The sequence below is a fragment of the Rhinoderma darwinii genome, chromosome 8 (genome assembly GCF_050947455.1).
Source record: "Rhinoderma darwinii isolate aRhiDar2 chromosome 8, aRhiDar2.hap1, whole genome shotgun sequence".
Classification (NCBI taxonomy): Eukaryota; Metazoa; Chordata; class Amphibia; order Anura; family Rhinodermatidae; genus Rhinoderma; species Rhinoderma darwinii.
The window spans coordinates 5,342,026-5,485,378 of record NC_134694.1 but is presented as its reverse complement, the minus strand read 5'-3'; the positions used below and the strand labels follow the sequence as shown (position 1 = coordinate 5,485,378).

At 43.2% G+C, this 143,353-nt stretch overlaps 2 protein-coding genes and 1 long non-coding RNA gene across 6 annotated transcripts; 2 read left to right on the top strand and 1 right to left on the bottom strand.

The window, feature by feature from the left end:
* Window positions 1-46,656: 46,656 nt before the first annotated feature.
* ENTPD2 (ectonucleoside triphosphate diphosphohydrolase 2) lies at window positions 46,657-76,900 on the top strand. Its single transcript, XM_075834756.1, has 9 exons — window positions 46,657-46,816; window positions 60,214-60,331; window positions 60,921-61,071; window positions 64,705-64,864; window positions 69,056-69,283; window positions 72,345-72,614; window positions 73,136-73,255; window positions 74,341-74,478; window positions 75,207-76,900. The coding sequence occupies exons 1-9, from the start codon at window positions 46,700-46,702 to the stop codon at window positions 75,408-75,410; spliced, it is 1,506 nt and encodes a 501-aa protein (XP_075690871.1). The 5' UTR covers window positions 46,657-46,699; the 3' UTR covers window positions 75,411-76,900.
* A 1,050-nt stretch (window positions 76,901-77,950) lies between these two features.
* On the bottom strand, window positions 77,951-88,518 carry LOC142659047 (uncharacterized). Of its 2 annotated transcripts, XR_012850258.1 has the most exons (4): window positions 88,259-88,518; window positions 84,833-84,983; window positions 78,813-78,907; window positions 77,951-78,301 (listed from the first exon to the last, which is right to left on the bottom strand). It is a non-coding gene; the product is annotated as an uncharacterized LOC142659047 (long non-coding RNA). The 2 variants fall into 2 exon arrangements; XR_012850259.1 differs by lacking the exon at window positions 78,813-78,907.
* Window positions 81,276-135,194, top strand: NPDC1 (neural proliferation, differentiation and control 1). 3 transcript variants are annotated; one of them, XM_075834757.1, is made up of 10 exons: window positions 88,358-88,528; window positions 100,653-100,697; window positions 114,159-114,293; window positions 124,131-124,220; window positions 128,822-128,956; window positions 130,138-130,204; window positions 130,908-130,992; window positions 131,727-131,806; window positions 132,213-132,312; window positions 135,018-135,194. In XM_075834757.1, the coding sequence occupies exons 1-10, from the start codon at window positions 88,438-88,440 to the stop codon at window positions 135,090-135,092; spliced, it is 903 nt and encodes a 300-aa protein (XP_075690872.1). In that variant the 5' UTR covers window positions 88,358-88,437; the 3' UTR covers window positions 135,093-135,194. The 3 variants fall into 3 exon arrangements, with proteins under 3 accessions (XP_075690874.1, XP_075690872.1, XP_075690873.1); XM_075834759.1 differs by lacking the exons at window positions 88,358-88,528; window positions 100,653-100,697 and adding an exon at window positions 81,276-81,333; XM_075834758.1 differs by lacking the exon at window positions 100,653-100,697 and having other exon boundaries at window positions 88,360-88,528.
* Window positions 135,195-143,353: the final 8,159 nt, after the last annotated feature.

The following is a 143,353-nucleotide window of genomic DNA, read 5'->3' as shown; positions in this document are numbered from 1 at the left end:
TGCTCTGTTCCAGGCCGTAGCACATTTAGTGCTGTCCTCAGTGTCAGAGAGGCAGTGGAGCAGGGAAATTCTGGTCGGTGGGAGGGGTACATCCTGTCCTTGGACCAGGCCAAGGCTTTTGACCGGGTGGACCACGAGTACCTCTGGTCGGTCCTTCTGAGGTACGGCCTACCGGGGGGGTTTGTCAATTGGCTACAGACCTTATACACTGGGGCTGAGACTTTTGCGCTGGTGAACGGTTGGGTTGGAACCCCCTTTGAGGTTGGGTCTGGTGTCCGCCAGGGTTGTCCCTTGAGCCCTTTGCTATATGCGTTCGCAATTGATCCTTTTCTTAAAAGGATCGATCGTGGGCCATTGGCGGGAGTCGGGGCCGGCCTGGAGGGGCCGGAGGCCACTCAGAGGGTGGTTGCGTACGCAGACGACGTCTCCATTTTTGTCTCCTCGAGAGGGGAGGCAGAGTGGGTGATGTCGGAAGTGGAGCGTTACTCATTGGCATCTGGGTCCAAGATCAACCGGGATAAGTGCAAAAGTCTCTGGCTGGGAGGAGGAGATCCTGGTTTTGATCTCCCGGACACCCTTCCAGAGCCTCAGGGGTCTGCTAAGATCTTAGGAGTCGAATTTGGCCCGGGTGATTACCCCAAGAAGAACTGGGAGGATAGGCTGAATCTAGTTGCCCAGAAGGTCGACCAATGGAAGGGTTGGTCCTTAACCCTGAGGGAAAGGGTTCACTTGGCCAAGGCCTACCTGGTGCCCATGTTGCTTTACCTGGGCAGTGTGTGCATCTTGCCAGAACCTCTCTGGACTCGGGTCTATAGCCTGTTCTTCCAGCTGTTATGGGGGAACAGGCTCAACCTAATCAAGAGGGAGGTTACTTACCTACCAAGGACACTAGGCGGGTTAGGTATGGTTAACCCGGTGGTGTTCCTAGTGAACACCTTTGTTAAGATCAACCTGGCAAACCTCTGGCAAGAGAGGGCTCCTTGGTGGATATCCTCCTGCAGGGGGTGGTTTCGGCCTTTCTTCCAGGAATGGGAGAGAGGAGGGCAAGTGAAAGACCTGCGTACACCTCACGGACATCTCCCGGCTTATGCCACCCTGGCGCTGAAGATTGTTCGCCGGTGGGGTCTGGAGGTGTGGGAGATCAGGACCATGTCGAGAAAATTTCTTGACAGGAGGGTCCTGATGACCCACTTCCAGAAGCCCCTGGCGCTCAAAGACTGCCCAAGTAGTGACCTCGGGGTGGGATTAAAACTTTTAAATTCAGCGAGGATTCCCCAGAAGTTTTGGGATCTGGCTTGGCGTTGCTTCCATGGGAGACTGTATGTGAGGGACAATCTAAAGTGCAGAAGCTCTGATGATCGGGATTGCCCCCGGGAGGAGTGTGGCGGAGTGCTGGAAAGCATGGAGCATTTCCTGCTTCATTGCCCTTTCAATACAGAGGTATACAAAAGGGTGGGAGCCTCCATTGGTTGGCCAGGCCTAACCAGCCTCTCCTATGCTGGGTGGGCCTATGGAGTGTTCGGAGACCTCGGTGGTAGGGACCATTGCACCTTGTTTCTAGTCAGTATAGTGGTCAGGCACTTTATGTGGAATGCACGATGTCTAGTTTCTACCCAGAAGAAAATCCTCCTAGTGGATGAGGTTGTTAGCAATATCATGGGTGACCTGGTGAAGGTGCATTCTTTGGAGGTTGGCAGATTGGGAGCATCCAAAGCCTCTCGTCTTTGGAGGGGCTTTTCCTTTTGGGTGCCTTAATGTGTCTGCCTTCATGAGGGAGGGGGAGTCGTCACCGGTGCTCAACTGGAGGTGGGGGTCTGCGTTCCGCTGAGGCACCAATAAAAAATATAGCGATAGGACTCGGAATAAGGGAAAGGTGAGGGTCAGCATAGGGTCAGCTTTCAATAGGGTCAAGAAAGGGTTAGTAATAGGGTAAGGAGATAGGGCAAGCGATAGGGAGGGTGCAGCGGTGGACGTGGTACCTTGGCCTCTGGGGGGGAGCTGGGGGGGGGGCTTTCCCTTCTCTCTATCTGGTGATGGGCTAGGTAAGCACTGGAAGATTTTTGTTTTGTTTAGGATTGAAATGGCAGGAAAAAGGTTTACAAGCGACCGAACTTGGTGCTTTCGGGTACGGTGTATTTTGTATATGGTTTGGTATTTGGACAGGTTGGTGACGTGTATTGTATTATAATGTAGAAATGTTGTTAGAATAGGGATAGACTTAAGGGGGTTAATAGATAGGTTGGGAGGGGGTCGGGGGGGGGGGTTTGCCTGACCCAGCCCCGGACTATGCGGACATGGGAGGACATGGGGCGGGGGGCTGGGCTGGGGTGTTGGGTGTGGTGGTGGGGGCCAGCATCTGGACTATGCGGACGTGAGAGGACATGAGGCGAGATGCTGGCTGGGGTGGTGGAGTTTAGGTAAGAAGGGTAAGGTTAGGGAAAGTCAAGATGTGTATAGTGTGATTAAAAAATATATATATATAAAAAAAAAAAAAAAAAAAAAAATTGGGATTAGTATTATTATATTTTGGATTGTTTTTGTTATTATTATTATTATTTTATTTGTTATTATTATTATTATTTTATTTGTTATTATTATGGTGTTTGATTATTATCATTATTATATTGTTTCTTTAGGCCCTTGGTTGACGCGGGTCGGGGGATTTTCTGTTGGTACTTTGGATTACGTTTATATGATGTTTGTATATATTCTAGTTATTGTTTAGTTTCGGATGAAGTGTAGATGTAAGTATATAAGAGTGGGGTGTATGTGGCCGGGTCTGGTATGGTTTTCTCTTCTCATATACAGAGATGTATATAAGAAAATTTGTTTATAAGAATTGGGTTGTGACTTTTTGGTTATATGGAATTAGTTATGTATTTGTTTTTCAGTTTATGTTTTGTAAATTTATATAAAATAAAGAGATACAGGATATAACTCAGGATCAGTACAGGATAAGTAATGTATGTACACAGTGACTCCACCAGCAGAATAGTGAGTGCAGCTCTGGAGTATAATACAGGATATAACTCAGTATCAGTACAGGATAAGTAATGTAATGTATGTACACAGTGACTCCACCAGCAGAATAGTGAGTGCAGCTCTGGAGTATAATACAGGATGTAACTCAGGATCAGTACGGGATAAGTAATGTAATGTATGTACACAGTGACTCCACCAGCAGAATAGTGAGTGCAGCTCTGGAGTATAATACAGGATGTAACTCAGGATCAGTACAGGATAAGTAATATAATGTATGTACACAGTGACTCCACCAGCAGAATAGTGAGTGCAGCTCTGGAGTATAATACAGGATGTAACTCAGGATCAGTACAGGATTAGTAATGTAATGTACGTACACAGTGACTCCACCAGCAGAATAGTGAGTGCAGCTCTGGAGTATAATACAGGATATAACTCAGGATCAGTACAGGATAAGTAATGTAATGTACGTACGTAGTGACTCCACTGTTTATAGTGAAAAGAGGATGAAAATACGATTTGTATTTTCTTTATATTTATTATATATTTTTTTATATTTATTATTATTATTGTTGTTGTTCTTGTTATATTTGTGACAGTGACTCATGTGATCCTGTAACTTCTGTAGATGTGCAGCACTTTGCGGTAGTCAGTCATTATTTGGCAATTAAGACTGTGCTAATGAAATTGAGTAATTGATATTACAAGGAAAAATGACCCAAGATTTGAAGTGAGATATTTTCGGAGGTAAAATATGAGATTCCACAGAGATTCTCATGCTCTCATGTGTCTGAGTGTTATGCAACTATGAAGACTTGTTCACACTGGTAGCGTATGACAGAGCCCTTAAAGGGCAACTACGCTATATTGAATTTTGCATCTTTTTCATTTACGGTCGTGTGAATATTCACTCATTAGATGTGCTTTGAGTACTTTTGGATATGGAGTAACTTCTATCAACAACTTATGTTATACCCAATAGTACAGGCCATTGCCATGAGCGTATTAAAGGTAGGGGTGAGCTAAGCAGCTGGACAAACAAGCAGTGCATGAGTGCCCCAAGGGTTCCACTTTAATCCCTTGCAGATATGCCCCCATTCTTGAAGCTGTTAGTAGAGCAGATTGCTTTTCATATTAACCATTAAGGGTGGTGATCGGTGAGTGTTTCACATTACCTGGCACCCCCACCACCACCCTATTAGTGAACTCTGTGGGAGGTCTCTAATTTAGGACCCTCATCTACAAAGAACATCTCCCGCTATGGAGGACCCAGCACATCTGTACATAGCCTATTGATATCTAATAGAATAGTGTAATGTTTCTTTTTCCCCTGTGGTGGCGATGCAGGGGAATTGAACACTTGCTCCCTCACAGATTGCAGCTGATCACTGGGGGTCCTAGCAGTTGGTCACACTGTGTTCGGATTATTTTCAGGGACCCTTCTAACAAAAATGATTTGTCGAAAGTGGATATCCTCTTAAAACAATCTACCATTCATTTATGAGCCCACTATGTCAGGGGCCGGCTGGGACTCCGGGACTGTCTGCTGATTACCTTACATCTGTGAAGCTCACAATATATGGGTAAGTTCACACGTAGCGTAAATACTGCGGATTTTCCACAACGGGTCTCGTTGCGGAAAATCGTCAGCATAATGCAGTAGCAGCAGACGGGTTGATATTTGAACAAATCTCATCCTCACCCTGCGTAAATGTTGAGCGGAAAAAACGCTCAGAAGTTGAGGTGCGGTATTTTATTCTGCAGCATGTCAACTGTATTTGCGTAATCGCTGCTTATCTGTTGTGGGTTTTCCCCATTGAATTCTATGGGGAGGTAAAATAGTAACAAATAGAGGATGTTGCGTTTTTTTCTGCCGCACAAAACACAACTCTTAAAAAAGCAATCTTATACTTACCCAGAATTCTGTGTTTCTTTGTCCATGTCAGCCTCCTGGGATGACGTTAAATCCCATGTGAACGCTGCAGCCAATCACAGGCTCCAGCGGTCACATGGGATGAAAAATCAATATTGAAGGTGTCCGTGCCGTAGAAAGCTTCCGCAAAAGATAGGACATGTCCTATTTTTTTCTCTTTATGGACCGTGCTCCCATACGAGCATGGGCCAAAAATGCGGGTGGCTGTTGAAATAACGCTAAATCAATGAGAAGTTTTGAAACTGTCTAATATACTTTGTGTATCAATTCCTCAAAATGTCATGATCTCTGCTTGTGATCAGTGAATGGAAACATTCTCGTTTACATCCACAAATTGCAAACCTGTCCTGATCATGTCCCACTGACGCAGGTGCACTGCACATTACACTGAATTAGACCCTTGTAATGGGGACCCCTTCCTGAAGATGGGGTCATCAACGGTCTCAGGGACACTTTAAATAAAGTTTATTGAAGAGAGGTGTGGTGTGGGGGCTCTAGAGATACAGATGATGCTTTACTTTAACTTTGTGAATTTTATGAGCATGGTATATAATGCCGCTAGAGGGCGCAATTGTGGCCCCTACCGGCTTTGTGAAATGCCAATAAGCAGACTGGGACACAGGCCCCTCTCTACTGCCACCACTTCCTTACTTGGTAGAGTCCTAACATTTAGGAGGGGGGCAGGACTCACTTCATGAATTGGCATTTCAGGGACCTCTTAGTGGGTTCAGCTGTGCCCTCTAGTTCCGCTTTGATACAACAGTGTATATGTAGAGGAATGGTGGAGCCATGATGTAAAGTGTGAAGGGTCTGTAGTGTATACAGGGCCATTAACACCATTATTAATGAGGGATATAGATATATATATATATATATATATACACACACACACACACACACACACACACAAAAACACACACACACACACACACACACACACACACACACACACACAACACTGAGTACATTTGAAACCACAGCGGACGTGAGGATATCCTCGCTTTACATTTACAGCCTTGACTGAGTGCTGCCATTCCACAAAAAACATAATGTGCAGTTCTCTCTCTACATGACGACCACTCCAGTCAATCCCAGGCTCATTAAGCATGATGTATAATCCGATCAATACAAAGCAATATCCCTCCCTCCTATGGGAAAACTCAACCCAGGACACAATTATCTGATCGTCAATACCACAGTCACGCAATCCTCCAATCACATTATAAATCTTTCAGACGGTTTCCCTCTAAGATCCGAAGTAAATGAACAGTCCTGGAGTCGTCCTCTTCTAGCAGGTTGTTGGTTCCATTCAGCTGGATGACAAATAATATGGGCTTTCCCAGGTTTCTGAATGCCGAGCCACAAAGCAATCCGGTCCAGAAAATGATCTCCCGAACATTGTGTGGGGGTGACCTAATTTTACCCATGCAGTGCTTAAATAATACCACCATATAATACCACCATATAATACCACCATATAATACCACCATATAATACTACCATATAATACTACCATATAATACTACCATATAATACCACCATATAATACCACCATATAATACTACCATATAATACTACCATATAATACTACCATATAATACTACCATATAATACTACCATATAATACTACCATATAATACTACCATATAATACTACCATATAATACCACCATATAATACCACCATATAATACTACCATATAATACCACCATATAATACCACCATATAATACCACCATATAATACCACCATATAATACCACCATATAATACTACCATATAATACTACCATATAATACTACCATATAATACTACCATATAATACCACCATATAATACCACCATATAATACCACCATATAATACCACCATATAATACTACCATACTGTACTCCCATAACACCCAACCAACAGATATTCACAATATAGTGCTGTCATACAGTAACTTAAAAATATGATCATATTGAGCTAAAAAAAATACCTCCATACAGCGTCCATATAATACTAACCCTACATAATACCATACAGTGCTCATATAATACTAACCCTATATAATAATACCATACAGTGCCAAAATAATACTAACCCTACATAATACCATACAGTGCTCATATAATACTAACCCTACATAATACCATACAGTGCTCATATAATACTAACCCTATATAATACCATACAGTGCTCATATAATTCTGCCATACATAATACCATACAGTGCTCATATAATACTAACCCTACATAATAGCATACAGTGCTCATATAATACTAACCCTACATAATACCATGCAGAACCCCTTATAATACTAACCCTATATAATACCATACAGTGCTCATATAATACTAACCCTACATAATACCATACAGTGCTCATATAATACTAACCCTATATAATACCATACAGTGCTCATATAATACTAACCCTATATAATACCATACAGTGCTCATATAATACTAACCCTACATAATACCATACAGTGGTCATATAATACTAACCCTATATAATACCATACAGTGCTCATATAATACTAACCCTATATAATACCATACAGTGCTCATATAATACTAACCCTACATAATACCATACAGTGCTCATATAATACTAACCCTACATAATAGCATACAGTGCTCATATAATACTAACCCTACATAATACCATGCAGAACCCCTTATAATACTAACCCTACATAATACTATACAGTGCTCATATAATACTAACCATATATAATAATACCATACAGTGCTCATATAATACTAACCCTACTAAATAATACCATACAGTGCTCATATAATACTGCCATACAGTGCCCAAATAATACTAACCCTACATAATACCATATAGTGCTCATATAATACTAACCCTACTAAATAATATTATACAGTGCTCATATAATACTGCCATACAGTGCTTATATAATAATAACCCTACATAATACCATACAGTGCTCATATAATACTAACCCTACATAATACCATACAGTGGCCATACCTCATCCTGATAGTAGAGGACAACTAGGAGTGTTAGGGTATGTTCACACGCAGAGTCCTCAGGCGTATTTCGGGGCGTTTACTCCTCGAAAAACGCCTGAAAAACCGGAAGCAGAACGCCTACAAACATCTGCCCATTGATTTCAATGGGAAATACGGAGTTCTGTTCCGACGGGGTGTTTCTTTACGCCTCATTTTCAAAAAACAGTGTGTAAAAAGACGCCCGTGAAAAAGAAGTGCATGTCACTCCTTGAGCCACTTTTGGAGCCATTTTTCATTGACTCTATTGAAAAACAGCTCCAAAAACATCCGCAAAAAACGCCTTTGAAAACAGCTCCGTATTTTCAGACGTTTTTGATTTTGCATTTGAACATACCCTTACAGATTATATCACGTCGCATAGACACACACTAACCTGTTCATGATTCACTCACCACACCCTCTGCAGCTGCATCTAAGGCAGAGTTCACACACAGTGGAAAAAATGTGACGTGGAACCAGTTTATCATCCGGATTTTAATGCAGATAGGGCCGCGGATTTTATTCCTTGCAAAGCACTGTATGAAATTCACTGTAAAAATCCGCAGCATGCCTAAAATCAGCTGCTGATCTTTTAGGCCAGGATCACACACACAGTTTTGATGCAGTTTTTGGCTCAGTTTTTTCAGCCAAACACAGAAGTGGCCACAGTGTGGTAAATGGACACCAGGCAGTAACAAACTTAGATAGACAAAGATGCTGGTCGAATTAAGTCACAGCGTATGACAATGTTTAACAGTGTTTAGAATAGAGAACAGGGAAAAATCCAATCCTGATCTATATATGACCCCCCCACATGTATCACCAGTATAAATATATATTCAAAATTGCACCCAGGTAGTATTGGGTGTGACGCCAGGCAGCCATTACATTTTCACCTACACACAGGGCCCGCCTTAGGTTGGATGGCGCCATGTGCGGGATTCTCTATTACTGCCCTCCACAAACAAAAAAAACATTAACCACATATATATAGACACGCACATACTGGAACATATATACTGTACATACATAGAGGCACATATGTAGACATACAGGCAAATATACATACATATATATATATATACACGGACACACAAACACACACACGAGGCATGTACACACACACATAATGGGACATATACAAATACAGATAGGTAAATATATAGACATACAGACCCAAATATACCCACACAGGCACATATATACACAGTAAAGATAGTGCAGCAGATGTTACCTGCAGTCCTACGTAACACCACAGATAACACACAGTGGCATGTGCCATATTGTTGGAATGCACATCCGCCTTATATACACATATACTGTTAAGAGGTTAAAGGGGTTGTCTCGGTTTAAACTTTTTATGTGGCAGCAGGAGAGGGGGGGCTTCAAATAAAAAATAAACCCATACTTACCTCTCTCCCCCCAGATGTTCCTGCGCTGGGGGCTTCTGTCATCTCTGTTCTGTGTGTACACAGAGCGGCTGCAGCGATGACATCACATCGACAGTTCATCACCGCTGCAGCCTATTACTGGTCTCAGCTGAACGCCGCTGATGCTATTAATGGCCTGCAGCGATGGTGTACGGTCAACATGATGTCACCGCTATATACAGAGAACAGATCTAACAGGAGCCCCCATTGCAGGAACGTCTGGGAGGAGAGAGGTAAGTATAAGTTCTTTTTTTAAAAAATTTAACTCCTCCTGCTTCAACAAAATGTTTTTTGTTTTTTTTTTTATTCAGGACAATGGCTTCAAAGGCTTTGCAGACCTTTAAAATCGTTTTTGTGTGTTTTTGTGCAACTTTCTAAATAAATACTTTTTATTAAAAACTATTTTTACTTTTTGAGATACAGCTGCTTTGTGTTCTGTATACAGAGCAGCTGTATCTAGCGCTGAGACATGAATCTGTCAGGTCAGTGGGACTGACGGGTTCAATGTCACCAGGTCCTGCGTTCCTGTTATCCATCACATCTAAGTTATGTCAGAGACACACAGGACCCACTGACAGTGAACCCGTCAGTCCCACTCACCGGACGGATTCAGGTTTCAGAGCTAGATACGGCTGCTCTATATACAGAATACAAAGCTGCCGTATTTCAAAAAGTAAAAATAGTTTAATAAGGCTTCGTTCACATCTGCGTCACGGCTCTGTTCCGGTGTTCCATCTGAGCTTTCCGTCAGAACGGAACCCTGACTGAAATATACGGAAACCATAGGTTTCCATTTGCATCACCATTGATTTCAATGGTGACGGATCCGGTGGAAATGGTTTCCATTTGTCTCCGTTGTGTAAGGATTCCGTTGTTTTGACGGAATAAATACCGTTGTCGACTGCGCCATTCATTCTGTCAAAACGACGGAGACAAACAGAAAGCATTTCCACCGGATCCGTCACCATTGGAATCAAACCTATGGTTTCCATATGTTTCAGTCAGTGTTCCGTTCTGACAGAAAGTTCAGACGGAAAGCCTGAACGGACCCCTGACGCAGATGTGAACGAAGCCTTAAATGTAATTACAAAGTTGCACCAAACACACAGATTTTTATAAAAAAAAAAAAAAAATAAGATTTCAAAGGTGTACATAGCTTTTAACGTAATCTGAACAGGGTTTTAAAAGGCAAAAAATGGTCAATGTGCACGATGAAGGCACTGAATTCTGATCCCATTTGACATTTATTAACAGTTTAGTGACTTTCAGTGCCACCATGGTGCCCATTTGCCACTTATTGCCCCTTCAGCGTCCTTCTGTTTGGTGGCCCCTTGATGCCCATTTGCCATTTACTACCCTTTTAGCATCTTTTGTGACAGAAGAACAATAAAATGGCAAATGGGCATCAAGGGGCACTGAATGGAAGGACACTAACGGAACAATAAGTGGCAAATGGGTACCAAGGTGGCACTGAATCCTCTGTCCATTTGCCATTATTGCCCTTTTTAGACCCCCATCAGTTCCCCCATTCAAACAAAGCCCACAGACTTCTGAGAAACACTGCCGGTTGGAGCTGGAGCCGGCCACAGAAAACGTTTCCTCGGTGTCCCCACCAGCACTGGAAAAGCACTGGAAGCGCGGTGTCTCCTCCCTGTCTTGCGTCCTGAATGATGTCATCACGTCTGTCTCGTCATTCAGGACGCAGGACAGGGTGAGCGGATGAGCGGTGGCCAGGGTGCGGGGCAGCCAGTAAGGAGGTCGGTGCAGTAAGTGAGTGGCACATGACCCGCTGGCGCCCCCCGAGTAGTGGCTACGGCGCGGGGCATGCACACCTGGTGGTGCCACCCTTACAGTGCGACGGGTGGCGCCCTGTGCGACCGTACTGGTCGCACGTACCTAAGGCCGGCCATGCCTTCACATGCCATATGTGGATTTGTGTATTGTTCAATTTGTTAATAGTACCTGAGTGTAATTTTGAATATATATATATATACACGTGTGTTTTTATGTTTTTTTATTTAATAAATTGTAGACCCTTTTATACCGCATTGGTGTCCTATAGACTCCATTTCTTTGTAGGTTATTATTTCTGCTTAAGTGCGTTGATACCATTTATACCGTGAAAATAATTGGGCAAATGTTTGCCGCCCCCCACATATGATATACTTATAAGACACGTTGTTTTGATGAGGTGGAGGGGGATTTTGGTTGGTCTCCGTATTGGAATAGTAAAAGAAGAGGCATCAGACTGTTCCTTATGCCTTTCCTTCTATTGGATCCACTTTTGGCTTTAGCGCAATAAACTGCACCAAAAACTGCGTGTGTGTGATCCCGGCCGATATTGTACTATATTCTGTTGCAGGATTTAACTATCTATTCCAAAAACAAAATCCTGTAACAGATATACTGAGCCTCTGTATCTAATCCTATCATGTGTGATACTGTCTGCTGAGCCTCTGTATCTAATCCTATCATGTGTTATACTGTCTGCTGAGCCTCTGTATCTAATCCTATCCTGTGTGATACTGTCTGCTGAGCTGTGTATCTAATCCTATCATGTGTGATACTGTCTGCTGAGCCTCTGTATCTAATCCTACCATGTGTGATACTGTCTGCTGAGCCTCTGTATCTAATCCTATCCTGTGTGATACTGTCTGCTGAGCTGTGTATCTAATCCTATCATGTGTGATACTGTCTGTTGAGCTTCTGTATCTAATCCTATCATGTATGATACTGTCTGTTGAGCTGCTGTATCTAATCCTATCATGTATGATACTGTCTGTTGAGCCATGTATCTAATCCTATCAGCTGTGATACTATATGTACTGTGCTAACCTACTTTAATCCCCATCATGTATTGTTTTAATCATGTAACACAATTTCAAACTTTAAGTAATAAATACTCTCCTATTCAGTAATGAACCTGTTATTAAATGGAACTTCAAGTGACTAGCATATTGTTAAATCAAATTCAGAAAAATTATATTAGATTTTCACCCATTGACACTTCACATTAAAGCCTGAAAACCACAAAATGAACAGAGGAAGTAAAAGAATAAAAATAACAATTGTAGTTTAACCCCTTAGTGACCGGCCTATTTTAAACCTTAATGACCAGGCTATTTTTTTGCGTTTTTCCATTGTCGCATTCCAAGAGCTATAACTTTTTTATTTTTGCGTCGACTTAGCTGTATATGGTCTTGTTTTTTGTGGAACAAGTTTTATTTATTAATAGCACCATTTTGGGGTACATATAATTTATTAATTAACTTTTATTAACTTTTTGGGGGGTTATGGAAAAACCCATAAATGTCACCATTTTTTTTTGCATCTTAGATTTACGCCGTTTACTGTGTGGTATAAACAACATAATAACTTTATCCAGCGTGTCATTATGATTGTGCCGATACCAAATTTATCTAGATTTTGTATATGTTTTACTACTTTTACACAGTAATACCAAATATGTGTAAAGTTATAATTTTTTTTGTTTTTTCATATTAATATATTTTATAAGGGAAAAAGTGGGTTTTCATTTGGGATTTTTATTTATTTATTATAAACTTTTTGATAACTTTATTTTTAGTCCTACTAGGGGACTTCACTATGCGATCTTCTGGGCTGACTCATTCAGCCATTGTCCGGACAAATTAAGCAGAAAATATTACCTGTATCACCATCTACTATAATACTGCCGCTATATACAAGAATATAACTACTATAATACTGCCGCTATATACAAGAATATAACTACTATAATACTGCCCCCTATATACAAGAATATAACTACTATAATACTGCCCCCTATATACAAGAATATAACTACTATAATACTGCCCTATATACAAGAATATAACTACTATAATACTGCCTCCTATATACAAGAATATAACTACTATAATACTGCCGCTATATACAAGAATATAACTACTATAATACTGCCCCTATATACAAGAATATAACTACTATAATACTGCCGCTATATACAAGAATATAACTACTATAATACTGCCGCTATATACAAGAATATAACTACTATAATACTGCTCCCTATATACAAGAATATAACTACTATAATACTGCCCCCTATATACAAGAATATAACTACTATAATACTGCCGCTATATACAAGAATATAACTACTATAATACTGCTCCCTATATACAAGAATATAACTACTATAATACTGCCCCTATATACAAGAATATAACTACTATAATACTGCCCCCTATATACAAGAATATAACTACTATAATACTGCTCCTATGTACAAGAATATAACTACAATAATACTACCCCCTATATACAAGAATATAACTACTATAATACTGCCGCTATATACAAGAATATAACTACTATAATACTGCCGCTATATACAAGAATATAACTACTATAATACTGCCCCTATATACAAGAATATAACTACTATAATACTGCCGCTATATACAAGAATATAACTACTATAATACTGCCGCTATATACAAGAATATAACTACTATAATACTGCCCCTATATACAAGAATATAACTACTATAATACTGCCGCTATATACAAGAATATAACTACTATAATACTGCCGCTATATACAAGAATATAACTACTATAATACTGCTCCCTATATACAAGAATATAACTACTATAATACTGCCCCCTATATACAAGAATATAACTACTATAATACTGCCGCTATATACAAGAATATAACTACTATAATACTGCTCCCTATATACAAGAATATAACTACTATAATACTGCCCCTATATACAAGAATATAACTACTATAATACTGCCCCCTATATACAAGAATATAACTACTATAATACTGCTCCTATGTACAAGAATATAACTACAATAATACTACCCCCTATATACAAGAATATAACTACTATAATACTGCCACTATATACAAGAATATAACTACTATAATACTGCTCCCTATATACAAGAATATAACTACTATAATACTGCTCCTATATACAAGAATATAACTACTATAATACTGCCCCTATATACAAGAATATAACTACTATAATACTGCCTCCTATATACAAGAATATAACTACTATAAGGGCATGACCACACATGGCGGAATTCCTCCGCAACTGTCCGCATCAATGCCGCACAGAATCTGCGTTGCAGATTCTGCAGCGGATCTGCACAAAATGTGCAGAAAATTGATGCGGACTGGCCGCTGCGGACTGCAGGAAAAGTGCTTCTCTTCTCCCTATTCAGTGCAGGATAGAGAGAAGGGACAGCACTTTCCCTAGTGAAAGTCAAAGAAATTCATACTTACCACCCGTTGTCTTGGTGACGCGTCCCTCTTTCGGCATCCGGCCCGACCTCCCTGGATGACGCTCCAGTCCATGTGACCGCTGCAGCCTGTGCTTGGCCTGTGATTGGCTGCAGCCGTCACTTACACTGAAACGTCATCCTGGGAGGCCGGACTGGAGACAGACGCAGGGAGTTCTCGGTAAGTATGAACTTATATGTTTTTTTACAGATACATGTATATTGAGATCGGTAGTCACTGTCCCGGGTGCAGAAACAGTTACTGCCGATCGCGTAACTCTTTCAGCACCCTGGACAGTGACTATTTACAGACGTCTCCTAGCAACGCTCCCGTCATTACGGGAGCCCCATTGACTTCCTCAGTCTGGCTGTAGACCTAGAAATACATAGGTCCAGCCAGAATGAAGAAATGTCATGGTAGTAAAAACAATACGCTCCGCAGCACACATAAGATCTGCGGACTTCATTGCGGAATTTTGACTCTCCATTGAAGTCAATGGAGAAATTCCGCCATGAGTCCGCAACCAGTCCGCCACTGCTCCGCAACAGACAGAGCATGCTGCGGACACCAAATTCCGCTCCGCAGCCTATGCTCCGCAGCGGAATTGTACGCATCGTGTAAACGAACACTGCTAAATTAAAGTGAAAGTCAATGGAGAAACGGCTCCGCTGCGGATTAACGCTGCGGAGTGTCCGCAGCGGAATTTAAGTGAAATTCCGCTATGTGTGAACCCGCCCTAATACTGCCCCCTATATACAAGAATATAACTACTATAATACTGCCCCCTATATACAAGAATATAACTACTATAATACTGCCCCCTATATACAAGAATATAACTACTATTATACTGCCCCTATATACAAGAATATAACTACTATAATACTGCCCCTATATACAAGAATATAACTACTATAATACTGCTCCTATATACAAGAATGTAACTACTATAATACTGCCCCCTATATACAAGAATATAACTACTATAATACTGTCCCCTATATACAAGAATATAACTACTATTATACTGCCCCTATATACAAGAATATAACTACTATAATACTGCCCCTATATACAAGAATATAACTACTATAATACTGCCCCTCTATACAAGAATATAACTACTATAATACTGCCCCTATATACAAGAATATAACTATTATAATACTGCCCCTATATACAAGACTATAACTACTATAATACTGCTCCCTATATACAAGAATATAACTACTATAATACTGCTCCTATATACAAGACTATAACTACTATAATACTACCCCTATATACAAGAATATAACTACTATAATACTGCTCCTATATACAAGAATATAACTACTATAATACTGCTCCCTATATACAAGACTATAACCACTATAATACTGCCCCCTATATACAAGAATATAACTACTATAATACTGCCCCTATATACAAGAATATAACTACTATAATACTGCCCCTATATACAAGAATATAACTACTATAATACTGCCCCCTATATACAAGAATATAACCACTATAATACTGCCCCCTATATACAAGAATATAACTAATATAATACTGCCCCCTATATATAAGAATATAACCACTATAATACTGCCCCCTATATACAAGAATATAACTACTATAATACTGCCCCTATATACAAGAATATAACTACTATAATAATGCCCCTATATACAAGAATATAACTATTATAATACTGCCCCCTATATACAAGAATATAACTACTATAATACTGCTCCCTGTATACAAGAATATAACTACTATAATACTGCCCCTATATACAAGAATATAACTACTATAACACTGCCCCTATATACAAGAATATAACTACTATAATACTGACACTATATACAAGAATATAACTACTATAATACTGACACTATATACAAGAATATAACTACTATAATACTGCCCCTATATACAAGAATATAACTGCTATAATACTGCCCCTATATACAAGAATATAACTACTATAATACTGCTCCTATATACAAGAATATAACTACTACAATACTGCCCCCTATACACAAGAATATAACTACTATAATACTGCTCCTATATACAAGAATATAACTACTATAATACTGCCCCTATATACAGGAATATAACTACTATAATAATGCCCCTATATACAAGAATATAACTACTATAATACTGCCCCCTATATACAAGAATATAACTACTATAATACTGCCCCTATATACAAGAATATAACTACTATAATACTGCTCCTATATACAAGAATATAACTACTATAATACTGCCCCTGTATACAAGAATATAACTACTATAATACTGCCCCTATATACAAGAATATAACTACTATAATACTGACACTATATACAAGAATATAACTACTATAATACTGCCCCCTATATACAAGAATATAACTACTATAATACTGCCCCTATATACAAGAATATAACTACTATAATACTGCTCCTATATACAAGAATATAACTACTATAATACTGCCCCTGTATACAAGAATATAACTACTATAATACTGCCCCTATATACAAGAATATAACTACTATAATACTGACACTATATACAAGAATATAACTACTATAATACTGCCCCTATATACAAGAATATAACTACTATAATACTGCCCCTATATACAAGAATATAACTACTATAATACTGCCCCCTATATACAAGAATATAACTACTATAATACTGCCCCTGTATACAAGAATATAACTACTATAATACTGCCCCTATATACAAGAATATAACTACTATAATACTGACACTATATACAAGAATATAACTACTATAATACTGACACTATATACAAGAATATAACTACTATAATACTGCCCCTATATACAAGAATATAACTACTATAATAATGCCCCTATATACAAGAATATAACTACTATAATACTGCCCCCTATATACAAGAATATAACTACTATAATACTGCTCCCTGTATACAAGAATATAACTACTATAATACTGCCCCTATATACAAGAATATAACTACTATAACACTGCCCCTATATACAAGAATATAACTACTATAATACTGACACTATATACAAGAATATAACTACTATAATACTGACACTATATACAAGAATATAACTACTATAATACTGCCCCTATATACAAGAATATAACTGCTATAATACTGCCCCTATATACAAGAATATAACTACTATAATACTGCTCCTATATACAAGAATATAACTACTACAATACTGCCCCCTATACACAAGAATATAACTACTATAATACTGCCTCCTATATACAAGAATATAACTACTATAATACTGCTCCTATATATAAGAATATAACTACTATAATACTGCCCCTATATACAAGAATATAACTACTATAATACTGCTCCTATATATAAGAATATAACTACTATAATACTGCCCCTATATACAAGAATATAACTACTATAATACTGCTCCTGTATACAAGAATATAACAACTCTTATTATAAAAGTGATATAAATAGAAGATGGTTTATATCGGCCTGGACTGTCTCTTTAATCTGCTTTGTTCTGAATTTCATGTCTTGGGAACAGATCTGTCATATTATTTGAACCATCTGCTTCTATCAGGGACTTTCCATCACCTTCTACATAATTCATGTTCCACTTACTCACCACAATCCACCCCTCCTCCATAGCTACATTCAGAGGTTTTGATGTGTAGCAGATAATAAGTGAACCTGGTATTGCACATATCTCATTTAGAGTAATTTCACTTCTAACAAAATGAGCCGAGTGTGTTTTCAATGGCGAGAGGGCAATAGGCAGGCACCTCTGGCAGAAGTTTATCGACTGTGGGAACAAAGGATCGGACATGTTAAAGTCCAACACACCTAATCCTTTTTTTCCCCTGACACCTGCCTTTTGGGGGAGAGCCTGGACATCTCCACAAACATTAGAGAGTCGGCACGTTCGGCTGACTGTCATGTAATGTGTATGGGCACCCTACCTCTGAGGCTCTTCTCTGTAAGCTCAACAACTCAGCTCGAATTATCGGTCAGCTGAGCTCCCAGAATGCACTGTTGTCTGGTAACAGGAAAGCAGGAGAATTCTGACTTCCGGCCATCAGGCGTCTTACCACAGCTCCCCCTGACACTGGGAGTTTGTGTGAAACAGTGTTTCGCTTTATTGATCATTATCTTAAAACCCTGGTAAGTGAATTACCCTCATACATTCGGGATTCTACGGATGTTCTCAATAGATTAGAGGGGGTTTTCATGGGACATGACGACTTTTTTGTGACATGTGATGTGGAGGCACTTTATACTGCAATCGAACACAAACATGGCACTGAAGCTGCTAGGTTTTATTTAAATGGGACCAATTTATAACCTGATCGCATTGAACTGCTGATCATATTACTGGATTTTGTATTACATCATAACCTATTCCTATGTAAAGATCGCTATTTTTTACAGAAGAGCGGTGTGGCAATGGGGGCGATTTGCGCGCCCTCATATGCCAACCTGTTTCTTGGGTATTGTGAACAGAGTTTACAATGACCTGATGCTGATGATGGAGGAGTCCTGATTTGGATGCGTTTCATCGATGACATACTTTTCCTTTGGCATGGGGAGAGAGAAAAGTTGGATAGTTTACTTGCGGGTCTGAATGTCAACCAGCTTAATATCCGCCTGACTTCCAATGTGAGTCAGACGGATATTGAGTTTCTTGACATCAGATTTACTAGTGATATAGATGGATTGATCGTCACTGACATCTTCAGAAAAACAACATCTGTCAATTCCTTCCTTTATGCCAAATCATCTCATCTCCCACAGACATTGAGAACAGTTCCAACGGGACAATTCCTAAGAGCGCCTCAAATTTGTTCCACTGAGTCGGCTTTTGAGAATCCGGCCTCTGACCTCTCAAAGAGATTTCGTGCTAGAGGACATAAAACTATGGATATTGAGCAAGGATATGCGAGAGCTAAAAATACGCAAAGATGTGATTTACTTCTACACAAACAAAAGAAAAAGGACCGCAATGAAGAGGTGAGGTTTAGCACCGGATATCATGCCCAATGGATAGAAATGAAAGCAATTTTTGAGAGATTTTGGCCGATTTTGCATTGATGTAGACTTGAGCGTAGTGTTATCAGATTATACTCTTATGACTTCACGTAGATCACGTAACCGAAGGGATATTTTAGTTAAGAGCCATTATGTAGCCCCTACCTCAGGATTTATATTTAACTCCAAAGGGCCCAAATGGGGATCCCACCCATGTGGTGATTGTGGGGCAAGTTCCCTAATGACTAGATCCCAAAATGTTGTTGATTCCTCAGGGTCAAAAGAATACAAGATCTGCCACAATATCACCTGTCGTTCAACTGCTGTGATCTACTATGCAAATTGTCCATGTCGATGAATATACGTGGGTCTCACCTCTAGAGAAGTTCGTGTGAGAATTCTTGAACATGTAAGGGACATGAAGGGAGCCATGAAGACCGATGATCCTGAAAAACGAAGCAAATTCAAACCAATACCTCGTCATTTTCGTGAACATCACCGAGGTCATTGGAGACTCCTTACGTTTAGAGGCATTGACAAAATCTCTTTGGGAAATAGAGGGAGTAATATTCAGAAAATCCTTGCTCAACGTGAATGCAAATGGATTGTGAATTTACAGACTGTTTTCCCTAAGGGGTTAAATGAAATGGTCAGTTTTGCTCCGTTTTTACAATGATTATTAGTAGGTGCCGACCTTTGTGATGTTTTATCCTTCGTGTGTAGGGAGGACTTCGGAGGGTATAATACTTTTGCTTACAATTTCGGAGTGGACCCCATTTGGTTACATCGGCTGCTCGAAAGGACAGCAATGTCATTCTTTGATATGACTGAAGTGTGGACTTCGACGTGGCCTCATGTGACTGTATACGGGTGCAGGGATTGGACTTTTTGAATCCTGCTTGACTAGGAATCGATGGTCATATAGATTTGTATAATATGGCATTAATAATATTTTGTGGATGATGTGTAGTTATTCTTTGAGTGGAATGTCCACATAGATCGGCATTATGTAGATGCTTCGTTATAGGGATGGACTTTTAGTTCGATTTCACGTTTGGTTTGAATAATATTTTTGCACGATCATATGCTTGTTCCTACCCATATGTCTATTTATGCCCGGACTGGTCATGTATAGGCGTGTGCATGTGTGGATTGTGCATACCATGATGGTATATGGTGTGTCTTTACACATGTGTGTATGCCTGTATATGCGTTTATCTAGCACTTGACTCATTTGAGCCTCTATCTGGACCTGTTTTGGTCCTATTATTTACACATTTTTATTATTATATTTATTTATTTACTCCACATTATATATATTGTTCTACACACATTTTTTATTATATATATATATATATATATATATATTTCATTATACACATTTTTTATTTGAATCGCTTGGCTTATTTAATATATGTGTTGAAGTATAATCATTATACTTTTTGGGCATCTTCATATTTGCATTATGATATACTGTCTGTAATATCTTTCGACGAGTGTGCACATAATGGGCCCCTAGGCATGCATTGGGTCCCCTTCTGTACACATTGTTGTAAAATCTGATATTCACATTATAATGACAATGTCACGGAGCGGGTTAGTGGACCCACTAGGCCGTACCGCCGCAGCGGGGAGAAATACAATGTCCCGCACAAGGGTACCTGAATAGTCCAGATGGTGACCGCAGCTCTGGCACCGATGAGATGGGTGCAGCAGATGGCGCCAAACGTGGCGGATGACACAGGAGCCGCAAGTTGCACCAGATGTGGCGGACTCCTCCGGACGTGGCAGATGACACAGGACGTGGCGGAATCCTCCGGACGTGGAAGATGACACAGGACCTGGCGGATTCCTCCGTACGTGGCAGATGACACAGGACGTGGCACGACTCGATACTAAGGCACAGCACGGGTAACAAGGCACGGGTAACACTAAGGGACCATTTGCAAGACAGACTGGGAAAACTAACAACACTCAGGCAAGGATTAGGCCAGGGGCCTTCTTATAGACCAGGAAATCGTGGCAGTTGATGATGATGTCGATTTCCTATTTGCGCGCGCTGGCCCCTTAAGGCCGGGCGCGAGCGTGCGCGCGCACCCTACGGGACACAGCAGAACGGAGCGGAAGTGAGCGCTGGCGTCTCCTAGGAGGGAGACTGGGACCAGCGCTCACGGATCCATGGCTGCAGGCGTCGGGAGGTGAGTGAACCCGACGGCCCGCGGCCATCGACTCTACAGACAATTGTTATTCTTTACAATATACGATCTATTGATTCCTTATGCTTGACTATCTTCTAAACTATACATGATGCTATGTTCTTAAATGTATTTCTCTATCTAAATTTGATGATTTTCTATAGGGCAAAGCGACGGCTTTGCCATTCTCCAAGATGGATGCGGTGGTCCTTGGTTGTTGTGCGCATGCGCGGGGTGAGGGGGCGTTCATGACGTAGTTCACAGCGCAACATGGACTTGAGTTTTGTGCAGTTGCGCATTACTCACTTCCGGACGCCATGAACTGCGTGATCGAGGTGCCACCTCCCCTCGTGGATGCGCCAGTAAACATCCTCTGGACAAGTAAGTGGGGTACACTCTCAGCTCCATCGCACCTACACATCAGAGGCGTCAGGGGGGAACCAATATCAGGCTCTCCTATCACATCCTCACTCCCTGCCAGCCTTTGTAGCCTCACCTGCAACTCTATCTGCTGAAACACTGTAATCTGAAGCCCCCAAAGAACTCCCTCCCTTATCTTTCAACCCATCCACTGTACCTTGTGGCCCCAGGGAGGCAAGGTCTCTGATACCATCTCGATTGGAGCCCCCGATCTGTGGCCAAACTCATGGAGCCAAGGTGCAGACGGCATGTACCATTCTGAGGCCTACTTAACTCCCGGCCCCATCAAAAACCAGAGGCAGACGGCTCAAGTTGTAACTCAGAATTGCGTCACACAAAAAGTCTCCTGCCTGCATCCCCTGTCAAGGTGTGCTGGTGGAGCAGAACTCTTGGCTTGAACCCGCAACTGAATCGGAACACGGGCCTGCCAACCACCACAGTCTTCTACACTGCAAAGGCTTTCAGTAAAAACACTCAAGCGCGGCCACCAAAACAGTGAAACATTCATGATCTGGAATAACCTACTGCAGGGACCAAATCAAAAATACAGTTAGTGACCCTTGTGGGTTACTCAACTAATTGGAGACCCATGCTGCCAATGACCTTGCCACCTTATCAGTCACCCCTACATTTAGGGTAGGCCATTTGAAAAACAGGCACAAGACCAACTAGCCACCCTGCCCCCAATTCAATCTTGGGGTTGGGATGCCAGTGTGACCATACTGAATATTCCAATACTGACCCTCTAGACTCTCCCAAATCCCCTCAATCACACAACTGGGAGAATTGGAAGTACGAACCGCTCATTGCGATACAGATAATGCCACAACCATCCAAACAGTCCCCCACCATGACAAAACCATCCGTCAACTTGACAAAACTGACCATCTGGAAAATAGAAACCTCAGGAGCAATCTCAGATTCCGAATCCTAGTTGATACAAGGAAAAGTTCTTACTGACCCACTTTTTTTCCATTTTCTGCAATCACAAAGCCATAGGTAAATGACATCAGAGAGGGATTGGGAAGACACCATTTATCTTAGATTGACCGCCTTAATTGACCCAAGGAGACGTATCTCTGGTTTCTATTTATTCTTACCTCCTCAGGACTGTCCAAGTGGACCTCACATGACCCACGCCTCATATTATACTTCAAACCCTGTCCAAACCCCGAAATATATCCCAGACATATGGGTAACATCCCGACTTGCTCCAGATGTGGGGAGGTGACACATATAGCTCATCATTTACGGCTTAACCCTGGTTGGGCTCTGTTTGGTTTTCTTTCACCCATGAGGACAGGATCCCTCCGCTGCAGAAACAACAAATCTTTTGAATGTCTGCGACAGTATTAAAAACTATTCTGTGGCCAGAACAGCCAACACTCATTTATTCCTGAAAATCTTAACATGTCTCCTGAGAATGGACTCGGTGAAACGTTTCATCACAAAGGAAATCCAAACGGAGAACCATTACCCAAATTCTGCCAACACACAATCCAGAATTTATGATTCCAAACCACCTCCTGGTTCATAGAAAAAACTATAGTGGGTAGACAACCAATGTGATCCTCAGATCGGAGACAATCATCCTGTCGATTAGATATCTAGGTGACTCTACTCTGCACGTCGTCCACAACCGACCAGTATTGCTGTTGTACATAAACCGGTCATCAGTGCAAATGAAGAACTTTCAGCGGAGAACCCACCAAGAAACCTTTTAGAACTTCATTTTTAAGTCTAAGGCCCCGTTAGACCACACATGTCGGATTTCACAGAAATCTAGGTCAAATCTAAAACCAACCCTGTTCACATGCTGTGGATTTTAGTCTGTGCCACGGAAAAACAAAATCCACGAGAATAAATAGCATACTACTTATTTCCATGGCGGCGGGATTCCACATGCAGATTAGCCCCGTTGAATGGGGCTAATCCTTGTGCGTATCTGTGGCACATCAAACTGCACATTCGAGGCAGAAATGTGAGATAAGCCTATGCCGCGGATCCTGTACTAGGTGAGTGTCAGATTTGCCTATGACAAAGTACTCTCCGAAGTACCCAACATTTCAACTCACGCCATGATGACCCGTGCATCACAGACATGGAGCGTGGTCTCTCCCCAACTGGAACTACCAGAGACCATATTATCATGGACTCCCCATACAAACCTTCCATACATTAAGACCCCCTGAAGGACATTATTAAGTGTTAGTTCCTATATCCACTCCGTGATCCACTTTTCCCCCCATCCTTACAGTGTTAAAAAAATTAAAATGTTGAATTTTAATTAAAAAAAAGAATAAAGCAAAGGATTTACCGATTTACTTGACATTCTACAGATCGCAGAAATGATGTATAAAAGTGGAATTTTCCTTTAAATTCACAACAAAGCTATTATAAAGTAGGCATTAAACCCGGGTGTTCTCTATGGGGTTTGTGTAAGTACAAGTCTCCTCTTATGAGCACAGTCTGTTTGAACCCCGGCAGTCCCTCCCGCACTGTGAATCAAAGGATTCCCCCGTGTGATTCTTTGGGCATCGTGCCCAGAGCCTGGCTCATTCCGTAAGTTACCATGACACAAAATACCTTGTTAGGCAGCGACTAAGACTAAGCGGGAATGTAAATGAAAAAAGAATTTCCAGAACCTGCAGCTCCATCCAGGACACATTACTGAGGTCTAGTAATACATGTGCATCATACTGTAACGCTATGTTCATACGCTTAACAAAAAAAGTCTGAAAATACGGAAATGTTTTTGAAGCTGAAATTGAAGCTTCTTTTAATTTGGAGCTTTTTTTTAATTTGGAGCTTCTTTTGAGGCGTTCTTCATAGTGTTCAATGGAAAATCAGCTCCAAAAAAGCCTCAAGCAGTGACATGCTACTTCTTTTTACGGAACGTCTTTTTATGCTCCGTTTTTTAAAACAGAGGCGTAAAAAGACGCCCCATATGAACTAAATGCTGTTTTTCCAATTGATTTCAATGGGCAGATGTTTGTAGGCGTTCAGCTTCCATTTTTTCAGGCGTTTTTCGAGACATAAACGCCCCCAAATACGCCTGAAAACACTGCGTGTGCACATACCTTAACCCCTTAACGCTCCATGACCTACTATTAGGTCATGCTAACTGTAGCGTTCGCGCTCAGTGACCTAATAGTAGGTCATGGAGTAAACACGGCGCCGTTCGCGCGGGGCGCGTTCCTGAGCTGTGATAGCTGCTGTTTCCGACAGCAGACTATCACTGCTCAATGTGCCGGGACCGATCGCGGAGCTCCCCCGCCGATTAACCCCTCAGAAGCCGCGTTCAATAGCGATCGCGGCTTCTTAGGGGTTAATCCGCCATCGCCGGCCTGCTACACGATAGCGGCCGGCAATGGTGACTATGGCAACCGGACACCAAACAATGGCGTCCGGCTATGCCATAGACGGAAGCCTAGTGGGTCCTGACAACGTCAGGACCCACTATGCTTGCTGTCAGTGAGTAGCTGACAGTTCTAATACACTGCACTACGCATGTAGTGCAGTGTATTAGAATAGCGATCAGGGCCTCCTGCCCTCATGTCCCCTAGTGGGACAAAGTAATAAAGTAAAAAAAAAGTTAAAAAAAGATGTGTAAAAATAAGAAAATAAAAGTTTTAAAAGTAATAAAAGTAAAAGTCCCACTTTTTCCCTTATCACTCATTTATTATTAATAAAAATATATAAACAAACAAATAAACTATACATAATTGGTATCGCCGCGTCCGTAACGGCCTGAACTACAAAATTATTTTGTTATTTATCCCGCACGGTGAACGCCGTAAAAAAAAATATTAATAAACCGTACCAGAATCACAATTGTTTGGTCACTTCACCTCCCAAAAAATGGAATATAAAGAGATCAAAAAGTCGCATGTACCGAAAAATGGTACTGATCAAAACTACAGTTCGTTACGCAAAAAATAAGTCCTTGCACGGCTTTATTGATTGAAAAATAAAAACGTTCTGGCTCTTAGAATAAGGTAACACAAAAAGTGAATGATTGTTTATAAAACGTATTTTATTGTGCAAACGCCATAAGACATAAAAAAAACTATAAACATCTGGTATCGCCGTAATCGTATCGCCCCGCAGAATAAAGTGCATATGTCATTTATAGCGCACGGTGAACGCTGTAAAAAAATAGAATAAAAAAACAATAGTAGAATTGCTGTTTATTAGTCACCACGCCACCTAAAAATGGAATAAAAACTGATCCAAAAGCCGCATGCACCCCAAGAAAACTACAATGGATTCCTCAAGGGGTCTAGTTTCCAAATTGGGGTCACTTTTGGGGGGTTTCCAATGTTTTGGCACCACAAGACCTCTTCAAACCGGACATGGTGCCTAATAAAAAAGAGGGCTCAAAATCCACTAGGTGCTCCTTTGCTTCGGAGGCCGGTGCTTCACTCCATTACCGCACTAGGGCCACATGTGGGATATTTCTCTAAACTGCAGAATCTGGGCAATAAATATTAATTTGCGTTTCTCTGATAAATCCTTTTGTGTTATAAAAAAAATGGTATAAAGAGGATTTTCTGACAAAAAAAAAAAAGTTAATTTCACCTCTACTTTGCTCTAAATTTCTGTGAAACACCTAAAGCGTTCATAAACTTTCTAAATGCTGTTGTGAATACTTTGAGGGGTCTAGTTTCTAAAATGGGGTGTTTGATAGGGGTTTCTAATATATGGGCCCCTCAAAGCAACTTCAGAACTGAACTGGAACCTAAAAAAATAAATAAATGAGGCAATACTTCGCTTCTTACATTATACTGATAATGAGCCGTGCCCACCCCGAGATTACCCCAGTTTTGACCGTTTGTATAAACGGAGACCCCTATTAGACCGTTTCAGTGCCCGGTTTTCCCAAGCATACACCCCCGAGAAGTGTTTTTCTATTGATGAGTCCCTGGTACATTTTAAAGGGAGGGTTCAATTCCGCCAGTACCTGCCGGGTAAGAGGGCAAGGTATGGCGTGAAGATGTCTAAGCTGTGCGAGAGTGCATCAGGGTATACCTACAGATTTAGGATATATGAAGGAAAGGCCACCCCCAAACCAGACTGCATCCTGGACTACAATAGGTACATGGGAGGGATGGACTTGTCAAATCAAGTCCTGAAGCCCTACAGCGCCATGCGGTGTGGTATAAGAAGCTGGCCGGGCACATCATACAGATGGCTTTGTACAATGCGTACGTGCTACGTCGATGTGCAGGCCAGAGGGGAACTTTCCTGGAATTTCAAGATCTAATCTTTAGGGACCAGGAAGGGGGTGGCACCCAGTACTTCTGGAAGCGGGGCCACACGCATCGTACCAGGGCAACACTTTCCAGGAGAAGTTCCCCAAACCGGTGGAAAGGGAAAGAGTCAAAAGAGGTGCAGAGTCTGCTATAAGAGGGGGATAAGGAAGAACACAATATACCAATGTGAAACGTGTCCCGAAAAACCAGGGCTCTGTATAAAAGATTGTTTTCAAATGTATCATACATCCCTTGATTTTTAATTTACCCTGATGCACTCCGCACAGCTTACCCCCCTCATCTTTCCCTTCTGAGCCCTGCCGTATGCCCAGGCAGCTGATAACAGCCACATGTAGGGTATTGCCGTACCCAGGAGAACTCACATTACAATTTAAGGGGTGTATATCTCCGGTGGCGCATGCTGGGCACAATATATTGGACACTGAAATGGCATATATATATATAAAATTGCAAATCTCACACTGCACCATCTGCTGCGCATTATCTTTTACACAATACCTGTGGGGTCAAAGTGCTCACTACACCTCCAGATGAATGTCTTAAGGGGTGTAGTTTTTAAAATGTGGTCACTTCTCGGGGGTTTCAACTGTACTGGTACCTCAGGGGCTTCTGCACACATGACTTAGCACCAGAAAAGCTCCAGTAGGCCAAATGGTGGTCCTTTCCTTCTGAGCCCTCCCATGGACCCAAACGGCAGTTTATCACCACAAATGGGGTATTGCCGCACTAAGGACAAATTGGGCAACAAAATGGGGTATGTTGTTCCTTGTGAAAATAAGAAATTTTGATCAAAAATGACATCTTATTGGAAAAAATATCATTTTTTTCATTTCACAGCCCAATTCAAATAGGTGATGTGAAAAAACTGTGCGGTCAAAATGATAACAAAAACCATAAATGAATTCCTTGAGGGGTGTAGTTTCCAAAATGGGGTCACTTCTGGTGGGTTTCCATTGCTTTGATACCTCTGGGGCTCTGCAAATGCGACATGGCACCCGAAAACCAATCCAGCAAAATCTGGACTCCAACCAACACATAGCGCTCCTTTCCTTCTGAGCCCTCCCATGGGCCCAAACGGCAGTTTATCACCACAAATGGGGTATTGCCGCACTAAGGACAAATTGGGCAACAAAATGGGGTATGTTGTTCCCTGTGAAAATAAGAAATTTTGATCAAAAATGACATCTTATTGGAAAAAATATCATTTTTTTCATTTCACAGCCCAATTCAAATAGGTGCTGTGAAAAAACTGTGCGGTCAAAATAATAACAAAAACCATAAATGAATTCCTTGAGGGGTGTAATTTCCAAAATGGGGTCACTTCTGGTGGGTTTCCATTGTTTTGATACCTCAACACCTCTTCAAACCTGGCATGCTGCCTAAAATATATTCTAATAAAAAAGAGGCCTCAAAATGTACTAGGTGCTTCTTTGCTTCTAGGGCTTGTGTTTTAGTCCACGAGCGCACTAGAGGCACATGTGGGACATTTCTAAAAACTGCAGAATCTGGACAATACATATTTTGTAGTATTTCTCTGGTAAAACCTTCTCTGTTACAGAAAAAAAATTTAATAAAATTGAAATTCAGCAGAAAAAATGAAATTTGCAAATTTCATTTCCACTTTGCTTTAATTCCTGTGAAATGCCTGAAGGGTTAAAAAACTTTCTATATGCTGTTTTGAATTCTTTGAGGGGTCTAGTTTTTAAAATGGGGTGTTTTATGGGGGTTTCTAATACATAGGCCCCTCAAATCCACTTCAGAACTGAACTGGTACCTTCAAAAAAAGGCTTTTGAAATTTTCTTAAGAATATGAGAAATTGCTGTTTATGTTCTAAGCCTTGTAACGTCCAAGAAAAATAAAAGAATGTTCAAAAAATGATGCCAATCTAAAGTAGACATATGGGAAATGTGAACTAGTAACTATTTTGGGTGGTATAACCCCGTATGTTTTTCAAGCAGATGCATTTAAATTCTGAAAAATGCTATTTTTTGTAAATTTTCTCTAAATTTTGCAATTTTTCACAAATAAAGACTGAATATATCGACCAAATTTTACCACGAACATGAAGCCCCAAGTGTCACGAGAAAACAATCTCAGAATCGCTTGGATAGGTTTAAGCATTCCGACGTTATTACCACATAAAGTGAAATATGTCAGATTTGAAAAATGGGCTCTGAGCCTTAAGGCCCAAACTAGGCTGCGTCCTTAAGGGGTTAATATTTTATATCACACTAATGCTACTGGGACGCATGAGAGGCTGTAAACAGCACATCTGTATCAAACACAAAATAATGACAACACACAAGAAGCTATATCTGACATCACTGCACCACCATCATCATCATTGGGTCAAGCGTTTTTATTTCATTATTTGTTTCTTTTTGCATTTATTGTACTCAACAGAGGTATGTGCACGCTCAGCAAAAAACGTCTGAAACAGAAAACAGCTCCTGATTTTCAGCCGTTTTTTAGCAACTCACGTTTTTCGCAGCGTTTTTTACGGCTGTTTTTCTATAGAGTCAATGAAAAACAGCTAAAAAAACAGCACTTCTTTTTCGCGGGCGTTTTTTTACGCAGCCGTTCTTCAAAACGGCCGCGTAAAAAAAACGGCCCATTGGAACAGAACATTGTATTTCCAATTGAAATCAATGGGCAAATTGTTTGGAGGCGTTCTGCTTCCGATTTTTCGTCCATTTACGGCCCTATAAACGGTCAAAAATAAGCCGTGTGCACATACCCTCATTGCGCGCCCTCCTATGCCAACCTGTTTCTTGGGTATTGGGAACAGAGTTTACAATGACCTGATGCTGATGATGGAGGAGTCCTGATTTGAATGCATTTCATCGATGACATACTTTTCCTTTGGCATGGGGAGAGAGAAAAGTTGGATAGTTTCCTTGTGGGTCTGAATGTCAACTAGCTTAATATCCGCCTGACTTCCAATGTGAGTCAGACGGATATTGAGTTTCTTGACATCAGATTTACTAGAGATATAGATGGATTGATCGTCACTGACATCTTCAGAAAAACAACATCTGTCAATTCCTTCCTTTATGCCAAATCGTCTCATCCCCCACAGACATTGAGAACAGTTCCAACGGGACAATTCCTAAGAGTGCGTCAAATTTGTTCCACTGAGTCGGCTTTTGAGAATCCGGCCTCTGACCTCTCAAAGAGATTTCGTGCTAGAGGACATAAAACTATGGATATTGAGCAAGGATATGTGAGAGCTAAAAAAAGGCAAAGATGTGATTTACTTCTACCCAAACAAAAGAAAAAGGACCGCAATGAAGAGGTGAGGTTTATCGCCGGATATCATGCCCAATGGATAGAAATGAAAGCAATTTTTGAGAGATTTTGGCCGATTTTGCACTGATGTAGACTTGAGCGTAGTGTTATCAGATTATACTCTTATGACTTCATGTAGATCACGTAACCGAAGGGATATTTTAGTACAGAGCCATTATGTAGCCCCTACCTCAGGATTTATATTTAACTCCAAAGGGCCCAAATGGGGATCCCACCCATGTGGTGATTGTGGGGCATGTTCCCTAATGACTAGATCCCAAAATGTTGTTGATTCCTCAGGGTCAAAAGAATACAAGATCTGCCACAATATCACCTGTCGTTCAACTGCTGTGATCTACTATGCAAATTGTCCATGTCGATGAATATACGTGGGTCTCACCTCTAGAGAAGTTCGTGTGAGAATTCTTGAACATGTAAGGGACATGAAGGGAGCCATGAAGACCGATGATCCTGAAAAACGAAGTAAATTCAAACCAATACCTCGTCATTTTCGTGAACATCACCGAGGTCATTGGAGACTCCTTACGTTTAGAGGCATTGACAAAATCTCTTTGAGAAATAGAGGGAGTAATATTCAGAAAATCCTTGCTCAACGTGAATGCAAATGGATTGTGAATTTACAGACTGTTTTCCCCAAGGGGTTAAATGAAATGGTCAGTTTTGCTCCGTTTTTACAATGATTATTAGTAGGTGCCGACCTTTGTGATGTTTTATCCTTCGTGTGTAGGGAGGACTTCGGAGGGTATAATATTTTTGCTTACAATTTCGTAGTGGACCCCATTTGGTTACATCGGCTGCTCGAAAGGACATCAATGTCATTCTTTGATAGGACTGAAGTGTGGACTTCGACGTGGCCTCATGTGACTGTATACGGGTGCAGGGATTGGACTTTTTGAATCCTGCTTGAATAGGAATCGATGGTCATATAGATTTGTATAATATGGCATTAATAATATTTTGTGGATGATGTGTAGTTATTCTTTGAGTGGAATGTCCACATAGATCGGCATTATGTAGATGCTTCGTTATAGGGATGGACTTTTAGTTCGATTTCACGTTTGGTTTGAATAATATTTTTGCACGATCATATGCTTGTTCCTACCCATATGTCTATTTATGCCCGGACAGGTCATGTATAGGCGTGTACATGTGTGGATTGTGCATACCATGATGGTATATGGTGTGTCTTTACACATGTGTGTATGCCTGAATATGCATTTATCTAGCATTTGACTCATTTGAGCCTCTATCTGGACCTGTTTTGGTCCTATTATTTACACATTTTTATTATTATATTTATTTACTCCACATTATATATATTGTTCTACACACATTTTTTATTCTATATATATATATATATATATATATATATATATATATATATATATATATTTCATTATACACATTTTTTATTTGAATCGCTTGGCTTATTTAATATATGTGTTGAAGTATAATCATTATACTTTTTGGGCATCTTCATATTTGCATTATGATATACTGTCTGTAATATCTTTCGACGAGTGTGCACACAATGGGCCCCTAGGCATGCATTGGGTCCCCTTCTGTACACATTTGTTGTAAAATCTGATATTCACATTATAATGACAATGTCACGGAGCGGGTTAGTGGACCCACTAGGCCGTACCGCCGCAGCGGGGAGAAATACAATGTCCCGCACAAGGGTACCTGAATAGTCCAGATGGTGACCGCAGCTCTGGCACCGATGAGATGGGTGCAGCAGATGGCGCCAAACGTGGCGGATGACACAGGAGCCGCAAGTTGCACCAGACGTGGCGGACTCCTCCGGACGTGGCAGATGACACAGGACGTGGCGGAATCCTCCGGACGTGGAAGATGACACAGGACCTGGCGGATTCCTCCGTACGTGGCAGATGACACAGGACGTGGCACGACTCGATACTAAGGCACAGCACGGGTAACAAGGCACGGGTAACAATTGGAACGGGAAACACTAAGGGACCATTTGCAAGACAGACTGGGAAAACTAACAACGCTCAGGCAAGGATTAGGCCAGGGGCCTTCTTATAGACCAGGAAATCGTGGCAGTTGATGATGATGCCGATTTCCTATTTGCGCGCGCTGGCCCCTTAAGGCCGGGCGCGAGCGTGCGCGCGCACCCTGCGGGACACAGCAGAACGGAGCGGAAGTGAGCGCTGGCGTCTCCTAGGAGGGAGACTGGGACCAGCGCTCACGGATCCATGGCTGCAGGCGTCGGGAGGTGAGTGAACCCGACGGCCCGCGGCCATGGACGCTACAGACAATTGTTATTCTTTACAATATACGATCTATTGATTCCTTATGCTTGACTATCTTCTAAACTATACATGATGCTATGTTCTTAAATGTATTTCTCTATCTAAATTTGATGATTTTCTATAGGGCAAAGCGACGGCTTTGCCATTCTCCAAGATGGATGCGGTGGTCCTTGGTTGTTGTGCGCATGCGCGGGGTGAGGGGGCGTTCATGACGTAGTTCACAGCGCAACATGGACTTGAGTTTTGTGCAGTTGCGCATTACTCACTTCCGGACGCCATGAACTGCGTGATCGAGGTGCCACCTCCCCTCGTGGATGCGCCAGTAAACGTCCTCTGGACAAGTAAGTGGGGTACACTCTCAGCTCCATCGCACCTACACATCAGAGGCGTCAGAGGGGAACCAATATCAGGCTCTCCTATCACATCCTCACTCCCTGCCAGCCTTTGTAGCCTCACCTGAAACTCTATCTGCTGAAACACTGTAATCTGAAGCCCCCAAACAACTCCCTCCCTTATCCTTCAACCCATCCACTGTACCTTGTGGCCCCAGGGAGGCAAGGTCTCTGATACCATCTCGATTGGAGCCCCTGATCTGTGGCCAAACTCATGGAGCCAAGGTGCAGACGGCATGCACCATTCTGAGGCCTACTTAACTCCCGGCCCCATCAAAAACCAGGGGCAGACGGCTCAAGTTCTAACTCAGAATTGCGGCACACAAAAAGTCTCCTGCCTGCATCCCCTGTCGTGGCGTGCTGGTGGAGCAGAACTCTTGGCTTGAACCCGCAACTGAATCGGAACACGGGCCTGCCAACCACCACAGTCTTCTACACTCCAAAAGCTTTCAGTAAAAACACTCAAGCGCGGCCACCAAAACAGTGAAACATTCATGATCTGGAATAACCTACTGCAGGGACCAAATCAAAGATACAGTTAGTGACCCTTGTGGGTTACTCAACTAATTGGAGACCCATGCTGCCAATGACCTTGCCACCTTATCAGTCACCCCTACATTTAGGGTAAGCCATTTGAAAAACAGGCACAAGACCAACTAGCCAACCTGCCCCCAATTCAATCTTGGGGTTGGGATGCCAGTGTGACCATACTGAATATTCCAATACTGACCCTCTAGACTCTCCCAAATCCCCTCAATCACACAACTGGGAGAATTGGAAGTACGAACCGCTCATTGCGATACAGATAATGCCACAACTATCCAAACAGTCCCCCACCATGACAAAACCATAAGTCAACTTGACAAAACTGACCATCTGGAAAATAGAAACCTCAGGAGCAATCTCAGATTCCGAATCCTAGTTGATACAAGGAAAAGTTCTTACTGACCCACTTTTTTTTCCATTTTCTGCAATCACAAAGGCATAGGTAAATGACATCAGAGAGGGATTGGGAAGACACCATTTATCTTAGATTGACCGCCTTAATTGACCCAAGGAGACGTATCTCTGGTTTCTATTTATTCTTACCTCCTCAGGACTGTCCAAGTGGACCTCACATGACCCACGCCTCATATTATACTTCAAACCCTGTCCAAACCCCGAAATATATCCCAGACATATGGGTAACATCCCGACTTGCTCCAGATGTGGGGAGGTGACACATATAGCTCATTTACGGCTTAACCCTGGTTGGGCTCTGTTTGGTTTTCTTTCACCCATGAGGACGGGATCCCTCTTTTGAATCTCTGCGACAGTATTAAAAACTATTCTACAAACGTGGCTGTGGCCAGAACAGCCAACACTCATTTATTCCTGAAAATCTTAACATGTCTCCTGAGAATGGACTCGGTGAAACGTTTCATCACAAAGGAAATCCAAACGGAGAACCATTACCAAAATTCTGCCAACACACAATCCAGAATTTATGATTCCAAACCACCTCCTGGTTCATAGAAAAAACTATAGTGGGTAGACAACCAATGTGATCCTCAGATCGGAGACAATCATCCTGTCGATTAGATATCTAGGTGACTCTACTCTGCACGTCGTCCACAACCGACCAGTATTGCTGTTGTACATAAACCGGTCATCAGTGCAAATGAAGAACTTTCAGCGGAGAACCCACCAAGAAACCTTTTAGAACTTCATTTTTAAGTCTAAGGCCCCGTTAGACCACACATGTCGGATTTCACAGAAATCTAGGTCAAATCTAAAACCAACCCTGTTCACATGCTGTGGATTTTAGTCTGTGCCACGGAAAAACAAAATCCACGAGAATAAATAGCATACTACTTATTTCCATGGCGGCGGGATTCCACATGCAGATTAGCCCCGTTGAATGGGGCTAATCCTTGTGCGTATCTGTGGCACATCAAACTGCACATTCGAGGCAGAAATGTGAGATAAGCCTATGCCGCGGATCCTGTACTAGGTGAGTGTCAGATTTGCCTATGACAAAGTACTCTCCGAAGTACCCAACATTTCAACTCACGCCATGATGACCCGTGCATCACAGACATGGAGCGTGGTCTCTCCCCAACTGGAACTACCAGAGACCATATTATCATGGACTCCCCATACAAACCTTCCATACATTAAGACCCCCTGAAGGACATTATTAAGTGTTAGTTCCTATATCCACTCCGTGATCCACTTTTCCCCCCATCCTTACAGTGTTAAAAAAATTAAAATGTTGAATTTTAATTAAAAAAAAGAATAAAGCAAAGGATTTACCGATTTACTTGACATTCTACAGATCGCAGAAATGATGTATAAAAGTGGAATTTTCCTTTAAATTCACAACAAAGCTATTATAAAGTAGGCATTAAACCCGGGTGTTCTCTATGGGGTTTGTGTAAGTACAAGTCTCCTCTTATGAGCACAGTCTGTTTGAACCCCGGCAGTCCCTCCCGCACTGTGAATCAAAGGATTCCCCCGTGTGATTCTTTGGGCATCGTGCCCAGAGCCTGGCTCATTCCGTAAGTTACCATGACACAAAATACCTTGTTAGGCAGCGACTAAGACTAAGCGGGAATGTAAATGAAAAAAGAATTTCCAGAACCTGCAGCTCCATCCAGGACACATTACTGAGGTCTAGTAATACATGTGCATCATACTGTAACGCTATGTTCATACGCTTAACAAAAAAAGTCTGAAAATACGGAAATGTTTTTGAAGCTGAAATTGAAGCTTCTTTTAATTTGGAGCTTTTTTTTAATTTGGAGCTTCTTTTGAGGCGTTCTTCATAGTGTTCAATGGAAAATCAGCTCCAAAAAAGCCTCAAGCAGTGACATGCTACTTCTTTTTACGGAACGTCTTTTTATGCTCCGTTTTTTAAAACAGAGGCGTAAAAAGACGCCCCATATGAACTAAATGCTGTTTTTCCAATTGATTTCAATGGGCAGATGTTTGTAGGCGTTCAGCTTCCATTTTTTCAGGCGTTTTTCGAGACATAAACGCCCCCAAATACGCCTGAAAACACTGCGTGTGCACATACCTTAACCCCTTAACGCTCCATGACCTACTATTAGGTCATGCTAACTGTAGCGTTCGCGCTCAGTGACCTAATAGTAGGTCATGGAGTAAACACGGCGCCGTTCGCGCGGGGCGCGTTCCTGAGCTGTGATAGCTGCTGTTTCCGACAGCAGACTATCACTGCTCAATGTGCCGGGACCGATCGCGGAGCTCCCACGCCGATTAACCCCTCAGAAGCCGCGTTCAATAGCGATCGCGGCTTCTTAGGGGTTAATCCGCCATCGCCGGCCTGCTACACGATAGCGGCCGGCAATGGTGACTATGGCAACCGGACACCAAACAATGGCGTCCGGCTATGCCATAGACGGAAGCCTAGTGGGTCCTGACAACGTCAGGACCCACTATGCTTGCTGTCAGTGAGTAGCTGACAGTTCTAATACACTGCACTACGCATGTAGTGCAGTGTATTAGAATAGCGATCAGGGCCTCCTGCCCTCATGTCCCCTAGTGGGACAAAGTAATAAAGTAAAAAAAAAGTTAAAAAAAGATGTGTAAAAATAAGAAAATAAAAGTTTTAAAAGTAATAAAAGTAAAAGTCCCACTTTTTCCCTTATCACTCATTTATTATTAATAAAAATATATAAACAAACAAATAAACTATACATAATTGGTATCGCCGCGTCCGTAACGGCCTGAACTACAAAATTATTTTGTTATTTATCCCGCACGGTGAACGCCGTAAAAAAAAATATTAATAAACCGTACCACAATCACAATTGTTTGGTCACTTCACCTCCCAAAAAATGGAATAAAAAGAGATCAAAAAGTCGCATGTACCGAAAAATGGTACTGATCGAAACTACAGTTCGTTACGCAAAAAATAAGTCCTCGCACGGCTTTATTGATTGAAAAATAAAAACGTTCTGGCTCTTAGAATAAGGTAACACAAAAAGTGAATGATTGTTTACAAAACGTATTTTATTGTGCAAACGCCATAAGACATAAAAAAAACTATAAACATCTGGTATCGCCGTAATCGTATCGCCACGCAGAATAAAGTGAATATATCATTTATAGCGCACGGTGAACGCTGTAAAAAAATAGAATAAAAAAACAATAGTAGAATTGCTGTTTATTAGTCACCGCGCCACCTAAAAATGGAATAAAAACTGATCCAAAAGCCGCATGCACCCCAAGAAAACTACAATGGATTCCTCAAGGGGTCTAGTTTCCAAATTGGGGTCACTTTTGGGGGGTTTCCAATGTTTTGGCACCACAAGACCTCTTCAAACCGGACATGGTGCCTAATAAAAAAGAGGGCTCAAAATCCACTAGGTGCTCCTTTGCTTCGGAGGCCGGTGCTTCACTCCATTACCGCACTAGGGCCACATGTGGGATATTTCTCTAAACTGCAGAATCTGGGCAATAAATATTAATTTGCGTTTCTCTGATAAATCCTTTTGTGTTATAAAAAAAATGGTATAAAGAGGATTTTCTGACAAAAAAAAAAAAGTTAATTTCACCTCTACTTTGCTCTAAATTTCTGTGAAACACCTAAAGCGTTCATAAACTTTCTAAATGCTGTTGTGAATACTTTGAGGGGTCTAGTTTCTAAAATGGGGTGTTTGATAGGGGTTTCTAATATATGGGCCCCTCAAAGCAACTTCAGAACTGAACTGGAACCTAAAAAAATAAATAAATGAGGCAATACTTCGCTTCTTACATTATACTGATAATGAGCCGTGCCCACCCCGAGATTACCCCAGTTTTGACCGTTTGTATAAACGGAGACCCCTATTAGACCGTTTCAGTGCCCGGTTTTCCCAAGCATACACCCCCGAGAAGTGTTTTTCTATTGATGAGTCCCTGGTACATTTTAAAGGGAGGGTTCAATTCCGCCAGTATCTGCCGGGTAAGAGGGCAAGGTATGGCGTGAAGATGTCTAAGCTGTGCGAGAGTGCATCAGGGTATACCTACAGATTTAGGATATATGAAGGAAAGGCCACCCCCAAACCAGACTGCATCCTGGACTACAATAGGTACATGGGAGGGATGGACTTGTCAAATCAAGTCCTGAAGCCCTACAGCGCCATGCGGTGTGGTATAAGAAGCTGGCCGGGCACATCATACAGATGGCTTTGTACAATGCGTACGTGCTACGTCGATGTGCAGGCCAGAGGGGAACTTTCCTGGAATTTCAAGATCTAATCTTTAGGGACCAGGAAGGGGGTGGCACCCAGTACTTCTGGAAGCGGGGCCACACGCATCGTACCAGGGCAACACTTTCCAGGAGAAGTTCCCCAAACCGGTGGAAAGGGAAAGAGTCAAAAGAGGTGCAGAGTCTGCTATAAGAGGGGGATAAGGAAGAACACAATATACCAATGTGAAACGTGTCCCGAAAAACCAGGGCTCTGTATAAAAGATTGTTTTCAAATGTATCATACATCCCTTGATTTTTAATTTACCCTGATGCACTCCGCACAGCTTACCCCCCTCATCTTTCCCTTCTGAGCCCTGCCGTATGCCCAGGCAGCTGATAACAGCCACATGTAGGGTATTGCCGTACCCAGGAGAACTCACATTACAATTTAAGGGGTGTATATCTCCGGTGGCGCATGCTGGGCACAATATATTGGACACTGAAATGGCATATATATATATAAAATTGCAAATCTCACACTGCACCATCTGCTGCGCATTATCTTTTACACAATACCTGTGGGGTCAAAATGCTCACTACACCTCCAGATGAATGTCTTAATGGGTGTAGTTTTTAAAATGTGGTCACTTCTCGGGGGTTTCAACTGTACTGGTACCTCAGGGGCTTCTGCACACATGACTTAGCACCAGAAAAGCTCCAGTAGGCCAAATGGTGGTCCTTTCCTTCTGAGCCCTCCCATGGACCCAAACGGCAGTTTATCACCACAAATGGGGTATTGCCGCACTAAGGACAAATTGGGCAACAAAATGGGGTATGTTGTTCCTTGTGAAAATAAGAAATTTTGATCAAAAATGACATCTTATTGGAAAAAATATCATTTTTTTCATTTCACAGCCCAATTCAAATAGGTGATGTGAAAAAACTGTGCGGTCAAAATGATAACAAAAACCATAAATGAATTCCTTGAGGGGTGTAGTTTCCAAAATGGGGTCACTTCTGGTGGGTTTCCATTGCTTTGATACCTCTGGGGCTCTGCAAATGCGACATGGCACCCGAAAACCAATCCAGCAAAATCTGGACTCCAACCAACACATAGCGCTCCTTTCCTTCTGAGCCCTCCCATGGGCCCAAACGGCAGTTTATCACCACAAATGGGGTATTGCCGCACTAAGGACAAATTGGGAAACAAAATGGGGTATGTTGTTCCCTGTGAAAATAAGAAATTTTGATCAAAAATGACATCTTATTGGAAAAAATATCATTTTTTTCATTTCACAGCCCAATTCAAATAGGTGCTGTGAAAAAACTGTGCGGTCAAAATAATAACAAAAACCATAAATGAATTCCTTGAGGGGTGTAATTTCCAAAATGGGGTCACTTCTGGTGGGTTTCCATTGTTTTGATACCTCAACACCTCTTCAAACCTGGCATGCTGCCTAAAATATATTCTAATAAAAAAGAGGCCTCAAAATGCACTAGGTGCTTCTTTGCTTCTAGGGCTTGTGTTTTAGTCCACGAGCGCACTAGAGGCACATGTGGGACATTTCTAAAAACTGCAGAATCTGGACAATACATATTTTGTAGTATTTCTCTGGTAAAACCTTCTCTGTTACAGAAAAAAAATTTAATAAAATTGAAATTCAGCAGAAAAAATGAAATTTGCAAATTTCATTTCCACTTTGCTTTAATTCCTGTGAAATGCCTGAAGGGTTAAAAAACTTTCTATATGCTGTTTTGAATTCTTTGAGGGGTCTAGTTTTTAAAATGGGGTGTTTTATGGGGGGTTTCTAATACATAGGCCCCTCAAATCCACTTCAGAACTGAACTGGTACCTTCAAAAAAAGGCTTTTGAAATTTTCTTAAGAATATGAGAAATTGCTGTTTATGTTCTAAGCCTTGTAACGTCCAAGAAAAATAAAAGAATGTTCAAAAAATGATGCCAATCTAAAGTAGACATATGGGAAATGTGAACTAGTAACTATTTTGGGTGGTATAACCGTATGTTTTTCAAGCAGATGCATTTAAATTCTGAAAAATGCTATTTTTTGTAAATTTTCTCTAAATTTTGCAATTTTTCACAAATAAAGACTGAATATATCGACCAAATTTTACCACGAACATGAAGCCCAAAGTGTCACGAGAAAACAATCTCAGAATCGCTTGGATAGGTTTAAGCATTCCGACGTTATTACCACATAAAGTGAAATATGTCAGATTTGAAAAATGGGCTCTGAGCCTTAAGGCCCAAACTAGGCTGCGTCCTTAAGGGGTTAATATTTTATATCACACTAATGCTACTGGGACGCATGAGAGGCTGTAAACAGCACATCTGTATCAAACACAAAATAATGACAACACACAAGAAGCTATATCTGACATCACTGCACCACCATCATCATCATTGGGTCAAGCGTTTTTATTTCATTATTTGTTTCTTTTTGCATTTATTGTACTCAACAGAGGTATGTGCACGCTCAGCAAAAAACGTCTGAAACAGAAAACAGCTCCTGATTTTCAGCCGTTTTTTAGCAACTCACGTTTTTCGCAGCGTTTTTTACGGCTGTTTTTCTATAGAGTCAATGAAAAACAGCTAAAAAAACAGCACTTCTTTTTCGCGGGCGTTTTTTTACGCAGCCGTTCTTCAAAACGGCCGCGTAAAAAAAACGGCCCATTGGAACAGAACATTGTATTTCCAATTGAAATCAATGGGCAAATTGTTTGGAGGCGTTCTGCTTCCGATTTTTCGTCCATTTACGGCCCTATAAACGGTCAAAAATAAGCCGTGTGCACATACCCTCATAGTAGTTATATTCTTATATATAGGGGCAGTATTATAGTAGTTATATTCTTGTATATAGGGGCAGTATTACAGTAGTTATATTCTTGTATATAGGAGCAGTATTATAGTAGTTATATTCTTATATATAGGGGCAGTATTATAGTAGTTATATTCTTGTATATAGGGGCAGTATTATAGTAGATATATTCTTGTATATAGGGGGCGGTATTATAGTAGTTATATTCTTGTATATAGGAGCAGTATTATAGTAGTTATATTCTTGTATATAGGGAGCAGTATTATAGTAGTTATATTCTTGTATATAGGAGCAGTATTATAGTAGATATATTCTTGTATATAGGAGCAGTATTATAGTAGTTATATTCTTGTATATAGGAGGCAGTATTATAGTAGTTATATTCATGTATATAGAGGGCAGTATTATAGTAGTTATATTCTTGTATATAGGGGGCAGTATTATAGTAGTTATATTCTTGTATATAGGAGCAGTATTATAGTAGATATATTCTTGTATATAGGAGCAGTATTATAGTAGTTATATTCTTGTATATAGGGGGCAGTATTATAGTAGTTATATTCTTGTCTATAGGGGCAGTATTATAGTAGTTATATTCTTGTATATAGGGGGCAGTATTATAGTAGTTATATTCTTATATATAGGGGCAGTATTATAGTAGTTATATTCTTGTATATAGGGGCAGTATTATAGTAGTTATATTCTTGTATATAGGGAGCAGTATTATAGTAGTTATATTCTTATATATAGGGGGCAGTATTATAGTAGTTATATTATGGTATATAGGGGCAGTATTATAGTAGTTATATTCTTGTATATAGGGAGCAGTATTATAGTAGTTATATTCTTGTATATAGGGGCAGTATTATAGTAGTTATATTCTTGTATATAGGGAGCAGTATTATAGTAGTTATATTCTTGTATATAGGAGCAGTATTATAGTAGTTATATTCTTGTATATAGGGGCAGTATTATAGTAGTTATATTCTTGTATATAGGGGCAGTATTATAGTAGTTATATTCTTGTATATAGGGGCAGTATTATAGTAGTTATATTCTTGTATATAGGGGGCAGTATTATAGTAGTTATATTCTTGTACATAGGAGGCAGTATTATAGTAGTTATATTCCTGTATATAGGGGCAGTATTATAGTAGTTATATTCTTGTATATAGGGGGCAGTATTATAGTAGTTATATTCTTGTATATAGGGGCAGTATTATAGTAGTTATATTCTTGTATATAGGGGGCAGTATTATAGTAGTTATATTCTTATATATAGGGGCAGTATTATAGTAGTTATATTCTTGTATATAGGGGCAGTATTATAGTAGTTATATTCATGTATATAGGGAGCAGTATTATAGTAGTTATATACTTGTATATAGGAGGCAGTATTATAGTGGTTATATTCTGTATATAGGAGCAGTATTATAGTAGTTATATTCTTGTATATAGGTGCAGTATTATAGTAGTTATATTCTTGTATATAGGGGCAGTATTATAGTAGTTATATTCTTATATATAGGGTGCAGTATTATAGTAGTTATATTATGGTATATAGGGGCAGTATTATAGTAGTTATATTCTTGTATATAGGGAGCAGTATTATAGTAGTTATATTCTTGTATATAGGGAGCAGTAGTATAGTAGTTATATTCTTGTATACAGGGGGCAGTATTATAGTAGTTATATTCTTGTATATAGGGGGCAGTATTATAGTAGTTATATTCTTGTATATAGGAGGCAGTATTATAGTGGTTATATTCTTGTATATAGGGAGCAGTAGTATAGTAGTTATATTCTTATACATAGGAACACTATTATAGCAGTTATAGTCTTATCCACAGGGGGCAGTATTATTTGCATGTGTACAACCCTAGACCTTATGAAGTAACTCCTGCAGTCCTAGCTTTGGGCCCTTAGGCTCTTAGAAGTGATGTCACCGTAATTTACAATAACACGCAGATATTTCTAGATAAACCGTCTGTTTAGTCACTGGTACAATGCTGTTCTCTGTATAACAGAACAAGCCACTTCTTGTGGTAATCTCCCCCATTAGCTACAATTACGTTCCTTTACTGCGCCATATTTTACAAACCACTAGACGAGACACGTTATTCACGACATTTCAGGGCAGTGGAGACCATAAAACTCACCAGAATACAAATAATTAACCAAAAAAGGAATTTTTTTGCCGCAAATAACACAAATGACTTAATTCCTAAATTCCGTCATGGCAAAATTATGAAAAGCTGGGAATTAGTCTTATTTTTAGATCAAACATAGAAAGCAAGTAAAATGTTCCGTTCATATAGTTAAATGGAACGGACCACCCATGCAACTCTCCTCTACATCGAGGATATGTACAATGTGTGATCAAAGCTGAACTAGTCAGCGCAATTGTGCCATCCAAAATGGTTTACTAAAGTTATAATCCGAGATTTAAAAGAAGGAGACTTTGCACTAGTGACTACTTAGGGCTACAGGGAAGTGATGTATGTGTTTCCTCATCACCCTACTAAATAGCTGAGGGCTCATGGAGGGGAGGACAATATGATGCAAGGTATTTTCCAACAGCCTGATCTGCGCATTGGGCTTTCTCAGTCTGTCATTCGAAAAGAAGCCATAGATGAGAAAATATTTCATACAATACGATGAAGGAAACTATTCTGATAAAAACAGTAAATTAGGGAGAGTCTCTTGCACTGGGGGACCTGGAGTATTTCATAGACAGCCTATTGATTTTAATTTTGAAGTGTGTAATTCTACACTCTTGCTGTGGAGGCGCTGCAGGGGAATTGAACACTTTCTGCCAAGTTCAGCCACAGATTACAGCAGAGAGATGGAGACCCCAGCAGCAGGACATCCTGTGATCAGTTTATTGTCAGGGTAATTGCTGCTGGCAGTATTTTTAGATCATGAGCATGGATTGTTGATTCCCTCTCAATCCCGTAGGGTTATTACCTTATAATGAGAATAGAGAATTGCTAGTGATGTAATTCTCTCATATCTTTCGGCAAGTTGAAATTTAATATCACGATCGTTACCTGCTTATTTGGACGTGGTCTTGAACTTGTAATCTCAATCTGACAATTTTAGGGATGAGGGTCACATGGCGTGCAATGAAAACAGATGTCACGAATCAGACAATTTCACGCCTCAGTATCACTGAATATTTCACACAAGATATTTATAAAAAGAGACATTGGAGGATGACGGCTTTATCAGAGGAGCGGCTCCGCCAAGACGTGGGGTTACAGTGGGAGAAACATAAGACGTAAAGCTGACCATAGAGTATAGGGGGCAATCACAAACTTTATTCCCATCCTCAATAATTCATGCTTCACTCATAAAAAAAGCGTGCAAGTTCATCTGCTCAAATAATTGGGCACACAAGCCTCCACACAAGCAACCATAAACAATGCAACCCTGAAAAAGATCTAACTCTTGAAAGATCCTTCATTTTTTTTTTTTACATTTTGTCGCTCCAAACATACAGTATGTCCGCCAACTAAGCTGGAAACATTAATATTGGTCAAAATCTCAACTAGTAGTTCCATAATCTAAAGTTTTGGATGATTAAATGTTAATGTCTAAGCGCACCATAATGTGGATCTCCGGAGACGGACGGACGGGTGTTATGTGTGTTGTGTATTTTGTTCATGTTGAGTATGTTAAGTGTGTGTATACTGTATGTATAATGTGTTCTGCATAGTGTATACGGTATGATGTGTGTTCTGTATAGTATATATTGTATGTGTGATATGTGTTCTGTATAGTGTATGAATGATGTGTTCTGTATAATATATAGTGTATGAGTGTTCTGTATAGTATATTATTTATGTATGATGTGTTCTGTATAATATATAGTGTGTGTGTTCTGTATAGTGTATGTGTGTTCTGTATAGTATATTATCTATGTGTGATGTGTGTTCTGTATAGTATATATTGTATGTGTGATATGTGTTCTGTATAGTGTATGAATGATGTGTTCTGTATAATATATAGTGTATGAGTGTTCTGTATAGTATATTATTTATGTATGATGTGTTCTGTATAATATATAGTGTGTGTGTTCTGTATAGTGTATGTGTGTTCTGTATAGTATATTATTTATGTGTGATGTGTGTTCTGTATGTTCTATGTATGATGTGTGTTCTGTATAGCGTATACTGTATGTGTGATCTGTGTTCTGTAGTGTATAGTGTATATAATACTGGGTGTTCTGTATACTGTAAGTGTGATCTGTAGTTTATACTGTATGTATGATGTGTGTTCTGTATAGTATATTTTGTATGTGTGATGTGTGTTCTGTATAGTGTATGTATAATGTGTGTTCTGTATGTGTGATGTGTGTTCTGTATAGTGTATACTGTATGTATGATGTGTGTTCTGCATAGTGTATGTATGATGTGTTCTGTATCTGTGATCTGTATAGTGTATATGGTGTGTGTTCTGTATAGTGTATGTATGATGTGTTCTGTATAGTGTATGATGTGCGTTCTATATAGTATATATTGTATATGTGATATGTGTTCTCCATAGTGTATATTGTATGTGTGTTCTGTATAGTGCATACTGTATGTATGGTGTGTGTTCTGTATAGTGCATACTGTATGTATGGTGTGTGTTCTGTATAGTGCATACTGTATGTATGGTGTGTGTTCTGTATAGTATATGTATGATGTGTGTTCTGTATACTGTATGTATGAAGTGTGTTCTGCATAGTGTACATTTTATGCATGTATGTTCTGTGTAGTGTATACTGTATGCAAAATGTGTGTTCTGTATAGTGTATGTATGATGTGTGTTCTGTATAGTGTACATTGTATGCACGTCTGTTCCATGTAGTGTATTGTATGTTTGTGTGTTCTGCATAGTGTATATTGTATGCATGATGTGTATTCCATATAGTGCATAACGCATGTATGAATATAACGTGCATGCTATTGTGTATGTGTATTGTTTTGTGCCTTGTGCTTTGCTTGTTGTATGTATTGCTTTGTGCTACACCCCACACCCAGCTTCCTTCCACCTTGTGCACCTTCCCACCCAATCGCCTGTGAGCCCCAGCCTGTCTGCCTCCTCCTCCTCCTCCCACCTCCTTGTAAGAGCTGCAGGGACCAGGCAGAGCTCACAGCTGTTAGAGATGGCCAAGAAGCTGCTGGCTGTGGTCTTACCCATTCTTCTCTGCCTCATTGGGGTGGTAGGGATCCTGCTGCTGTCCCTGCCTGCAAAGGACATCAATGAGCCCCCCAAATATAAGGTGAGTGCATTGACTGCATGGCCAGGAGCCTCTGACACAGCAGCTTAGAATTGCATGCACTTACATTTCCTATAGCAGTGCTAATTGTATGTGTGGAGCTAGAAACACGTGTGACACCCACCCACAGGACACAACATATGGGAGAATCCACCACAGAATCCACCTGTGTGTCAGCACTGTGGTCATATTACCGAGATGCAGGAGACTACAGATCCCAGCATGCCCTGCCAATGAGCCGCAACTAGGGAAAATTTGCACACTCGCGCACATTAGAGATGCAGGCCACCAGGTTACTGGAAACCATTAAGTGGCAACAGAAGTTGTGGCAACCAGCAACTTTGGCGCGATTTGGAACAGAATACGTGGATATCCTGCAACTTTGGGCAGCTTCAACTTTTTGCCCCTGGGTGCAACTGAAAGGATACAGATCCCGCCCCATCAGCAGGGTGATGTTGCCCTTAAAAGATTGACCTGCTGTCTATAAATAAAGATCAACCATTGTATAATATAAAACTTGGCATCTAATCTACTATGTGTTTCAATTCATCACCTTTTTCAAGATATCTGCTTGCTATCTGTGAGTGAAAACACACATTACATTGTTTACTTTTCACAGCTGAAGGTTTGTCCCAGTTGTATCCAGTCTAGACGATCCTGTGAGAGCTAAACTGTCTGCACTTCAGATGGTTACAATGTATCAGTGCACGTAAATTGTATCATTTGCGCTGCTGAGGTGTCTACCTCACAGAGGATTGTTTATACTGCATACAATTGTAGCAAAACCTCAGCTGTAAGAAGTATTGGGTCTCTAAAGGTTTTTAGCTTCTGGATGTAAACCGTAATATTTCCGTTCACTGACAGCAGCCATTCCGCTACCAGAATCATCAGTATACTAGGTTTATCTGACTTGTACGTTTTACAAAGAAAATAGCTGATGTTTAGAGGGGACCACGGAGAATATGGGCAGATAAGTCTGATGATCGGGGGTCATTAATCTCTACTTCTGTGGTGACCAAATGATCACTTAAGGCCCTATTACACCGGACAATTTTGGCCGATGCAGCGAGCGCCGATCAACAAGACAGGCGCTCACTTGCTCCTGTCACGCGGAGGTATGGATGGGGACGAGTGGTCGTTACTCTGATCGCTCGTCCCCATACATTATTATCATGGCGGCAGCGCATCTCCCTTCACTTTTTTAAAGCGATACGATCAGCGGATGATCCAGCGTTTGCCCGTTCATCTGCTGATCGCTCCCGTTTACACAGGGAAATTATCGGCAACGAGCGCTCTATGAATTGTCTGCCCGATAATCGCCCAGTGTAATAGGGCCTTTACCCCTCTGACCAGAATTTATCTGACAAGCTGGTCACTCCCATAAACTGCTTGCTTCTGGTGGTACGAGGTCACTAAAAAGTTGGTTAGTCCTACTAAAATTGGCTTCCTTTTGTGGCAGGTCCCCCATATGCTGGTTGGAAGAGATTCCCCCACGGACCAATTCCATTTTGCCATGAGAGGTATCTGTTGGTTGTTGGCTCGTTGCTCACAATCATTAGAGTTCGTCTATACAATGGTTATGGTTGGTTGTTGAAGGTCCCCATGACGTAAATTGATGCTTTTTGTTTTTTTTAAATCTGTGTTTCGGGGGGGGGGGGGGGTTAATCTGTTGACCATGATTATTAGAGATCCTCCTTGAGTTGATTACTCTGGTTCTCTGCTGTAGATCCCTCATATGTCACTTGGGAGGTCCGCCATAAACGTGTAGAATTTTTGTTTTAATCGGAGTTTCCCTGTTTTTGGATGACCCCAGATATTAAAGATCCAAGTCGTTGCTGGTTGTCTTACTTGGTGGTCCTCTATAAACTGAATGGCTGACTATTATAACCAGTTTTACGCCTAGTTGTTGGAGGTCCTCCATAAGCAGTTTCCTTACTCATTTTGGGACACCCAGTTGTCTGCTCCCAGTTATTTGGGGTCTCCTAGAACCTGGGGGTTGAGCTAAGTATTTGGTCATGAGACATCCTCCATAACGTTGGAGGTCCCTTATAAGATGATTTTGGCTCTTGAAGATACCTCCATCAGTGGTTTGCTTCTGGTTGTTGGAGGTTCACCATAAGCGGTTTCCCCCTGGTTGTTTGAGGCCCTACTTTATGTTGAGAGTGGATATCTGAAACCATACATATATGTAACTTTTCTTGGATTTTTTTGGGAGACTTTTAGAGCTTTTTGTACTATAGACTGCACCAAAGTCATTTTGTGGATCAGGAGTTTTTGAGGACAAGGGTCCAAGGTCTCGGCAATAGCCCTGGGTGCTGAGTCCATGGTAAACACGATCGTACTTGTAGTGGTTTATTTGTGCCGGACTGCTATGAATGGGGAAATCCCTCTGCAGTCACATTATATAATCCTCCTCTGTTCTTGGGACCCCCCTGGGCCCTACAGTTTATTGACCTCTCACAAAAGAAGGAAATGGAGGCTGGCGATCTATTCAGATGGTTTAGCATTTTAACAATAGAGGTTTTCCAGGCTATAGAGGTGGCATCAATCATGTTTACTAAATATAGGAATATTCGTCTAACTCTGGACCAAACAGGAATCGAGATTCTCAAACAGACCTAGAGAAATCGGTGGGATGTGGTCTGCCGTTGCTTTAAAAATTATATTGGGAATTGCATAGCTAGCTATTCCCTAGGGGTAATGTTATCATTGGAGTAGGCTCTCTCAGATGTGGGATTTATCCAACAGGACAGATGAGGGGAGTTTGAGTTCTCTGTGGGGTTATTATTCGGTAATTGCTTGTAATGGTAGGAATTCCAATAATAAAATAACATTGGGGAACTTTTAGTTATGAGCTACTCTACTCTCGGCTTTTGTGGCTATGCCTGACCTTAATATCCCTCTTTATGGTTCCAAAATTTGGGACTATGAGGCAAGGCCTTACCTGGGCAGGTGATTCACCTGGATCAGCCACTACAGGACACATCAGGGGCCCAACCCCTTAAGATGTGAGCATTGATTTCTTAGAAAACTAGTTTCAGTGGTTAAGAAACTGGCCAATTGCTCAGGACCCCCATAACCTGTGGGGCCCACGAGGACAGGATCTGCTCAGTATTTAGCGGTGCCATATAGGACATGGGAGCATAGTATATAGTAAGCTGTGTGTTGCATATCAGGATTTGGATCTTCTATAAACAATTTGACGTCTTCATACAAGGTCGAGATGTGAAAGGAAATAAACACTAAGACGTTATTCAGACTGTCAGGATATAAATGTCACCGGTTAGAGAAATGCCAGTTCCCTGTGAGTAATTCTGGAGCTCTCAAAGTCAGGGCTCCGAGGCTGGAGCTGCACAGCCTCCGTGTGCTGCCGTACAAGCTCCGTCGGGTGCCCTATGTACGGAGATATTCTGTCCTAGAAGCCTGGAATCTAGGGGGACACCATTTTTGTACATACAAAGTCCGAAAGAACGGTCCATGACTTTTTATGTCCGATTCCATATGAAATGTGAAGCAAGCAGAGGTACAGAAAGTAACGAGGAGGTTGTATGGAGTTACAATGCGGCCGTGTGAATGAGTCCTTACAAACTACTTATCGTCCGTTGTACTCTTTTCCGCATAATATTCTATTTGGCCATAAACTTAGGTAGCAGATGCTGGGTGACAATGATGTCTGCCTTTACAATGCTCACAGGATTTTCCATAGAGCCTGAATGGCAATGATTGGTAGGGTGGAGTTCTATTTCTTCTGTGTCAGTCTTCACTGTAGTCCTAGCATTCTGTTCAGTATTCTTAGTCCCAAGCCTGCTGGACTATGGAAGTCTACTGTTTCTACACATTATACAGGGGTGACTCTTCATCCTCTCTTCCGCTCACCACTACTGAGGGAACCTAAGGTCATGCTCTACGTTGGTTCACTGCTTTTTTTTTTTTTTTTTTTTTTACTAGATGCAGCTGCATTCCTCCCCATTGGACGATGTGTTTCTCTGTGGCGTTCATCCAGTTCTTAGAAACTTTTGGACTAATGAACCCTCCAGGGATTTTCCTTTTTTTTTTATCTTTTCCACATCCCACGTTCTTCTACAGTTTTTTTTCTATAACCCAATATTCGTTATTTACTTATATTAGATGCCGTGAACTGGGTTGGGTTTCATTTCCATTTCTATCTCCTGGGACATTGTTTTTTGCTGCTGATTAATTTGAATAGATTTAAGTAAGGCTCTTTTCACATCTGCATCAGAAGCTCCGTTAGGGGCCTCCGTCGCAAATCTGCCCGAGATCATTGGTAACCACAGCGCAGCATGATCCGCTATTGTTTCCAGTAAAACCACGGACCCCAATTAAAGTCAATGGGTTCCGTCGGCAACCGGTTGTGTCCGTGGTGCAACGGAACCGTCACTTCTGGTATTCCCTTGTTCTGCTTCTCTAAGGCCCCATGCACATGACCGTATTTTGTCATCCGTAATTACGGACCCATTCATTTCTATGGGCTACTGACATTTTTTGTCTGTAATTACAGCACGGACTCCCCATAGAAGGCTATGGGTACTTCCGTAATTACGGACAGCTACGGATGTGCAGCCTTAGCCATCCGTAATTACGACAGCGTTGCTATGCGACGCCCGGGGATTACCCTAGATTCCTCCCTGGTTTTTTTATGGATCCGTAAATACGAATGCACTACAGACCGTATTTACGGACACCCTTCTATAAATGCGGATGATTTACGGATGACTGTAAATGACTACGGATCCGTATTTACGGATGGATGAAAAATACGGTCATATGCATGGGGCCTGACAGAGCAGAATGACGGAATGACCCGACACAGGTGTGAACCTAGCCTACTTGTGGTTTTTTTTTGGGGGGGGGGGAGCAATAACAAAACAAAAGCGGTGTCCCATGAAGAAAAAAAAACCAGAAAAATATCTTCAGGACTGCACAGTATTATTTTTTTGATCAAATGTTCAAAGTGAGAAAAAACCTCTGCACTGCTTTGGCTCTTGGAGAACTACAAGTCTCAATAATCAGACAACCACATAGGTCTAAACGGGTTACATAACAGGTGGTCCTCAGTGGTGTGATTTAGACAAGCACGGGTATAATCGTAAGGCCCCATGCACAAGCCTACGGCCGTTTCGTGTGTACCCACGCTTTGCCAAGGCCTCCTCTTTATTTTTTGGCTGATGTAGCTGTAGGAGGCCTTGTTTTGCACACTTGTACTTTATTTACGTGCAATTTTTGCCACATAAATATTAGCATTTGAAGTGTATGTACCAGTTAGTGATGAGCACATGAGTATACTCGCCATATATCTGCGATAGAGGGAGGGGGGAATCCTGACGAGTAGTGCAGTAAAATACAAAAATAATGACTAAAATATTACAAAAAAATACAAAATATAATAGTAAACAAACACAATACAATAAAAAAAGAAACCGTCGGACACCTGCTCTGTGTAAAATATAATGAATAATTTTCTTTTGTTGTGGCGTTCATTGGTACAGAAATTAATTTCTTTATTTCAGTTACTTAAGTTAATAATAATAATTGATGAAAAATTTCCAGAGTAGTTTTATTCTTCATGTTCTTTAATCTAATCCAAAAATAGTCCTGAGAATCCTTGTGAGACTGTAAAATCTCATCGCACCTCTCCGCGGTGCAGCGTCCAGGAAATCACTCTGATATTTGAACCTATTAAAGTGTTTGGGAGACGTTGCGGCGGATGTTAGAAATAGCGCACACTTAGGCACGAATTACATTAGATGTAGAGAAAATCCATAGAGAAATGAGTAATTAGGTGAGAGCCGGCATCTCCCCCGTTCATAAATATTGGATCACTTCACAGACGCTCCCACTGGTGGGGGTGTATATCAATAAAATATGGCGCAGATAACTGTGTCCATCTCAATCTTTAGTAACATAATGTTTTGTTCTCCATTCATGTCTAAAGCAAGAGTGAGAGAATCCTCTTGGCTTGTTGTAACCATAGAGCAGTGCATTGTGGGAGCTAAGGTGAGAACATCTAGAGCTGAGCTGTTAGGTCACATGTTTGACAGCAGGGTGGAGCTAAACCGCTGTCTGTTTCCAAGGACAACCAGTAGAATATTGAAAGCAGCTATGGATGTGAATGGAGCAAAAGAACTAAGAAATGACTCAATAAGTCCAAAAAACAGTGAAGTGAAATATTTGTGAAGTTGTTTGACTTTATATGTAGATTTTTACGCTGTGAGATGTTATGGAAAAGTGGCATTACACTTTGACTTATGTGCCAGGATTCCAGAAAGATATGATTCATTTCTGTGCCCCGCAGCCCTGTAACAATCATCGCTACTTTCCGTCCTGTTTGTCTTGCCAGGTCTGCCCCCTCCACTCTGCGTTGTTGTTTTGCAGAATTTACACAATCATTGGAGAACGTTGGGGATGTTATTGTAGGATTGGACGCCAAGCTTCCAGCGTGCAGGTTCTTCATCCATCAGGACGGCTTTGTAGTATCATTGCCTCGGTTTGCAAAACATATTTGCAAAATTATAACATTTTGTGAGAAAACGACCTTGAGGTCAATGTTTTGGACGTTCACCTTGAGTAAACCTAATTATATAAATGGCAATTTACAAGGTAGACCCCCACCAGCCCTTCATCGTAAGCCAGCTATTGTCCCTGTTATCAGTAAACCATGTAAAGGCCGGTTTATGCCAAGCGTAAAGATTCAAATAGTAGAGATGAGTAAACTGTTAATCTGCCCCCTAGTGGTTCGCGAAGAGAACAAAATGCCAATTGAGTTGGGTTGGTGGATTAGAAATATCAGAATAATATGGCAACTCATAGCTACATGCAAATTGTCCTTAACTAAACCCCAAACCAGAGGGATATGAGCCACCAAATATACACCTAGTTGTTAACTAGTTCTTCCCCTTTAGATCATAAGTTAGTAGAGAGTAACTTCAAAGACGTCGACATCCACATCATATCCTCCTGTCATATTGTTATACATCACTGTATTTGATGAGGTTTCTGTTTTTTACAGTGATTTCGCTTTGTTTAGATAAAACGTTCCACATCTTAATAATATACTTTGTTTCAATTCCTCACCATTTTCAAGAACTTTGCTTTAAGTGAATGAGTCTCCTTGTGTCCATTCAGTAACCGCAAAAGTACATACCTAGTCCTGCGCTCAGCTGAGAAGTGGATACAATTACATCAGTCTAGGCCAGGGCTGCACAACTTTTCTGTTTGGAGGGCCACATTGTCATAATGTACCACTCCCAAGGACTGCAATAAAACTTAAAGGGGTACTCCCATCTTAGACCTTTTATGATTCTATCAAAAGAACGTGAGTCTCCTGCTCTCCAGAGATGGAGATGTGACCACACGTTCCAGCCACACTGTGCCCCCATAATAGAGCCAGCCACACTGTGCCCCATAATAGAACCAGCCACACTGTGCCCCCATAATAGAGCCAGCCGCACTGTGCCCCCATAATAGAGCCAGCCACAGTGCCCCCATAATAGAACCAGCCACACTGTGCCCCCATAATAGAGCCAGCCGCACTGTGCCCCCATAATAGAACCAGCCACACTGTGCCCCCATAATAGAGCCAGCCGCACTGTGCCCCCATAATAGAACCAGCCGCACTGTGCCCCCATAATAGAACCAGCCGCACTGTGCCCCCATAATAGAGCCAGCCGCACTGTGCCCCATAATAGAGCCAGCCAAAAAGTGCACCATTAGTACTTACCTGTTCTTGCTGCCGCGCTTAGCGGTGCTCTCCTTCTCTCTGACGTGACAGATACATGTGAGCAGCCACTAGACAGTCTTTCTGAACTTAGTAAATATGACAGTTCTTGAGCTGTCCATGCGCCGAGATTCCCGCGTTTTTAAAATGAGACTGTTCCCGAGTGCCGGGTTCATACTGTATAAAAAAATACAAAGACGTAGGAAAAATATTTTATTATAAACTCTATTACTACTGCCTTATTAATAGCTGCTGGCTGATTGACAGCGGCCATTACTAAGGCGGGCCTTCGTGTTAGCCAGTGCAGGGGATAACACTAACCCCCATTATTACCCCGATACCCACTGCCACCAGGGGTACTGGGAAGAGCCGGGTACGATCAAGTACCAGACCATCTGTTGTGATGGTCAGCTAATGGCTTGTACCCGGCTCTAACCGGTGCCCCTGGTGGCAGTGGGTATCGGGGTAATAATGGGGGTTAGTGTTAGCAGCGGCTAACACGGAGCTCCGACTTAGTAATGGCCGCTGTCAATCAGCCAGCAGCTATTAATAAGGCGGTAGTAATAGAGTTTAAAAAAATACAAGGACGTAGGAAAAATATTTTATTGAAATAAAAACGCGCAACCCTCATTAACCATTTTATTGAGAATAAAATAGCCGTAATCTAAGTAGTCCAACATCCGAACTTGTAAAAAAAAGACCAATACACCAAAAAAATTAGTAACACGTGCAAAAGCAAAGCAAATATTATTCTTACCTTTCCTGGATCCAGCACTGGAGCCGCAATGTTAGCGAGTTAGGATTAGATATACGTCCCATCATGTCTGATACTGTCTGCTGAGCCAATGTATATCATCCTATCTATAGCTATAGGGTCAGAGTGCTATAGATATGCTGTCATACATATTGATACATATTCATACATACACACATTTTTTTGGGGGGAGGGTGAACATATGTTAATACAGGGATAATTACTGCTGGGCCCTCTATCTAAGGCTACATTCACACGAGTGTGACAGCTTTATGTGCGTAAAAAACGCGTGTAAATCTGTCTGTGTGCGTTGCGTTTTTGCATCAGTGTGCTTTGCGTGTGGCATGTGTTTTTTCTCGCACTTGCAAGCAATTTTTTTTTCTGTGTAATTGATGTGTGAAACACGGACAGCACATGGATGTCGTCTGTGTGCTGTCCAGGGTTTCAACGCACAGCACACGGACGAGAATCACGCTAGTCTGAATGAGCCCTAAGTCTATCATGTATGATACTGTCTGCTGAGACAACGCATCCAATTCTATCCAGCGGTGTAGCTATAGGAGCCTTAGTCGTATAGATACGCTCTCTCCGATATGTATGTAAAAAAATATTTTTTTTGGGGTGGGCAAATGTCTCGGGGCTTGTGCCACTGATCTTTTAAGACCCTAGCAACGCCTCTGGTGTGGGGGCTGCTATTTGGTATTATACGGTGTGGGAGGCACTATGGGAGCATGATACTGTGTGGGCTCAACTGGGTGTGTATGGGCAGGATTAGAGGTGTGGCCTAAAATAAAAAAAGTTGTCCCTTTTGTGATACTTGAAAGTTGGGAGGTATTTCTTGAGGGGAATAACACGTGATAACGACCAGTAACATCTTCTCTGGTTTATAGGCCTCCTCATGAGATCACCCGACATGAATGTAGGAACGACTTCTTTCACCTGATGAACTTTGACCACGTGTTATAAGCCTGTCAGTAGCTTGTCATGTTTTGTGCCTTGAAGGTCTGTAAAAAATGTTCTCTATTGCCTGGATTCCTGCCGCTGTCTGTCCAGCATTCCTCCATTCATTGCGAAGAATGACGTATAGACATCTTGTATATTGGTAGTGTCCTTGTTAGATGCATCCTCTAAACTGTGCCCACGAGGTGACCATCCAGTTGCTGGGGTTGTATAAACTAACGGAGCAGCCTAATTCTATTACTTCCTGGACATGTGAACCCTCTCAGCACTGCTCATCCAAGCTGAGGGTGGGCACCCACATTAGCATATGGGGCATTCTTCATTTTAGCGCAATCGAGGACCGATTTTTAGGTGTATTAGGGCATGTAGCGGGGGGATCGGACAGATCTGTAGGTTATACGTCTCTAGTGAGGAGGATACAGTAAGTGAAGCATTATCCCGTGGACACTCCATCGACCTCATCTGTAGCGACTAATTTAATTTTGCCCATTTATGCGCAGTCTATTTTTGGCGGTTAATAATAAGCCGCGCTGTATGTGTGTGATTGTGGAAATCGACCTTTTCACACATTCCAGACATTTTTTTTCACGTCTGTATTTTATCGCCATATTTTAAACAACGAGGTCTTTTAGGGGTCTGGCGCTCTCGACATTCTTGTTCTGTAGGATCGCACTTGTCTTCCTCGCTATCTACTACATTTCTGCATCCTAATCCAGTCACCATGGGGATTCAGTGAGGACAAGGTCAGTGAGGCTGGAAATATTGCAGTTCAGATAACTGACCCGCAGCTGTTTGGATGAGCGAATCAGGGAAGGATAGATATATTTTTGTTGGAACCCGAAACAAAAATATACGGAAAGAACTGGTTGTAATAATAATTTCCCCCCACGTGTCACAGTAAATACATGAAACGTTCGATATCCAGCAATAAACGTATTATTTTTTTTAAGTATTCACACATTTTCATGAATAGGTGTTTTTTCATAAAAATAAATCTTCAGTTAGTGTATGGCTACGTTACAACTCCCAGTCACCCATTTTTCCTAGACTCCTGAATGGCAAATCTGCTTATTTATGACACCCACCACCTCTAACTCCTCCTGCTTTGTCATTCAGGAGTCTGGGAAAGCTGGTTATCGTCCTGTATGGGAACTGTAATAGTGCCCATAATAAGTCACCCAGCTTTCCCAGAAACTACCATAACTAAGAAACAGATGATAAACAATTATATATAAATGATCAATTGCTCCAAACACTGCCCCCTAATGTCCGGTTACATTAAAATTCTGTCTTTCCAAACACTGCCCTCTAGTGTTATAAATAATATAAAGCTGCTCACTCCTTAAAAATACTGCCCCCTAGTGCTTCATATTAAAAATGTCATTCCAGCTCAGAGAACATGTAATAATTGGAGAAAAGCTGAAGATAAACTTTGTAGTCTTGTAATACGTCTTAAAAAATAAAACAAAAAATGATTACTAGTATCTGAAGGAGGTGACCCGTTCTGCCAGTGACATCGAGGAGATTTCATCAATCGGTGGCTCTTCTGTTTTCACCTTTTTGCTGGACTATAAGATGTAGGCGGCAGGGACCGCTAAGTGTCTTGTAGGGCGCTCATCACATAGGAGGTGGGAAAACTACAGAGCCATCACATCGACCAGAGCTGACTACACACACAGTATTGTGATTATTTATCTAAACCCTGGGGAAATACCGGAAAATAAGTGATCTCGAGTAACCCCTACCTCAAACAAGCTTGGTATCCCCCTATGAATAAAATAGTAGAAGACTGCCCCCCCATGAGATGAATATAACTACTATAATACTGCCCCCTATACACAAGAATATAACTACTATAATCCTGGCTCTATATACAAGAATATAAGTACTATAATACTGCCCCTATATACAAGAATATAACTACTATAATACTGCTCCTATATACAAGAATATAACTACTATAATACTGCTCCTATATACAAGAATATAACTACTATAATACTGCCCCCTATATACAAGAATATAACTACTATAATACTGCTCCTATATACAAGAATATAACTACTATAATACTGCCCCTATATACAAGAATATAACTACTATAATACTGCTCCTATATACAAGAATATAACTACTATAATACTGCTCCTATATACAAGAATATAACTACTATAATACTGCCCCTATATACAAGAATATAACTACTATAATACTGCTCCTATATACAAGAATATAACTACTATAATACTGCCCCCTATATACAAGAATATAACTGCTATAATACTGCTCCTATATACAAGAATATAACTACTATAATACTGCCCCCTATATACAAGAATATAACTACTATAATACTGCCCCCTATATACAAGAATATAACTGCTATAATACTGCTCCTATATACAAGAATATAACTACTATAATACTGCCCCCTATATACAAGAATATAACTACTATAATACTGCCCCCTATATACAAGAATATAACTACTATAATACTGCTCCTATATACAAGAATATAACTACTATAATACTGCTCTCTATATACAAGAATATAACTACTATAATACTGCCCCTATATACAAGAATATAACCACTATAATACTGCCCCCTATATACAAGAATATAACTACTATAATACTGCTCCTATATACAAGAATATAACTACTATAATACTGCCCCCTATATACAAGAATATAACTACTATAATACTGCCCCCTATATACAAGAATATAACTACTATAATACTGCCCCCTATATACAAGAATATAACTACTATAATACTGCTCCTATATACAAGAATATAACTACTATAATACTGCCCTTATATACAAGAATATAACTACTATAATACTGCCCCCTATATACAAGAATATAACTACTATAATACTGCCCCTATATACAAGAATATAACCACTAGAATACTGCCCCCTATATACAAGAATATAACTACTATAATACTGCCCCCTATATACAAGAATATAACTACTATAATACTGCCCTCTATATACAAGAATATAACTACTATAATACTACCACCTATATACAAGAATATAACTCCTATAATACTGGCCCCTATATACAAGAATATAACTCCTATAATACTGGCCCCTATATACAAGAATATAACTACTATAATACTGCCCCTATATACAAGAATATAACTACTATAATACTACCACCTATATACAAGAATATAACTCCTATAATACTGCTCCTATATACAAGAATATAACTACTATAATACTGCCCCTATATACAAGAATATAACTACTATAATACTGCCCCCTATATACAAGAATATAACTACTATACTACTGCCTCTATATACAAGAATATAACTACTATAATACTGCTCCTATATACAAGAATATAACTACTATAATACTGCCCCCTATATACAAGAATATAACTACTATAATACTGCCCCCTATATACAAGAATATAACTACTATAATACTGCCCCCTATATACAAGAATATAACTACTATAATACTGCCCCCTATATACAAGAATATAACTATTATAATACTGCCCTCTATATACAAGAATATAACTACTATAATACTGCTCCCTATATACAAGAATATAACTACTATAATACTGCTCCTATATACAAGAATATAACTACTATAATACTGCTCCCTATATACAAGAATATAACTACTATAATACTACTCCTATATACAAGAATATAACTACTATAATACTGCCACTATATACAAGAATATAACTACTATAATACTGCCCCCTATATACAAGAATATAACTACTATAATACTGCCCCCTATATACAAGAATATAACTACTATAATACTGCTCTCTATATACAAGAATATAACTACTATAATACTGTCCCCTATATACAAGAATATAACTACTATAATACTGCCCCCTATATACATATATACTGTATTTTATCACTAATCACTGTGTTTTTTCTCTTTCACAGTATGGTATTGTATTGGACGCAGGCTCCTCTCACACAGCTCTATTTATTTACAAGTGGCCGGCAGATAAAGAAAATGACACTGGTATTGTGAGTGAGCACAGCATGTGTGATGTACATGGTAAGTGAAAGTGCCTTCCACCTAACAATTAATACTTTACATGAGCTCATGAATATTTTGTTTAGTCTGTGCAGTATTTAACTTGTTGGAGCAGCAGTTTGTGCCACAGAGCAGCTATTCCTCCTATAACGGGGGACAGGCAGTTGCAGCCATTGCGTAGGCTATAGAGGTCCTCTTCTTGGTCACCTGTTCAACCACTCACAAACAAATCCACATCCTGCTTTCTCCTCCCTAACCTCTTTCTCCAAGTCTCTCATTCTTATTCTTACCACTGAGGGCACTGACGACCGTCCACGTGCCCTTAAAAGCCAGTAATGCATAATGTAAGCGCCATCTCGTAATGTTTCCATTCATTTTAATTGAAGATATAGCCTGCGCGAAATTGTTCTGAACATATGGTAAGAAATAGGATTTTAATACTACATTGTAAGGTCCAGGTCTAGAAGTAATTTTTGAGAAATAAGTGGAAACACATGTTGGTGGCTCATAGATTTATACATCATTTTTCTGCTGTCATTGCACAAGAATGTGACCCCCATGAACAGACTATTGCCCCTGACAATGGATTTGACTCGTCGTCTGTTCTCAGGTCCTGGGATATCCAGCTATTGGCAGAATCCGCCTGAAGCAGGAAAGAGCCTGGAGAGCTGTTTGCGGCAGGCTGTAAATGAAATTCCCTCCAGTCGACATTCCATTACTCCACTATACCTAGGAGCGACGGCCGGGATGAGACTGCTCAAGTATGTACAGGGCTCTTATTTCTTCCTGACTAATACAGAAATATGTACCCTATATTGTTGGATAACTAAGCAGATTTGCCTTTCAGGATTCGTGGAAGCTTTGATGGTGGCCATATTGGTGGCCATCCACCTGAAATGGATATAACGTAGTAATGCACAGAAAAGGACAACTCCAGAAATAATGTAAACTGTCCCAGCCAAGACGGGACCCTTTAAGATTAGTGCTTTTGTACGTTGCCCAATCAAAAATTAACTATTGGGTGCAATTGTGCCCCCAAAGTTGAGTCTACAAGTGGGCATTGCCTCTCTTACACTTTTGAAACAGGGCCGACCCTTCCAGAGGGAAGGGGCATGCGTGACTAGCTATTCTTCAGATAGCTGATTAGCGTTTTGGGAATAAGAGTCCCTTTAAGCTGTGGCACTAAACCTGTGGCAAAGCTACAGATGTGCAGAACTCTTCAGTAAAACCCCTTCATTGGGCCCTACATCAACAATATTTTTTTAGTGACGTGTTGTCCACTTGGCTCAGAGCTTATCAAGTAAGATTCCATTCAGTGCAGGAAAACATCTGCTCCAGAGACCACCCATACTGATATCATCTAAACTCCAGTCCTGGGATGTTGAGTAACATGACAAAATATTTTATGAGTAGTTGATGTGTAAGGTTCTCCCTCCTACAGCGCTGCATACTGACACAACCCGGGCTTAGGGCATGTTGGTAGAAAATGTTGCCAAGTGCTAGAAGGAATTTCCCCTCTCCTAGAGTTATACAGGACTGGATCTAAGCTTATAAAAGGGGACTACGTCACCGCTGATATTATCGTCACGGTTGCAGGAAGCGAGGGGGGGGGCAATATTTTGCATTATAAGTTAAGTAACAAAGCTGACTAAGCTATGAAGTTACTGAAGTCGGAGATACGCAGGACCCGCTGTCAGACGAGCCGTCAGTACAGCTGAACTGATGGAATCGGCTGAGGCCGAACGATGCAGCTTTTACATATACAGGATACATAGAATCAGTATCTTAAAAAGGAGGAAATTTTGAACAAGTGATTTGCGTAAACACACAAAATACATTAATTTATAAATTTTAAAAGAAAATAAATAAAAAGTATTTGCTTACAAAAGGTTCATAGCCATTAAAGGGGTTGTCCGGTTTCTGCAAATTAATGTTATTTTTTTTGTATAATTACAAGTTCTACAATCTTCCAATATTCTTTTCGTATTATAGGGGTTGTCCTGGCATGGGGTCGTTTTTCATACAGATGGCATATCCACAGGATAGGTCATTAATATATGATCGTGGGGGTCCGACACCCGGACCCGATCAGCTGCTCCGGCTGCCCCTGGGCACTGGATGTCCATGCCGGAAGCAGATAGCTCCGGTACAGAATAGCGGCCAAGCTACAGTACTGTAGTTCTGCTCCTTTTAAAGTGAATAGGAACAGAGCTGCAGTAACCCAGCATGGCCACTATGCCGTGAACGGAGCCATCTGCTTCCGGCACCGAACACTGAATAACTTCTAGTACCGGAGGCAGCCAGAACACCTAATAGCTGCAGGGTCTGGGTCTCGGACCCCCACCAATCATATACTGATGACCTATCCTATGGATAGGTCATCAGTATGAAAAACCGAACCTTGCCTAGACAACCCCTTTATTAATTCCTGACAGCTTTCATGATCTCTGCTTGTTGTTATTCAGTAGGAACATTCATTGTTTACTTCCAGTCGATACAATTCTGTCCATGGTCATGTGATGGACACACAAATGCAGATCATTACAGGGTCATGTGATGGACATCCAGGTGCTGGAATCGTTCCAGTTTGTGTATCAGAGCTGTCTTCTAACTATACCAGCGGCTGTGTGTCCATCCCGTGACCCTGTAACGATCCCAGCGCCTCTGTGTCCATCCCGTGACCCTGTAACGATCCCAGCGCCTGTGTGTCCATCCCGTGACCCTGTAACGATCCCAGCGCCTGTGTGTCCATCCCGTGACCCTGTAACGATCCCAGCGCCTCTGTGTCCATCCCGTGACCCTGTAACGATCCCAGCGCCTGTGTGTCCATCCCGTGACCCTGTAACGATCCCAGCGCCTGTGTGTCCATCCCGTGACCCTGTAACGATCCCAGCGCCTGTGTGTCCATCCCGTGACCCTGTAACGATCCCAGCGCCTCTGTGTCCATCCCGTGACCCTGTAACGATCCCAGCGCCTGTGTCCATCCCGTGACCCTGTAACGATCCCAGCGCCTGTGTCCATCCCGTGACCCTGTAACGATCCCAGCGCCTGTGTCCATCCCGTGACCCTGTAACGATCCCAGCGCCTGTGTCCATCCCGTGACCCTGTAACGATCCCAGCGCCTGTGTGTCCATCCCGTGACCCTGTAACGATCCCAGCGCCTGTGTGTCCATCCCGTGACCCTGTAACGATCCCAGCGCCTGTGTGTCCATCCCGTGACCCTGTAACGATCCCAGCGCCTGTGTGTCCATCCCGTGACCCTGTAACGATCCCAGCGCCTGTGTGTCCATCCCGTGACCCTGTAACGATCCCAGCGCCTGTGTGTCCATCCCGTGACCCTGTAACGATCCCAGCGCCTGTGTGTCCATCCCGTGACCCTGTAACGATCCCAGCGCCTGTGTCTATCCCGTGACCCTGTAACGATCCCAGCGCCTGTGTGTCCATCCCGTGACCCTGTAACGATCCCAGCGCCTGTGTGTCCATCCCGTGACCCTGTAACGATCCCAGCGCCTGTGTCCATCCCGTGACCCTGTAACAATCCCAGCGCCTGTGTGTCCATCCCGTGACCCTGTAACGATCCCAGCGCCTGTGTCTATCCCGTGACCCTGTAACGATCCTAGCGCCTGTGTCCATCCCGTGACCCTGTAACGATCCCAGCGCCTGTGTCCATCCCGTGACCCTGTAACGATCCCAGCGCCTGTGTCCATCCCGTGACCCTGTAACGATCCCAGCGCCTGTGTCCATCCCGTGACCCTGTAACAATCCCAGCGCCTGTGTGTCCATCCCGTGACAATGGACAGATTATGATTATTCACTGGAAGTAAACGATGAAGGTTCCTACTGAATGATGAGAAGCAGAGATCTTAAACTATGAGGAATTAATACAGAAAGTTTATTGGAAAATTACATAACTTTTAATTATACAAAAAATAACATAAACCCGTTCGAGTCAATATCACAATTCCATGCAACACTGCGATTGGTCACATGATGTAGAACAGAGTAAAGTTGTGACTTTTAGGGTATGTGTACACACACTAATTACGTCCGTAATTGACGGACGTATTTCGGCCGCAAGTCCCGGACCGAACACAGTGCAGGGAGCCGGGCTCCTAGCATCATACTTATGTAAGATGCTAGGAGTCCCTGCCTCTCTGCAGGACAACTGTCCCGTACTGTAATCATGTTTTCAGTACGGGACAGTTGTCCTGCAGCGAGGCAGGGACTCCTAGCATCGTACATAAGTATGATGCTAGGAGCCCGGCTCCCTACACTGTGTTCGGTCCGGGACTTGCGGCCGAAATACGTCCGTCAATTACGGACGTAATTAGTGTGTGTGCACATACCCTTACGCTTCTATTTAGATCTGAGCTTGTTCCCTTTTCTATCCACAGTTGGACGGATCCGAGCTCCTCTGACGGCGTTCTAGAAGCGGTCAGCAGGACGCTGAAGTCCTATCCCTTTGAATTCCGAGGAGCCAAGATTTTGTCGGGTCAGGATGAGGGGGTGTTCGGCTGGGTCACCGCAAACTACCTCATGGAGAACTTCATCAAGGTATAAAACATTAGTCCATGACAAGACACGGTAAAACTCCATTAATCTGACATCTGATCTTCCAGACACACCCGCATTACACTGCTAGTTTTCCAAAGACCCTGAATGTGTTTCTTTTCTCTTGCTGTATTGTTTATATATGTGGCAGTCTCCACTGTCCAACTATCATTCTATTCATGAATCAGGATGAATAATTCTATGTGTGGGAGAAGCTTTATTTCATATTATAATGGTAGAAGTGGCTATGAATGTGCAGGGAGTGTTTGCCAAGAGTGCCAGCTTGATAGGCGAGACAATTCACTGCCTCTGGGCTGTTGACGTCTGGCCATGGGATCGGCTTCTGCTTTGTGAAGATCTGTGGGATTGAAGACGGGACGTTTTTAGGGAATTAGCAGGCCATGAAAAGAGATGAGACATCTGGGCAGGGTCCTTGTTCTCTGTGCCAGGATATAAACAAACATGAACGGATGAGATGCCCCAACTCCATTCACCTGCACTGTACCCGGGAGGTCTGACCCAGTCAAAAGATCTTCAGGTTGGTCGCGTTCTAACAGAACAATGAAATCTAATGCAAACAAACTGCTTCAATAAGTGAACGCCAGGTATAAAGATCCATGTTATGAGACGAGCCTGACTCTGCCCCGTCTGAAATACTGGAGTCAGAAATATAAAGTCATCTAGCAAACGCCAGTCTTAAATTGAATTTAAGTTGGCAGAAAATGCGCCAAATGTATTAAGAGGCGCATTTCTGTCCATCCTATAGAATGTAAGTCTACCTCTGCCTTGAGCAGGTATAGATTTGTGGTATAACTTACATCCGTTTCTGCTGTACATTATGATAAATCTGTTATTCCAGTGTAGACCCCCCCCCCATTGCTTTTCCTGCCACTTTTTAAAAATGTTGAGAAGAGTTAAAAAAAGACAGACATTTTAGCACATATGTGGCGTGTGGCAAAATCTGCAACTTTTTTTCTTATGACAGAAAAATGTTAGAAATCTGCTGATGGATTTCCCCACTGACCTCAAAACATGGCTGTTGCCCCCTAGTGGCTGACGCAGTTACTGACACACACATTTCCTGTTATGTAGATTATAAAGTAAAATTATATGTGAAATCCACTTTTATCACAACATTTCATTGTGTGCCAATAAATTGTTTTCTGTTACCACAATCTGTAGAGCATAATAATAAAGATAACTGCTGAAGGTGGCGATACACATCAAATTACACAGTACATGCACGCTCGGCACGGCTGAGTGCGCATATTTATTTCAATGGGGTGGGGGTATAAAGTGCTGTCGCACATCTGCAGTTGGGTGGCCCCCACACACATTGGATCGTCGGCACATTCTGCCAGAATTGGTAGGTTCGGCTGAGCTTCGTCTAACTTGTATGGGCTGCTGTGACTAAGACCTGGTTCACACCTCTGTTTTTGTTTTGTTTTTTTATCCCCTTCATCAGAGGTATATAGACATATAGTGTCACAGGTCGCACGAACTTCCTGGGCAGAGCGCTACTGTAAATGCTGTGCCCAAAGAAGCTGCTGATGTCACTATCCATATTGTGACTCCAGTCCGGGGGAAGCCCTTCATGTCACTATCCATATATGGACCGTGATGAGATGTCGGATGCTTCTGGAGGAGCCCCTGATGTCACTGTCCATATATGGATAGTGATGTCAGGGGCTTCCCCAGGACCAGATTCTGGGCTGAAAACTACCTTATGCTATTTCTGGGGAAGAAACCAAGGTATAAGTTCAACGCTTACTTCTGGTGGATGCCATACAGTGGCATCTGTCACCAAGAGGCTCCCATGTTTAAAAAAAAAAAAAAAAGTCTACGGCCTGGTATACTTTTTTTTTTTTTTTTCTTTTTTTTTGGGGGGGGGGGGGGGGTTGGATCCCTCAGGACGAATTATTGTAGTCTACTACATTGTTCAATCTTCCAAAAAAAGAAAAGTATTCAGCCTTATACCAAGTAGATGGAGGCCAAAAGGGCACTCTTTTGGCCTATTTTGGACTTATAGAGCCCTATGGACACGTTTAGCAGGTACGTTGGTTGATTTCCTGACATACACGCTAAGGCACCATGCACATGACCATGCCCATAACTATGATATGTTACTACGGGCTTGGCCAGCCACAGACCGCAGTCCGCATTTATGCGCTGTCCTCCCACTATGAAGTATGGGAGCACGGTCCGTAAAATAAAGTTTCTACGGCATGGACACCTTCCCATAAGTATACGGGAAGGTGTCAGTCGGCCATAGAAATGAATGGGCCCGTAATTACAGGCGATTTTCCGGTCGTATGCGTGGAGCCTAAACGTAGGGCAAAAACGTGATGTGCACAGGCCCTTAGTTACTTCCTAGACCCAAAAATAGGATGTCCGGAGCATTACTAGCCAACCCTATCCCCCCCCCTTCCCAATCCAGTCTGCAGCCCGCTTGAACACTACAGACATCTTTAAACTCTGATCAGACACGTTAGGAAATGTTGCTAAAAGCCATTTTACACGGGTTAATGATCGGGAACGTGCACTTGTGTACACTAGGGATATGCTGACCATGAGATGCAAAACATATGGGGACATATTAACAACAGTTCGTCCCCATTCTTGCAATCATTGGCGTTCCTTTACTCCATTGAAACGAAGCAATCGACATGCTGTGTTGTGGATAGATAGAATATTTGTTTGTGTAAGAGGACCACAGATATACATCACTGAAGGCCACAATTTCTGTAATCATCCCGAGTTGCTATTTAAGCACTTTTCCATCGTTGATGCTGCACTTTCATGGAAACGTGACTTGTTTTCAGCTCTTATAAAGCTCTAACTTACTAGAACAAATCGGATTTATTTGGCAGTGTCAAGTTTCTAATTGTTCAATATGTCATGAGAAAAGCTGCAGGAACCTGGCCGAAACATGCATGTCACCCTTGGCAAATGTACCCCATGTAAAACTGAAGATGTCTTGAGACTGCAGGCCGTGTTGTAAGTGATCAGTATGTATATGTGACCCGGGGAGGGCGTTCTGCCTGAGGATCGGGTCATATATATGGCGTTATGTTATCATTAGAGCCTTTCAAAGGGGTTTTATAACTTTATGTAAACTTTGGGAACTTTCACTGTATGGTGGAGGGGCATTATACACACATCTATATATGGGGGCGATGATCTATGTATAACCATATAGCAGATTATACGGGGTCAAGATATGTGAAAAAATACTAATGTAGCAGAAGTAAGCAGGCCACAGACATTTAAAGTGAGGTAAAGGTTAAAGTGGTTCTCCGCCTTAAGCAATCCTTTTTGTTAAAAGGGATCAGCTGTAATATTTGGGAGAACCTGGAATCTAGTGTTAATTGTCCCTGCAGCGCCACCACTGGACAAATTAATTATTGCATAAATCAGTGGGCTGTCCATATTAACGCACGAATGTTTGGGTCCTCCAGAGTGTGAGACGCTCTTTGTAGCTACTCTAATTGACGGAGGTAAACAGACTCTCATCCTCCGGAGGTAAATGTTTAACCCCTTTATTCACTTACAGAAAACCTAGATCTTGACAACAGTTAGACAATTTTCTAATGTACTTTGTGTATCAATTCCAAACTACTCATTTATACGATGAATGAGCTTTATCCGATAAAACTAGAAAGCCCCTTTAACTCTGATTTTTTTTTTTTTTTTATTTTTTTTTTGTGTTGTTTTTTTATTTCTTTTTTGTCTGCCTGCAGCCACCACTAGAGGGAGCTTAGGAGCATATTACATTGCGTTTTTGGGGAGGGATCGTTGCGATCGTATTAAAATAGTCCTCTGCTTTTAATATTTATTTATTTTTTGTAACTAATTACATAAAATATTGAGTTGAGGCAATATCTGTGCCTATGAAGCAAGGTCCGCCAAAGGAAAAATACGAGTCCCTCCCCCGGCGTCTGGTGTGCATCCTCCACTCCCTCATGCACCTTAGTGTGGCCTCTCATTTTGTCCTAGACACCCCAACCCCCAGAAATGTGTAGGTGAAGAATATACAAGCCTTTCCCAAGTTGTGATTTTGGAATACGAAGTCTCTTTTGGAGGAAGGGGCCCCTCGCCTACTGGCCCTATAACGGCGTGGCACTGATATAGCTGCTCCGTATTGTGTATGCAATGCTGTTTCACTCAGAAATCTTCCTCCTCTTTGTCGTGCAGTACAGCTGGATGGGACGCTGGTTCCAGCCCAGGAAGGGGACGCTAGGAGCCATGGATCTTGGTGGAGCGTCCACACAAATTACTTTTGAAACCTCAGACAAGATCGACAACAAGGAGAGCGAGATGAACCTTCGGCTGTATGGCCAGTCCTATAGGGTGTACACCCACAGCTTCCTGTGCTATGGGAGAGACCAGGTCCTCAAGAGGGTCCAGTCCAAAGTGCTGAAGGTACTGTAATACATTATATCCTCCATTACAGCAGCTATCCATGCATTGTGCACATGCATATAGTCAGTCAACACTTGTACTGTATATAGACAGAGGGGAAGAAACTGTTCAATCCGATCCTATGGTTTGAATAGCCGTATGCTTTACCTTAAAATTGTACAGAAGCCTATGTGACCCCTATGTATTTGCGGCAAATATGCAGCATTTTCTCCTGGTTTTGAGGTTATTAGGACGAATGAAGCTGGCATGCCTATAGGAACCTCATATGTTTATTACCGACCATCCTAATTCTAAGATTACAGCACCCTCTAGTAGTAACTTTGTGTAAATACAGAACAGCCACATTTTTTACAGACTTGGTCAAAACAACCTGCAAATATTTACTATTAAACGCTGTACATATAATGCTATAGACCATGCTGGTATAACCTGGGTATCTTCTATATATAATTATATATGTACAGTTGGTATAAGTTCTACATCTTCTTGTATATAGTGATATGGAGCATGCTGGTATAACCTGGGTATCTTCTGTATATAATTATATATGTACAGCTGGTATTAGTTATGCATCTTCTTGTATATAGTGATATGGAGCATGCTGATATAACCTGGGTATCTTCTGTATATAATTATATATGTACAGCTGGTATAAGTTATACATCTTCTTGTATATAGTGATATGGAGCATGCTGGTATAACCTGGGTATCTTCTGTATATAATTATATATGTACAGCTGGTATAAGTTATACATCTTCTTGTATATAGTGATATGGAGCATGCTGGTATAACCTGGGTATCTTCTGTATATAATTATACATGTACAGCTGGTATAAGTTATACATCTTCTTGTATATAGTGATATAGAGCATGCTGGTATAACCTGGGTATCTTCTGTATATAATTATATATGTACAGCTGGTATAAGTTATACATCTTCTTGTATATAGTGATATGGAGCATGCTGGTATAACCTGGGTATCTTCTGTATATAATTATACATGTACAGCTGGTATAAGTTATACATCTTCTTGTATATAGTGATATAGAGCACGCTGGTATAACCTGGGTATCTTCTGTATATAATTATATATGTACAGCTGGTATAAGTTATACATCTTCTTGTATATAGTGATATGGAGCATGCTGGTATAACCTGGGTATCTTCTATATATAATTATATATGTACAGCTGGTATAAGTTATACATCTTCTTGTATATAGTGATATGGAGCATGCTGGTATAACCTGGGTATCTTCTGTATATAATTATATATGTACAGCTGGTATAAGTTATACATCTTCTTGTATATAGTGATATGGAGCATGCTGGTATAACCTGGGTATCTTCTATATATAATTATATATGTACAGCTGGTATAAGTTATACATCTTCTTGTATATAGTGATATGGAGCATGCTGGTATAACCTGGGTATCTTCTGTATATAATTATATATGTACAGCTGGTATAAGTTATACATCTTCTTGTATATAGTGATATGGAGCATGCTGGTATAACCCGGGTATCTTCTGTATATAATTATATATGTACTGCTGGTATAAGTTATACATCTTCTTGTATATAGTGATATGGAGCATGCTGGTGTAACCTGGGTATATCCTGTATATAATTATATATGTACAGCTGGTATAAGTTATACATGATCTTGTATATAGTGATATGGAGCATGCTGGTATAACCTGGGTATCTTCTGTATATAATTATATATGTACAGCTGGTATAAGTTATACATCTTCTTGTATATAGTGATATGGAGCATGCTGGTATAACCTGGGTATCTTCTATATATAATTATATATGTACAGCTGGTATAAGTTATACATCTTCTTGTATATAGTGATATGGAGCATGCTGGTATAACCTGGGTATCTTCTGTATATAATTATACATGTACAGCTGGTATAAGTTACACATCTTCTTGTATATAGTGATATGGAGCAGGCTGGTATAACCTGGGTATCTTCTGTATATAATTATATATGTACAGCTGGTATAAATTATACATCTTCTGTATATAGTGATATGGAGCATGCTGGTATAACCTGGGTATCTTCTGTATATAATTATATATGTACAGCTGGTATAAGTTATACATCTTCTTGTATATAGTGATATGGAGCATGCTGGTATAACCCGGGTATCTTCTGTATATAATTATATATGTACTGCTGGTATAAGTTATACATCTTCTTGTATATAGTGATATGGAGCATGCTGGTGTAACCTGGGTATATCCTGTATATAATTATATATGTACAGCTGGTATAAGTTATACATGATCTTGTATATAGTGATATGGAGCATGCTGGTATAACCTGGGTATCTTCTGTATATAATTATATATGTACAGCTGGTATAAGTTATATATCTTCTTGTATATAGTGATATGGAGCATGCTGGTATAACCTGTGTATCTTCTGTATATAATTATATATGTACAGCTGGTATAAGTTATACATCTTCTTGTATATAGTGATATGGAGCATGCTGGTATAACCTGGGTATATTCTGTATATAATTATATATGTACAGCTGGTATAAGTTATACATCTTCTTGTATATAGTGATATGGAGCATGCTGGTATAACCTGGGTATATTCTGTATATAATTATATATGTACAGCTGGTATAAGTTATACATCTTCTTGTATATAGTGATATGGAGCATGCTGGTATAACCTGGGTATATTCTGTATATAATTATATATGTACAGCTGGTATAAATTATACATCTTCCTGTATATAGTGATATGGAGCATGCTGGTATAACCTGGGTATATTCTGTATATAATTATATATGTACAGCTGGTATAAGTTATACATCTTCTTGTATATAGTGATATGGAGCATGCTGGTATAACCTGGGTATATCCTGTATATAATTATATATGTACAGCTGGTATAAGTTATACATCTTCTTATATACAGTGATATGGAGAATGCTGGTATAACCTGGGTATCTGGTCTGTTTATACGTCATGCTCATTACTTGTATATTGTGAAATCATATGTATGATAGTTTTTTTTGGTCTTGCAGGAACAAGGTTACTCATCGGATGTTAAGAATCCATGCTGGCCTAAGAATTTCAACAAGACCTTAACGTTTGGGGATATTTATGAGAGTCCGTGCACGGCGAGTGAGAAGCCTCCTAACTATGACCCTTTAAAGCCCTTTGTGATGAGCGGAAGTGGGGACGGAGAGAAGTGCCTGAGCCTTGCAGACAGCATCTTCCAGTTCTCCGACTGTCCTTACTCCTCCTGTTCCTTTGATAAAATCTTCCAACCCAAAGTGTCCGGAGAATTCATTGTAAGTTATATAAACAGTATAAAAGTCATCCTCTGCTATCTGGTTCTTAAAAATCCCATTCATTCATTTTTAGTTATATCTACTCCTGGGAAACTAGGTGACCATCAATGTGGTGGCCATTGCAGCCCCCACTGGGGTCATTGGCCTTTGAGTGGTAAATATGTCAACTTATCCAACAATATGGGAGCGTGGTAGAGATATCTGTATAATTGGGCAACTTTACCGCTCTGGATTCTGGAAAACCTATATATTTATTTCTTTTTTCCCCTTTTTGAAAAAAATAAAATAAAAATAATAATCTTCGTTTGAGAATTTTCTGGAAACAAGACTGCGTCTAAAGTTTACCATATGCTTTATACGCGTCCCACGTGCAATTAATAAGCAGCGAGTGCCAGAGCTGCCTGTTGTCATGGAAACACGCAGGCTCCAGGTCTCCGGAGAGGGGTACATGTTAAATATGACTATAAAAGTCTATTCCGTGCGCTGACTCCTTGGTGTAGTAATCATTGTCTTCATTTCAGGCTTTTGCAGCTTTTTATTACACCATAGACTTCATAAAATCTGTGATGAAGATGCCGGTTGACTCGTTAGACGATCTGTGGACCGCGACCAACGCCATCTGCTCCTCCAGCTTCAATGATGTGAGTCGCTGTAGACCCGCTCGGCGCAGTAACGCAGTGCCCCTGTGGAATATCCTGATACACAAATCACTGCAGAAATCATCTTCTCTACTAATGCACTGGGGTTGGATTCAAAAGTATCACACATGATCAGCTTAGATACAGCATCTGCGCAGCACAGTATCTCACGTGATGGACTTAGATACAGTGTCTCAGCAGAACTCCTACGTGAAAGGATTAGATACATTGTCTCCTCAGCACAGTATCACACATGATAGGATTCGATACAGTGTCTCAGCAGTTTCACACATGATTGGCTTAGATACAGCGTCTGCACAGTATCTCACATGATAGGCTTAGATACAGTGTCTCAGCAGAACTCATACATGAAAAGATTAGATACTGTCTCCGCAGCACAGTATTACACATGCTAGGATTAGATGCAGCGTCTCAGCAGCACAGTATCACACAGGATCGGCTTGGATACAGCGTCTGCGCAGCACAGTATCTTGCATGATTGGCTTAGATACAGTGTCTCAGCAGGACAATTCATACATGAAAGGATTAGATGCACTGTCTCCGCAGAACGGTAGTACATATGATAGGATTAGATACATCATCTTAGCAGCCCAGTATTATACATGATCTGCTTAGATACAGCGTCTCACCAGCCCAGTTCACACATTATGGGATTAGATACAGTGGCTCAGTAGTATCACACATGATGTGATTTAAATCCACCAGCTCAACAGAGTATCACGCAGGATAGGCTTAGATACAGTGGTTCAGCCGTATCACACACGATGAGATTAGATACAAACAGCTCAGCAGCTCCGTATTGCATATGAAAGGCTTAAATATTCTGGCTCACCAGGCTGTATCACACATGATCGGATTAGATACACCGGTCTCGTAGACCTTATCGCACATGATCGATTAGATACACTGCTTCAGCATCGCACATGATAAGGCTTAGATACAGTGAGAGCTAGTCCCTGTAGATTTATTTTATAATGAAATTGAGGAATTTTTTTTCCGGTGCATTTGCAACCATTGGAACGATCTTGGATATAACTTTCTCGGTTTTTCTTCTTGTTTTCCTGCAGCTTTCCAGCAGAGCTCGCCCTTCTATGCAAAAACATCTCAGTGGTTACTGCACCACGGCGAACTTCATCTACCTGCTGACCAGCAAAGGCTACAAGTTTGACAATGAAACCTTCCCCAACATCGTTTTCCAGAAGAAGGTGGGTATTCACTGTGTTATGAGCAGCATGGGGATTTAGGGATTGGCACTGTCACCTGGCATTGAATCTGCCCAGCGCAGCATTTCCATGCAGCTTTTCTAGAGCCCTGAATGGAGTGCTCCGTCCTCCACTCCCCATATCACTACATGCCAGATTTGCGGTCTGCTTGACCGTAGGAAACCTGCGTGACGACCACTGTGGGATCTGTATATATGGCTATTTTTACTGTTGACCCTTTTGAGAGGGATGAATGACAACCTATATGGCCCCCAATACGCTTCCCACCTGGGATTGTCACCCAGCTTTCTGACAGTCCTAAACTACTACGGCTCAGTTCGCATCACATTAAATGGCATACATTTGCTGTATTAGTTGTGAAAAGCTCCCGACATATTTGTTAAACGTAGGCTGTGATAGGTGCCCTAACAGTGGCCTCAGTCACCATAGACTGTAATGGTATCCGTTACGCTATGAACTGGAATCACGAGAGTTCATGACGTGTCCATTACATGGATACTATTATAGTCTATGGGTGACCGATGCCACTATTCGGCATCCGTTTAACGTATCCATCATGTCAACACTTAAAGCCCATAACATATACGTTAAATGTCTGTGACTAATGCAATAAAGTAGCCTGTGCCACCCATGTGCCTCAGTCGATGCATTGGGTTGAGTTTCATACACGGACGTTGTGATTGATTTGTACTGGGGGGTTTTTCCGCCAGGCTGCTGACACCTCCATTGGCTGGGCCCTTGGATACATGCTGAACCTCACCAACATGATACCTTCAGAAGAAGCTTCCATTCTCAAAGCCACCAACTTCAGCTCCTGGGCCACCCTCATTTTCCTCTTCGTGGTCATCATTCTCCTGGCTCTGATTATTCTCTTCAGCACCGTTACGTCCAGTAAACAGCAGCAAACCATATGATGTGTGACCACGATTGATGGGTCAAGTATTAAGACGGTCCCTCTTCCAATCAGAGAGGGTTGTACAGATAATCTAGGTCCCCCCTAACGGGGCTCGTGACCTCTTCATATATGGTTGCTGAAGCTCTGGCATGAAACGTGACAAAAGATCGGACTTTTATGCCACGTGTACGAGGAAGATCCCCGACATCTTGAATTGTATTTGTACTTTTTTTTTTTTCCCAAGTGGTCGTACATTTTTTTTTACCTTCCACACTGCTAAATGTGATCTTTTTATGCCATCAAACCACTATAAAACCAATATATGGTGTCGCTGATAACAACCAGTCCTTGAAGAAGATGCTAGGAATTAGATTGGTTGCTTAGATAAGCTCTGTGGGTTTTGTTTTTACTTTTTTATTTAGAATATGGTATTGAGTATTTGTCCATATTTGACATTTGTGTTTTATGCAGAAAAATAAATAAAGGAAAAATCGAATACAAACAAGGAATAGACACGAGCAGATGAAAGTAGAAAGGCTTTCCCTACTTCCTGCTGCTGGGACCTTTAAAAAAAAAAAAAAAAAAAAGAGGGGTACCCGCAACTAACAAATAGCATGATGTTTCTAATACACAATAAATACAAATCAATACATACATTCATCCTTATCCTAGTTCCATCCACTACATCATTATCTTCTGTTAGGTGTCCCCCTATTTTTTTATTTATTTTTTTTACAAACCAGGGTAATGCTAGTCTGACATTAAAACTCTCCCATCCATTTAGATCCCTATACTTGTCTATAGGGGCAGTGTTTATAGTGTTACTGTTAGTCAAATACATAGTCATGGCGATAATTATTGAGGATATGACCATAAAACTGGGGGAGGGGCATGTTCAGCGCTTCTGACAATCAAAGGACCTGCCGCCAGAGAATGGGCAGATGCTTCACCCGCAGTCCGGGTTGTTGAGATTTTATTTATATATATATATATATATATATATATTCTAAATTAATTACTGTATTGTAGCCTTCCCCAAGCCCTTTTGATATCAAGGAGATAACTGTGAAATCTAGGCCGCGTATGAACTGAGTGTATATACATTTCATGTAGTGAGAGGCTTACTGCACTATTATAAAGGGAAAACAACATTACATAATTAGCTATATACTCACACAATATAACTATACACAGAAGATTGTCTTTCATTACTGCCACCTACAGGAATATTGTGCAATTACATCCCAAGTGAACATTTTCAGATCTGTGTATAGGTTTTGAATGACGCAAGCCTCCGACCAATGCAGTCCCTTTAACCAGACTGTATATCAGATTTATTCTCATTTTGGCTGCGGGCAGTGTAAGATAAGCAGCGGCTGCTGACAATGGCTTTTATTTCAGGTCTTCCTTCCAGGGGATTTCTTAGTGTTACATTATATAAGAGAAGGGCATGAGCGGTGTTGTACTTACTGGTTGTTAATGAATGGCATTAAAGGTCATAAAACTGTGTCCTAATGACTTCTAATTATTATTTATCTGGTTCATTGTGATTATTTGAGCCGTTTTAAAGGTATTTTTCCGGTTTTATATAAAAGATCGTCAACTTTCCAATATACTTCATCTATAAATTAATTACCATTTTCAAATTTTTGTTTGCCGTCAGTGAATGGAAACATTCTAGTTTGCAACCACATGTTGAAAACCTGTCTTGATCACACAGGAACACATCTCATTACAATATGGATCTCTGATATACTTAAAGGAATTTCCCATGCCTTAAGGACTGATGACCTACCCTTAGGATAGGTCATCAATATCAGACTAGTGTGGGTCAAACTCCCAGCACCCCCACAGTCAGCTGATTGAAAAGACCGCGGTGCTACGGTGAGTGCAGTGGCCTCTTTATGGTTTACCAGGCACAGTACCAAGTGAATAGGAATGAGCTGCAGTACCAGGCACAGCCACTACTGAATGTATGGTGCTGTGCTTGGTAAGCCATGAAGAGGATGCCGTGCTGATCGCTGAGGAGCCTTGCTCAAAACCCCCAGTGATCTGATCTTGATCAGTGGGGGTCCGAAAAATCCCATTAACAAGCCATGCAGATGTGTCTAGAGACAGACTTTTAGATTCTGGAATGTTACTATTCAGTGACTGAAATCCGAGATCTTGAAAATGATGAGGAATTAAAACAGAAGTATTTTAGTTGGCGAACGTTTCATTATACAATCATTCGTTTATATAAAAGTGGGGACCCACCATAAGAACGTGTCCTAACAGAACTGACAAGTGTTCGGCCGACAGCTATCGAGTATGTGGCCAGCCATGTCCATTTATTCATACATTACTCAGAAGAATAACCGAGGAATGGCAGAACACAGAGTTATAAGAAACAAATATGTTCCAAAATTTTTATTCCATGGGGAATTCAAGTATTTACTAAAGCAGACAAGTCCGGAGAGGTGACCGATCCGCTTTCATTTTACAGGCCATAGCCTCTCTAAAAACCCATCTATAGACCTGCATCGTCATGATCTAGGTCAGTGATCTGCTCACTGTGGCTTTCAGCTATTACAAAAGTTTAAACTACAACTCCCAGCATCCCTCAGAAATGCCAGTAACACTCCAGTGCAATCATTTTAATTTGCAGATGACAGTGAAAAACCCATAATTCAGAAAGCTTCAGTCTTCATCTACATTACCATGCAACGTACGGGCGCTTCACGGTTTGGTCCATTGTGTCCCAGATTTCAGCTTGTTATCTGAATGAGGTCATCTAACCACAGTAGACTGCTACTTAAAATGTAATGTAAATGTGCAGGAAATCTCATGTCTGCTCCGGATATGAAGATATGCAACATTTTTTTTTTCAAGTATTCATTTATCCCTTGGCAAAGGGTCCTAGTCACCACGCTGCAAAATAAATAGGTTGCGGAAATGTGTAGAGCATTTAGATATATAGAGCTGCCATTAGGGGGCAGCATGAGTCCACCCAGAATAATCACATTGAATCTTTTACGGACCCTCAGAAAAATGATGTCGATTCTGACACTGTAACGAACGAACATGCAGTGGACTAGGAACAGTCCTGCCATCGCTGTTACCTAATAAAAATGAATGAAGCAGAGGACAAAGCAGTGTAGTGACTTTTCCCATTTACTTCTAGTGGAATTTGGACCAAGGAGGATGAACATGTGGCAGGTCTCACATAACTAAAGTCGCTATCTAACCTCGGCCTTAAAAGGCTCGTCTACTGTAAATAAAGCGTAGACATTGTAGAGCAAAAAGTTCTGTAACTTTCTAATAAACTCCTTTTCAATTCCTTTTTTGAATGTGTTTAAATACAATTTTGAAGATCTCTGCTTGCTGTCAATGCATTGGAATAGTCTTGTTTATACCCAGATTTTAAAAAACCAGTACAGACCTAAGGCTGTGTTCACATCTACATTGGAGCCTCCGTTAGAAACCTCTGTCGCGGATCCGCCAAAAATTCCAGCCAAAATAGCGCAGCATGCAGCCCTATGACAGAAAAGAAAAAGAGAAATACCGACGCAGATGTGAACGGAGCCTAGAAGTCAGGAGAAGAGATTCGGTGATGGGGATAGGTGTCATTATTATAATATTCCTGGGTGACCTTTACTTCTGTACGTCTGACCCTGCTCCAGCTCGTCTGGTCTTGCAGCCTTGTACTTCGTATTATCAGCACAATTCTCCCGGTTATCTGCAGGCACAATCTGTGATCATGAGACGCAAATGTCAGCAGAACGGTCTCTGCAGTGCAGCTTGTATTCCCCACTGCAGGGTTGTAGGGGTAGAGTCTAACGCCTGGTGGTATCTTCAAGTATATTTGAGTTTATGCAGCATGACACCTTATATCAATATAAAACCTTTATAAATTCCTGCTACAATAAATATGAAATCCTAAAATAAGATCTTCAGCTGTTATATCTGATCCGGGGAAAGCTGGGTGACAACCACTATGGCCGACGTTACAGCTCCTTCAAAAGTAGAGCTTTTCCAAAGTCCTGAATGGCAAATTTGCCCAGCCATGGTAGTAAGGATGCTTTAGATTTATTACTACATAAGTAGGCAGAGTAGCGAGTTGAATTGTGCTTGTTTGCAACCATTTTTTTTGCCTTGCTCCAGTGCATCGAAAATCAAAAAGAAGCAACTTTGCAAATAGTTTTTAAAAATGTACTCCCATTTATGTCATATACAGTTCCTATGCAAAGCTCTGTGTCTCTATGGTTACAGACTACAAACAAAGCCTGTGTAGTCTGATCTTGCAGTTCTACCTTTTATCTGTCTATCTTCTATCAAAAATATGTTACCAAGAAGTAGTGGACAGATAGAAGGAAGTGTGACTGCAGGATCAGACTACACCTATGTGATAATCCCAACAACCGTGCCATCCCGTATACATATAATACTGCTGGAGGATGCGCTAGAACAGTTTTCCTTAGGCTGGGTTCACACCCCCTATTTACGGACGTAATTCTGACGTTTTAGCCTCGAATTACGTCCGAAAATACAACTCCAATGCGCCGGCAAACATCTGCCCATTCATTTGAATGGGTCTTACGATGTTCTGTGCCGACGGTCCTTTTTTTTACGCGTCGCTGTCAAATGACGGCGCATAAAAAAGACGCCCGCGTCAAAGAAGTGCCTGTCACTTCTTGAGACGTAATTGGAGCCATTTTCCATTGACTCCATGGAAAAACAGATCCAATTACGTCCGTAAAGGACGCAACGAAAAGCGCCTGCAATTGCCATTATGTCTGAATGTGCAGAGCTGTTTTCTCCTGAAAACAGCTCCGTGATTTCAGCCGTAACGGACGTGCACGTGTGAACATACCCTTAGAAGCCGCACAGGGAACGTTTTCTAAAACTGTTGTCACACAGCAATACAATGGTAGTTAACGTGTATGGCCTAATGCACATGGCCGTGCCCGTAATCACGGTCCGCGATTACGGGCATGGCCGGCCGCTGGTGGCTGCTAACAGCCGCCCGCATTTTTGGCCCGTGCTCCCATATAAACTATCTTTTGCGGAGGCCTTCTACGGCCCGGACACCTTCCCGTATATTTACGGGAAGGTGTCCGGGCCGTAGAAGGCCTCCGCAAAAGATAGTTTATATGGGAGCACGGGCCAAAAATGCGGGCGGCTGTTAGCAGCCACCAGCGGCCGGCCATGCCCGTAATCGCGTGTCTGTGGTCAATAGAAATGAATGGGTCCGTAATCGCGTACCAAAATTTAGGTACACCATTACGGACGAAATCTACGGTCGTGTGCATGAGGCCGTGTAGCCCTAGCCTAAAACTAACAGCCCAGGTACAGCATATGACTTCCAACAGACTTGTTAAATCTTTACACCATTTACCATTAAAGGCTCTTTGGGGTTTTATTCTTGCCAGAAAAATTTTCATGCTTTGCAGAATTTGTGAGAGCTCATTATTAATTAAACATGTTATATTTACTGGTGTCGATCACATTAGCCCATTACATAATCTAGTACGGCCGCTCTGCAAGTTAGACGAGGTGTATCTAAGCCTATCATGTGTGATACAGTCTGCAAAGGTAATGTATCCAAGTCTATCATGTGTAATACTGTCTGCTGAGCTGGTGTATCTAACCCTACATGTGACACGGTCTGCTAAACCAGTGTATCTAAGCCTCTCGTGTGTGTGATACTCTCTGCTGAGCTGCTGTATCAAATTCTACTGTGTGATACAGTCTCAGAGAAAGACACAGCTTTGCATCAGCAAGTTACATTTTCAAGGACAAATCTTCAAAACCTGTCGGGATCCCAGGAGATTATGGACAGATGGTGATGGTCACTATACATAGAAGTTACTATAGGAACCGAGCAGGACTCCAAATTTGCCCCCAGCATACCGCTGGCATGGTGTTGGCAGCAAATAGAGCAGTCTACACTCATACTGCAGGTGAGATAACTTTATATTGGGTTACTGTTTATCATATTGAACAGGCTGTGCTTTCATTATTTTTCTTTACAATATGGATTCAATTCCTGTTGGAAAAAAAGTTAGCACAGTATCTACATACCCTGGCCAAGTATCTACATACCCATCCGTGTGCTGTCCGTGTTTCACACATCAGTTACAAAGAAATGCAGAGAAATGTGAAAAACACACGCCACACGCAAAGAACACTGATGCCAATACGCCACGCACACGGACCTGTAAACGTAGGAAAAACGCTGCTTTTTTTACACGTGCAAAGCGGTCTGAATGTAGCCTTACAGTGCCTGTGAGACCTGATAGTGGGGAAGGTGGGACCTTAGATGACCAAGTGACAGTAAAAGAATTACCATGAGAGCGAATATGGCTGACCGGAGCTGCTAGACAGCTACTTCCTGTCCCAGAAACTGGCAAAATCATTTAGACTGTAGCGTAGCATCTCTATATGTGAATGGAAGTTCTTATTATGCATTACGGATCGATCAAGAGAGGAAGATTTGAGATGGGGACATTTCAGAATGTTGGGCTCCTTCAATAGGGAACTATTAACACATAGTATAGGGCCCCTATAATTTACATTAAAATCTGCCGTGCCTGAGAACATCATGACACGTGCTTCCAATGTGCGCTTCAGTGGTTTGGCTCTGGGAACTCCATTCTCCGCTCAGTTTATACACCTTGAATCACCCATATTGTGAAGATGACTGTAGTATAAAAAAAAAAGCTCCAAATTAGGCCCCAGGCACACGATTTTTTAATCCACAATTATGGATCCGTAATTGCGGATCAAAGTACGGATCCCTTAATTTCTATTGCCCACACGCACCTTCCCGTATATTTACGGGAATGCGTCTGGGCCGTGGGAAGCATGTGCAAAAATAGGACATGTCCTATTTTTTTATTTTACGGACCGTGCTCCTATACTTTATAATGGGAGCACGGCCTGCAAACGCGGGTGACTGCCTGCAGCCGTCCATGCCCATAATTAAGGACGGTGATTACGGCTATGGCTGTGTGCCGGGGGGCTTAAAGCGGCTCTGTCACCACATTATAAGTGTCCTGTCTCCTACATAATCTGATCGGCGCTGTAATGTAGAGAACAGCAGTGGTTTTTATTTTGAAAAACAATCATTTTTGAGCAAGTTATGAGCTAGTTTAGATTTATGCTAATGAGTTTCTCAATGGACAACTGGGCGTGTTTTTACTTTTTACCAACTGGGCGTTGTACAGAGGAGTGTATGAGGCTGACCAATCAGCGACCAATCAGCGTCCTGCACTTCTCATTGTTCCAGCCCAGTGTGATTGTGCAGTGAAAGAAGTAAACACGCCCAGTTGAGAAAAACACAAGACACGCCCAGTTGGAAATAAGAGAAAACACGCCCAGTTGTCCAGTAGAAAGGCTCATTTGCATAAATATAAAATTGCTCATAACTTGGCCAAAAAACAAAAAAAAAACGTTACTGTTATCTACATTGCAGCGCCGATCACATGCAATAGGAGATAGGGGTTTGATAATCTGGTGACAGAGCCTCTTTAAGCGGCAACCAGGCCCATACAAGGGATTATAAATCAATGTCAACACGACTTTAACTGGTTGCCCACACAGGACGAGTATGCTCGTCCTGAGCGGCGAGCACTTCGCGCATTAGGACGAGCATACTCATCCTGTGTGACAGCCGTCTGTGAGCGTGATCGAGAGCGGGGCAACGGCTGTAATACACAGCCACGGCCCCGCTCTGACAGCGGAGAGAAGAGAAACATCTTTTCTCCGCTGTTAACCCTTTGAATGCTGCGATGACAGCTGATCGCGGCGTTCAAAGAGGGGGGACTGCACATTGATCGCGTCACAGAAAATAACTGACGCGATCAAAGCCCACAACTCGTATGGCCAGACAGCCCAGGGTCCATTGAAGGACCCCAGGGCTGTCTGAACATATTTCCTGTTGTTAGGGCATACTGAGGTATGTCCTAACAACTGCCTGTGTACAATCAGTACATAGATCTATGCCAGTGCATTGCAGTTACAAAATAAAAATCAAAATGATAAATCCCTTTATGGGATTAAAAAAAAAAGTTAAATGAATGTAAAAAAAAATTATGATAAATAAATAAAAAGTAAAAAAAATACACACATTTTTTATAATAAAAAAACTTTTTCAAATATAAGTCCCAAAACATGAAATAATATAGACATATTTGGTATCGCCACGACCGTAACAACCTGTACAACAAATGTATAACATTATTTATGATGTATGGTGTAAAAAAAATAAAATATTAAAACTGCTGCGCAACTGCTTTTTTTCTGCATTTTCGCCAAAATAAAAATGTCTAGAAATTAAACGATAATGTATTTGTACCAAAAAATGGTACCTACATAAAGTACAACTCGTCCCGCAAAAAACAAAGTCTCATACAACTACATCGTACACAAAATAAAAGAGTTATGAGCGTCGGGATGCAAAGAGGGAAATGTAAAAAAAATTGCTCTGTCCTCAAGGCCAAAATTGGCCGTGTCCTTAAGGGGTTAAGCACGTACGGCTGTTATTATTAATAATAATTACCAATTATATCAGGAATCCTGATTTATGGGCAAATTCTGATCAACATACAAATTATTTTATTACATGCAGATGTTCTTTTTTTTTTCCCTGTCAGGCTTTATAGGTACAGTGTCATTTATCTAAAAGGGGTTGACCACTTGATGTAAAGTTGTGAACATTACTAATATACATTTATTTTGAATTCTGCCAAATTTCCAATATCTTCTGTTGCTGTTCTGTTACTCTGTCTGTGGTAGTTACAGCAGAGGAAGCGTGATCTCGTTGTAACCTGTCATTTGCCGCGTAATCTCGCGAGATCACGCTTCCTCTGCTGTAACTACCACAGACAGAGTAACGAAGTGCAGAGATTGTGAATAGACATCCCGTGGAATGTCTATTCACTGTCTAAACACTTCAGTATTGTTAATGTGTTAGTATAAGACAGCACATAAGGATCTAGCAGGATCACTATGTGCTGTGTAAATGAATGGAGAGGAGTGCATGAGGCTGATTGGTCACTGATTGGTCAGCGTCATACACTCCTCTGTACAACGCCCACTTGGTCTAAAGTAAAAACACGCCCACTTGGGCATTAAGCAACTCATTTGCATAAATCTAAAAATCGCTAATAAAGTGGTGAAAATAGATTGTTTTCTAAAATAAAAAGCATTACTGTCACCCACATTACAGCGCCCATCTCCTTATGTAGGAGACAGGGCACTTATATTGTGGTGACAGAGACTCTTTAAGTATCCCCAAATAAAAAAATACGGTGGTGTGCATGGGGCCTTACTCCAAGAGAACCACTAGGGACAGACTCTGAAATACTCCGCTATTGTTGACCTCTAATGCCAACGTTCCCAATTACACATGCAAATATCTAAGTGTCTGCAAACATTTATAGAAAGTGGAAATCCTACCTGATGTGCGCCAAACCGAGGCAATAGTAGAAAGCCCGGCCCCAGCCTGTATCCTCAGATTCTCTGTCCTGTATGGAGCATCACACGCATGATATAGTTGTAAGAATTGGTAGAGGTAACGGGGAGGTGCCTGAAATTCTTCTTGAAGCCGCTGGAAAGATATAAAATGATTATCAGATAGTAACGGAGGCAGCTCAGTAATACGTAATGACTTCCAGACATCAGATCCGCCCAGCAAATTCTTCCCATACAGGAGAATATTCTGTACAGCCCTCAACGCCTCTCAGTTGTTTGATCTTACACCATTTCTTATGTAGAAGTGATGGGTCCTGTTCACACTGAGTTTTTTTGCAGACAGGAAAAAAATCGGCCTCAAAATTCCTGAAGGACTTTTGAGGCAGATTTTGACCTGCCTCCAATTTATTGCCACGATTTTCGCTGTGTTTTTCCACCCACGGCCATTGAGGGCCGCGGGCAAAAAACACAACGAAAAACGCTTTTTCTGCCTCCCATTGATTTCAATGGGAGATCAGAGGCGTAACCACGGCAAGAAAGAGCATGCCGCTTGCCTCGGACGGTTTTTGGCGCTGATTCCAACACAGTTTCCGCAACAAAATCAGCGTAAAAAAACTCAGTGTGAACAGGGCCTTAGGGCCGGTGGCCTAGTGCTCCCAACAGTAAAGGGGTTCCCCAGGACTTTTGTATTGATGGCCTATTCTTATGATGGATCATCAATATCAGATTGGTGGGAGTCTGACTCCTGGCACCCCCACCAATCAGCTGACTGGAGGGGCCGCAGCATTCGTTGCCGTACACTTCCGTAGCGGATGTGCCTGGGATTGCAGCTCAGTCACTTGTACTTTCTACTGAAGTAGATGATGGCGCTGTAATGTAGGTGACAGTAATGCTTTTTATTTTGAAAAACGATCTATTTTAAACCACTTAATGAGCGATTTTTAGCTTTATGCTAATGAGTTTCTTAATGCCCAACTGGGCGTGTTTTACTTTATACCAAGTGGGCGTTGTACAGAGGAGTGTATGACGCTGACCAATCAGTGACCAATCAGCGTCATACACTTCTCTCCATTCATTTACACAGCAAGGCAAGCGTAATCTCGTTTGAAATGACAGGGTACATCGTAATCTCACGAGATTACGCTTGCCTTGCTGGAATCTCACAGAAGTGACAGGATTCTGAATAAACATCCCGTCCTGGCTGGAGGTAATGTATATTCACTGTCCGGACACTGTAGTAATGTTAGTGTTTGTGTATGTAGCTGCACATAGCGATATATCTATATCGCTAGTGCAGTGTAAATGAATGGAGAGAAGTGTATGACGCTGATTGGTCACTGATTGGTCAGCGTCATACACTCCTCTGTACAACGCCCACTTGGTTAAAAGTAAAACACGCCCAGTTGGGCATTAAGAAACTCATTAGCATAAATCTAAAAATCGCTCATAAAGTGGTTTAAAATGATCGTTTTTCTAAATAAAAAGCATTACTGTCACCTACATTACAGCGCCGATCTCCTTATATAGGGGACAGGGCACTTATAATGTGGTGACAGAGCCTCTTTAACGTGTATGCTGGGAAAAGTGCCCGACGTATACGTTAAACGTAGGCTATGACGGAAACCTAATGGCATCTGTTTAACGGATACGTCATAAACCCTCATAACCCTTTTCACGACGTATACGTTAAACAGATACCGTTATAGCCAATGGGTGATGGATGCCACTGTCAGGGTATGTTCACACACTTAACAAAAAACGGCTGAAAATACGGAGCGGTTTGAGGGGAAACCGCTCCTGATTTTCAGCCGTTTTTTTTAAGCAACTTGCGTTTTTTGCAGCGTTTTTTTACGGACGTTTTTTGGAGCTGTTATTCAAAAACGGCTCCAAAAACGGCTCAAGAAGTGAGATGCACTTCTTTTTAAGAGGCGTTTTTATACGCGGCCATTTTTGAAAAACGGCCGCATAAAAAACACCCCGTGGGAACGGAACGCCGTTTTTCCCATTGAAATCAATGGTCAGATGTTTGGAGGCGTTCAGCCCCGGCGTTTTTAGCCGTTTTTCGGGGCGTTTATGGCCTGAAAAACGTCTAAAAATAGCCCGTGTGAACATCCGTTTAACGTATCCATGACCTATACGCTATAATGGCATCCGTTAAACGTATACGTCACCCATTGGCTACCATGTTATAAACCGTATACGTTTTTTACTGGATGTCACAGCATAGTCTACTACGCTATTCTATCCCTTTTTTTCTTTCGCGTTACAGTAACATACGCCGGCCACAGACGATCTTTCGGCCTCCGTCTGACATTGAAGCTCCACGGACGCGTTTAGCGTGCACTTTAGGAGCGATCCCGACATGCACACTAAACGTAAACAAAAAACGTAATGGGAACAGCGACGAAACCAGCGACAATTTAGGAATTTTCATAACGTGCGGCGCAGTCTTGTTCCGATTTTAGAGCGCGCAGCCGAATTGTGATAAAGGAATATTCTGGTTTCGGCAAATAAATGCGATCCTTCCAATAAATTCTCCTTATCAATCCTTCCATGTATTCAAGATCTCTGCTTGCTGTCGTTCAATAGGAATTGTCATTATTTACGTAGGCGCATGGTACGTTACAAAACACACCTCTGATAACCGTACTGAACCGCCATGTTGGGACGTGGTGGAATTTGCAAATTCGCAGCACAATTTGTGCCGAAATCCACGCCGGAAAAAGTCTTGTACGTGTGAACTTAACCCAACGCCTCGTCCACAGGTTGGACCCCCGATTGGGCGATTATGCCCATGGCCGCACGTATGACGTAACTCGCCATTAAATCCTCTGGGAGGTCATGTGTTTGGCGATATTATTGGTGGTAACGTTAACGCCAAATCCTACACAAAAAAACGGCAGATTTTTTTTTACGTTTAAAGATAATTATTACGTTTCGGTCTCTATAATAATTTTTTTCCCCTTTGACATCAATTGGAAAGGCGCAAAATCCTCAACTACGTCGGGTTTAGAGGGATTGTCCGGTTTCAGCAAATCAAGGCTATGACGTGAGCGATTTTATCTGGACCATTTCCTTTTCCCGCTTGTTGTTGTTAAGCGCCAAGATGGCGGCCAATACAACCGAGGTCGATTTTGAAGCATGGCCGATAAATCTAACCAGAGGAAACGGCTTTGTTCGGTCGGACGCTATAGTTTTGTTACCATTGACACACGCTTTTCTGAAATGAGCGCACGTATTTTTATTAATACCATTTTGAAGATTCTGCCAAATTGACACCATTTCTTGTCCCCCTCAGGTGACATTATTCTGCATACTGAACAACATGAGGAAATTATATAAATTCCTTGATAAATATTCCTATAGGAACCGCTGTTAAACTATAATAACGTCGTCCTCCATATAATTTACCTCACAGAATACCAAGACCGTCGTCGATTCCTGAGGTAAAATGCGCGCCACTAGTCTGAGCATGCGCAGATCGCTGCTGCTGCTGCTCCCTCCCGACCTGTGCGCGTGCCCGCTTCCTTCTGTCAGTGATTGCTTCGGCCGGGGACACGATGCAGCCTCTCCCCGGATCAGCCTGAGACATGGGGGGATCTAGTGGATCGGGAGGGATCCCTTTGGGGACCGCCGTGTGCTGCTGTCTGCTGCTTCTGACGATGTGCACTGGAAGCCCAGGTGAGAGACACCAGAGTGGGCGGCATGGATGAGGCAGGTGTCATTATTATAATGTACTGATGTGTAATATGGGCAGGGGGCCGCGGGGATTGATTTTTTTTTTTGCATTGTAATATATGGGTGTGTTTTATTATTGTGTATCTGCCTGTATAATGTATCCATATGTTTATATCATGTATAATGTGTGTATTGTATGTTTAGAAATATCTTTTTTGTTGCATATAATGTGTTTTATGTGTAATGTATTTGTGTTTGTATATGTAATGTGTGTGTTTGTAATGTGTGTGTTTGTATATGTGAGTGTGTTTGTGTGTATAGATGTGATGTGTGTGTGTGTATAGATGTGATGTGTGTGTGTGTGTATAGATGTGATGTGTGTGTGTGTGTGTGTGTGTATAGATGTGATGTGTGTGTGTATAGATGTGATGTGTGCGTGTATAGATGTGATGTGTGTGTGTGTGTGTGTGTATGGATGTGATGTGTGTGTGTGTATAGATGTGATGTGTGTGTGTGTGTGTGTATAGATGTGATGTGTGTCTATAGATGTGATGTGTGCGTGTATAGATGTGATGTGTGTGTGTGTGTGTGTATAGATGTGATGTGTGTGTATAGATGTGATGTGTGTGTATAGATGTGATGTGTGTGTATAGATGTGATGTGTGTGTGTGTATAGATGTGATGTGTGTGTATAGATGTGATGTGTGTGTATAGATGTGATGTGTGTGTATAGATGTGATGTGTGTGTGTGTGTGTGTGTATAGATGTGATGTGTGTGTGTGTATATATGTGATGTGGTGTGTGTGTGTGTGTGTGTGTGTGTGTGTATAGATGTGATGTGTGTGTATAGATGTGATGTGTGTGTGTGTATATATGTGATGTGATGTGTATAGATGTGGTGTGTATAGATGTGATGTGTGTGTATATATGTGGTGTGTGTGTGTGTGTGTGTGTATAGATATATATATGTGGTGTGTGTGTGTGTGTGTATATATGTGGTGTGTGTGTGTGTATATATGTGGTGTGTGTGTGTGTATAGATGTGGTGTGTGTGTGTGTGTATATATGTGGTGTGTGTGTATAAATAGATGTGATGTGTATAGATGTGGTGTGTGTGTATAAATAGATGTGATGTGTATAGATGTGATGTGTGTGTGTGTATAGATATATATATATGTGATGTGTGTATACATATGTGTAACGCATTCGCGTGTGTGTATTTGTCATATTTTTTTGTTTTTTTTTAGATATATAGATTTAAAAAAAACATTACAAACCTACACACAGACGTATAACCACTCATACAAAATAAATACATAAAATATCTGCGTATATAATGTCTATACGATCCTGTCTTTCTGGCGTCCCCCCCCCCCCCTTTCTTGTTACTCACATATGTTATGACGCTATATACGTAGCCCCAGCGTGGCGGCCTGCTAAGAAGTTTGTGGAACAGGGTGGGGTCCGGGTCCCTTTAATCTCCAGCAGTCGGACCCCCACCGACCGATAAGACATTGACGGCCTATCTAATCTATATTTACCGCTTTAACGTAAGATTAGGATAATATTTTGTAACTTGTATCAGCGCAGAGATAAGATCATCAATTTAAGCGGGGATTGGCCTATATGCAAAAGACTTCCTGTCAGTGGCTGATAACAGAGACTAATAGCGTGTGTTTGTCGCTGTAAATACGTTGCGTAACATAGAAAGATCCATTTACGCAGCCAAATGATCCATACAATGTCGCCATCAGTGAACGCTTGGCCCGCGTAGACGATCGCTTAGGCTGCGCTGGTAACCTGGCCGATCGATAGGCCCCCCTTTGGCGCAATGGGGGGCGTCTCATTACACTGAAGGGGAGACGCGACTCAGAAATTGTGCACCGTCGCCAACCCTTTCCATTCGTCCTTTATTATTGTATTGCATATATCGCCGACATACTCTGCAGATTGTCGCCATTCGCGTCAGTTCCTGTCTCCTACGGGGGCGCCAAATCTGTGGCTCTTGTCTGCAGGGCGACCGGTGACCGTGCATTATACGGCTGTCCCATTGATTTCAGCGGGTGCCATGTTCCGCTCAATAGCGGCTGATGACTGGAGGGGTCCCGGCCGCAGCTTTTGCCCCTGTGATCTGATCAGGCCGGGACCGCCGGTTGGCTTGCCGCCATGTTAGTTGGAGCAATTGGCTTGGAAATGAGTCAGAGGGCGCAGAACCTGTTCTCACCGTGTTATTATAACCGCGTGTCCCGACTGTTTATTTAGCTGGCACGGACATGTTACTCTGGGTTTCCCCAGTCCCGGCTCATTTTCTGTGTCCGGAAAGGTTTGTTTTTTCCTGCTCCCCACCCCCGTCCCTGCAGCTTCCTTGTGTTTTGTTCTGCAGTGGATTATTATTAGAGTAAGTTCACACACGGCCCATTTTGTTGCAGAAATCCATGCACCTGCTGCAAAAACATCCCCATTCAGATGTATGGAACTGACTGCACCCCAACTGCGAGTCAGTGCCGCTAATAATATGGCTGCCCATGCATGGTACCGCCTGTATTCGCTATGGGCGCATTCTGTCCAGCATAGGTCTTGGCGCTGGAGGAGTGCACCACAGTGAAAATGAGGATTAACAATGACTAGATAACGCCCTGCCCTGTTCACACTGAGTTTTTTGGCACTGATTTCGATGCGGAAACCACGTAGCAATAAGCGAGAAACCGTCCAAAATTTTTTTCAGCCGCTCGCGAGAAAAAAAGGTGGCATGCCCTATATTGCCGCGGCTCCACCAAAGATCTATTGAAATCAATGGGAAGCAGAAAAAAAAACAGCGGCGCTCGTTTCTGAGCGTTTTTCGTGGCGTGTTTTGCCAGCAGTCCTTACATTATCTTCAGTGGTTGCCGGCAAAAAGCGCAGGCAAGTCAAAATCTGCCTCAAAATTCCTGAAGGAATTCTGAGGCCGATTTTTTTTTGTAATTTTTTTTTTTCTGCCTGCAAAAACTCAGTGTGAACAGGACCTAATGGGGGACTATCGGCAGTAGAAGGGCCCCACTATGCCCCGAGGAGAGGTACCCAGATGACCCTTATGATGCCAACGCTGTGCTAAAAACCTATATAGTAACATGCATGACGTTCGGTGATCTCTCTCGGCCTATCACCAAGAAGGATTTGTTCTCTTATGTACAGCGCCCCTCCCTGGTAGTTTGGGGGTAGTTCGCTGGCATGGTGTACCCGGTGTGGGCTCATCTTCTCCCAGTACGTGAATCTATCCCACGGCCTGGCATGGCGGCATTGTTATGTTGTTCTCTCACGGGCTGCGGCTGAACCGTTAGTCACGGGCCGTCAGGTTTGAGGGCTTTTTCTTTTCTGCGGCTTTATAAATGAGCGCTGGAATCTCGCCGTCTCCATGTTCCTTCCTGTCTAACATCAGTCCATTGTCTCAGCGTAAATTGGCATTTTCCCTTGTTCCTTTGCATGATGTTATAAACGCTGGCAGCGCCCGTGTTATTGGAAGGACAGAAATCGATCTGAAAATCTTCTAGCAAGACCCAAAAAAATCAAAAACTCCCCTCTAAATACAAGTCCTTGCATCGTCCTCTTCTACTAAATCATTTCTTAGTTCTAGCTATAGGAAAGAAGGGTGACAACCAATATGACTGCCAATATAGTACCCACTGTGGTTGTCACCCAGCTTTCCCAGTCTCCGGAAAGGCAAATCATGCAGAGATATTTCCCCTGCTTAAAGGCGATGTACACTTTTTCCACCTAATTTTTTATATCGCTTCAATGCATCTAAACCCAAAAAATGAAGCAACTTTGCAAATACTGTAGATTACAAACCCTTTTTGTGTACATGGCCCCTCTGCAGGCTTTTGTGTCTCCATGGTTACAGACTACAATAAAACTGTGTAGTCTGATCCTGCAGTCATGTGTTATTTCCTTCAGTACTGAAGATAGGTTATGAAGAATCGGGGCAGATGGAAAGGAATAATAGGTGACAGGGTCAGACTACACTGGGTTTAATTGTAGTCTGTAACCATGGAGACACATAGGTATGTGTAGGAGCTGTATACAGAAATCCATTGGGATTTTTCAGGGATTTTTCCATTGGGATTTTTAAGCAAAACTAGAAAAATAAATGGTTGCAAAGTTTCAGAAAAGCTGAGTCACCACCCTTCTACAATGGCAGCCATATTGGTTGTCACCCAGCTTTCCCAAATACAGATATAAGGGCTGGTGGCGTCCACGTTGGCCGGATCCAGCACTAGGATATCTGTTCTTTGCCTTTTTGATAACAGATCTTTTGGAGATATCCAGTTTAACCCCTTCAAGACTGCGCCTGTTTTGGCCTTGTGGACACAGCCAATTTTTGCAAATCTGACTTGTTACTTTATGTGGTAATAACTCCGGAATGCGTTTTACCTTTCCAAGCGATTCTGAGATTGTTTTCTCGTGACACGTTGTACTTTCTCTGCTTTTTTCTAAATTTTAATGTATCTGCTTCTAAAACAGATCCTAATACCACACACAATAGTTACTAGTTAACATCCCCCACATGTCTACTTTGTTTGCATCGTTTTTTGATCATTCTTTTATTTTTCTAGGACGTTACGAGGCTCAGAACTTTAGCTGCAATTTCTCACATTTTCAAGAAAATTTCAAAAGGCTATTTTTTCAGGGACCAGTTCAGTTGTGAAGCGGCTTTGAGGGCCTTATATATTAGAAAGTCCCCATAAATCACCCCATTTTAAAAACTGCACCCCTCAAAGTATCCAAAACAGCATTCAGAAAGTTTCTTAACCCTTTAGGCATTTCACAGGAAATAATACCGTTTTTTTCTATAACGCAGAAGGTTTTACCAGAGAAACTCAACTCAATATTTATTGCCCGGATTCTGTAGTTTATAGAAATATCCCACATGTGGCCCTAGTGTGGAAATGGACAAACACCGGCCTCAGAAGCAAAGGAGCACCCAGTGGATTTTAGGGCCTCTATTTTATTAGAATATATTTTAGGCACCTTGTCAGGTTTGAAGAGGTCTTGTGGTGCCAAAACAGTGGAAACTCTCCAAAAGTGACCCCATTTTGGAAACTGCACCCCTGAAGGCATTTTATTAAGGGGTGTAGTGAGCATTTTGACCACACAGGTTTTTTTTTTCTATTCGAAATGAATGCTCAGTGGATGGTGCAAAGTGAAAATTGCAAATTTCCACAGGTATATGCCAATTTAGTGCACAATCTGTTGTGCCCAGTTCGTGCCATTGAAGACAAATACCTCAAACTGTTATGCGGGTTCTCCCGGGGTTGGGGGATGCCATATATGTGGACATAAACTGCTGTTTGGGCACGCTGCAGGGCTCAGAAGGCGGGAGCGCCATTTTGCTTAGTGATAGTTTTTGTTTGTGGTATTGCCAGTATTTCAGTTTATAATGTGGGGGGATATGTAATCTGTGCGGAGAACATCAAGGCATAATAAGAGGGTATAATAATGGGGTAAATAAATAATATTTCATAGATCTGTGGCCGGTGTCGCGCTGATAAATGGTGCCAGATGTTACCCACTTTTGGACACTCTGCACATTTTGCGTCGCCATATTCTGAGAGCCAGAACTTCTTTATTTTTTCTTCACCGGAGCCGTGTGAGGGCTTATTTGTTGCGTTGCAATCGGTAGATTTCATTGGTACCATTTTGGGGTACATGCGATTTTTTTTTTTTTTTTTTGATTTTTTTTGGCAAGCAAGGTGACCAAAAACCAGCAATTCTGATGTTTTTTATTCTTTTTTTTGTTTTTTTACGGCGTTCGCCATGCGCTATGAATGACAATTTTACGTTATTCTGCGGGTCGGTACGATTACGGCGATACCATATATATATGTTTTTTCTTATGCTTTGCAGCGTCTGCACGATAAAATCTCTTTTGTTTCATATAATTTTATTTTTGGTGTCGCCGTATTCTGAGAGCCATAACTTTTTTATTTTTCCGTCAAAAATGCTATGGGAAGGCTTATTTTTTGCGGGACGGGCTGCAGTTTTTAATGGTATAATTTTGGGGTAGTGACTAACAAACAGCCATTCTGGAATAGTTTTTTATTTAATTTTTATACAGTGTTCACCGTGCGGGTAAAATAGCGTGATATTTTTATATTTCGAGTCGTTACGGACGCGGTGATACCACATATGTGTACTTTTTTTAATGTTTTTCCCTATAATATAAGACTTCTTATAGGAAAAAAGGCTGTTATTTTTTAACATGAAACTTATTTATTTATTATTTTTACAACATTTTTATTAACTTGTTTTAACTTTTTTTTTTTTGTCCCACTGGGGAACTTGAAGACATGAAGCCCTGATCGCTATTCTAATACACAGCACTACCTACATAGTGCAGTGTATTAGAGCTGTCAGCTATTCTCTGACAGCAAGCCTGTTAGGCTTTGCCTCCCGGCGGGGCCTAATAGGCTTCCGTACTAGGAAGCGATTGTTCGTCTACGGTTGCCATACCAACTATCGGAACACCCGCGGGTGCCGATGGTTGCCATTAGCAACCATAGGGTGCGATCTAAGGGGCTAATCGGCCGGATCGGAGCCTAGCACGATGTCAGCTGTGACAAACAGCTGACACCCGCGCCCGTGGCAACCATCATGGTTGCCGACAGGCTAGAAGACACTTTGATGCAGCGATTGCTTTGATCGCTGCATCTAAGGAGTTAATCGGCCGGATCGGAGCCTAGCTCCGATCCTGGCCGTTACAGCGGGGTGTCGGACAGGTGATACCCGGTGGTGATGGCTCTGGCTCAGCTTCTGAGCCAGCGCCATCACATACACCTTCTCAGGGAGCTGTGATTGGTCAGTCGGCTGTGACTGACCAATCACAGCAATTGCCGGCCGGGGACCGCTGTGATTGGTCCCCTGCCATCTTACTGTGCCGATCAACTGTCATAAACAGTTGACGGCACAGTTCTGTCACCCTGTCCTTCGGTGCCTTAAAGCACTTCAATACAGGACGTACCGGTGCGTCCTGGTGCGGTAAGGGGTTAATAATAGCTGCTGCCTAAACGCCAGATACGCCACGTGACTGCGCCGACATTTCTAGCTTCGTATTTACTCCCGTCTAGATCTGCTGCTGTTGCTTCACGCGGTTTCTGGACACGTATAACCATGTTGATGTCTGGTATCCAAGGGTGACGGCCGCGGACAGAGCGGCGGGGTCTAGATGCTTTCACCCTACAGGTTTCCTAAACACAGCGTTTCTCAGAGTTTATGACCGGTTGATAATCCAGAATATCTCATAATCCGGCACTGAACAGGTCCCATTGGTACGGATTAAAGGAATTTTCTTGTATTCTTGTACTCTGGGTGAGTCTGAGTTGCGTTTTATTTTGGTTGCAATATTTGACGCGTTTCTCATCCGTTCACGGGCCGGTACACGCCTTATAGATGGACCGGGGCAGTAGTAAGGGAAAGGCCTCCCCACCTGGTGCCGGCCTCTCCCTGTAGGGATTCCTCCTAACCAGTCCAACCTGTCCGTCCCCTTGTGTCTCTTTTATTATTATTACTGCGCTGCTGTTTCTGTTGTTTACATAAAATCTCCAAGGACGCGTTACTTTTACACACGAGGGTTCGATATGTGACATTTCTGACATTCCTGTAGGGTCACCGGTCACTTCTCCCCCGAGCAGAATTGCCGTATCTAAGGAAACCGCTGTACACAGAACGCATTTAAACGGACCATATCGCAATATTCTCACCCATTTGCAGCACGGTTGTTCCCTGTTATCAGCCATTTCAGGCTGAAGAGAGGATGCCTGTAGGACAGGCGTTTGTTATCTATTGTTCCCTGTTATCAGACATTTGAGGCTGAGGAAAGGCTTATTGTAGGACAGGCATATACAATCTGTTGCTCTCTGTTATCAGCCATTTCTGGCTGGGTGGAGGATGATTGTGGGACAGGCATATACAATCTGTTGCTCTCTGTTATCGGCCATTTCTGGCAGGTTGGAGGATGATTGTAGGACAGGCGTATACAATCTGTTGCTCTCTGTTATCAGCCATTTCTGGCTGGATAGATTCTGATTGTAGTGTTCCTCAAGGAGATGAGTGACAGGAGGGGGGGGGTAACACTCCCTGCCCCCCGTGATCATAACTTTGTCACATTATCTCCCGCACTAAGATCCTCCATAGACATTTACACCAGGGTCGTGGCCCTTTAAGAGTAAATGATTGTATCGCTCCATATTTCAATGCTGTATAATTTATTGCTGTGTCCATTAGGCTCTTATCTGGCTATTATATCTGCATTATGGACTATTACCTGAGTCTGCCGCTTGTCAATCTTACATTTTATGGTTTTATATTGTTCATTTAATGCTGAGATCAATTTGGTTCAAGGTCTAAGGAGTGTTTTATGTAGGTTCTTGTGACGGGCCGGCTACCGGGTCCTTGAAATGGGGGGATCTCTCTATACATCTACTGACAAAGCCGTGATACACGAGTTCACCTGTGTCGGCCTCTAAATGTAAAAAAAAAACATTCACTGACAGCAAGCATAAATCTTGAAAATGGTGAGGAATTGAAGTTTTATTAGAAATCTGCAGAGCTTCATTATACAATCTGCGCAGTTCTCCATATTCAGTATAGCAGCATATCACGTGGCGACTTGACTAGCGGCCATATTGGTTGTCATCCAGACACAGATATAACTAAGGCCTCGTGTCCACTTCAGTTTTTTCGTCCAGGTGCTATCCGTTTTTGATGGCACCCTGACACATTAATTTATATGGGGCCACGCGCACTTCTGTTTTAACGGAACCGTGCGGCCGTTCCGTCAAAAATAGGACAGGTCCTACTCCTGCCAGTTTTTGACGAAACAGGCCTTTTTATTGATTTGGTCCATGAAACAACGGACTCCGTCCGCGAGCGCTCCGTGTTTCATGGAACCATTATTGGCGGCCGTACAACCGCCGACGGAAGTGTGCATGAGGCCTAAGGCATAGCCGAAGAGGGCAACGCGTGGCCTGGAGGGTGTAATCCCATGCCTGGGTGAGATCATGGCCATTCCTCACTACATTGTATAGAGCTCAGACATGCCCAGTGTTTAAATCCCTACAGATTATTACTTTCCATTATTAGATGTGAGCCATGATGTCGGGAGCGTGGCGGGGGTCCCATTAATGTGTATTCGCCTCTTGCTGGATGGTCCCCCTGGCAACGTGCGGCTGCTCTCCCATGGCAGCGACGCTTGGATGTGATGAGAAAGCTCTGACTGGATTTCTGTAAGGTTTTAATGGGTTTTTATGTCGCAGCACGCAGAACCTGTGCTGAGGCCGGATGTTTATGGCAACAAGCTGTGAAATAAGGTTTTATAATGTTTTTAGTTTATTTTTATGTGTATATTTATTTTGCTTTAGAATAGTTTATAAACATCATAAATAAACACTAGGATATTAGTCTCCATCTAGTGCTCGGAACTGGTACTGCGGCAGCCCGTCCCATTGGAAAGTGGGGGATGAAGTCTGTTGATCGCGAGCTCTTTTGGTTGCGGGGACTGGGTTTGTTTTTTGCCTTCGTGTCGCCATCGTATACATAACATGTCCAGGGGTTGTGTCTGGTATTGTAGCTCAGCCCCATTGAAGTGAACGGAGCTGAGTTGCAATACCACTAGCAACCTGTGAGCAGGTGTGGCGCTGTTTTTCACAGAAAGCAACCATGTGTTTCTAATGATGTGGCTGACAGCAGAAGACAATAACTTGCAGTGAGATATCTAATGTCTATTTTTTTGTTTTAGCGTGCCATTTAACACACTGCAAGCTATTGTCCTCTGTTATCAGCCCTCTTTTTATATTTTATATATATATAATTTCCCTATGACATGTGAGCTGTGTACACCGTACATATCTGTTCCCATTCGCTTTGTAACCCATTGTGATAAGTGATCGCTTGTATAAACTAGTCATTATAGCGGGAGACAATGATGTGAGGGGGGGGGGTATAGAGTCCGCTCTCCACCTGTGCGTTCCCTTTGTCTCCGTCTAATCCCAGGATCACATATAATATTTACCGTCCCGCCGGCTGCTTATTCTCCAGGAACAATGTCTGCGGCGGCGTGATGCGCTAATAACAGAGCGCAGACGATAAACTCCCCGCAAATTGTAGGGTTTATTATCTGATTAAAAGCTCATCTTCCAAAGCAAAGCGGCGATCAGGAGGATCCTGGACGGTGGAAGCCGACGTACATTCTGGAGAACTAGGAAATAATAATGAGTGAGGGGCCGATCAGAGGAGGAGGGGCCACTAGTCATATCCCATACACCTCATGCTCTGTGCACATCACGATTTTGCCCTACGTTTAGCGCTTTTGCCAGGAAAGTTCCCGCTGAACCTGCTCAGCGTGTCCATAGGGCGCCATTAACCCGACGTAGGCCAAAAGAATGTCCTTTTGGCCTCCAGGCTGCTATACATTTTTTTTTTTTTATAGATCTAGAATAGTGTATGGATTCAGCAAAAAATATACTGTGCCGTATCATTTTTTTTTTAACATAATAACCTATAAGTGGTTTGTACCCCTGTATGTGACAGGTCTACATTTAACGTATACGTCATGGGCTTTTCGATGGTCTTTCATGATGTATGCGTTAAGGCCACATGCACACGACAGTATTTTCATCTATCCCGAAATGCTGTCCGTAAATACGGATCAATAGGCATCCGTATATACGGATCCATACAAAAAGGAGGGAGGTTGCAAATGATGTCATCGGCATGTTGCATAGCAACGCTTCCGTAAATACGAGTGGTTTACGGATGCACATCAGTAGCAGTCTGTATTTACGGAAGCTCCCATAGGCTTCTATGGGAAAGTCCTTGCTGTGAATACTGACAAGAATAGGACAGATGAAACTCACTGCATGCTCTATCTTGGTGCGTTTCTGCGGGCATGGTCGCCCATTAAAGCGTATGGGTGCGTGAAAAACACGGACAGCACACGGACGACATCAGTGTGCTGTCCGTGTTTCACGCATCAGTTGCTAGGAAATGCATCGAGAGAGAAAGAAAGTGCTCGCATTGACGTGAAAAACGGATGCCACGCGGGCATGAAATTCAGCAAGACCAGCGTAATCTCGCGAGATTACGCTGTAAACTGTCATTTAAAACGAAATTACGCTTGATGGGCTGTAAATGTCACACAAACGTTACAGAAGTGTCAGGATTGTGAATAGACATCGCGTCCTGGCTGGTAGTGATGTCTATTCACTGTCAGGACACTTCAGTAACGTTAATATGTGAGTACGTGGCTGCACATAGTGATCTAGTAAGATCACTATGTGCTGAGTACATGAATGGGGAGAAGTGTATGACGCTGATTGGTCACTGATCGTTTTCCTAAATAAAAAACACTGCTGTTCTCTACATTACAGCGCCGATCACATCATGTACAAGATAGGCCACTTATAATGTGGGGACGGAGCTGTTGTTCAATTGGGAGATAAGTCGCTGTCGGAGGTGTCTGGCAGGGGCTTATTCCCCTGTACGCTCAGCCGAGCCAATTGTGCGTGTATTTGGGGGTGTCGGGAGGAGTAGATGCCGGCTGAACGTTCTGTAGTGTTTGGCCACCTGAAGAGATGAGCAGAAGTCGTAGAAAGCTGGGTGATAAACATCTGGGAAAGCTGGGTGATAACCAATATGGCCGCCATTAGTTCTCTTCGGGTTAATACACGCGATGAGTATTACATGCAGAAAACCAGCAGCGTAATACAGTATCGGCATAGTCGATGAGATTCCAGGAAATCTCGTGTCCACGCTGCAGGATTTTCCCGCATGTAAAGTGACCTGCGATGTGGATTTTAAAATCTGCAGCAGGTCAATTTATCTTGCGTATCTGATTGCAAATTCTATCTGCCTCGTGCAGAGGAAAATCGCATCGCAACACGCAGCATGAAAACGCCACGGTGCGTTTTTGTCCTCTGAATTCCTTGCGGTTTTGCTGCGGATTTTCATGACTGTCCCTCAGCTGTCTCAATGGAAAATGTTGGTTATGCCGTGAACAGGCAGATTTGTCTTCCAGAAGCTTCCGAATTCCGTGTACAAATATATTTGATAAGAATATTTATTTTTTTCTTTTCTTTTTCTACCTTTTTATCTTCCAGCTCGTGTCCTTCTGGCCCCAGAAACCACAAAACACTTAGAAACCAGTGAGTGTAAAGCCGGTGGCTGAGGCGAAGCAAGGTCATGGAGCAGATAGCGCTGTGTACGACGTGCCACGTGTAACCGGGCATTACTGATAATCCGCTTATAGAGCCCGAGAGTGATCCTACAGCAGCGTCATGTTCTGTTCAGTATGTGCGATTACATTCACTGTCCTCACATGATGGGGAGTGTAGTACTGTGGGACTCTCTGACACTGTGTTATGCATGATCGGCTTAGATACACAGCTCAGCAGACAGGATCACACATGAGAGGATTAGATACACAGCACAGCAGACAGGATCACACATTCTGTCTACTGAGCTGCTGGATCTAAATATCTCATGACACATGCTAGGATTAGATACACAGCTCATCAGACAGTATCACACATGAGAGCATTAGATACACAGCTCAGCAGACAGTATCACACATGAGAGGATTAGATACACAGCTCATCAGACAGTATCACACATGAGAGGATTAGATACACAGCTCATCAGACAGTATCACATGAGAGGATTAGATACACAGCTCATCAGACAGTATCACACAGAGGATTAGATACACGGCTCCGCAGACAGTATCACACATGATCGGATTAGATACAGCAGCTCAGCAGACAGTATCACACATGATAGGATTAGATACACAGCCCAGCAGACAGTATCACACATGATTGGCTTAGATACACCACTCAGCAGACAGGATCACACATGATAGGATTAGATACACAGCTCAGCAGACAGTATCACATGTCATAGGATTAGATACAGCAGCTCAGCAGACAGTATCACACTTTATAGGATTAGATACATGTGCGCACTGTCCCTGGGTATATAATGTTTGCAGTGTCTGTATTGAGGGGCTTTGTGCTGGTGACACACTGTGACGCTGTACTTGGGGGTCTCTGTTGTCAGGACCCTTCTTCTCTGGACATTATTGCTGTGACCCCTCACAAGCTGCAGAGGTTTTTCGTGCACTGCCAGACTTATTATATGTAGAACGATACTTTGTGCCCGGAGGGTTGAAGACGTTTGTGACGAGTGATTTCGGAGCTATATTTGTCCACGTCGTCTCCTTCTTTTGCTGTTTGACTTGTCTCTTTACCTATAATCGTGTTTAGCGCTGAATGTCCGGTCCATGCGACCAACCTGAATGATTACATAATACGATAAAACTCCCGCCGACCTGAGGTCAGACCTGTGGATCGGTCATAAATGTTTTCTACTGTAATACTGCATTCAACTGTTCTATCTGATTCTGGGAAAGCTGGGTGGCAACTAATATGGCACCACCATACAGCAGGGGTCGCCCACCTTTCCCACACTTAGGACCTGCCTATCTGCCCATGCAGTCATGCAGCTGTCCATCCACCCAGGGAATGGAACCCAACTTTCCTGGGCCCCTGAACGTTCATATAACCACCTAGTATTAAATTGATATGGATTAGGGAATGCATCGCTTCATAACCAGGAATATTTACCAATCAGGAACCTGAAAAAGACAACCCATGGCGGCCATATTGACTGTCGCCCAGTTTTCCCAGAGTTCTTAGTAGTAAGTCTGTTAATCTCGTTTTCCGTCAGAGCCTGTCACAGTGCGGACCGAGACATTAGGCTTCATGCACACGCTGCATTTTTAGTTACGAAAAATACGCCTCAAAACCGCAGGAAATTTGCAGTTAAAACTGCACCTAATCGCACGTTTTTTTTGTGCGCTTTTTACATTTTGATGCGTAAATCGGTGCGTTTTCATGCTGCGGGTTTTGGTGCGTTTTCCTTTAAAACGAGACCGATACAATCGGAAACGCAAGGTCAATTTAAATGCTGCAGATTTAAAAATACGCACCGCAGGTCAATTTACGTGCAGAAAAAAAACCGCAGCGTGTAGATGAGACTTCTTAAAATCTCCTGTACTTTGCTGGTGCTGTATTCTGCTGCAGATTTGCTACACGCGGCAGATCCGCACGTAATACTCGTCGGGTGCATTGAGCCTAAGGCTGCCCTTCACACGCTGCGTTGAAACAATGGCGGTGTGAACGGCCCCATTGAAATACATGAGTCCGTGTGACGACTGTTGTTTCAACGGCCGTCACACGGACTAGTTCCACGCTCGTCTGAATGAATCCTTAGGGGTATGTTCACACGCGGCAGGTTTGCTGCAGCAATTCCTGCTATTGAAACTCCATTCCATACGTTTGAATGGGGTTATTTCTGCAGCAGGTTCATGGAATTTTGCATAACCCCTTGAATGGAACAGTTACAAAAATGTCTGCAACAAATCTTCCGTGTATGAACATACCCTAAAGGCGCCCTTAAAAATTCGCCATCCCCCCCCTTACTAATTCCCAGAAGATTCTCACAATGTGTTGTTGTTGTTCCGTCCTCCGCCAAATATCACTATAGGAACCTGCACCAACCGTAATCACGCAGGGCGTTTGTTGGTCCGGTTTTCCCCATTGACCGTCCGTCCCCCACATGTGATCCCATCATCCAGCGTTGGTTATTTGTGTATGGGAAGGTCTCGTTTGCGGTCCCAGGATCGCCTCGGCCGGAGGGGGGGGGGGTGTTCCCTGGTTATTGCAGTTGATGGCCTCAGTCCAGGCTCTGGTATTTCGGAGCCTAATTGTCCCCAGACAGTGACAGAGTATCTGCAGCCGGTCAGCGCTTTCGCTGATATAACGATCCAGGCTCCTGCGGGGGTTTGTAGGATGAATCCTGTGTTTCCTCCGTTCTTTGCAGACATTTTCTCCACCTAATACTTCTAATTGGTCTACGCAGCCGCAGGACTGATCCTATAGAGCGGGGACGTGTCTATAGTCGGGTCTATAGTCGGCCACGCTCTAGAGATTTTTGACAACCAAAATGGACGATTCGGACCATTTTTTGCCGGCTGTCCCCAGCCATGAACGTCCAGTATTATTAGTTTGTCTTTCAGACTATACAGTCATTTAGTGGCCTGGACTCGGTGCTGGATCACAGATCTTGATAATGGATCTCTTTTTGAACTACGGTGGCCTGGATCCAGTGCGGGTTCGTGGATCTCGATAATGGAGCTCTTGTGACGTATGGTGGACAGGACCCAGCGCTGGATCATGGGATCTCTTGGGATGTATGGTGGCTAGTACTCAGAGCTGGATCACGGATCTTGAGAAAGGATCTCTTTGTAAGTATGGTGACTAAGACCGTGCTGGATCCCAGAACTTGATAATGGATCTCTTGGGAAGTATGGTGGCTAAGACTCTTCACTGGATCACAGATCTCGATAATGGATCTATTGGGAAGTATCGTGGCTAGGATTCAGAGCTAGATCACGAAAATAGATCATCTGTTAAATATGCTGGCTACGACTTGTAACTGACTGGATCACAGATCTTGATAATGGATCTCTTTGTAAGTATGGTGGCTAAGACCGCACTGGATCCTAAAACTTGATAATGGATCTCTTGGTAAGTATGGTGTTCTGGACCCAGCGCCGGATGACAGATCTCGATAGTATGGTGGCTACGACAGCACTGGATCCCAGAATTTGATAATGGATCTCCGGGGAGGCATGGTTGCTTAGACACAGTGCTGCCTCATGGATCAATCTTGATAATGGATCTCATGGCAAATATGGTGGCTGGGACCCGGGACTGGATCATGGAACTCAATAATGGATCCCTTGGTTAGTATGGTGGCTGGGACGAAGTGGTAGACAATTTCTCTCTTGGTAAGTATAGCGTCCTTTACTCCGCTCTGGATTGTGGCGGTTTTGGTGGGGTGCGGGGATGATCCTGTACAGAGCCCGTCATTTGCAGGTTGATGACGGTCGGCAGCGGTTTTGTTCTTGCAGAAGTTTTGTTAGAACACAAGATCCCAATGTGGGATTTCTGTGGATGTAAATGCTCCCGCACTGCTGACTTATGTGTAACAATGGCAGCTCTCTCTCTGCCGTGTGCCATCTGATTTAGAAGAGCCTGCCACTTACCGCCACCTCAAGTGCTGTTTTCTGTGTCTGCATTTTATTCAAGTGGATCCGGGATTTCTCAACAGAACTTGTAGTTTACACCCAGGATAAGTGGAGCACGAGGACCTGCACCATGACATACCTCCACGATCATCAGGAGGGGTCATAATGGGACACTACGCCTGCAGGCCATTTGAATGCAATCTATTGTTCCCTGTTATCTGCCATTTCAAGCTGGGTAGAGACTGACTGTAGCATTATTTAATAGAATGAGAGTGCCGAACAAGTCCTGACCCCATGATCCCTACTGTGTCTCGTAGGGACTTGACATTCATATGTGTGACGGATCACCACCCGCAGCGGAAGAGGTTCACCTTACGAGGGACCACGAGAGGTAACCCTAGACATCCCCCATACCCCCCCCCCCCATATATATGGATAGGGGATGTCCAGAGAGAACGTACTATAGGAGAAAATCTTTTGAAATTCCATACAGATGTGGTGTTCTGGGCGCAGACGTTCGTCTCTCTGGCCGCCCTCCACTGTTCACATCAGACATTTCGTCCCTGTCGTCAGCTGGAAGGTGTTCCCTGCCTGGACGGCGTCGCTCACCTCGCCCTCTCTCTATATGTGAGGACTACACCCTGCATTTCACAGGCTCACACCCAGGTATAATGTCAGACCGAGACTGGGACTTCTAGACAGAAATGGTGCAAGCTCGATACCTGAGCGCTGTCAAATTCCTATAATTCAGCATTTTATGGTCTAGAAATTCTGCTAATCCAGCATGCAGCCCCATGCCAGATTAGCAGGAATTTACCTGATGGTCCAGTAGTTGAGTCGGTTCTTTGCTCCCCAGTTCCCATGTCGATTTAAAGGGTTAATCCCCATCTCAAGCGTTTGTAGTATATCAGAATCCAGACCTTTCCTGCGGATATACCTGTAAACGTCCGACATGGGATTACCCCCCTTTAACGCCGACACTGCTGTGTTGACGTTAAAGCAGCGGCACGTCCACGTCGGCTCCACCCATTTCACCTTGTGGCCACTGATGACATCATCGGTGCAATGCTAGAACAGATGGGGATCCATTGTAGTACATACTCTGTAATAATATATAGAATATTACGACCAAACGTCTGATAGTTTGGAATTAACCAGTTCTGGGGATGCCGGATTATTGGTCATTTACTGTTTTCAGTTCCATATAGCACAAAACAGTCCTCTGTCGTTACGCCCCAGCCTCTCAGGGCACAGCCGGGTGATGAGGTCCCTGTGATACATGTGCGGCAGGGATATATGTGAGGAGCAGGAAGCGGATCCATGTGACAGGATCCTGCAGCGCCTGTAGACCAGCGTTCACCCAGACATCACACCAGGAAAACGCAGCTGATCAGGGGCTGGTGCTGCACAATTTCATACTGATGGGGGTCATCGTGGACCCTCCTCTCTGAGCGGGTTTTTACTGTATAATGAAAAGTTCTGCAACTTTCTAATGTACTTTGTAAAAATGTCTAATGATTTTCAAGATCTCTGCTTGCTGTTGGTGACGCCCATCCTGACAACGTGCTGCTCACACAGGTGCCGGGCTCGTCGCAGTGTATCGGTTCTCTTCTGCAACGAGCCCTTAACCAGGATCCGCGCAGGGTTTTTTGCTGTTTTTGGAAGCCAGTGCTCTGTTTATGGAGCGGCAAGTTGATGTAAAACGGCCGACAAGGAAACGGGGGTTTTTTTGGCACATTTTCGCTTTAAGGCGTTAAACTCTGTCCTCGCTGAGTAAAAGCAGCCGTCTTAATTTTACACGTCGAGGAACAGCGACCTGCAGCCACGTCAGCTAAACAAAGGCCAAACTACTGGACCGCCCTGTGCAAACACTGCCGCAACACCTGTATGACTCCATGAGGAGTCCCTGGCGAGTCCCTGGCTGTCCTGCAGCCTCTATACATTGAGTAGCTGATGTTCTATAGTAATGTCTAAAATAATTTTGGGCTATTATGGAATAAAGCTGTATATATGTAAAGTTCTACAACTCTGATAGATTTTGTATCTCAATGTCTTACCATTTCCAAGACGTCTGCTTGCTGTCAGTGAATGAGAACACTTGTTTGCATTCAAAGGCTGCAAACCTGTAGATACCTAGTCCTGCTCTCCTCTGAGAAGTGGATAGAAGTGTATCCAGTCTAGACAATGCTCTCTGTGCAACTGCACAGATCTCTCTAGTGGTTTGCTACAATGTATCGGTGCAGTTCAGGCTGTTTAGCTCACAGAGCATTGTCTGGACTGGATACAATTGTCTCCACTTGTCAGATGAGAGCAGGACTGGCTATATACAGGTTTGCAGTCTCTGAATGTAAACAACAGTGTTCTTGTTCATGGCCAGCAAGCAAAGATATTGATAATGGTAAGAAATTGAACCGCAAAGTCTATTAGAAAGTTTCAGATCTTACCATTATACAATAAACAATCTTATAATCCACAGCATTTATAGTAAAGCCCCCCCATCCCACCCACCCTGTCTGCAGCTGCTGCGTTGCATTCTGCGTTACAATGTGCACGAGGCTGGAAGTTTATTCTCCTATTGATAGGATTCTCGTCTCCTTCGTTATAGAGAGGCCAATGTCAGATGCGCCAAGGACCTCTGAATCATCCGGGGCTGACGTGTCTCATTGACGCCATAAACTGACATGTCAGAGGAGGTGCATGCTGGGATGTGTAGTACCGCCACTGATGAAGGGACACACAGGCCTCTCATTGACTGCATCGTGAGAGTTGTAGTACAAGAGCAAGGCTTTCTAAACATCAGGTTATGCTGAGACTTGTGGTCCTACATCCGCTCACCCCTCACATGGATCTTAAAATCGAACCCGCGAGCCAGAAAGCTTGCAATCTAATCTGTCCTTACTTAGTTTGCCCTGGACTGTTGCTGTTTGCTATGGATGGCATAGGGTTAACCCGCCACGTGAACACCAGAATAATGCAGCGCAACGTTATATGAATAGCAACCAACATGTCCGTCTGGAGTTGCCATGGTTTCATTGATCTTTAGTGTGATGGAGGGGTGAAGCCAGGGATTATGTACGGTAACTCAATAGCGCCCCCTTCAGTATCCCTGTGTATAATAATTTACATATATTATTTACATATTTTTTCCGTTTTTTTCTTTTGTCTACCCATAATCCCTTGCAGCTTATAATAGAGCCGCTGTTATCAGCCACACATTTGTATATTAAAGAACACCACAGTGAGCTTCTCCACGCTCTTAATGGCTGACTACAGAGAGCAATAGACTGCATTCACCTGCACTTCAAATGATGAGGATTAAAGGAGGTTGTACAGGGTTTTAAAATTAGGACTGATATCTTCCGGAAACAGCGCTACACATATCCACAGGCTGTGTGTGGTATTGCAGCTCCGCTCTATTGATCTGAATGGGACTGAGCCGCACTACCAGACACCACCTATGGACAGGTGTTGGCGCTGTTTGTGGAAGAAAGCAGCCATGTTTTTCTGTGCCACCCCTTTAATAGTTAATATTGCTTTAAGAGGGTCAATGTAGTACGTGTTTATATACTGGATGTGCTGGAAGTCGGGGTTTTATGACCCTTTAATTACACGTTTTATAGAGCTGAGATACAATGTTACGTCTCCGGCTGCGGCGTCCGGGGGCAGAGCAGTAAAGGAAATCCCAGTGATGCTGTGAATTCTTTGCATCGCGTCTTGCTGTTGGATTTACCTTTTGGATATTTGTGGTGGTTGATATTCGCTTCGTTCTCTTGCTGCGGGGGTTACATGGGGGCTGGGTGATTCACACTGTCGCGGCCCTCGTACACGTTGTAGTACACAGGTACATGGCGGTCACTGATAATATCTCCACCATATGTCTGCTCGCTGTGATTTCCATGTCACCCTGCAGAGATAACAATATGTCTCCCTCCTCCTCGCGCTCTCTCTTCCCCAGGTCCCCCCATGTTTCTACCATCGTTCTTGGTCTCCTGTCTTCACCCCAACACTCTTTTCTTTCCCCATCCTGTGTCTCTCTCTCCTCCCGGTATCTTCTGCTGCCACGTTCCCTGCCCCCTCCTCGCTCTATGTTCCTCCTTCTCTTCCCGTCTTCCTCTGCCTTGATCTCCACTGTCTCTCCTTTGTCCTCTTTCTCTTTTAGTTCTTTCCTTCTTGCCCCGTCTAGTCTCTCCCTAGTTGTCTCTCTCTCTCTCTCTTCTGTTCTTTCTCCCCCTGTCTCTCGGTTTCCCCCATGTCTCTCTCCCTAGTTGTCGCTCTCTCTCTCTTCTCTTCTTTCTCCCCCTGTCTCTGTTTCCCCCATGTCTCTCTCCCTAGTTGTCGCTCTCTTCTGTTCTTTCTCCCCCTGTCTCTCTCGGTTTCCCCCATGTCTCTCTCCCTAGTTGTCGCTCTCTCTCTCTTCTGTTCTTTCTCCCCCTGTCTCTCTCGGTTTCCCCCTGTCTCTCTCCCTAGTTGTCACTCTCTCTCTTCTGTTCTTTCTCCCCCTGTCTCTCAGTTTCCCCCATGTCTCTCTCCCTAGTTGTCGCTCTCTCTCTTCTGTTCTTTCTCCCCCTGTCTCTCGGTTTCCCCCATGTCTCGCTCCCTAGTTGTCGCTCTCTCTCTTCTGTTCTTTCTCCCCCATGTCTCTCTGTTTCCCCCATGTCTCTCTCCCTAGTTGTCACTCTCTCCCTAGTTGTCGCTCTCTCTCTTCTGTTCTTTCTCCCCCATGTCTCTCTCAGTTTCCCCCATGTCTCTCTCCCTAGTTGTCGCTCTCTCTCTTCTGTTCTTTCTCCCCCATGTCTCTCTGTTTCCCCCATGTCTCTCTCCCTAGTTGTCACTCTCTCCCTAGTTGTCACTCTCTCCCTAGTTGTCGCTCTCTCTCTCCTGTTCTTTCTCTCCCTGTCTCTCGATTTCCCCCATGTCTCTCTCCCTAGTTGTCGCTCTCTCCCTAGTTGTCACTCTCTCTCTTCTGTTCTTTCTTTCCCTGTCTCTCGGTTTCCCCCATGTCTCTCTCCCTAGTTGTCGCTCTCTCCCTACTTGTCGCTCTCTCTCTTCTGTTCTTTCTCTCCCTGTCTCTGTTTCCCCCCTGTCTCTCTCCCTAGTTGTCGCTCTCTCTCTCTTCTGTTCTTTCTCCCCCTGTCTCTCTCTGTTTCCCCCTGTCTCTCTCCCTAGTTGTCGCTCTCTCTCTCCTGTTCTTTCTCCCCTGTCTCTCTCCCTAGTTGTCGCTCTCTCTCTTCTGTTCTTTCTCCCCCATGTCTCTCTGTTTCCCCCATGTCTCTCTCCCTAGTTGTCACTCTCTCCCTAGTTGTCACTCTCTCCCTAGTTGTCGCTCTCTCTCTTCTGTTCTTTCTCCCCCATGTCTCTCTCCCTAGTTGTCACTCTCTCCCTAGTTGTCACTCTCTCCCTAGTTGTCGCTCTCTCTCTCCTGTTCTTTCTCTCCCTGTCTCTCGATTTCCCCCATGTCTCTCTCCCTAGTTGTCGCTCTCTCCCTAGTTGTCACTCTCTCTCTTCTGTTCTTTCTTTCCCTGTCTCTCGGTTTCCCCCATGTCTCTCTCCCTAGTTGTCGCTCTCTCCCTACTTGTCGCTCTCTCTCTTCTGTTCTTTCTCTCCCTGTCTCTGTTTCCCCCCTGTCTCTCTCCCTAGTTGTCGCTCTCTCTCTCTTCTGTTCTTTCTCCCCCTGTCTCTCTCTGTTTCCCCCTGTCTCTCTCCCTAGTTGTCGCTCTCTCTCTCCTGTTCTTTCTCCCCTGTCTCTCTCCCTAGTTGTCGCGCTCTCTCTCCCTAGTTGTCTCTCTCTCTCTCTCTCTCTCTCTCTCTCTCTCTCTCTCTCTCTCTCTCTCTCTCTCTCTCCTGTTCTTTCTCCCCCTGTCTCTTCTCTTGCTCCCTCTACCTGATGTTGTTTTCTCTTCTTTTCCCTGTGTCTCCCTCCATGTCTCTCCCCCTCTCTTCCCATTAGGACACGTGAAGCTCCCAAGGCCGCCAACCTGCAGTCCCCCCCCGCCTCCTGCTGTCATTCAGTATTACATACAAGCAGCGGCCATGTCCCTTTGGCCGTGTGCGGCACATGTATGACGCGGTCCACACGTGCGCCGACATTGCAGAGCGTGATGTCACGTGTCCTTGTGAACATGACAGGAATAGCGATGACATTGTGATAAACGCAGAATACGGCAGTTCAGGACCTGGACAGCTCTGCTAATGCGTTCATTAAATGTCCGGGGAGACTTCTCGTTATTACAGCGCCTCGTGGGTAACGGTTACCATGAGAGACGTGCGCACAAATACAACACTGTAATCTCGTTATTACGTCACGTGTCGCCGCACCCCCCCTCCCCCCCTGTAATGTCTTCTCATCTACGTTTTATATTTAGTACGGATAGAAAAATCCCATTTGGATATGAGTCTCCCATATGATTCCCGCTGCCTGCGCCCCGTAGGCTTAATCATTGTATAATGAAAAATGCTGCAACTTTACAATAGACTGTGTAAATTCTCTGCCATTTCCAAGAACTCTGCTTGCTGTCAGTGAATGGAAACATTCTTATTTACATCCAGAAACTGGATTGGTACAGTTGTATCCAGTCTAGACAATCCAGTAAAGTAAATCGGCAGTGATGCATGGAAGAGGCGCCGCTGATCCTGTGGAACGGATCACTGATTTGTATTGCATTTTTTTGATTCTTTGTGCTCTTTGCTGATATGTAATAAATAGAGCATGATGCCCCCATGTTGGCAGATGGTTATACCCCTGGGTAAGTGATGTGGATACCCCCGTCCTATGTTGGTTGGTAAATAACGTTCCCAACTTTTCCATTCCTGCTCTTTTCTACTAATGTTTTTTATTACTTCTATATTCGTCTCCCACGTCATAAACAAGAGATTTGTCAACATGTTCCTGATTGTTGGACGCTGTACACCCTCTAGTGGTCAATGTGTGACATTACAGTAGGGGAGTATGTTCATACTAGAGGAAAAGTGCACACAATTGCGCTGCTCCAGAGATCGGTCTCTAGTGCCCCCTATAGGTGGCTACCCTGTAAGTCAATGTCCGAGCTTTTATACAGCCTTAATAGGCAAATCAGAGACCGTTGCTCCTCAGCAGTACAGAGAAGGGTTCTGGTTGGCTGAATGAGACGCTGATCGTGGAAGGTGCTGATTCTCTTCTGGAGGATTTTACCTTCTTTTCCCAGGCAGCACAGCTGGATCTCTGCAAGAAAAATCTATACTGGAAGCGGGACATAGATTTATCATAGCAAGTGTGATGTTGTGAGCAAGGGAAAGGAGACAACTCGCAGATAGTGGCAGGAGCAAGGTCCACCCAGCAGCACAGAGTATTTCAGGAGTGTGCTGATCTTGTGGCGGGGGGCAGTGATTTGTTCACTCATGTAAGGACAGCACTGCATGGAAATCCTGGGGCAGCGTGTCATTTATCATGTCCGGTCCCCCAAGTGTAAGTGTGTCATTATCCGGTCCCCCAAGTGTCAGTGTGTCCTTGTCCTGTCCCCCAAGTGTCAGTGTGTCGTTACGCTGTCCCCCAAGTGTCAGTGTGTCGTTACGCTGTCCCCCAAGTGTCCGTGTATCATTATCCTGTCCCCCAAGTGTCAGCGTGTCATTATCCTGTCCCCCAAGTGTCAGCGTGTCATTATCCTGTCCCCCAAGTGTCAGCGTGTCATTATCCTGTCCCCCAAGTGTCAGCGTGTCATTATCCTGTCCCCCAAGTGTCAGCGTGTCATTATCCTGTCCCCCAAGTGTCAGCGTGTCATTATCCTGTCCCCCAAGTGTCAGCGTGTCATTATCCTGTCCCCCAAGTGTCAGCGTGTCATTATCCTGTCCCCCAAGTGTCAGCGTGTCATTATCCTGTCCCCCAAGTGTCAGCGTGTCATTATCCTGTCCCCCAAGTGTCAGCGTGTCATTATCCTGTCCCCCAAGTGTCAGCGTGTCATTATCCTGTCCCCCAAGTGTCAGCGTGTCATTATCCTGTCCCCCAAGTGTCAGTGTGTCATTATCCTGTCCCCCAAGTGTCAGCGAGTCATTATCCTGTCCCCCAAGTGTCAGTGTGTCATTATCCGGTCCCCCAAGTGTCAGTGTGTCATTATCCTGTCCCCCAAGTGTCAGTGTGTCATTATCTGGTCCCCCAAGTGTCAGTGTGTCATTATCCTGTCCCCCAAGTGTCAGCGTGTCATTATCCTGTCCCCCAAGTGTCAGCGTGTCATTATCCTGTCCCCCAAGTGTCAGCGTGTCATTATCCTGTCCCCCAAGTGTCAGCGTGTCATTATCCGGTCCCCCAAGTGTCAGTGTGTCATTGTCCTTGTCCTGTTCCCCAAGTGTCAGTGTGTCGTTACCCTGTCCCCCAAGTGTCAGCGTGTCATTACCCTGTCCCCCAAGTGTCAGCGTGTCATTATCCTGTCCCCCAAGTGTCAGCGTGTCATTATCCTGTCCCCCAAGTGTCAGTGTGTCATTATCCGGTCCCCCAAGTGTCAGTGTGTCATTATCCTGTCCCCCAAGTGTCAGTGTGTCATTGTCCTTGCCCTGTCCCCCAAGTGTCAGTGTGTTGTTACGCTGTCCCCCAAGTGTCAGCGTGTCATTACCCTGTCCCCCAAGTGTCAGCGTGTCATTACCCTGTCCCCCAAGTGTCAGCGTATCATTGTCCTGTCCCCCAAGTATCAGCGTATCATTATCCTGTCCCCCAAGTGTCAGCGTGTCATTACCCTGTCCCCCAAGTGTCAGCGTGTCATTACCCTGTCCCCCAAGTGTCAGCGTGTCATTACCCTGTCCCCCAAGTGTCAGTGTATCATTGTCCCGTCCCCCAAGTGTCAGCGTGTCATTATCCTGTCCCCCAAGTGTCAGCGTGTCATTATCCTGTCCCCCAAGTATCAGTGAATCAATGTCCTTGTCCTGTCCCCCAAGTGTCATGTCCTGAGACTGTTCGTAATTTCTGCTGAATATATCTGGGAGCGGGTTGTTTGTTTGAACTGGTAACAGATTTGGATGGGCAGTGAAGAGTTAACCGGCTGCTGTCCGCAGTATTGGTGCTGTTCGCTGCTCAGCCCGGCACTGGAGGATGGAGCCGCTGCTGATATAGAGTCACCCCCGTTACATTAGACAGATGTTTGCTGCGGGTCGGGGGTGATGTTTTGAGCCGGCTGTGTCTGCATAGAGCAAAATATTGCCGCAGGCGTGGGTGGAAAAATGGCGTCAGGACTGATTTTGTGGTTGATTGCCCAGAACGACGCAGAATCCAGGGAAACCTGGTCTCTAACCCTCTGTACTACCCACCTCCCTTTATAATGGCCCACTCCTATCTAGAGGACCGGATTAACCCCTTGTTGTCTGGCACTTTATAAGGTCTCGCAGACCCAAATTTAAAGGGAACGTCGTCTCTCAGAAACCGTTTTTGTTTAGAGAAAACGACTTTGTGACCCTGTTATCACTGACCTCACAAGAAAAAAAAGGGTTTTAACATTGCAAATGGCTGCTTGGGTTCCCCTTTAATCTCACCATGCCTTCTGTTTGTGTATTTCAGCTTCTCTATGCCGCAACAGTTTAGACTGTCCTTTACACAAGAGAGAGGTATGTCCTCGGGGGTCTGCGGAGTGTGGCCCCTGCATTCACGGCTACAAAGAAAACCGCAAAGGCGTATGCGAGGAGGCAAGACCAGGTAATGGTGTGAACATCATGCTATAGATGATGGGGGTTGTCATATCTGTGATGGAGCAGACCATTACTGGAAATATGGAGGCATAATTAGAAATGAAAGGATTTACAAATAACCCCCAATTTTATCACAGTGGGCCATTCCAAAAGTTGTCCAAAAAATAGGGGGGGGGGGTTCACTACTGGGACCCCCACATTCAACTGTTATTAGGGGATAACTGCTTGGCAAATGCAAAAAGAGGCGCCCACCAGTCACTCACGGCCGTGCGTTCCCACCCAGAAACCCCTTTTAAAAGAGTTGTCGTTCAGTGTGGACGTACAGCAGAGCCGTCCTTACCCGTAGGCGATTGCCCCCTCACACCGCTGCTGCCATATGTACAATGTGTACAGTGCTAGAGCCTCGGACAATGTGGTCACATCTTATACAAACCCCCTGCATCGGTTCAATTCTCTTTTTACACTCAGGTCTGCTCCACCTGTACACAGTATTTTCTGCCCGCTTTGTTGTTGATTTCCTTCTCCTGGGCTACAAGGACGTCCGTGACATGAATATGAAAACCCGCTCCCACCTGTCGGCTGTTTCATAGGCATTTCTATCCTGTTATTATTCACACCTGCTGACCTACAAATGATCAGTCCGTGCTGACCACCTATAATACCTCCGCTTCATGTCCCACTAATGAAGACTCGTAGGGTCATGGAGAGGGGGAACGAAGATAAGACCCTTCCTTCCTGGGAGACCCCCTCTCTTCGACCCCCTCACTAATGATACACCCAATTTATAGACTCTGTTAGGGCACATTATAATATTGTGGGTTCCCCAATAAAGACAAAGCAATCATTTCGAATCACTTCACCAGGTCCGGGGGAGTTACTATTTAAGCAGTTGTCCTCGTAGCTCCGCAGACTCGGACGCCTCATTTTTTTCCCCTTTCCAGCTGATCTGTGATAAATCTGTTGATGAATCGGTTCAGGGACAATACAGAGAGGATCTCGCCCTGTTCTCTCCCCATGTGGACGGATCACGTGTCTACGTCTGGCAGAGGATGAGTCACTGGTCGTGGGTGGCCGGTCAGGCGAGCGCTCGCAATCCTCTCCAGCCCCAGTGTGAGGAGCAAATGATCTGATCTATGCGGCTCATCATCCTCATCACTGCTGCATAACGTTGGCCGGCTCTATGGCCGTGCACTCGGAGCGGTCGTGAATCGTTATTTGGATGCCATTGCGGGTCAGGTGGTGGCCCCATTCATAGCCGTTGGGGGCCCAGGAGTTTTTCACGCAGCAGATCCCCGTTACATAGAGCAGCATTAGACTTCCCCTTGCAGCCGGTACCCTTGAACACAGGCTCTTACCATCCTTGGCTGACGCAAGAATTAAAGGGACTCCCTGACACAAGGCCAGACCGCTCTAGAAGCTGGGATTTCATGTAACCCAATGCCTTCTACATTGGCCACACACGCATGCACTAAAATAGACGAGGACGGCTTATCTGCTACCGTACCCTCAATCCTACATTAAACCATCCTTGTTTTTTAAAGAGACACTACGCCCGCAGTAACTATTGCTCCCTGTTATCAGCTATTTCAGCCTGGGCATAGGCTGGCTGTTCGACAGCGATGCTAGAAATGATAACTTGTCAGTGATTTCAATCCCTTTAGGTGGACTTCCCCTTTAAGTCCTGGTACAATGCAGTAACCACTCTGTGCAGTGCCCCCTAGTGGCAGTTTCTGCTCACTGCAGCCTGCTTGTTGTGACTTCTTGTGCCAGCGCGGCGTATATTCACAATTGCCAGTTTATATTATTCAGGACGCCAATTATACGGCAGGTGCGCTCGCAGCGAGTGGAGCGTTTACAGCCATTCATATAACTAATCGTTTTTATTTCCACCGACTGGACTAGAAATACCAGCATGCCCAGTGCAACATGTGGCTCCTCCAACAGATGGCAAGCCGCGAATGACCTAAACCCGTTCTAATGGATAGAACTGCCCCTGGCTGTAATTTGCGTGATGTGGGAGACTCCGTGCGATGGATAATGTAATTGTAGTGTTTCCCGGCTCGGGGGAGGCGGCAGTGGCATTAAACATTCATGGAAAGCTTCTTGATTGTGCACGGTCTCTCCGATGCCCGGGGGTCTGTGCCAGCTTTAATTGCTTCCATCCAATCGTACAGACCAATCTGGTTAAAGAAGACCTCACGTATAAATCTATCGTTTTGATTTGCATCTTAGTCTCTACTCCAGTCACATCCAAAGCTGCAGGCACAATTCTCCAGGCAGCCCCCTTGAAATTTTCCAGCAGTCGGAGAGCTCAGCTGAGAATCTATATTGCATCGGCTACCGATGCAATGCATCTTGGGTACAAGCCGCTACACCTCTCACAATGCACCAATCCTTCAGATGCGATGTACTGTGTCAGTCGCCATTGGTGCATCGACACTAATCTATTGGCTAAATTGTAATTCCCTTTATATCGGGTTCTCATCGGAATGGTTTGATTTTAAAACAGACTTGGATGTGAGCCACGTGTAGGTCTGTTAATACAGTATATACATATGCCCTACCACTAGGGGGAGCTATAACCGAGAGATTCCAGGCTCTTACTAAACGGAGGGGCTCCCCTTAGTGAACAGCTATCCCATCTCCATTCCTGACTCCAGCCATTTTGGTCAAGCCCCAGTAAAATTGAGGGGTGTGCGTAGTCAACCCTTTCATTGCCATCACGTGCCTAATAAGTCCTTGGCAGCGTCTAGGCATTGGCACATTTTGTGTGGGGGTAAATCTCAGGGTCTCGCTATCGAGGCAGATTTCTTCTCCGCACCTTCCCTCTCAGGTCTTATTTTAGAGCTTGGATTCCCTTTCTGCCGGTGACGTCTCACACCAGTCTGTTGAGTTGAAGCGATGCCACCTCGCTCCGTTATTAGGCGGTGGAGCTGTGCCCAGATTCATCCATGAGCCGGCGGGCGGTGGTGTTCCACGGTGGGCACCACAATCCGCAGTATGTGCTGTGACTAATCCTCAGAGCCGCCTACACTATATAGGTGCGTCATGGAGGGCAGAAGATGAGTAGATTCCAGGAACGTGACGACGTGGCATCGCCTTTTCACGCCACTCCTGGGTATAATCCATCTACTTCAAGATGATTACGATTCGCCGCACACGCGTCATCTAACACGTCCGGAAATACGGCGGCAACTTTTTAAATACAATTGTTTAGAATGGGCGTGGTTACAAATTGCGATACTGCTACATACGTATCGCGTTATTCCGCCGTTCTTTGCAGCAAAAATATGGAATACGCGGACGATCGGATGGGAGTGCTGCAGTGATTGAGTCATGGTCCGTGGCACTGAACGGGTGGCTGCCACTGCACCCGCTGAATGCTGTGCCAAAAAGGGGCCAGAAAATAGCGTGCCACATCTGTGAGCCCTTACAGACAATTGACGGTGACCCCGCGTGATTGTGCCCTGCAGGGCGGCAGGTTGTGTCTGGTATTGCAATTGGGCTCCAATGAAGCAAATGAGACACAATCTGTGGACCGGTGTGGCGCTGCCTCTGGAAGATGGCAGCCATGTTTTCCTAATCCTGGTCAACCCCTTCAAATATATTCCCTATATGTGATCACGATCGCTCGGTTGACAAGCAGCGACTGCCCTATAACCACGTGCAGGGCTGTGAGTGTTCAGCTTCCTCATGCGTACGCAGCCCTCCTGCGCCATAGACTGATCCCCAGGGCACCGCCGACCATCGCCCTTCTTCTCGGAGTTGCTCCTGTTTGTGAAGAGTTCTTCCCTTGGGTAATTGTTATTCATGCAGTTTCCTGATATACAGTGAGTAGGATGAATCCAGCACGGGACCCGTCCTACATTGGGACCACTCGGTCTATTGATATATTAATGGTTGCCCATGGAGACGCTGTCCTGGCTCCGCGCTGTGATTGGCTGCCGCCCAGTTGCAGTGTGCGTGGGATGAGAGGAGAGTTCCCTGCTTCTCCCACACAGTCTGAGCTTACATTGAGCGCGCTCGTCGGGGCTGTGCTGCGTCGCTGCCTGTGCCTTATCCCCCAGCTGCCTTCTCTGTCACCTCAGCTGCTCTTACTGGCAATATGAAAGCCCATTACCTAGTGTTTACAATGTGTCTCTGTGCCCTGTGGTCACTGGGCACCAGCTACCACCTGCACCATCGAGACCCGGGGCATCGACACCATGGAGGTGAGTGTCACCGTGTGTACATTGACGTGTGGATGATGGAATTAGTTGTTATTATTTTTTTGTTATGTTTTTTTTCTTGGGATTGATTTTCCGAATTATTTTTTTTTTATTTTTTATTTTACGTTTTTTTTTTTTTTTTTTGCTGTTTTGTGACCGCATATCATCGGGATTTATCATTACCTATCAGTGGGGGTCTAACCACTGTTAGATTCTGTGGACCATCCAACTGCTGTCCATGCGATGTTCACGTTTTACATCTCAGTCCCGTTCACTTTTGTGTGGGGTTAAGTTGTAGTTCTCTGTAGAGGAAGGGGGGGGGGGGGGTTGTAGTGTGCAGCAAAAATGCCTAAACAGCCTCTGCCGCGTGGTTCTCCGGATCCGAGGGGGTCCCACCGATCTTCATATGTCATCACTTACCAAGATGGGAAAAATTCCTTTAAGGGGGAACTCTCCGGGGTTTAGGCATTGTGATTAAAATAACTCCCCTAGACATGCACGGGTTAATCTACCCCCAATCCGAGCAGTGCAAGATACCTACAGAGATGGTTCACAGTCTTGAGTGTTGGGTTATTGTGTATTACTAGGCTCTGATCATAGAGTTGTACAGAGTTAGAAAAACATGGCTTTTTTTTTTTTCCAGAAACAGCGCCACACCTGTTTACTGGTTGTGTGTGGTATTGCAGCTTAGCTCCTTTCCCTTCAATGTAGCTGAGCTGCAATACCAGAGACAACCCATGGACGAGTGTGGCGCTGTTTCTGCAAAAAAGAAAAAAAACCAGCCATGTTTGGGAACGGCACATCTTATAGGTGGGGAGCAGGGGACAGTTTGTTTACATATATATCTACAGTGACGTCCATAGAGAACGATATGTCACCCCCATAGGGCAGATATATGCTCAGAATATAGCCTGATCCTAATATATTAAATTCCCACCAGTGCCGAGGACGGGATATTACCGTAAACGGACAGGTTTCAACATATGAATGGGCAGAGATGCTGCTGATTTTGCATCTCACTGCAGTCATCCTGCCCCCCTGCTTGAAACGGCTGATACAAGGGAACAATAGCTTCTATTCAAATGCGCAACAAACGTGGCCTGAGGCTGGTGATTTTTGTTGTTCGTTCAAGGCCAACCAGATGCTCCCATTGTCCGATCCTCTGACCCTTGTTTTTCTTTATACTATTTAATGTAATTTTACTTTTGACCACTAGGGTGTGCTGCACCTCTATTGTGTTGACGAAATACACTTTAAAAAGGGGGGGGTAACGGTGCAGTTTTACTATGACTCGCGTTTACGTGACCATGGACCGTAAATTATAATGAAAAGTTCTGCAACACTTTATAATAGACTCTCTGCTTCAATTCCTTATGTTCAAAATCACTGCTTGCTGTCAGTGAATGGCAACATACTTGTTTATATCCAGAGGCTAAAAAAAAAACTTTACACACCTAAAACTTCTCACAGCTGAGGGTTTGTTACAATGACCTCACGTCTCAGTGAGATAAATAGCTTGGATTCTTGGCTGATGGGTTCAAACTCGTTTGGGGTGGGGGGGGGGTGTCAGACCCTCGGGACAGGAGAGTGTTTTGTGCTGCTGACTTGTTTAGCACATTGAAGATTGGCTAAACTGTTGCATTGTAACAAATAATCAACTGTAAGAACTGTTTGTTCAGATTGTCCACTTCAAGATGTAAACAAGCAGGCTTCCATTCACTGACTGAAAGCAGAGATCTTGGGAAGGGGAAGAATTGACGTAAAAAATGTATTACATTTTTTTTTTTCCACCATATACAATGATTACATTTACTTAAAATCGGGAAATGGGGCTCGATCTGACAAAGGACGAGTGTGACGGAAATGTTTTCAGGGGTTGTGGTCCATGTAGATGTATGAGCGGTCTTCCATGCACTGTCCACCCTATCTATACCTGATGTGTATGTGCAGCTTATGACCCCCCCCCCCCCCCATATATTCCTATGTCCGGGGGTCAGGCCGTCTGCGTTTGGTCAGTAAATGCTGATTGTGTATCAGGTGTCTGGAGCGAGGTGACAACTTCTTATCCTTTGATCAGACATGGAGGCGAAGACAAACATCTCACCTGAGGCCATGTCCATTGTGTCCTCCTATATAAACCTTATCTGGACCAAACCTCTAGGCGAGGGCCGTACATGTAAAAATCAGGCTGGAAAAGGGGCAAATCGGCCCGTGTATGGACCGCTTTACTCCTCTGTTCCTGGGGAAAACTGGGTGAAGCTTTCCTAAAGAATATGTCTAATTGTATGAAGCCTCCTATAATAATCGGGCTCCCTCAGACCCTGCACTAGACGTGTGCCAGTTTTTGCCCCGAGTGCTCCTTTAAATCGTACAGTTTCTCTCCGTGTCCACTAGAGGCAGCGTGTCAGGGTTCTGCTTTTTATGATCCGCTGCCGCTTGAGCTCATCTGCCATTGTTTTCAGGTGAAAAGCTCAATGTGAATAGAGATCTGACATTTTTCCACTGCTGGGCCGGACCCTATTGGTTTGACGTTTACAAAACACAGCTATGATCCATACAGGTGACCCCCCCCCCCCTCCCTGGCCTCCTGTATGGTCCCGGAGGGGGGCTCGGACAACCTGTTTCTCCAGCCATCTGCCTTGTAGAGGCGGCCTGTGCCAGGACTCATTACCATCTGTACAGGTCCAATGTCCACCTATTGAGCCGGAGGAAAGGGTCTTGTTTGCTCAGTTTTGGGGATGGAGGTGTGATGTGGTAATGAAGGCCGGACCCCCACGGTCTTCCAGATATAACTATTTTCCCAAATATACAAAAGTAATTGGCTCATGGCACCAATATTGTATTCCTGCGTCCTGTATGTTGTGTCTTCAGCCGGAGCATTAACATTACAGAGCAATCAACTATAGGAGGCAGCCGCGTACGCCCAGCCAATGCTCCTAGCCTGAAACTGGGAAGGGGGCTTATACTTGGGGGAGCGGGACTATACTTGGGGGAGCGGGACTATACTTGGGGGAGCGGGACTATACTTGGGGGAGCGGGACTATACTTGGGGGAGCGGGACTATACTTGGGGGAGCGGGACTATACTTGGGGGAGCGGGACTATACTTGGGGGAGCGGGACTATACTTGGGGGAGCGGGACTATACTTGGGGGAGCGGGACTATACTTGGGGGAGCGGGAGTATACTTGGGGGAGCGGGACTATACTTGCGGGAGTATACTTGGGGGAGCGGGAGTATACTTGCGGGAGTATACTTGGGGGAGCGGGAGTATACTTGGGGAAGCGGGACTATACTTGGGGGAGCGGGACTATACTTGGGGGAGCGGGACTATACTTGGGTGAGCGGGGCTATACTTGGGGGAGCGGGGCTATACTTGGGGGAGCGGGGCTTATACTTGGGGGAGCGGGGCTTATACTTGGTGGAGCGGGGCTATTCTTGGCGAGCGGAGCTGTAACTTGGGGGAGCATGAAATACTTGTGGTAGTGGGGTGGTACCTGGGGGAGCAGGATGATACTTTGGGGGGCAGGGCTGTACTTGGGGGGGGGGGGAGCAGTAAAGATTTGTGAGTGCGGTGGTACCTGGAAGAGCGGCGCAGTACATAGGGGAGCGGGATGATACTTGGTGTGGGGCTATATTTGGGGTGTGGGGCTGTACTTGGAAAAACGAGGCTGTTACTTGGGGAGCGGGGCTGTAACTTGGATCGTGGCTATATTTGGGTAAAGGGGCTGTACTACGGAGAACGAGGCAGTTACTTGGGGGGCGTGTTGGGGTATAAGGGAGCTGCTCTATGCTTGGGGTGCGGGTGTGATTCTTTACTTGGAGCATTGCGGAGCCTTGATCTTGTGTACACTAAGTAGGGAGCCGCCATTTTTTTCTCTTTCCACTCCCATACTGAAGCCATTTCTACATTTGCGGAGACAGGAGACGCCTGAGTGATGATCCTGGGTAGCTGAGAGTCCTCTTACATGTGTGCCCGGTCGCCATAGACGCAGCACCGGGGCTCTGAGGTATTTGCCAGCATCTTGTGGCGGGGTGGGCAGAACACGCTGTATAATGTTTTATGGCCAGCAGATGCTTCTCCTCCAGTTTACTGCCTGTCCGCTCCATTCACTGCTGCTCTCAGTTTTATTACTAGACACTTCCTCAGATTATTCTACCCACCTGCTCTGATCCTTCACCCAGCGGACACTTACACATCGATCAGCCAGCACCCTATTAGTGGCTATGATGGACTCGCACATAGCCCGGGGTGACCACTACTCTGTACAGCACTTGCCACTTATCCAGTCCTCTCTCCCCACTGTTTGACCAGTGCTCCAGCGCTGGGGAGCAACCTATTTGGGTTTGTGCCAGCGAGTGACACATCTAGATGCCCATGCCATCATAAAGATCCGGTCTTGTCACCGGTAGAATTGCTCGTGGCTCGTTTTGATATAAGCTACTAGCACCAGAGAGTGGGCATGATGGCCGCCACTCCCCCACCGCTGCAGCGAGGATCTTGGTAACTAATGACAGCCTTCCGGAGTTCTTCTTTAAGATGTGTTGTAATCTCTACCGCTCTATGGAGAGCCCCCTCCCCCCTACATTGTGGATGAAACAATTTAAAGGAACTCTCCACTTTGGCCACACATCTGTTCATATTTCCTATGCAGTTCCCCAGGCCTGCGGCTGTCGGGCATGATGGGAGTTGTAGTTTTGCAACAGTCGGAAAGCGGCAGATTGGGGAGGGTAGCATTGCTCTACAGATACATCCAAACCACATAGGGCAGACTTAAACCCCCCCACCCTTGCTCATTCATTTATGGTCTCCAATCGTCCCCATTGTATGGGGGGGGGTTGTCAGTTGGGGTGAGGACCCCCCCCCCTTCCAATCTTTTACCCACATGTCGTCTTCTGCGATTTCTCCCCCCCCCCCCCCCCCTGACAAGCAGGTACAACATTTTACAAGCCGCAGAACCACCACCCGCCCGGGGCTTTTGAAGAGTAATTGCAGGTTTGAGGTGGTCTCTGCTGGGGGTGGTCCCTTCCTTTACAGCCACAATGAGATCATGACCAGGACACACAGTGATTTTTAACCCTTTCACTGGGGCCACTCTTGAGATGCCGGACACCTAATCCATAATGATTGTCTATGACTCCGGAGTGGAGGCAGCGCCCCCCGGGGGTCAAGTGTGCGTGTAATGATGCGTGACGGGCACGGTGTGCTATTCATGGTCTTCACCATTGTTCTCCGTGATTCCGCTCCATTCATTATGGTATTACCGGCCTGCCCTGAGACATTGGACTGGTAGTACTGATACTCCGGAGGCACGAGGCACTTTATTCCTCAATATTCATAATGGCTGCTCCTCCCTGCTCGTTCACCTTACGCCTCAGGGTTATTACCCCGGTCCCACTAATTCCTCCCATAGACAATTATCCTCATTAGGAGGGTTGTGTGCTGCCTGACCAAGAGCCACGTGACAAAAACGTACGCCGTTTTACCGCAAATTAACAGGTTTAGGTTTTACATGTCAAAACCTCAGCAAGTCGCTAATAAACCGCCTGACGCTACATGTACCTACAGCCGGAGTTATCGCCGTTACATCTATGTGACACTTTTTTAATAATTCTTTTATTCTGTCTGTGTTTTTAGTGAAGGGAAGTGGCCCAGAAGCCGTCATTGATTACCTGGCGTCCATGCTGGAGAAGCAGAACCCGCAGCTTGTCGAAAATGCACAACAAGGTTAGTGAGAAGCTATCATTGGGAAGAAAATGAAAGCTGCGCCAAAGCTCACACCAAAATGAGCTAGGCTTTGTTTTCTGGTTAAAAGATCTCTGCTTGCTGCCAGTGAATTCCAACGTTGCTACAATTGGATCCAGTCCAGACAATCTGGTGCAGAAACCTCCCCTCCTCCATGATCACTACTTTGTTACAGATCTCCAGTGCTGAGACCCTCCAGAGACATTACATCATATGTGACTGATATCAGCCGCTCCTCTTATATCACTCCAGCACTATTATATCCTCCAGACATTACATCATATGTGTGACTGATATCAGCCGCTCCTCTTATATCACTCCAGTACTATTATATCCTCCAGAGACATTACATCATATGTGACTGATATCAGCCGCTCCTCTTATATCACTCCAGTACTATTATATCCTCCAGAGACATTACATCATATGTGTGACTGATATCAGCCGCTCATCTTATAACACTCCAGTACTATTATATCCTCCAGACATTACATCATATGTGTGACTGATATCAGCCGCTCCTCTTATATCACTCCAGTACTATTATATCCTCCAGACATTACATCATATGTGACTGATATCAGCCGCTCCTCTTATATCACTCCAGCACTATTATATCCTCCAGACATTACATCATATGTGTGACTGATATCAGCCGCTCCTCTTATATCACTCCAGTACTATTATATCCTCCAGAGACATTACATCATATGTGACTGATATCAGCCGCTCCTCTTATAACACTCCAGCACTATTATATCCTCCAGAGACATTACATCATATATGTGACTGATATCAGACGCTCCTCTTATAACACTCCAGTACTATTATATCCTCCAGAGACATTACATCATATGTGTGACTGATATCAGCCGCTCCTCTTATATCACTCCAGCACTATTATATCCTCCAGACATTACATCATATGTGACTGATATCAGCCGCTCCTCTTATATCACTCCAGCGCTATTATATCCTCCAGAGACATTACATCATATGTGACTGATATCAGCCGCTCCTCATATAACACTCCAGCACTATTATATCCTCCAAACATGATATCATATGTGACTGATATCAGCCGCTCCTCTTATATCACTCCAGTACTATTATATCCTCCAGAGACATTACATCATATGTGACTGATATCAGCCGCTCCTCTTATAACACTCCAGTACTATTATATCCTCCAGAGACATTACATCATATGTGACTGATATCAGCCGCTCCTCTTATATCACTCCAGCACTATTATATCCTCCAGAGACATTACATCATATGTGTGACTGATATCAGCCGCTCCTCTTATATCACTCCAGCACTATTATATCCTCCAGAGACATTACATCATATGTGACTGATATCAGCCGCTCCTCTTATATCACTCCAGTACTATTATATCCTCCAGAGACATTACATCATATGTGACTGATATCAGCCGCTCCTCTTATATCACTCCAGCACTATTATATCCTCCAGGGACATTACATCATATGTGTGACTGATATCAGCCGCTCCTCTTATATCACTCCAGTACTATTATATCCCCCAGACATTACATCATATGTGACTGATATCAGCCGCTCCTCTTATATCACTCCAGCACTATTATATCCTCCAGGGACATTACATCATATGTGTGACTGATATCAGCCGCTCCTCTTATATCACTCCAGCACTATTATATCCCCCAGACATTACATCATATGTGTGACTGATATCAGCCGCTCCTCTTATATCACTCCAGCACTATTATATCCTCCAGGGACATTACATCATATGTGTGACTGATATCAGCCGCTCCTCTTATATCACTCCAGCACTATTATATCCTCCAGAGACATTACATCATATGTGACTGATATCAGCCGCTCCTCTTATAACACTCCAGTACTATTATATCCTCCAGAGACATTACATCATATGTGTGACTGATATCAGCCGCTCCTCTTATATCACTCCAGTACTATTATATCCTCCAGAGACATTACATCATATGTGACTGATATCAGCCGCTCCTCTTATATCACTCCAGCACTATTATATCCTCCAGGGACATTACATCATATGTGTGACTGATATCAGCCGCTCCTCTTATATCACTCCAGTACTATTATATCCCCCAGACATTACATCATATGTGACTGATATCAGCCGCTCCTCTTATATCACTCCAGCACTATTATATCCTCCAGGGACATTACATCATATGTGTGACTGATATCAGCCGCTCCTCTTATATCACTCCAGCACTATTATATCCCCCAGACATTACATCATATGTGACTGATATCAGCCGCTCCTCTTATATCACTCCAGCACTATTATATCCTCCAGGGACATTACATCATATGTGTGACTGATATCAGCCGCTCCTCTTATATCACTCCAGCACTATTATATCCTCCAGAGACATTACATCATATGTGACTGATATCAGCCGCTCCTCTTATATCACTCCAGTACTATTATATCCTCCAGAGACATTACATCATATGTGTGACTGATATCAGCCGCTCCTCTTATATCACTCCAGCACTATTATATCCTCCAGAGACATTACATCATATGTGTGACTGATATCAGCCGCTCCTCTTATATCACTCCAGTACTATTATATCCTCCAGAGACATTACATCATATATGTGACTGATAAAAGCCGCTCCTCTTATATCACTCCAGTACTATTATATCCTCCAGAGACATTACATCATATGTGTGACTGATATCAGCCGCTCCTCTTATATCACTCCAGTACTATTATATCCTCCAGAGACATTACATCATATGTGTGACTGATATCAGCCGCTCCTCTTATATCACTCCAGCACTATTATATCCTCCAGAGACATTACATCATATGTGTGACTGATATCAGCCGCTCCTCTTATATCACTCCAGTACTATTATATCCTCCAGAGACATTACATCATATGTGTGACTGATATCAGCCGCTCCTCTTATAACACTCCAGTACTATTATATCCTCCAGAGACATTACATCATATGTGTGACTGATATCAGCCGCTCCTCTTATAACACTCCAGTACTATTATATCCTCCAGAGACATTACATCATATGTGTGACTGATATCAGCCGCTCCTCTTATAACACTCCAGTACTATTATATCCTCCAGAGACATTACATCATATGTGTGACTGATATCAGCCGCTCCTCTTATAACACTCCAGTACTATTATATCCTCCAGAGACATTACATCATATATGTGACTGATATCAGCCGCTCCTCTTATATCACTCCAGTACTATTATATCCTCCAGAGACATTACATCATGTGTGTGACTGATATCAGCCGCTCCTCTTATATCACTCCAGTACTATTATATCCTCCAGAGACATTACATCATATGTGACTGATATCAGCCGCTCCTCTTATATCACTCCAGTACTATTATATCCTCCAGAGACATTACATCATATGTGTGACTGATATCAGCCGCTCCTCTTATATCACTCCAGCACTATTATATCCTCCAGAGACATTACATCATATGTGTGACTGATATCAGCCGCTCCTCTTATATCACTCCAGTACTATTATATCCTCCAGAGACATTACATCATATGTGTGACTGATATCAGCCGCTCCTCTTATAACACTCCAGTACTATTATATCCTCCAGAGACATGACATCATATGTGTGACTGATATCAGCCGCTCCTCTTATAACACTCCAGTACTATTATATCCTCCAGAGACATGACATCATATGTGTGACTGATATCAGCCGCTCCTCTTATATCACTCCAGCACTATTATATCCTCCAGACATTACATCATATATGTGACTGATATCAGCCGCTCCTCTTATAACACTCCAGTACTATTATATCCTCCAGACATTACATCATATGTGTGACTGATATCAGCCGCTCCTCTTATAATACTCCAGCACTATTATATCCTCCAGAGACATTACATCATATGTGTGACTGATATCAGCCGCTCCTCTTATATCACTCCAGTACTATTATATCCTCCAGAGACATTACATCATATGTGTGACTGATATCAGCCGCTCCTCTTATATCACTCCAGTACTATTATATCCTCCAGAGACATTACATCATATGTGTGACTGATATCAGCCGCTCCTCTTATATCACTCCAGCACTATTATATCCTCCAGAGACATTACATCATATATCAGTGGCTCCTCTTATAACGCTGCTTTACTTGAGGGTTTCTGGCTGGCAGTTGTAGTTACACACTTTTAGTAGCTGCACACTTTAGGGTTAGTGGCTCAGGTCATTTAGCAGAGGTGACGCTGTAAATCTTATATGCAGATTGCTTTATAATCAGTCACTGAGCCTGTAATTGTCCGCTGTGCTTAATGGGGCATGACGGCAGAGGCACAGGAGCGTTGTCACAGGCTGTGGACTCCCTGTCAGCGGCCCGGGGTCATCAACTACTGGGGGACACTGAACTCCACTTTAGGCAAATGGCCCTATGTAAGAACAGCTCCGTCAACTAATTGGGACACAATATGAGGCCATGTATAGCGAGCGGATCAGTCTCCTCTCCAGTGCTCGTCATGTCTGATATGTCTGTTTTTTAGTCAACACCACACCGTCCCAGGCTCCGCCACCTGCGGCCCCCAATCCACCAGTGGAAGAAGGACCGTCCGGACGAAGCGACGTACCGGGGGCTCCTAGAGGAACAAAACGACCACCCAATGATGCTGTGCTGCTAGGTACGACATACAGGTTGGGGTTTGGCTGAAAGTTATTAGGTCATCGGCTTCTGTCCGGTTAATACAAATTTTATTCAGCCAGTTCTAAGGGTCCAGGAAAGAAAAATATGGCGGCCCAACTCCTGAGTGTCAAATCTATCCTATACCGCCCACACCTATATATTACTGCATCACCAGACTGATATGCCATTCAGGACTCTGGGAAATCTGAATGATAACCGGACTGCGACTGCCATTCGCTGAGGAGGCTGCTACTTGAATGGTCAGCGGCAATTTCAGCTTTTCCAGACTCCTTTTCATGATATGTTCCCATCTCCCGCATCGCTGCGTACTTACACAGACCTGATTCTAGGAAAGCTGGGTGGTGGGCGTTGCGGAGGCCATGATAGCTGCCATATTGATTTTCATTCCGCTTTCCCAGGAGCAGATAGAATTAAGAAACAACTGAATAGGATTTTAACAACTAGACAGAAGAGGACGAGCCAAGGCTTTTCGTTTTTTTTTTATTCATTTATAAATGACGGAATTTCCTGATTACGGGTTTAGTGTCCGAGAATCCGCCCTCCCCTTTTGCCTCCACACGCGTTGAACTTGCTGGATGAAGGACCCGGGAAGTGTTTAGTGTAAAGTGACCTCTCTCTCCGCTTTTCATGTGTCTTTATAAAGGACTTGTTAATCCGTCTTCAAACAGCCATTGTGCCCCCTCTGCATAACCTTGCCTGTTTTGTTCAAGTTACCAGTCAAAGGCACGGACCCCAGGAAAGGATGCTGAGCGAGACAATAGAGCAATTAAGTCTGGGAAGAGTGAGGATGGCCTCCTGAGCGGCATACAATAGCCCCAGCGGAGAGCCCACTGCCCAGGCCCTGCGGAGCCTCAATACCTCCCCCCGTCTTTACCTCTACAATAAAAGACCCCTGACAACATTCTCTAATGACGGCTCAATTTACACCACACAAAATAAATTATTTCATCATCTCGGGGCCGGTCGATTATATCAGGTGGCCCAAATATCTTCTTTAGTTATGTCCCTGGGAAAGCTGGTACCGTTTATGTTGGGTTTTGCCGGCGGCTTCTTTTGTTTTCCTCTGACTAGAGATGATTATGTATCGTTGGTATGGGGGTGTCCGGACTATTACCTGTGTGGGTATCCCTTAACCTTTTACTCTCCATGTCCCTGCAGGTGTGGTTGTGGCCTGTGCGATTGCCGGACTCCTGGCTTTGAGTGTTGCTGGCGTGTGCTGGTTCAGGTAATACATACTTTACTGGTGGGCGGGGGGCGACCGCAGATTTTAGATTTACATAATAAGCCATTCAATCCTTTTAGATCTGTAATAATTGTTTGTATTATGACATCATTATTACCCAAATCAAAGGTGAGTCTTCACTATTAGGCTGGCCATACCCTTTAGATATACAGCTATTCCTAACGACTACCCCATACACACGCACGCTTCATCATGCCCGATCCTTCTCTCCCCCGAGAGGAGGAGAGATTCAGGACGCCGCTATACACCTTAGATGCTCGGCCAGTCCCGCCATGATCGGTGAGTTCACCCGACATACATCTAATGTGTTTGGCCACCTTTTTAGGCAATTGTAGATCCAGCAATTCTCTAATATATTCTTATTATTGGAATCGCTTTCTTTATGACTGAGAGCTTTCCAGTAAATGAGCAAGGCCGTTCTAGCTAGTGGGGTTTCCTGCAGCCGCTCAGCAGACCCTGGCATTAAATGCTGACCGTTGTAAATGGCGGCCATTGCTGCATCGCAATGACTGGAGACCCACCACTGATCTGCTGTCTGATCTTTCCTCCAGCTCATAGGTACTGACCCCAAAAATGGAAGTATATTAGGGAATCGCTATATGTGCATTCCCTTATATATCAGCGCTGTAATAATTTGTAAATGTCAATAATTCCTTACGTTTTTTTGTGTTCTCTTCCTTCGTAGGATGCGCAAGGAGATGAAGCTGGCAGAGAAAACTGATTACTCCACGTACAAGCAGTCGCCTCCCCCGCCATATGAGAAGACTTCGGTATGTTGCAGCCGTCAAATTATTATTTTCTCTATTCACTAATTCTTCGTATTCAGTTTATGAAAAAGCTGGGTGATCATTTGGCACCGCTATTGCGGCTTCCAAACAGGTGGTCACTCGGCTTCCCCAGATTCCTGAATGGCTCGGCTAAGCGGTGATACATCCGCTACGGCAATGTCACTGGTTAACCAGGCAGGTTTGCCATCCAGAAGACCGAGAATCCTGGGTGGCCATCCGTATGGAAACAGTAGCAGCAGCCTTTTGGGTTGTTACTGCGTTTTTCCAGCACCGCTATTTTATGGTTTAATAGAATTTTATTCATTTAACAGAAGAGGACGACTTCAAGGGGCTGTCGCATAAAGATTATTAGGGCATAAGGACGCCAGAACGGAGAGTCACTTTGTAATACTATATTTTCCTTGCATCAGCTGCCCCCTATCTGGTCGGGTGCCCTCACTGAACAGTTCACCATATTGACAATTTGGGGGCTGGAATTAAATTGGTCCTTTATGGCTGACGCTGTGCTACAGAGCTGTTTCAGCCAATCAGAGGAGCCAAGAAGTCTCACATATTGGACTTCGGGTTAGATCAGTATATGGGCCAGATCCTCTAATGTTAATTGTCCAAATAAGATGAAGGTTCACTTTAAATAAGAGTAATTTGTTTTTCACTGGACAATTTTGGTGATTGTTTATTTCGTTTTTTCCCTAATTCCTTCTTGTTTTTACTTTCAGCCCGGTGATAAGAAATTGGCTCAAAATGCCCAAATGTATCATTACCAGCACCAGAAGCAGCAGATGATCTCAATGGAGAAGTGAGTGCTAGTCTAATAGTGTTAAGTTGCCCATACTCCTACTGAACCTGCCGATCATGTAATGTGTATGGGGGTGTCCCGAATTCCCTCCGACGGCAGATGTCGGGGGACATAAGGATCGGCCTGTGGGATTTCACAGGATTTCCAAAGGTGTCTGGCAGCATCTTCGTGCCCTCTCCCCCCGGTGAATACACATGCGCTCTCAGCCGAGCGCGCATGTGTTTGTGGGGTCTAGAGGAATAGCTCTCGACCAAACGAACATTTGACCGACCGCTATCTAAGGAGTTTGGCCACCTTTACGGTGGACGAAGTTTGTGGGTCTTGTCTTATCTGCTGGGACAACCCCAGGTCAATTTATATGGAAATTTACCCATAAATCCTATTTATTTCATTTCTTTGTTTAAAGAAATAAAGATGAGCTGAAACACACAGATTCCGCCGTCACATCAGACGAGGAGAACGAGGATGGAGATTTCACAGTATACGAGTGTCCAGGATTAGCCCCAGTAAGTATGATTTAGAGCCGACTATACACAGCTTTCCCAGACTTCTGAGTGGCAAATCTGTCTAGTGAAAGCGTTCCTGGTTTGCCATTCAGGATTCTAGCAAAGCTGGTTGACATCCCCTGTTACAGATGTAATGGCAGCCAGATTATTCGTCACCCAGCTTTCCCAAAAGCAGATATAACTAAGGCTCTGTTCACATGTGGCTGTTTGACGTCTGTCGGAGATATACCACTGCTCCCTCCTTCCAAAGGCCCCGCCGTACAGCATACATTGGCATACTTCACACATCATGTCCCGTTGTAAAAAACGCCTACCGCGCAGTGCCCTTTTTTTGGACTGTATAGGAGAGCACAGCGGACTATGCTTTACTACACAGTCTAAAAAAAGGTACGTCAATATATACTGTTCTGTTAGGTGAATGGGGCCCTATGGATACGTTCGGCATATATCCGCCGGGAGCTTTAGTTAATCCCCCCCCTCCCCCCGCCTCTTTTACCCTGGGAGGAGGCCCTTAAAACAGCCGGTGAGATGCAGGCTATGTACAGGATTCAGGTTTGTAATACAGGGACCCCAGCAGGGGAGGCTTGTTAATAGGGGCTTGTAATCCTATTTGGCGGTAGAGGTCCTCCCAGCATTGATATCAGGAGACTAAAACCTCAAACAGACCATGGTGGAGGCACGTTCCCTTTACAAAGGAGGGGGGGTCATCCTCTGCCGGCACACGTATATGTAATCCATTCTCTAGGACACCAGGCGGCCCGGGATTCCTCTCTTGAGTATTATCATCGGGGGACTCTACATTAATGTAGGATCCTAAATAGGTAGAGGTATAAATTCAACATGGGGACAAAGAGGGAGGCGGGCAGGGCAACGAGCTTCTTATGTGTTGAATCTGACAGCGCTAAAGCCATTGTAATTGTAAACGATGTCCTGAATGGATCTCGCTCCATTTCTCTTCCATTATTACTGCTACGACGCCGCTTATCGTTTGTTGGCTTAGCCGTACAGTCCCCGTATAATTTTACAATTTGCCAGTGGGCGTAGCGTGTGATATTAGACGACCTTCATAATGTTATGGGATAAAAGCGCGGGCTCTGCCGTCCCCGTGGCTTGTTTGCAAGCAGCCCCAGTGTGATAGATCCTTTCAGAGAACAATGCCGCCATTGATTAGCCTTGTTACAAGGTAAAGTGTTACAGACACAAAGACTCCACGGGGGTCTCCCAGCAAAAGCTTTCAACGTGCGGCTATGACGGCCGGAGCTCAGGTGAAGCCTGTCAAAGATCCTTTTGCTGTTTTGTGTCGTGGATTAGCTGCCAGTTCCTGTTCTTACCCGTCTGTTTAACATACGCTCTGTCTGTGCCGTCCTAGAAGAGTCAAGCTGGTAACGTTTCCAGTGGAGTAGCAATAGAAGTTATAGAGGTTGCAACAGGCTGGGGCAACGCGGCAATATTTGGCTGTAAAGTCGCGGCATGACCGCACGTTCAATGGTTCCTTGTGGGGAAATAAAGGTCGTGGACCATCTGGCAACCATTGGAAGCCTTCTGATTTGGTCATTTTTTATTTATTTTTTTTTCACAACGGTCAAAGTCACCTATAGGGAAACGTTGGTTGAAATTGTGCACCTGCCCCCCAATGTCATGACCATTCCTCTACTACATAAGAGAACAGCGGCGCTTTAAATAGGCTGCTGCCAATGGCAAGGTGTACCGAATGGAGAGGGTGGGAAAAAAAAAAAGGGGTTTTACACTGGGCGATTACGGGCAGACAACTCGTAGAACGCTCGTTGCCGATAAGTGCCCTGTGTAAACAGAGGAGCGATCGGCAGATGAACGAGCAAACGCTGGATCATCCGCTGGCCGTATCGTTTTTAAAAAGTGAAATATTCTGGTTGTCGGCAGCGCATCTTGGTGTGTGAACAGGGAGAGGCGCTGCCGACATGATGATAATGTATGGGGACGAGTGATCGGAGTAGCGACCGCTCGTCCCCATCCATAGCTCCGCGTGACAGGAGCAAACGAGCGACGATCAACGATGTCTCATTGATCGGCGCTCACTGCACCGACCGGTGTAAAAGGGCCTTAAGAGCAGCAGTGTAATAAGGGGGGGGTGCAAAGTATGCCATAAGAACTGGAGCCCTTCGTGTCATGATAATCCCTCTACTGTAAAAGAGAATAGCACTTTACGTTGGGTGCTGCCACTGACCAGGCAGGGGTGCAGAGGGTGCAATGCAGACCATCCACCCCCGCTTCTTGTTAAGAAAAACCCATATACCCTACTAATACATAAGACAGCGTTACAAGGGGATGGTACATGTGGCAGTGCAATAGGGGTGCAGAAGTTTCAGGGGCACCCAGGTCTTGAGAGAACATCGGTACTATAATGGTCAATGCTATTCTCTTATATCAGAAACCGGAGCGGGTCTGTGACCATTAATGGGGTTGTCCTAGTCATTTCCCGCTGGGTGGAAGTGTAAGACACGGTCATGTCCAGTCTGACGGAGCGAGAGACGTTTTTGCTTAAAGAGGGAGGCCATAAAAAAAATAAAGAAAAATGTCACCTGATCAAAACGGAATGACTACATGGGCAATACAATAGGAGAGCTATATTTTCTGGGTGGGGTAACCCTTTAAATATAATTTTTATGTATATTTTGTATACATATGATAGCGATGGCGTCTAATTTACACTTTGCTTTCTTTTTCAGACCGGAGAAATGGAGGTAAAAAATCCTCTCTTTGACGACTCCTCCCTCCACCACCCGACCCACGGCCCTCATTAGTCATTTCCGCCTGCAGACTCCTATCCAAACCAAAACACAGATCCGCAAAGAAGAGCTCAAGACGGGAATCAAACCAGAAAAGTTTTGAGCTTTTTTTTTTTTTTTTTTGAAATTTAGCAAAAAGACTATTTTCAGCCATCCCGCTCCACTCGTGACGACGAAAGCAAGACTGTTAATCGGCGCGACCACGCGTCGTCCGTAAACTCCGACCACTGTCATTTCAACCGTCTCTTCTCCGAAGAATGTGGTATTGAGTGAAGAAGACCACCTCAGACTAGAACTCTATATACAGAGGTTTCTATTAATAATGCCAGTGAGTGCACAGAGCCAGGCTGGAGCTCGGCAGCTTGTAATTCATATCATTTTGTTTGTCCGGAGCTAAAGAAGATGATTGTTACATTTAAACAACATTTGCACTTTTATAAACATAATATCGTTATATAGATATATAAATATATATACAATGTATCCGTTACTCATCTGCCATTTAAAGCCATACTCCCTGATCCTGGACCAGTATCTTGGCTTATGTCGCTGTCTATTATGTCCAACAATCACAGGTAGGCCATACATTCTAAAAAAAAATTATAGATTTTTTGATCATATTTAGTTGCTAGGAGATAAGATAATTCTTGACCTTAAGGCATACTCTCCTTTAAAGGGGCAGTTCCCCTTTGGGCTGAAGGTAGACTACCTGGTCACCCTTGGATACGCCTTGTACAGGTATGTTGAAATATAGCAATGCTGAGATGTTTTTGCTCTGACCTCGTTGTATTTATATGTAGCTGTGTACATATCTATATGGGACGTGTACTAGGATGACCCTCACCCATGTGGGAGCTACGCTGCCCCTTTAAGGTGTAAGAACCCCGCTTGAATGAATGGAGACCATCAGGCTACAGAGGATCTCAATACTTGGGTTGGCCACACATGCTGGGATCTGAGCAGAGGTATCTGACCATTATTGACCCTGTGTGTACCCAACAAAGAGCCCCTATGGGCACGGCCGTAAATGCTAGATTACCATAACATTATGGCCATAGCTGGGTGATGCCATCAAATAGGGGTCCTATCATGGCTAATAGAGAGGAGTCTTAATTGGAGACCACCCTACTTAACTCCACACACCCTAATAGGTCATCCATTAACTGCGCTTGGTCATCGCTGTCGCCTTTTGGATAATTTCCAATCTATACGACCATATACTATATGATCCCAAAAGTTTTAAACAATGCCCTATTGGGGGCAGATCACAATATTAAATGCTTTACCCATGTTTTGTACTGTTTAGCCCTGTCCCTATAAGGGCAGATTCCTGGTGATCAGAATCGGAGTCGTTTTTTGGCAGCATTATGGTGGCCAGATTAAGTCAGAAATTTCCCACATCCCAGGCGTCTACTGTCCAGATGTCGGCCGGTTGGACCTTATATCGGAGTTCACCCATTTATGGACTTACGTAGATGATCTAGTCCAAAACTCAGATCTCATCATGTGTGGCCACTTTAAAGGGGCTTTCCAAAGTGGGTATACCCCCAGAAGGTGGTAGAAGTCTAGGACCCCCTCTCATCTCCTGTCCCAGCACTTAATTCTACGGCGAGATGACCGAGTCTTTGCTGCCACAAGGTCATCTCTCCACCCATGTGACCTCCTGAAATGTCCAAATGGCACCATAGAAGATATTAAAATCGGAAGTCCCCTTTAAGACCATAGACCTCGGTCACCCGAATCATGGACCAATGCCATTCGTCCACTACCATGTGTATGGACGTTGACCAAATATTGCGCTGGTGATGAGGTTTCCTGTGTTATTGTACCTGAAAATAAGGTAGCTCAGCAGGGGGCGCTGTTTCTTATCCGTATTGCATTACTTGTTATGTCCACCAATCATGGCTGGGTGATGACGGTAACACTTTTTTTTTTTTTTGCACAAATTGTAATTGTAAAATATCAGAATTATTCCGTGTCTTTCCTCTCGCAGATTCTGTTCCGCTCCATTTTCCTTACCAATATAATTAGCCATTTTATTTATCTCCGAAAATTGTTTTCGTTTCTTGATCTAAAATTTCGCAAACAGTTGGGGATAACGCAGATTTTGAGGTTTACCGTTGGTTCAACTGCACCATTAGTGTCCCCCCGATATAATGGGTGACAGATACTAAGTGACAACCACCAATGTCCATCGTTACCTGTAGGGGTTGTCATCCAGCTGTTTACCATTGAACTTCCAAAGGGGTTTGGGTGTTCACCCCAGGACCTCAGTCACGGCATTCAGATCTACTTTTCTTCTGGACCATTACATGCAGCTGCTCTAAGTGTCAGTCTTCACTGTCGTTCTGGCATTCCGTTCCTAAACCAGGAAGCTCAGGATGGACAGCTGTAAGGTCGCACCCAGGGGGAGAGGTAACTGTTGCAGTACATTGAATTGATTTTACACAAAGAGCCCCCTCAAAATGATTGTTACACAACTTCCTATGGATAAACTGAGACTAGTCGGGTTCAGAGTCAGATGTTTGGCCCAAACAGACCGACCGGCCTCTGGTCCTGACGTGCAATTTGATGGTTGAAAATGATCCATATGAGGCCTCTGTCCATCTGCATTACTGGTTCCCTGCAGGGTCCATCCTTTCAGCCTAATTTCTGAACTATTGGATTCCAAATTCCTTTAATTTGGCATGTAATAATCCAGAAAGTTTTATAATCCGGCATGGAACTACAATGTAATGTGGAATTTCACCAGACCAGAAGACGCTTAGGCTGCGCTGCGACTTTTGCGCACTGTAAAATCGTAGGTTATTGAGCCGCCGTGTGACCTCAATTTCATGGGGGAACACATAGTGCGACATTCGCAAGAATTCCGACCATCAGGGCGAGTCGCCTGCAACTTTTCTCCCATAGGGAACCAAAAGTCGCCATGGAGCCCAAATCTGAGTTCACATTGAGTTTTTTGCATGCGGAAAATCTGCCTCAAAATTCTGTTTTGGCATTTTGAGGCAGATTTTGTAACGCCTACACGCCGATTTTCACAGCGTTTTCCGTCCACGGCCATTGAAAGCCGCGGGCAAAAAACGCTGCAAAATACGCTTTTTTTGCCTCCCATTGATGCCAATGGGAAGTCCGAGGCGTAAACGCCCGAAGATAGGGCATGTCCCTTCTTTTTCCCGCGAGACGGTTCTTTGACTCGCTGGAAAAAAAAGCCTCCGCCTCCAATTGAAATCAATGGGAGCCATTTTCGGCAGTTTTTTGGTGCGTTTTCGGGCGCGGCTTCCACTCGTACAAGTGACAGCAGCAGGTTTTGGGTTAACCTTTTGTTTTGGATCCCTGACGGTCATGTGACCTTATAATTTATAGACTTTTCGTCTGATAATCAAGAATATTTGATAATCTATTACCTATCGGGTTCCATTGATGCCGGGTTAGATTTGGGGAGAGTAATAGATGAATGTAGACCCATTGGAGTTAATGGTTAGGCGCAAGGGGCCTCTTCTGTGTATGGGTAACGCACTGTACCCCCAAGTCCTGAGTGCATCCTATAGAGACTTTGAGGCTCCATACATTCTCAGTGACCTTTATGTTAAAGTTTTTTTGGCTTTGGTTCTTGTTTTGAAACTTTTTTGGGGTTTTCTCCCAGCTCTGTAAGGGGGAAACCAATTACACTTGCCCTATTCTTCGCACGCACATTTGCTTTTACCTGGGACCCCAGCCCCCGCTCCATTTTCTCCCCCAGGGACTTTTCTTTTTTCCCCAGTGGTTTTTCAGTACCCGGTGAGTTTTCTTTCACATGCTGAAATCTGTTTCCCCTCCCCAAGGGCAAAACTCCCAACTGCACTCGCCTTGATCTCCATACCCCTACCCCGATCTTTTTGATGAGACCTTTAAAAGCATTCCTCGGATGGACTGTGGAGGAATCTGCCCGGCTCTAGACATTGGGATCAGATAAATAAACCTAACATACACCCACCTTCCCCAAATGTAAAAATACAGCACTTCGGACACACGCCTTTAAAGGGGTTCTCCTGTACTGTATAAATAAAGTTTATTGAAGAACTCATAGGACCTGCTCACGTTTTTGATGGATAAGAAATGTCTACAAAGGAAGCGTTAATAAACTTTATTTATTCTGCCCTGGAACATCGAAGAGAGAATCCCTGTCATGCTCCGCCCCTTCAGGCCCTGCCCTAGGCATAACACCGTTTTCCCACAACGGTCCTTTAAAGGGGTATTCCGTTCCATTAAGCCCTAAAATTACGTGTTTGGGGAAAAGCTCAGTGACAACCAACGTGGTCTCTGTCAAAAAGGTTGTCAATCAATTTTCCTAGCAACCTGTAAGGCATTTCTGCCTACTTTCACAGTGGCCTATCCCCGGCTTCTTTTATCCCTGCATAACTGGACAGGACAGTGACAACCCCTTTGGTAGAGATGTTGGTGACCGTATTGGTTGTCACCCAGAAACAGATAATTTTACGGGGAAATGGCCTTCAATTATAATAAGTGAACGCCTCCTATCACTGTTTTTGTTGGTGTAATCCGGTTCATCCTGTGAAATCCCTCAAAGTCTATACATCGGATCCACAGGGGTCCGAGGAAGGGGTTAGTACATGAGGGCTGCTGGGAGAAGGGTGGGATGGGGGAAAACTGGACCCAAAACACTGGGGTAGGAGACAGTATGTGGGAGATGTCTGAATGCAGTGTTGACATTATGTTGCCTTCCCGTCCATTGTGCTCTATAATTGTGTGTTTTTGGGTGGGGCAGTTCTTCCAAAAAATTGAGACAAAGACGTGGGCCGATCCACAACATAACAAATCATCCCAACGTACAAAATGTTTTTGGAAACCCTCCGAGTGAAACTGACAAGTAATAATTTCTAGTGGGAGCGTTTCTTGTATGTCTTGGTGGAAAAATCCACGCAGTGTTCAGAATTAAAAAAATAAAATAAAATTGAGGTACGTTTTTGTAAAAAAAAAAAAAAAAAAATTACAAATTCTTAAAATGAAGTACGATTTTTTTAAAAATTTTATGAAAATGTACCTGAATGAAAATAATTCATCTGCCGCATCTCTCAAAATTGTCCATGTCAATAAATAAATACAAAAAATAGAAATTTGACCTCATTTTTGTAAAAACCATGTGGCCAAAAGTGGACAAGGTGGATGGTAGAAAAAAAAAAGGGGGTAACTGGAAGCTCCTGGGCCCCAATACAAAATCTGTAATGTGGCCGCCCTCCTCCATGTGCCATTTCCAATACCGGTGTCTTCTCATGTGGCAGAGGGGTCCTCCGGCACCAGGGTCTGGGTGCGACTGCTACTTCTGCAGCCCCTATAGCTACGGTAGAAACCACTGATAAGTCTTAACCGGCCCTTACACATTTGATAGACCGCTATAACCGAGAGTCCATTAGATGACAAACCCAAAAACATACCCAACACCGTTTTCTGTCGAACTCAGCCATTGAGGCCGTAAATATATATTTATTTTTTTGTAGAAAAGTCTGAATAAAAAAAAATATTAAGATCAGAAAAGACCCAACACATCCAACCACACGTTCGTACAATATCTCCTACCAAATATCGACTAAAAAAAGTTGAAGTTGCTCATATGGCCAACTTCAATCTAACTCTAAACTGGTGCCCATACAAGGCCCGGTGGGCATTTTGGCCCTTGCAGTGTGGAGCCCAGGTGCTAGATTGTATCACAGGAAATTATAAAAAGTTCCATCCCAACTGATCACTATTTTCTCCAAAATCAGCCACCAGGGACGGGTCTTTGGCGCCCATAGACATATTGTTGTCCCTTTTAATCTTTTTAAAATAGAAAAGATTGACCAATATAACCTAATGTCTATGGCAAGAAACAAATACAAAGATATAGGTGTGGCCATTGGTTGTTACAATAACTGGACCCAATGGGTTCCCACCCTTCAGTCATGACCCAACGAGGCCAAAAACTCACATAGTCCATGCTCCATGAACATTTCCCTGGGCGGGTGGGAAGATAAGCGGCTGCCAGATACCTTTTGGCCAGCCCCAGATTAGGCATTTGTTTCATCTGATTGGGCTTACCCCATCTAATGGCCAAAAAGTTGAGTATATTTTTGGAGGGGGTGAGGGGTCATTTATTTCATCCGACATCCAATTGTCCCTATACATATAAGGGGGCATTTGGATGTTAGATCCAGGATCTGGATTTTTTAATTACAAAGAGAAGTCCTCTACGTGGAGTATCCCGGGTCAGCAGGGTGGACTGTTCTCTCATCGTAGCAGGTTCAAAGTCACAGGTTTGGGGGTCTGCAGTGAACTTTGAATAGATGGAGCTGCTGGAATGTGGAGAATCTGGTTAAAAGCAGTTTTTGGCCTTGTTTTGGGCAGTGTGGTGTCCTGGGGAGGGGAGCCAACGAGGTGGGGGATGGATTGAGGTCCTGCAAATAATGAATCAAAGTCCTGGAGGTATTGTGCACTTACAGGTTCCTTTGCCCAACTGCCCCCCCTGTGGTGAGCGGAGCAGGGGCTGTCAACAGGGTTGCATCCTGCACAAGACAATTCCTTCAGCAACAAGGCTTGAGATGGATACGAGGCTCGGAGGTGAGATGGAAGACCATTGGGTCATCCAACTTTGTTTTTGGCCGATTAATATCACAAATGTTTACCACACATAGACCCAAACTTTGAGATGCAAAAATGAAAGCACCCCTGTCGCCGGTCCTCTATCCCGTCCAATTGGAATGGACGCTGTGTGAAAAAACGTGACCAATTATTGGCCGACTATCTGGAAAAACAGTTGGATTCGGCCGAAGAAGTCCATAGACATTAGATGACCTCTAAATGAAAGATCGGCACCAGTGATACTCAACCCAAGGGTTGGCCAAGAAATTGTAACATATCAGATCCTTCCAAGAATGAATGCCCAGTGGGGTTCAGGACCCACCAAAAATGAATGACTATCGGCGCCTGTGACCCTCTCACTATAATATTGCAAAAGTTTTCACGCCCCCCATATGACCCTGCTGTATGTTTAGACTGATGACATCATATTTTTGGACCTGGCTACAAGAGATGGGATTATACATGAACCAGGCAGGGGATATCTGACCTGAGGTAACGGGATTAAAGGGGCCTCACATGTCCTAATAAGGTTAGTTGATCACAATTAACAAAGAAAACCTTTAATTAATCTATTTAACCCCCTTGTGACTGGCTGAGCAGAAAGTCCTCATCTTGCTCCTCATTACAGCCACTTCACCAAACTTTATAAAGCCAATTATACCCCCCCTCCCTTATCTCAGCCCAGTCTATCTGACCCCAGAGAAGAGCAAACATTGAGCAGAGGGTCTTTTGCAGGCCCCTGTTTGGTGTTATCAGCCCATAACAAGATTTCCCATGTCTGGGTCCAGCTAACACTTGGTGGTTGAGGGGTCTTAATTAATCCTAAAAGGACGAACATGGTCCACAACTCTAGCAGAAGGTGGTGGGGGGGGGGGGGTTGTTGTGTGGCGCCTTTGCTGTAATTCATAAAGATCAATGGAAATGTTGCTCGACCACGGCGGCCCCGGTAGTGGATAATGACCAGTGTGGCTGCAACAGTGGAGGGTTAGATGACGGCTACTTCAGAGAGCTGCGCAGGGGGCGCATTGAGATCAGGGGGTGCAGTATCTATTTCATATCTCTATATATATGTTCTATTTATCATCTACTCTATCTATATATTTAATCTATTTCAATATTTTATTTTTTGTTAGATAGACAGACACACTGATTTTATATCACATCTATCGATCGCTCTATCTCATATCTAATATCTATCTATCTATCTCATATCTATCTATCTATCTATCTATCTATCTATCTATCTATCTATCTCATATCTATCTATCTATCTCATATCTATCTATCTATCTATCTATCTATCTATCTATCTATCTATCTATCTCATATCTATCTATCTATCTATCTATCTATCTATCTATCTATCTATCTCATATCTATCTATCTATCTCATATCTATCTATCTATCTATCTATCTATCTATCTATCTCATATCTATCTATCTATCTATCTATCTATCTATCTATCTATCTATCTATCTATCTATCTCATATCTATCTATCTATCTCATATCTATCTATCTATCTCATATCTATCTATCTATCTATCTATCTATCTATCTATCTATCTATCTATCTATCTATCTATCTATCTCATATCTATCTATCTATCTATCTATCTATCTATCTATCTATCTATCTATCTATCTATCTATCTATCTATCT

Excerpts from the sequence above, each read along its gene's own strand:
- ENTPD2 (XM_075834756.1), top strand. The coding sequence starts at position 46,700 with ATGGCCAAGAAGCTGCTGGCTGTGGTCTTACCCATTCTTCTCTGCCTC. Across the intron at positions 61,072-64,704 it reads GCCGGGATGAGACTGCTCAA|TTGGACGGATCCGAGCTCCT; the intron begins GTATGTACAGGG and ends TTCTATCCACAG. Across the intron at positions 73,256-74,340 it reads GCTCCTCCAGCTTCAATGAT|CTTTCCAGCAGAGCTCGCCC; the intron begins GTGAGTCGCTGT and ends GTTTTCCTGCAG.
- NPDC1 (XM_075834757.1), top strand. The coding sequence starts at position 88,438 with ATGGGGGGATCTAGTGGATCGGGAGGGATCCCTTTGGGGACCGCCGTG. Across the intron at positions 124,221-128,821 it reads TGTCGAAAATGCACAACAAG|TCAACACCACACCGTCCCAG; the intron begins GTTAGTGAGAAG and ends TCTGTTTTTTAG. Across the intron at positions 130,993-131,726 it reads CGCCATATGAGAAGACTTCG|CCCGGTGATAAGAAATTGGC; the intron begins GTATGTTGCAGC and ends TTTTACTTTCAG.